The 144,179-nt window shown below is 34.6% G+C and overlaps 6 protein-coding genes and 2 long non-coding RNA genes across 15 annotated transcripts; 2 read left to right on the forward strand and 6 right to left on the reverse strand.

The window, feature by feature from the left end:
- Positions 1-17,585: 17,585 nt before the first annotated feature.
- LOC128235576 (putative uncharacterized protein DDB_G0285119) lies at positions 17,586-18,708 on the reverse strand. The gene is made up of 2 exons (XM_052950388.1): positions 18,401-18,708; positions 17,586-18,075 (listed from the first exon to the last, which is right to left on the reverse strand). Exons 1-2 carry the CDS (start codon positions 18,706-18,708, stop codon positions 17,586-17,588), a joined length of 798 nt encoding a protein of 265 aa, XP_052806348.1.
- A 48-nt stretch (positions 18,709-18,756) lies between these two features.
- On the reverse strand, positions 18,757-23,460 carry LOC128235577 (pyrroline-5-carboxylate reductase 1-like). The gene is made up of 2 exons (XM_052950389.1): positions 23,409-23,460; positions 18,757-19,673 (listed from the first exon to the last, which is right to left on the reverse strand). The coding sequence occupies exons 1-2, from the start codon at positions 23,458-23,460 to the stop codon at positions 18,757-18,759; spliced, it is 969 nt and encodes a 322-aa protein (XP_052806349.1).
- A 2,139-nt stretch (positions 23,461-25,599) lies between these two features.
- Positions 25,600-57,000, reverse strand: LOC128234065 (transmembrane protein 145-like). 3 transcript variants are annotated; one of them, XM_052948046.1, is made up of 14 exons: positions 56,830-57,000; positions 55,704-55,778; positions 53,774-53,848; positions 49,346-49,585; positions 44,658-44,748; positions 44,014-44,085; positions 43,553-43,708; positions 42,081-42,253; positions 41,421-41,593; positions 39,654-39,774; positions 32,114-32,173; positions 31,576-31,809; positions 30,595-30,705; positions 25,600-29,749 (listed from the first exon to the last, which is right to left on the reverse strand). In XM_052948046.1, exons 1-14 carry the CDS (start codon positions 56,923-56,925, stop codon positions 29,651-29,653), a joined length of 1,776 nt encoding a protein of 591 aa, XP_052804006.1. In that variant the 5' UTR covers positions 56,926-57,000; the 3' UTR covers positions 25,600-29,650. The 3 variants fall into 3 exon arrangements, with proteins under 3 accessions (XP_052804006.1, XP_052804007.1, XP_052804008.1); XM_052948047.1 differs by lacking the exon at positions 49,346-49,585 and adding an exon at positions 50,383-50,577; XM_052948048.1 differs by lacking the exon at positions 30,595-30,705.
- Positions 57,001-57,849: 849 nt separating this feature from the next.
- Positions 57,850-70,556, reverse strand: LOC128234920 (arylsulfatase J-like). Of its 2 annotated transcripts, none has more exons than XM_052949539.1 (9): positions 70,497-70,556; positions 68,553-68,666; positions 68,080-68,239; positions 67,577-67,689; positions 65,747-65,863; positions 65,328-65,450; positions 64,858-64,987; positions 61,545-61,698; positions 57,850-59,911 (listed from the first exon to the last, which is right to left on the reverse strand). In XM_052949539.1, the coding sequence occupies exons 2-9, from the start codon at positions 68,646-68,648 to the stop codon at positions 58,984-58,986; spliced, it is 1,821 nt and encodes a 606-aa protein (XP_052805499.1). In that variant the 5' UTR covers positions 68,649-68,666; positions 70,497-70,556; the 3' UTR covers positions 57,850-58,983. The 2 variants fall into 2 exon arrangements, with proteins under 2 accessions (XP_052805499.1, XP_052805500.1); XM_052949540.1 differs by lacking the exon at positions 65,747-65,863 and adding an exon at positions 66,388-66,504.
- Positions 70,557-79,312: 8,756 nt separating this feature from the next.
- Positions 79,313-97,704, forward strand: LOC128234570 (pyruvate dehydrogenase (acetyl-transferring) kinase isozyme 2, mitochondrial-like). Of its 2 annotated transcripts, none has more exons than XM_052948865.1 (11): positions 79,313-79,529; positions 84,528-84,669; positions 85,893-85,961; positions 87,468-87,531; positions 89,341-89,464; positions 89,873-89,959; positions 90,211-90,288; positions 91,810-91,886; positions 94,376-94,474; positions 94,994-95,224; positions 95,764-97,704. In XM_052948865.1, exons 1-11 carry the CDS (start codon positions 79,427-79,429, stop codon positions 95,998-96,000), a joined length of 1,311 nt encoding a protein of 436 aa, XP_052804825.1. In that variant the 5' UTR covers positions 79,313-79,426; the 3' UTR covers positions 96,001-97,704. The 2 variants fall into 2 exon arrangements, with proteins under 2 accessions (XP_052804825.1, XP_052804824.1); XM_052948864.1 differs by lacking the exon at positions 79,313-79,529 and adding an exon at positions 79,807-80,134.
- Positions 97,705-101,375: 3,671 nt separating this feature from the next.
- Positions 101,376-122,549, reverse strand: LOC128234616 (SWI/SNF-related matrix-associated actin-dependent regulator of chromatin subfamily E member 1-like). Of its 4 annotated transcripts, XM_052948967.1 has the most exons (19): positions 122,483-122,548; positions 121,207-121,277; positions 120,504-120,544; positions 119,967-120,062; positions 119,607-119,681; positions 119,126-119,257; positions 118,690-118,765; positions 116,567-116,640; positions 116,074-116,131; positions 114,730-114,902; positions 113,878-113,979; positions 112,516-112,620; positions 111,950-112,102; positions 110,502-110,609; positions 109,951-110,078; positions 109,511-109,569; positions 106,863-107,198; positions 105,201-105,252; positions 101,904-102,039 (listed from the first exon to the last, which is right to left on the reverse strand). In XM_052948967.1, exons 2-18 carry the CDS (start codon positions 121,250-121,252, stop codon positions 105,224-105,226), a joined length of 1,791 nt encoding a protein of 596 aa, XP_052804927.1. In that variant the 5' UTR covers positions 121,253-121,277; positions 122,483-122,548; the 3' UTR covers positions 101,904-102,039; positions 105,201-105,223. The 4 variants fall into 4 exon arrangements, with proteins under 4 accessions (XP_052804925.1, XP_052804926.1, XP_052804928.1 ...); XM_052948965.1 differs by lacking the exon at positions 105,201-105,252 and having other exon boundaries at positions 101,376-102,039; positions 122,483-122,549; XM_052948966.1 differs by lacking the exons at positions 105,201-105,252; positions 122,483-122,548 and adding an exon at positions 122,320-122,454 and having other exon boundaries at positions 101,376-102,039.
- Positions 122,550-124,260: 1,711 nt separating this feature from the next.
- LOC128235089 (uncharacterized) lies at positions 124,261-126,034 on the forward strand. The gene is made up of 3 exons (XR_008261126.1): positions 124,261-124,540; positions 124,883-125,289; positions 125,533-126,034. It is a non-coding gene; the product is annotated as an uncharacterized LOC128235089 (long non-coding RNA).
- LOC128235090 (uncharacterized) lies at positions 125,311-126,724 on the reverse strand. Its single transcript, XR_008261127.1, has 3 exons — positions 126,611-126,724; positions 126,259-126,411; positions 125,311-125,629 (listed from the first exon to the last, which is right to left on the reverse strand). It is a non-coding gene; the product is annotated as an uncharacterized LOC128235090 (long non-coding RNA).
- Between the last annotated feature and the right edge of the window lie 17,455 nt (positions 126,725-144,179).

The raw sequence follows: 144,179 nt of genomic DNA on the forward strand, positions 1-144,179 counted from the left end.
GCTAATGGAGTACACTGACCATGGGATTTACAGGTCTGAACATACAAAAGAAGATGCAATAACTCTGGAAGAGAACTGAAGCCTTTGTACAAGACTAATTTTGGAAGTTAAAACTTGGCTGAATGTAACTTATGAAACTTTGCACAGAGATGTTTTTGTATGGGCAATTTAAATGCATTTGCAAGGAAGTTATTGGTTAGATTAGGGAAACTGGCACTCTTGTTGGAATAAAAATAGCTGCATTGTCAATCATGAAATTGGAGTTACTGCATTGTCAGTCATGATATTGGGAGTAACTACTCCGTCCGTCTTGAAATTGGAAGTTACTGCAGAAGAACATCCTGGTTAGGAAAGGATTTGTGAATCCTGGATCTCCTCCTCTCTATCCCTGAGACCATAACTTGAGGACCAGTGGCTGGCTTCTGTCCCAAGTTGTAGTTCAGGTGCAGAGTGGAGGTAGGCCTCAACATTACAGGATTAACATGGATATGGTTACATTTGGATACAGGCCTCAACATTACCGGATTAACATGGATATGGTAACATTTGGATACAGGCCTCAACATTACCGGATTAACATGGATATGGTAACATGTGGATACAGGGCTCAACATTACAGGATTAACATGGATATGGTAACATTTGGTTACAGGCCTTAACATTACAGTATTAACATGGATATGGTAACATGTGGATACAGGCCCAACATTACAGGATTAACATGGATACGGTTACATTTGGATACAGGCCTCAACATTACAGATTAACATGGATATGGTAACATTTGGATACAGGCCTCAACATTACAGTATTAACATGGATATGGTAACATGTGGATACAGGCCCAACATTACAGGATTAACATGGATATGGTAACATGTGGATACAGGGCTCAACATTACCGAATTAACATGGACAAGGTAACATTTGGATACAGGCCTCAACATTATCGAATTAACATAAATATGGTATATTTTGGAAACACTGTTTCCAAAATACTGGCCTCAGCATAACAGGATTTACATGGAAATGGTAACATTTGACCTCATCATAACAGGATTAACATGGAAATGGTAACATTTGACCTCATCATAACAGGATTAACGTGGAAATGGTAACATCTGACCTCAGCATAACAGGATTAACGTGGAAATGGTAACATTTGACCTCAGCATAACAGGATTAATGTGGAAATGGTAACATTTGACCTCAGCATAACAGGATTAACATGGAAATAATAACATTTGACCTCAAGATAACAGAATTAACATGGAAATGGTAACATTTGACTTCAGCATAACAGGATTAACATGGAAATGGTAACATTTGACCTCAACATAACAGGATTAACATGGAAATGGTAACATTTGACCTCAGCATAACAGGATTAACATGGATATTGTATCATGTGAATACAGGGCTCAACATTACAGGATTAACATGGATATGGTAACATGTGAATACAGGGCTCAACATTACAGGATTAACATGGATATGGTAAAATGTGATGGTAGGCCTCAACATTAAAGGATTTACATGGATACGATAGCATTTGACCTCCACATAACACAATTAACATGGATATGGTAACATGTGGATACAAATCTTCACATAACATAATTAGAATGAATATGGTTACCTGTGGATACAAGCCTCAACGTTACAGGATTAACAAGTTGACACAGGCCTTACCTTAATATAGACATTGGAATAATATCATATGTGGATTAAGTGACATAACACAGATACACAATGGGGGCTAAGGCAATTAAAGGATAAGGCATTGGTAAACTGGAAAGTTAACGCAAAAGCAACATGGAAATGGCAATTAAAGGGTCAAGGCATTGATTAAATGGAAAGTCAACGCATTAACAACATGGAAATGGCAATTAAAGGGTCAAGGCATTGATTAAATGGAAAGTCAACGCATTAACAACATGGAAATGGCAATTAAAGGGTCAAGGCTTTGATTAAATGGAAAGTCAACGCATTAACAACATGGAAATGGCAATTAAAGGGTCAAGGCTTTGATTAAATGGAAAGTCAACGCATTAACAACATGGAAATGGCAATTAAAGGGTCAAGGCTTTGATTAAATGAAAAGTCAACGCATTAACAACATGGAAATGGCAATTAAAGGGTCAAGGCTTTGATTAAATGGAAAGTCAACGCATTAACAACATGGAAATGGCAATTAAAGGGTCAAGGCATTGATTAAATGGAAAGTCAACGCATTAACAACATGGAAATGGCAATTAAAGGGTCAAGGCATTGATTAAATGGAAAGTCAACGCATTAACAACATGGATATGGCAATTAAAGGATAAGACATTGATTAGATTTAAAGTCAGCACAAAAACAACATGGATATGACATAAGATTGATAAGACCTTTGACTGAAAAAATGAGGCCTTGATAAAGTGCTATGGCAATGATAGGATAAAGCTTTTACAAAATAGGCTGTGAACACATGAAATTGGATTTGGCAGTAAATTAAAGCAGGCCACACATAATATTCCAGGCAAAGTCCAAAAGTCTTCTATATCAAATGTTAGGTAACTTGTTATTGCTTAAACAATGGACAAAACCCCTCAATCATTATGAGCAGTAACAATTTTTCTACATATAATAAAAGTCACAACATAACATTACACAAGAGCATGTTTAAAACTAAACATGGCCATTAACAAACCACCTACAAATTAATATGAACATAAACAAGCACAAACACATGTACATGGTAAGAAACAAACAACTACACATGAGCATGACCTATAACAAATACCTACAAAATCATAGGATTTAGTGAACATCAACAAACACACAAACAACTGCACATGGCCATAGGTAATAACAAACAACTACACATGGCCGTAGGCAATAACAAACAACTACACATGGCCGTAGGCAATAACAAACAACTACACATGGCCGTAGGCAATAACAAACAACTACACATGGCCGTAGGCAATAACAAACAACTACACATGGCCGTAGGCAATAACAAACAACTACACATGGCCGTAGGCAATAACAAACAACTACACATGGCTGTAGGCAATAACAAACAACTACACATGGCCGTAGGCAATAACAAACAACTACACATGGCCATAGGAAGTAACAAACAACTACACATGGCCGTAGGCAATAACAAACAACTACACATGGCCGTAGGCAATAACAAACAACTACACATGGCCGTAGGCAATAACAAACAACTACACATGGCCATAGGCAATAACAAACAACTACACATGGCCATAGGCAATAACAAACAACTACACATGGCCATAGGAAGTAACAAACAACTACACATGGCCGTAGGCAATAACAAACAACTACACATGGCCGTAGGCAATAACAAACAACTACACATGGCCATAGGCAATAACAAACAACTACACATGGCCATAGGCAATAACAAACAACTACACATGGCCATAGGCAGTAACCAACAACTTCACATGACCATAAGCAACAACCAACAACTACACATGGCCATAGGAAGTAACCATCAACTACACATGACCATATGCAACATCACATGGCCATAGGCAATAACAAACAACTACACATGGCCGTAGGCAATAACCAACAACTTCACATGACCATGGGCAGTAACCAACAACTACACATGGCCATAAGCAACAACCAACAACTACACATGGCCATAGGAAGTAACAAACAACTACACATGGCCGTAGGCAATAACAAACAACTACACATGGCCGTAGGCAATAACAAACAACTACACATGGCCATAGGCAATAACAAACAACTACACATGGCCATAGGCAGTAACCAACAACTACACATGACCATAAGCAACAACCAACAACTACACATGGCCATAGGAAGTAACCATCAACTACACATGACCATATGCAACATCACATGGCCATAGGCAATAACCAACAACAACCTATGGCCATAGCAAGAAACCAACAACTACACATGACCATAGGCAGTAACCAACAACTACACATGACCATAGGCAGTAACCAACAACAACCTATGGCCATAGCAAGAAACCAACAACTACACATGACCATAGGCAGTAACCAACAACTACACATGACCATAGGCAGTAACCAACAACTACACATGACCATTGGCAGTAACCAACAACAACCTATGGCCATAGCAAGAAACCAACAACTACACATGACCATAGGCAGTAACCAACAACAACACATGACCATAGGCAGTAACAAACAACAACCTATGGCCATAGCAAGAAACCAACAACTACACATGACCATAGGCAGTAACCAACAACTACACATGACCATAGGCAGTAACAAACAACAATCTATGGCCATAGCAAGAAACCAACAACTACACATGACCATAGGCAGTAACCAACAACAACCTATGGCCATAGCAAGAAACCAACAACTACACATGACCATAGGCAATAACCAACAACTACACATGACCATAGGCAATAACCAACAACTACACATGACCATAGGCAATAACCAACAACTACACATGACCATAGGCAATAACCAACAACTACACATGGCCATAGGCAATAACCAACAACTACACATGACCATAGGCAATAACCAACAACTACACATGACCATAGGCAATAACCAACAACTACACATGACCAAAGGCAATAACCAACAACTACACATGACCTTAGGCAATAACCAACTACACATGACCATAGGCAATAACCAACAACTACACATGACCATAGGCAATAACCAACAACTACACATGACCTTAGGCAATAACCAACAACTACACATGAATGGGTAACAAACCACAGTTTAATGTGTGGTACTTGGAATGCAGTTTTGGCCAGTCAAGCTATCCCAACTATCCAATTGATAGTTCAACTATCCGAGTGATTCGGTCTGCAGGTTGATTTCTTGGTCTGAGAATTATAAAAAAACAAAACGTATTCAGGTACTCTTTAATGATAATAATAAACAAATAATATTGTTGGTATTTTTTTACAAATTTTTGAAAATTTTATAAAATCTTCATCATTTACAAGTTATGAAGATTCGCAAATATCGGATTGAGAAGTATGTACGGATAAGAGATCCAATCTCGAAGATTTTTTCAATAAAACAACTGCATACCTGGCATGCTTGTGCAGAAATAAGTTATCTCCAAGATGCAATAGCTCAACATGCAAAATCAAGTCATATTTTTGCAATTTTCTTCAACAACACTGCCAATTGTACTGTTTATTTACCGACTCGAAGATCTAGGGAGGAACTTTTGTGCATTTACACTAACTTGTTGCAGCTGGACCCAGCATTCGCTCTTCAGCTGATGGGAACCAGTCAGGGGGTAAACATAGAGGTTTTATTTTTTTATTTTTCTGGTTCCTATTTGATTTAAATGTCATAATTCCACTGTTGGGAGGCAAAACTTGTAAAGCAATATTTGGTAGTTTTGGGTAATCCTGGGGTTGACCCTTCTGAGAGATGCAAGTGTCTGAATGATTTAACTTGCACATGAGAACTGTCAACTACCGCAACAAGTAGAAAAACATAGAAAACATGAAGAAGAGAAGGATTGACAGGACTAGCACATTTCTGCACTGTATTTTCCCCACAAAATGGCAGAAATCAGCCTCCATACCTGCTTGTCTTATACTTTACCCTCTGTTTGTCTTAGTGATAGTTTTGTCTGAACTGCACTTATATTCAACTTTCAGATGCCTGAAAAGACTCACAAAAGCACAACCTTGCAATTCTAATTACACTTATTCTGAGAAAGCCATCCCTTAAAACGTCCATTAATAGCCAAGCCTACAGTATTGTTTTTTAGATGTAACAGAAAAACTTCATTCGCCAGAGAAATGTAAGAGATATATCTGTGGAGGACGCTATTCCATGTTGATTGGCATGTGCAGTCTGTTTTGTATTTCAACCATTGTTCCACACCTCCATAAGAAATAAAAATATTCGTCAAGAGATAAAACAAGTCTTTTTGAGTTGCACTGTTGTTGTAATGTAAATGCATAATGTTAAGGTATGGTAGATATGAAAGAATTCTGAAACCATGTTCTCTTTCTCATCAGATTTCAGCCAAACTTTACGGAAAAGGGAAACATTTGGAGCCAAGGTCAATGGAGCTTTCATTACAAGACTTTGTATCCCCGCAATATCTTTGTTTATCATAAGCCATGAAATATCGCTAACGATATGCTGAAGTCCATATACTTTTTATGCTCCTGATGGGTGACATATAGTCTTCTCACCTCTATCCATCAGTGCATTAAATTGTCCGTCTGTCTGTTTGCCTTGGTAATAAATGTTGTTATTATTGATGGGATTTCATTCCAAACTTCACAGATTGAACTGCATCATGGGATGATGTGTGTCACACATACAACTCATGCTCTTATCTCTAAAAGGTAACACTTGGAGGTGAATGAAATATGGATTTCATAGCAACGCCTGAGTAGTGATTGTTGTGTGCTACATAAGTGTTGTCTGCTACTAGTATATTTCTATAACGAGTATATCCCTTTTTCATAAAATTGCCTTATAAACATATTCTTACATACAAGTTGTTTATTCTTTTGTCTCTAGGTTTTCCTGTTTATTGGCTAAATACTTGGTGTATGGGCATATCCTTGTATACATGCCATATTTTCTGGAGACCATTCAGGGGGATTTGTTCAGAAAGGCTGAAATTTAGGGGGATTTTGGTAGTATTCAGGGGGATTTTTTAGCAGTAAATGTATTTTTTGCTGGAACTCTTTTGTGCTTAGTGAAAATAATTGTGTATGGATATGCGATAGCACGTGGTTGTCATGGATATGCGCGCAGTGATCCAGTTAATGTTTATAGTCAAATCGGTCTTTTTAAATAGTTCTAAGGAAAATGAAGCATTATTTTTTGAATGGTGCGTGAAAACTGTTTTATGGTGACATTTGAAGCGAGAAATAGTTAATTAATGTTCTAAATATTACCATAAGACAAGATTTCCTTGATGCTACTGACGAGTCTTCAACAAGGGAGGTAATTATAATGTGGTGACCGTTAAAAAAGAGTTCCATACGGGCATTTTATCTTCGCCCGTGGGCAAGATAAGAATATCTAGCATGGTTAAATTATTGGATCTACTTATCTGAGGTGGAAGAAGAGTTCATTCTTAACTGGTAATATATCTATATCAAAATACAAAAAAAATGAAGTCTTCAACTTGAAATTTCATAATGAAATGTAGAAAGACAATTGCAGTGTACAGCTTGTTGCTTGTTGCTAAAACTCTGTTTTGAGAAACATTTGTACTATCTTATAATCCTATTAAACTTCTTTTCATTATGTTTTGCAAAATGTAGCCCCTTAAACAGGCGTGAACTGATCAAAGTGGACATAGAAGCAACTTTTAAAATTCAGTTTTTGAAGTTCATGGACAGGCTCGGATGGGTTGAATCAGGAATCTTGCCCCAGAACATTGTGCCTGCTCCAAATTTTGAGGAGCATCCTGTCCTCCGTTTAAACCGCATGACATACTTCAACGGGACTGACGTACTACAAATTGAATTGCTGTTGATCCTTTAGAGACATGTTAATAAGTGGTCCGGTCAGGCATCAAAGGTAGGAATGTGTGCACACTGACCAGTCTGTTTGTAGCGCGTTCGACTCATTCATAGAAAAACTTGACCACATTACGTCCTTCAAAAAAACATGTTCTGAACAAGTTGGCAACACATTTCTTAACAGTTTGAAATGTTCAAAGCAGGTTCTCAATATGCTATACTCGTTTTGAGTATGTTTATTGCATTATTCAGCAATGCTAACAACGTCCACCCCATCTGCAGTACAATCAGAAAGTAGCGTATAAATATGGGCCGTTTCCTCAATGGTTCATTATTTGGTCACAAGTCTGCTGCTGACCTAAAGATTTTAGTAAAAATTTCCCAAAACAATGGATAACCTTGCAGCTCTTAACATGTTGATTGTTGGTTTCATGCATATTTTTGTGTACAGAGCAAGAATACAATGAGATAGGACAAGGCTGGGTTTTTATAACCATCAGGCCAGGACATGATTGCAATGAGGGATGAAGAGAATGTGGTCAAAATGATTTTAGGTATCTGTGATGAGGTGGCCAAGTTACAAAATTGTTAAAATGGATTTTGAAGTATAATCTGGATGAAGTAGAACTGGTTACGAAATAGATTTAAGCTGACTACAGACAGGCTTGGAAAGCTTGGAAACTGTGTCTCCATAAGGTGAACCGGCCGTTTTACTTGATCTAGACTTGATGTTAATGGACAACAGATGGAGTGAAGATGACATCGATGTGTTGAGATCTGTTGATGAATTCACCAGGATTGTATTGCAGACATTGCCAAATTTACACATTCTACAACTTTTGAGGAAAAGGTTGGACATTTAAGGAACTTGTTTGATGTAACCTTGTGGCAGAAGCCTGGCATCGGTGTGGTTAGGTATTGACCTAATCACTTCAACAACCTTATCTATATATAACGCCTTTAAATTGCTGAGCAACATGTCCTTTTTTTAAAAATACAAAACTATGTAGACTTTCTTAATAAGTTACAAAGTTTTCCACATCGTCTTATATTATTTGGTTATTTTATTAATACGTTTAATAAAACTTTTTGACTGAATGCAATAATAAACTAACTTCACCGGTGTTTAAATGTCTGCCTAATGCCACTCATCTGATACACACTCTCGGCGTCAGACTTTGCAATAACAATGTGCCAGCCAAACAGATTGTATTCTAAATCATTTAGAGTATCTAAAGTAAAATCTTATTGGTTAAAAAGGGCTCATTGCTACACTCACTCCACCCACTCTTATTCATTAAGAATTTACTTCATGTCATTTAACTATTACACAAACCAAACTTTCTGAGAATCAAGCTTTTATTTCAGAAATTGATGTTGTCAAATGTGTACAGCACAACAATTTTTACTTATTTACATAAAATCCTTGTTTATATTAAATATTCTGTTTAAAAGCGGTCTTAAATTGCATATAAGTGCATCAATACCATTTTTATCTCTTTCTTAATATCAAAGATTGAAGTTATTATAGAAACTTGCTCCTTTCTTTGCATTAACAAGACAATAATCCTCAAATGCAAATCGAAATAGCCATGCTGGCTTAACATGCTTATTTTAACAAAAGGGAACTGTATGATGCATGTAGCTCTGTATTGCCTATATCAAGACATCTATAAAGCTGTAATCTTCTTAAAAATAAAGAAAATAACTGTATTAACTGAAAGAAGATTCTTTTTATACACATGAAAACAACTAAGACCATGGACAAAATGCAATGACCATGGACAAAATGCAATGACCATGGACAAAATGCAATGACAAAATGCTATGACCATGGACAAAATGCAATGACAAAATGCTATGACCATGGACAAAATGCTATGACCATGGACAAAATGCAATGACAAAATGCTATGACCATGGACAAAATACTATGGTCATGGACAAAATACTAATGTCATGGACAAAATTCTATGACCATGGACAAAATACAATAACCAAGGACAAAATGCTATGACAAAATGCTATGACCATGGACAAAATGCTATGACCATGGACTAAATGCAATGACCATGGACTAAATGCTATGACCATGGACTAAATGCTATGACCATGGACAAAATACTATGGTCATGGACAAAATGCAATGACCATGGACAAAATGCAATGGTCATGGACAAAATGCAATGACCATGGACAAAATACTATGGTCATGGACAAAATGCAATGACCATGGACAAAATGCAATGGTCATGGACAAAATGCTATGACCATGGACTAAATGCAATGACCATGGACTAAATGCTATGACCATGGACTAAATGCAATGACCATGGACAAAATGCAATGGTCATGGACAAAATGCAATGACCATGGACAAAATACTATGGTCATGGACAAAATGCAATGACCATGGACAAAATGCAATGGTCATGGACAAAATGCAATGACCATGGACAAAATGCAATGACCATGGACAAAATACTATGGTCATGGACAAAATGCAATGACCATGGACAAAATGCAATGGTCATGGACAAAATGCAATGACCATGGACAAAATACTATGGTCATGGACAAAATGCAATGACCATGGACAAAATGCAATGGTCATGGACAAAATGCAATGACCATGGACAAAATACTATGGTCATGGACAAAATGCAATGACCATGGACAAAATGCAATGGTCATGGACAAAATGCAATGACCATGGACAAAATACTATGGTCATGGACAAAATGCAATGACCATGGACAAAATGCAATGGTCATGGACAAAATGCAATGAAGCCATGGAAGTTTTATATAAGCGACTGAATGAGGTGTTGTCGCACCATGCGCCACTGAAAGAAAAACGAATAAAATTTGAAACACAACCAACCTGGTTTACTGACGAAATAAGGTTGGCTATAAAAGAAAGAAATCGATTGAAAAAACGTCAACATTGGTCGGAATATAGACTTTCAAGAAATAAAGTTACTTGATTAGTACGGCAAACCAAGAAAGATTATTACAATAAAGCTGTTAAAAACTGTAAAGATTCTAGGGTGTTATGGAAGAACCTCAGAGAGTTGAATGATAATCATAATGACACTACAAACAATAATAGTATAATATTACCACAATACCTTCATTCAACAGAATAAATGTTGTTGGCGATGCACAAATATTAGACGTGTTCAATAAGCATTTTACTGACATATCCGATTGTATCAGTAAATTAGTGTTCGATGAAACACATTTTTCAAAACTTGGTACTAAATTAAATAGTTTGCTAAAGGGTCAGTACTTTGATATATCTTACATCACCCCATTAGAGGTAAAAATGTATATTGATAAGCTTAATACGGCGAAAGCTACAGGATTAGATGGAATAGGGCCTAATATCCTAAAACAATGTGGTGATTGTATTGTTATACCACTAACGTCCATTATAAATAATAGCATACGGCTAGGAATATTCCCAGACTCATTTAAAGAGGCTAAGGTTTTGCCTATATATAAATCTTCTGGTAGCAATGATCCAAATAATTATAGACCAATTTCTATCCTTCCAACACTGTCAAAGGTGTTTGAACGGCACATGGCAGATCAAATCAAAACATTTTTAAAAAATACGAATATCATACATGAATTTCAATCTGGGTTTCGAGAAAATCATTCTTGTCACACAGCGTTGATAAGAATAATTGATGATTGGATTGATGGAATTGACAATGGAAACTATGTAGGTGCTCTCTTCCTTGATTTACGAAAGGCTTTTGATCTAGTAGATCACCAAATACTTTTACATAAATTGAAATTATACAATTTCAGTGATAATACCGTTCAACTGATAACTTCGTATTTGAAAGATAGACACCAAATTGTAAAGTTTGGGGGTTTCCAATCTTCACGAAGATGTATAAGGTCTGGAGTTCCTCAAGGATCCATTCTTGGACCTATTCTTTTTCTTATATATATTAATGACATTACCTTTGAAATAGAAAATTCCTTGATTGACTTATATGCTGATGATACTACACTATATGCAAAAAGTTCAAATACGCAGGAAATTGAACGTACGTTGCAAATAAATTTAGATATAATATCGGAGTGGTGCAAAATAAACAACATGGCAATACATCCATTGAAAACGAATTGCATGTTGCTGGGTTCAAATGCAAAGTTAAGAAATGCATGTGCACTCAAATTATTCGTAGACAATGTACTTATTGAAAATGTAACTTCGAAGAAATTGCTTGGAATTGTTATTGATTCATCATTGTCATGGAACCTGCAAGTTGACTTTGTCTGCAAGAAAGTAACTGCAAAGATAGTTCTTTTAAAAAGACTTAATTACTTTTTAACGGATCAAATGAGACATTTGTTTTATAAATCGTATATACTTCCTATGTTTGACTATTGTTGTAGTGTTTGGGGGAAAAGCAAGCAAACGCATACGAAACGAATAACCATGCTTCAAAAAAGAGCTGCTAAAATTATTCTCTTTAAGCCTATAAGAACGCCATCGCATGAATTATTTAAAAAATTAGAATGGCTTCAATTTGAATACCGTTGCAAATATCAAACGGCTGTTATGGTATATAAATCTATTAACAATCTTACACCGAGTTATATAAGAGACATTATAAAGTTATCAAACAATACAAGATATGGATTACGATCTTCTACGCGACAAGACATTGCCCACATTCGACATAAAACTCAATACAAGAAACACTCGTTTGCATGCTACAGCGGGACAGTTTGGAACTCTTTACCAGAACGAATACGTAAATCGAACACGGAAAATACATTTAAAGCCTGCTGCAAGAAGTTCTTTTTACATCATCAATTGCAAAAACCGTTGTAAGAATTGTACGCATAATTCCATGACTATTGTTTTTACATTATATATATCTCGATTAAGGTGTTAAATACATGTGTGACTGTCCTACTTACTCAGTTAATAAATTTTAATGATACGATTTGTTAACCTTTAGGTACAAATTGATGTATTGTTCGGCATTGATCTTATAATTAATGTATTATATTCATGTTTCTTTATGTTTTCGTATAACATTTTAATACGTACCCTTTTGAAATAACATAAATTTATGCTTGCGTTTTCATTCTAAGCATTTATGTGTGTGTGCATGTGTATGTTCTTTCAGAAGGCCACATTGTAAATAAGTCGTGTGTTATGTTTGTTTATAATATGATGCCTATGTCTTAATGTGTTACCTTCTTTAAATAAAGTTATTATTATTATTATGGACAAAATACTATGGTCATGGACTAAATGCTATGACCATGGACAAAATACTATGGTCATGGACAAAATGCAATGACCATGGACAAAATGCTATGACCATGGACAAAATGCTATGACCATGGACAAAATGCAATGACAAAATTCTATGACCATGGACAAAATACAATAACCAAGGACAAAATGCTATGACAAAATGCTATGACCATGGACAAAATGCTATGACCATGGACTAAATGCAATGACCATGGACTAAATGCTATGACCATGGACTAAATGCTATGACTAAATGCTATGACCATGGACAAAATACTATGGTCATGGACAAAATACTAATGTCATGGACAAAATTATATGACCATGGACAAAATACAATAACCAAGGACAAAATGCTATGACAAAATGCTATGACCATGGACAAAATGCTATGACCATGGACAAAATGCAATGACCATGGACTAAATGCTATGACCATGGACTAAATGCTATGACTAAATGCTATGACCATGGACTAAATGCTATGACTAAATGCAATGACCATGGACTAAATGCTATGACCATGGACTAAATGCTATGACCATGGACACAATTCTATGACCATGGACAAAATACTATAACCAAGGACAAAATGCTATGACAAAATGCTATGACCATGAACTAAATGCTATGACCATGGACTAAATGCTATGACCATGGACAAAATGCTATGACCATGGACTAAATGCTATGACCATGGACAAAATGCTATGACCATGGACTAAATGCTATGACCATGGACAAAATGCTATGACCATGGACTAAATGCTATGACCATGGACTAAATGCTATGACCATGGACAAAATACTATGACCATGGACAAAATGCTATGACCATGGACTAAATGCTATGACCATGGACTAAATGCTATGACCATGGACTAAATGCTATGACCATGGACTAAATGATATGACCATGGACAAAATGCTATGACCATGGACAAAATGCTATGACAAAATGCTAAGACCATGGACTAAATGCTATGACCATGGACAAAATGCTATTACCATGGACCAAATGCTAAGACCATGGACAAAATGCTATGATCATGGACAAAATGCTATGACCATGGACAAAATGCTATGACCATGGACTAAATGCTAAGACCATGGACAAAATGCTATGATCATGGACAAAATGACCATGGACAAAATGCAATGACCTTGGAAGGTATACTTTGACCCCTGCATGTTTACAAAAATTATTGCATATTCAGTATATATGTGACAAACACCGACACAGTAAGTTTTTGTGCAGCTTTGATGTATGTGAGCTGTAAGTCCATTTTGTGGATAACACTTGTTGCTCCTAGTTTCCACTGGAAAGTTTAGCTCCTGGATCAAAACAATGAATAAAATCGAAAAAAAACTAAATCTAAAAAGTCTTTTTAACAATTTCGTTGTAAAATTTAGCTAGAAATGGAATGCGGAGAAAGGCCTTTCAATATCATGTCTTCACTCAACAGTTTCATTTACCTTTTTAAAAAATATATGACTAAATCCAGTGTCTAGACCAAATTCAAATCCTGATCACGACTACATAGAAGTCACATTTTAGCTTTATGATGAAGGGGAAGCTATAACAAAATGATGCAAGTCTGGATTTCAAGACAAGCCTAAAAGAGTAGCTTCCCTTTCCAATTAAAGCAATCAACCATTCCATTGTTTCATTCATGTATTAGTTCATGTATCTAATGCTCATACAAAATTAATTATGATATCATGTTATCTGATAATAAATAGCAACAAAATGTTGCTGTTTCACATTGTGACATCAGCATTTGAAAGTACATGTAATTATTTAGAAGAAGATAGACAATAAAAAATTCAATTAACCAAAAAAAAATATTAAAGTTTTTCCGGAAATTGTACCCTTCATTTGATTTAAAGTCTTCAGACAACATTTGTCAAGCTAAACATAGATTGAAGAAGGGCTTTCATCTAGATCTTGATTATTTTGTTCCGTTTATTAGTCTGAATTTGCGTTTTAATTATTAGCTTCAAGTCTAGACTGTTTAATCAAATAATTATATATAGAAGTTTGTATTGTATCAAATCTGAGATTTGTTGATGTACTTGCTGTACTGACCTTACTGAACTGAGTTCAAATCCACATAAACAAATTGTTTCTTTGATAAAAATATTCACCGAGACATTTAGCTCTTTTTATAAATATAAATCCAATGATCCTTTGTACATTATTAATTTCACTATTATATCCTGCTTGTAAAAAATATCACCTTTATGTACTTTGGCATTGAAAATAACATGTTTTTGGTTGAGCAATACACCATTTATTCTTAATTTTTACTAGAGCTATCACTGGATGTGATTGATACACCTACAACACCACCTTCTTGTAATAAGAAGTATGACGAGTGATGAATTCTCTCTTGAATCCCGATGTCGATGTCGATGAAAAGGCATCAATTAGGTAAATGGTCATGTTTCTTTTCTACAGCGCTTCTCTTCATCACAGTAAGTTTGTGTATGAAGCTGAAGTCAATTCATCAAAAACATATGGAGTTATGAAGAGAAGTAAAAAATTAAGTATACAAATAATTAAAGGGCAATAACTCTAAAAATACCATACAATTTTTTTTGTTTCTTATGCATATCACTTCGCCTCTACACAAACAGTTTGTGTATGAAGTTTGAAGTCATAAAAAAAAACCATACCATACACAAAATATGTTTCTTTTGCACTTATCCTCAACTGAGTCAATGCCCATATGAAGCTTGAAGTAAATAACTCAAAAACCTTTGGAGCGTTAGAAAAGTACACCACATATCCCAAGATGGATGGAGACAGACGGACATACGGACGGACGGACGGACAAGTGTTGGGGGTATAAATATGATTCCATTATTTATTTAAGAGAAATGAGCTTACTATAACACTTTTACCATAGCTGACTAAAATAGTTCATGGAATACTAGGTGGATAGTTGCAAAAGTGGCCGAGTCCAACAGGCATGTAAAATTTATGATTCCAGGCCTTTTAATATAAAATACAGCAATTTTATATACATGTTCAAATCTTAAATATAACATGCAACCCCAAATAAAATACCAGGACAAGTCATTAAATATTTCAGCCCAATGCTTAGTCTTATCTCACACAAATAGGCAATCAATGGCTAAAGACTGAACTCTGGTAAAAAGCCTCCCCAGATGACCAGGATTGCCAGACATAGAATATAAAGCAGTACATAACGAACGAAGAAAGCAAATTCTTTGTCTTGCGGACAAAAATGGAAAATGAATGTCTGGACGCTGGAAGTTATTTAGAGGATATTTTTCCTCCTGAGACAGATCAAATTGGATGTCTCCTCGCAATCTATTCTTGAGAAATTGACCAAACACCTACGTTAATCGGACACTCAGACAATTTATGGAATAATTTTGGACCTCGCGAAAATCGATGGTTCTTTTTTGTTTTGCAACAAAGATTGTCTACCATAATAATTGGTTTTAAAAGTCCATCAAGTGTACTTGCATTTTATGCAAAGTTCCTTGTGTCAAGTTTTTGCAAGGCTGCTAATTTTTGTAATACAAAAGTACATGTTGTCGTAGCCAAATAACATCCCCAACTTATTTTGTCATGAAAATATGGTTACACTCCAGCAGTTTCGGCTTATATCATATTGTTGCAATGAAAGTTCACATTATTGCCAAAGGATTGGTGCTTAAGATTTGATGAGAGGTCTGATGGCCTGGAACATATTGCAAATGGTTATTGCAATTGGTAAATACACGTGATTATTGCAATTGGTTGCTGTTGGTTATTGCAACTGGTTGCTGTTGGTTATTGCAATTGGTTGTTGTTGGTTATTGCAATTGGTTGTTGTTGGTTATTGCAATTGGTTGCTGTTGGTTATTGCAATTGGTTGCTGTTTGTTATTGCAATTGGTTGCTGTGGGTTATTTCAATTGGTTGCTGTTGGTAATTGCAATCGGTTACTGTTAGTTATTGCAATTGATTATTGCAATTGGTTGCTGTTGGTTATTGCAATTGGTTGCTGTTGGTTATTGCAATTGGTTGCTGTTGGTTATTGTAATTGGTTATTGCAATTGGTTGTTGCAATTGGTTGATGCACTTGATTATTGCACTTGATTGTTGTTGGTTGTTTAACTTGGTTGCTGTTGTTTGTTTCACTTGGTTGGTGTTGGTTGTTTTACTTTGTTCCTGTTGATTGTTTCACTTGGTTGGTGTTGGTTGTTTCACTTGGTTGCTGTTGGTTGTTTTACATTGTTGCTGTTGGTTGTTTCACTTGGTTGTTGTTGGTTGTTGCACTTGTTTGTTGTTGGTTGTTGCACTTGTTTGTTGTTGGTTGTTGCACTTGGTTGATGCACTTGGTTGTTGCAGGTTGTTGCAATTGGTTGATGCACTTGATTATTGAACTTGGTTGTTGTCGGTTGTTTCATTTGGTTGTTGTTGGTTGTTTCACTTGGTTGATGCACTTGATTATTGCAATTGGTTGTTGTTGGTTGTTTCACTTGGTTGTTGTTGGTTGTTCCACTTGGTTGTTTTTGGATGTTGCACTTGGTTGTTGTTATACTTGGTTGTTTTGGTTAGATGTTGTACTTGGTTGCTGTGGTTGGATGATGTACTTGGTTGGTTGTTGTATTTCGTTGTTATGGTTGGATGTTGCACTTGGATGTTGCACTCGATTGATGTGGTTGGATGTTACACTTGGTTGGATGTGTTGCACTTGAATGTTGTTTGATGTATTTACTTGGTTGGTTGTTGTACTTGGTTGTTGTGGTTAGATGTTGTACTTGGTTGGTTTTTGTACTTGTTTGTTGTACTTGGTTGGTTTTTGTTCTTGGTTGTTGTTGTTGGATGTTGCATTTGGTTGGTTGTTGTATTTGGTTGTTGTGGATGATTGTTGCACTTGGTTGATGTGGTTTGATGTTGTACTTGGATAGTTGTTGCACTTGGTTGATGTGGTTGGATGTTGCACTTGGTTTTTTGTTGCACTTGGTTGTTGTGGTTGGATATTGCACTTGCTTGATTTTGTTTGATGTTGTTCTTGGTTGGTTGTTACACTTGGATGTTTCAATTGGTTGGATGTTGCACTTGGCTGTTGCACTAGGTTGTTATTGCACTTGGTAGCTGGTTGGTTGTTGCACTTGGTTGTTGCACATGGTTGGTTGTTGTTGGCTGTTTCACTTTGTTGATGCACTTTGTTTTTTACACTTGGTTTCTGTTGGTTGCTGTACTTTGTGATGCCTGTGGTTGGCTGTTGCACTTGGCTTCAATGTTGGTTGTTGAACTTGGTGGTTGTTGCACTTGGTTTGATGTTGTACTTGGTTGGTTGTTGAACTTGGTTGTTTCAATTGGTTGGATGTTGAACTTGTTTGGATGTTGCACTTGGCTATTGCACTTGGTTGTTGTTGCACTTGTTTGCTGGTTGGTTGTTGCACTTGGTTGTTGCACATGGTTGGTTGTTGGCTGTTTCACTTTGTTGATGCATTTATTTTCACACTTGGTTTCTGTTGGTTCTTGCACTTGGTTGGCTGTTGCACTTGGCTTCAATGTTGGTTGTTGAACTTGGTTGGTTGTTTTTGGTTGTTGTACTTGGTTGCTGCACTTGGTTGTTTCACTTGGTTGGGAGTTGTTGGTTGTTGCACTTGGTTGTTGTCAGCTGTTGCACTTCGTTGGTTGTTGTTGTTGAACTTGGTTGTTGTTGGTTGTTGAACTTGGTTCATTGTTGCTTTTGGTTGGTTGTTGCCGGCTGTTGCACTTCGTTGGTTGTTGCTGTTGTACTTGGTTGTTGTTGGTTGTTGAACTTGGTTGGTTGTTGCACTTGGTTGGTTGTTGTCAATTGTTGCACTTGGTTGAATGTTTTTGGTTGTTGTACTTGGTTGCTGCACTTGGTTGGGCATTGTACTTGGTGGGTTGTTGGTTGTTGTACTTGGTTGTTGAGGTTGTTATCAGCTGTTGCACTTGGTTGCTGTTAGTTGTTGCACATTGTTTTTGTCGGCTGTTGCACTTGGTTGGTTATTGTTTTGGTTATTGTACCTGGTTGCTGCACTTGGTTGTTGCACTTGGTTGGTTGTTGCACTTGGTTTTTTGTCCGCTGTTGTACTTGGTTGTTGTTGTTGGTTGTTGCACTTGGTTGGTTGTTGTTTTTGGTTGTTGTACTTGGTTGTTGTTGGTTGTTGTACTTTGTTGTTGTACTTGGTTGCTGCACTTGGTTGATGCCCTTGGTTGTTGCAAAATGTTGGTTGTCGTTGGCTGTTGCACTTGGTTAGTTGTTGTACTTGGTTGATGCCTGTGGTTGTTGCAATTGGTTGTTGGCTGTTGGACTTGGATGGTTGTTTCACTTGATTAATGCCCTTGGTTGTTGGCTGTTGCACTTGTTTGGTTGTTGCATTTGGTTGCTGTACTTGGTTGTTGCAATTGGTTCTTTCACTTGGTTGTTGGCTGTTGCACTTGGTTGGTTGTTGCAAGTAGGTGCTTGACATGGTTGATGCCTTTGGTTGTTTCAATTGGTTGTTGCACTTGGTTGGTTGTTGCATCTGGTTGGTTGTTGCACTTGGTTGTTGCTCTTGGTTGATTGTTGCACTTGGTTGTTGCTCTTGGTTGATAATTGGTTGTTGCACTTGGTTGATTGTTGGTTGTTGCACTTGGTTGTTGCTCTTGGTTGATTGTTGCACTTGGCTGTTGCTCTTGGTTGATTGTTGCTCTTTGTTGATTGTTGCTCTTGGTTGATTGTTGCTCTTGGTTGATTGTTGCTCTTGGTTGATTATTGCACTTGGTTGTTGCTCTTGGTTGATTGTTGCTCTTGGTTGATTGTTGCTCTTGGTTGATTGTTGCACTTGGTTGATTGTTGCACTTGGTTGTTGCTCTTGGTTGATTGTTGGACTTAGTTGTTGCTCTCGGTTGATTCATCTTATTGACTGTGACCTTGGCAAAGGATCATTTATAATTCAAAGGTTAATTTAGCGTTTAAGATGTGAACAGCGTTTTGCCCAACCAATACTTCCAAAGCCATAATAGTATGCTAAGGGCATTAAAGGTACCATGTTACCAGGTAAGAGTTGATTGTTTTCAGTATATGTCTTTCCAGGAAACATGAGTTATGATAACCAGATCAACCATATTTCGGAATAGAGAAACGACAAAAAACAAAACATGAAAAACATCTTTATTATGATAAAAATATGTCATTTGTGAGACATCATTGACAACATTTTATGTATAATAAAATAATGACTATTATCATTACAGTTATTTTCATTTAACACACAAAATGTAAGCTTACTTTTAAAGCTAATAAATGTTTTAACAAAATTGTAACAATACTTATTTGTCAAGAAATAGTGTATCTTTTGTACAGTAATCATCTTATGCTTCAAGAAATTAAAACCAATTATCTAGGCTGGTATGATGTCAAAAATAGATGGCATCTGCCTGATACCTATTGTTGCTAGTCCCAATGATATTTGGATCGCTGATGATTTAAAATATGTCAAATGTATTGGCGATGTGAAAGATGGTAGACAGCCGTTAACCGTAGTTACATTTCGTTATGATGATGATAAGTATAGGATTTACAAAGGCAGAGATGAATTACGTAAGCATAATGTACGCGTTGGTGATGATTTAACAGTAAAACAACGCCATCAGTTGAAAACTCTCAAGTCTAAAGGCAAGGTTGGATATTTCTTTCGTGGTGAATTGAGAACTATGGATAGTAAAACGGACCATGCTGGCAAAACAGAACGTGCAGTTAAACAAGCAAGAAGAATGCTAGATCAACCGGCCCAATCAACGACTGGAGATTATGCCTCGGACAATACTAATGTTGAAATGGGCGAAGCTGAAAGTATAACGGACACACATATGCCACCTATTATATAAGACGGCGGCCAAGGCCAGGGCAATAGTTATTCGGATTTGAAAATAATATCCTGGAACATTGATGGTCTTAAAAGCAAGTGTTATGATGAAGATTTTATCAGTTACTTTAAAAACTTCGATATAGTATGTTTTATTGAAACGTGGATAGAAAGCGAATCTGAAATTCCAGTATTTGGAAGTGGTTTTAAATCATATTTTTGTCCAGCAATACGAAATAGTAAACGTGGCCGCGCAATGGCAGGTATAATTATATATTACAGAAATGAATATCAACGTTATATCTCGAGAATATATGAAGAATGTGACTTTGCCATATTTCTTAAAGTTGACAAGACATCTGTAAGGCTGCTTGAAGATCTTATCATTTGCTTTGCATATATACCACCTATTAATTCTCCATTTTATGAAGGTAAAGATAACTCTGGTGTTGACCTACTAGAGAGCACGTTACGTGAATATGATATTCAGACTAGTGAAAGCTTCTTACTTATGGGAGATCTTAATGCGCGTACTGGGGATCGAATGGACTATTTTACTTTTGATAGGAATTTACCAGAATTGCAAACAGTAGAGGATTTATTAGACGATTCACATATGTCCCCACGTGTATCAAATGATAAACATGTTAATAACTTTGGTGTAAAGCTTATTGACTTTTGTAAAGTGAATACACTCAGAATAGCAAATGGTAGACTATTTAAGGATCAGAATGTCGGAGATTTTACATTCGTTAATCATAATGGTTGCAGTGTTATAGACTATTTGCTGTATACGGATAATATAGTTAAATCTATAAATGACTTCGGGATTGAAACTCGTTCTGAATCCAGTCATTTACCTATTCGAGTACATCTTAAATGTTATACATGTAACTCAGATCATCATACAACCGCCACTTCAAATATAAAACAGAAATATGTATTCAATCAGAAGAATTGTAATGCGTTTGAAGAGAAACTGTCATATGTATTTACTGATGAACTTTATAATGAAATTGACTCTTTGCTTGAAAGCCAGTTAACTGATATAGATACGCTAGTGTCTACTGTAACTGATTTGATAAAGGAATGCAGTCAGACTTGTTTAAAGACATTTAAAAGTACACAACAGAAAAGTAGTAATTGGTTTAATAATACATGTAAAACATTAAAGTATAAGACGCAGCGGGCACTGAGAATGTTTCGTCGTGATAGAACAAATGTCAACTTATCAGCCTATTTAATAGCGAAAAACGAGTATAGGGAATATTGTAAAACTGAAAAGGACAATTTTAATAGTAATGTACTGATAAATCTTGAAAATAGCTGCTCTGATGGTCAGACATTTTGGCAAAAATTTAAACGTCTTGTTAATAAACAATCCAGAAGAGAAAATATATCTATCGATCAATGGAAAGATCATTTTGAAGGTCTCTTTCAGAGTTTGACTCTCGAAGATAGTGAATTACCATATCCAGATGATGTATATACAGGTGAATTAACGGATGCACTTTTTAATGACTCTATCACGGACGATGAAATTATAGCCGTTATTAAAGATATGAAAAAGGGTAAAAGTGGAGGTAGCGATGAATTAGTACCAGAATGTTTTATATATAGCCTGAATTACTTACTGCCTGTTTTGCGAAAATTATTCAATCGAATATTTTCTACTGGAACATACCCAAGTCAATGGCGTGAGACAATTATTATTCCATTATACAAAAAAGGTGATCCTGATGTAACTGACAATTATCGAGGCATCTCATTGTTGAATGTTATGGGCAAAATATACACTGGCATTATAAATAGGCGCCTTACATTTTTCATTAATATATTTAATAGGCTAAGTGAAAATCAATCAGGTTTCAGAGAAGGATACCGGACTGTCGACAATGCATTTATATTGCATTCTCTTGTTAATAAACAATTATCTACACTTGGTAAAAAGTTATACGTGGCCTATGTGGACTTCCAAAAAGCATTTGATGTTGTAAACAGAGTCAAGTTATTTAATGTCATGTCGACCAACGGTATACATGGAAAACTTTATTCCTCATTTCGAGCTATGTATTTGTCAGTGAAAGGGAGGGTTCGCGCAAATCATGGAACATTGTCTGAAAGTTTTAACTGCCCTCTTGGTTTGAGGCAAGGATGTATAGCGTCACCTGTTTTATTCATTCTCTTCATAAATGAATTTATCAAGCTTATTGAACCTCCGGCATTTAATGGTATACAGCTATTTCCAGACACTACCCAGATAAACTCTGTGTTCTTTGCAGATGACTTGGCTTTGCTTGCTGACACTCCGTGTGGTCTACAAAGCCTTTTAAATGCACTAAGTGAATTTTGTTATCAGTTTGGTTTAAATGTCAATATTAAGAAAACTAAAATTATGGTTTTTAAGAATGGAGGTACCTTGTCTAAATTTGAGAAGTGGAACTATAGAGGGACGTTATTAGATGTTGTAAATGATTTTACATATGTCGGGGTACTACTTACAAGACAATTATCTTTAAATAGGATGGCGTCAGATCAAGCTTTAAAATCAAAACGAGTTTTGCTAACTGTTTTATCTAGACTATATGACTATGGACAAATGAATAAATCTACATTTTTCAAAATATTTGATACTAAAGTTGTCCCAATCTTGTTATATGGTGCAGAAATTTGGGGTGCAGAAAGGATGGTACCAACAGAACAAGTACAACTATATGCCTGCAAACGTTATATGTGCATACCAAAACATACGATGAACTTTCCGGTGCTTGGTGATTGTGGACGTTTTCCCATGTTTATTATCGCTATAAAGCGTGTTTTGAAATATTGGATGAGAATAATTAAACTTCCTAATTATAGATTTGTTAGGAAAGCATATGATTTATTATATTTGCAAGACCAAATTGGCAACAGAAATTGGGTAACCAATGTAAGGAACATTTTATGTCAAAATGGTTATAACTATGTGTGGTTAGAGCAAAATGTGAACAATGAAAAACTGTTTATATCACGTATTATACAAACATTGAAAGACCAGTACTTGCAGGAATGGCGTTCTGCAGTTATTGACAGTCCTAAGTTAACTTATTACTCTTTGTTCAAAGATAATTTGTGTCATGAAAATTATTTAGACATTGTAAAAATAAGAAAATTTAGAAATGCGATGGCATGTTTCCGTTGTTCTTCTCATGACTTAGAAATCGAAAGGGGTAGATATATAAGCACCCCAAGGGACAGACGCATATGCAAACTCTGCAATATAGAACCAGAAACTGAGTACCATTTTATGTTTAAGTGCCAACACTACAATGATTTAAGGTTGAAATACCTGCCTAGTAAATATTATACTGATCCCACTGTTAACAAATTTACTGTACTGATGTCTTCAAGAAATGAACAAATTGTATTAAATGTATCTATGTTCATATTTTATGCTATGAAATATAGGAAGTTGTATTTAACAGATAATAATTAAATGCATAATGTTATATATGTGCCTTTATGTATACTTTTGTTGTGTATTAGAAAAAATGTTTTCTTAACAGTTGGAAATATACATGGTATATCACGAGCATTACAGTAGTAGTACTCTATATGTTGAAGCATTTTAGTCATGTATTTAGTTTCCCTCATTTCATGTATTATTAATGGCATTATTTTAGATTCATAATTGTGACCATAGTTTGAAAATTACCATACTATTTTAGTATCTAGTACTATCTACCATCAGATTGTCTTGAATTTAATACCTAATATTATAATATTTCGACTCAGAGATCCACATAGTAATGCTACAAAGGTCATAAATATGATTTGATGCAATATAATACACTTTTTATGTTGAAGTAAGCCGAATGTTTTATATATTAATATATATATATATATATGTCTTAAATATATATTGTTTCCTATTGACAATCTATTTTTTCGTTTCGAATAGGCTGTCGGGTAAAGGATATAATTCCATGCAGTAATGGTGTCTTACCGTTAGGTTATGTTGTCATAGTTGTTCTGTTAATCAGTTCAAATATCAAATAAGTCTATCTGTGTGTGTTCTAGTAAAATAACAATAAGACAAGATAAGTCTTGTTTTCAACAATACCATTTACAAATTTTCATATTTATAATCATGGAAAATCAATATGTGTATATGTCTGTAAATTTACTTAAACAACATTAAACAACCTAATTACAATTGTTATTATATTTGCGTTACAATGTCATGCATTAGTGTCCGTTCTTTAATGTAAAAATCTTTTGTTTTTGTTTTAACAATTCCTCTTCACCATATCTATATAATTGCATTAAATTGAATGTTGTTTTATATTGTTGAATGTATATTGTATGTATATCCAGACAAACAATTTGAGCATATTATACTAGTATTAAAATACAAACACCTTAGTTGTACAATTAAAATCTCTTAAGTATTGGTAAATGTATTATAATTATATTCCTGGCATCTAAATACGTAATTAACAGATATATAATAATTAATTATTGATAAGACTTGGTTGATTCACATAGTCAATTCTAATAACTTTTATTTGACAGTTCTAACATTATTTATTTATTTTTGAACCATGTTTATTATCAACTATTATTTGCTTGCATGTAATATTTGTGTAAAGCTGTATCTTAGAAGTTTGAATATTAACATTGTCATAACCCTTTTCCACTCATTGTGTACATATATGTATCTGTATAATATGTTGTCTTGGGCCGGAGGCCTTTATCAATTAAATAAATTGAATTGAATTGAATTGAATTGCAAAAGATGGTGGCTCCATTTATGTTCCTATTTATATATTACTAAACTCGTATATTAATCTTAGCTTGTATAAATCTGGCCTCATCATCAACAACCAATATGCACAGTAATGACTGCTATCATTACAAACTCATCAATCAATGACAGCAACAATACAAGTAAAATGTATAGTCTAAAGTGTATTAGTAAAAGAACCACAAAATACATCAGTGAATAATACTCTTCTAAAAAATATTGTTAAGTTAAACAAAATGTATATTTACTATGGACGGTCATAACAATATATAAAATTCAGATAATATAACAAATGATAATCATGAACAGAACTGGCTTCACATAACCAAAGTGGAGCTACTTTCTCTTAAGCCATCTAAAATACAAGTCTATTAACTAAGCATGTTTATTAACACATAAGCTTTTTTACTTCTTTTACTTCCATTCAATTTACGTAAAATGTATCAACATCTGAAATCAAGTATCTATTTATCTATTTAGCACAAAACAAAATCTGAAGGTCATGTCTTTTATTTAACGGTATTAGTTTAAAGTATGTAACTATGGATATTTTTCTTGTTGTTAACAATCATAAAGCTCAACTCTCAACCCTAGTGTTGTCAATATTGATGTACAACCTGACTGTGTATGTATGAAATCAATCTCAAGAAGGGCACTGTTAGTTTCACTGACCTGACCAGAATGACTCCCAAAAATAACCGTGACCTGGAAGATCTTTTACCCTCTTCAGTGGATATGATTATTTTGCTTAATTTTCCTTGAAGGTCAGAATTAAGAAAACAAAAGCCTGTCTACCAGACCACCACCCCCCTCCAGTTGTGGGTCGGGTCAAGGTCAAACATTGTAGTTCCTTAAATGTGACTCTAAAAAGGGATAAAGATAAGCAACAAAATGAAAGCTTATAACAATCTTGTGAAAGAGAATATGATGATGGATCAAATATATGATATAAGTTATCAAAAAAAGTGGAATGTAATAAGACAAAAAATAATGTCAAAACATCATGTCCTTAAACGAATATGAAGAAATGACACAAAAATAGTTAAATATTCTCTTATTTTCAAACCACAAATTCATCACGTTTCTTTTTGTTAAAGCTTCATTATTCACCTATTATTATTATTATTAGCATTTTCCTCTAGGTGAAGGGTTTGTTGCAATGGTGAGTGTAAAATGCTCCAAGACCAATCAATGCGCCAGTCTTGAAAAATTGCGACAAACTAGGCCTGATAGGCTTGTACATTTTGTGTGTTGATCTTTAAACTTCCCTTATGTTTATTGTTTAGTCTCCAGACTAAAATGGCCAGTGCTTCAAATATTGTTTTGTGCAGACTAAAATCAATATTTATAGATTTCTTATTGGAAAAGACTACAAATAAATGTATGAAAGGGGATGTATATGTGTATGAAAGGGAATTTATATGTGTATGAAAGGGGATGTATATGTGTAAAGATGGGGATGATGTATATGTGTATGAAAGGGAATGATGTATATGTGTAAAGATGGGGATGATGTACATGTGTATGAAAGGGAATGATGTATATGTGTATGAAAGGGGATGTATATGTGTATAGAAGGAGATGATGTATATGTGTAGGATGTATACGTGTATAGAAGGGGATGATGTATACGTGTATAGAAGGGGATGATGTATATGTGTATAGAAGGGGATGATGTATACGTGTATAAAAGGAGATGATGTATATGTGTATAGAAGGGGATGATGTATATGTGTATAGAAGGGGATGATGTATACGTGTATAGAAGGGGATGATGTATATGTGTATAGAAGGGGATGTGTATAGAAGGGGATGATGTATATGTGTATAGAAGGGGATGATGTATACGTGTATAGAAGGAGATGATGTATATGTGTATAGAAGGGGATGATGTATATGTGTATAGAAGGGGATGATGTATACGTGTATAGAAGGGGATGATGTATACGTGTATAGAAGGGGATGATGTATACGTGTATAGAAGGAGATGATGTATATGTGTATAAAAGGGGATGATGTATATGTGTATAGAAGGGGATGATGTATACATGTATAGAAGGGGATGATGTATATGTGTATAGAAGGGGATGATGTATACGTGTATAGAAGGAGATGATGTATATGTGTAGGATGTATACGTGTATAGAAGGGGATGATGTATATGTGTATGAAAGGGGATGATCTATACGTGTATAGAAGGTGATGATGTACATGTGTATAGAAGGGGATGATGTATACGTGTATAGAAGGGGATGATGTATACGTGTATAGAAGGGAATGATGTACATGTGTATGAAAGGGAATGATGTACATGTTTATGAAAGGGAATGATGTATATGTGTATGAAAGGGGATGTATATGTGTATAGAAGGAGATGATGTATATGTGTAGGATGTATACGTGTATAGAAGGGGATGATGTATACGTGTATAGAAGGGGATGATGTATACGTGTATAGAAGGGGATGATGTATACGTGTATAGAAGGGGATGATGTATACGTGAATAGAAGGGGATGATGTATATGTGTATAGAAGGGGATGATGTACATGTGTATGAAAGGGAATTATGTATTTGTGTATAAAAAGGGATGATATTTTTGCTTGTGAAAGAAGATGTATATGTGTTTGAAAGGGGATGTAAACATAATACACCTAACAGCAAATAAGGAAAACAGAAAATGAATCTTTTAGAATGATGTTTTCAGCACTTAACAATAGAGGAAACTGTCAATGTAATCATCCCCATAGACAGACAAGTGAATAAAGGAGCCACAGAGTGGCGCCAACGTTCATCTTACAAAGGGGAAATTCCTGACAATAAGTTCAGCCAGTTATGGCCTTCGCTAAACATATGCAAAATGTACCTGGTACCTTAACATCTATCTTCAAGTATAATGTCTTCAATTCATTGTCCAAAAAAATAAATAATAAAGAAATAAGCCATTATCAATGTTGTATGCTACCAATGTTCAATGTAGTACCATAATGAGTGAGTACTTAAACCAGAACACCCGTTATAAAAGCGTTTTTCTGATTTGGATCGTTTATTTACGATTTTAATCAATATAGACGCTTGCCTTAGAGACAAGTTCCAAAGAACACGATACTCCGGTAAGTATTTCAAATGCTGCTATCATTCAAAGTTTTTCATGTTCTATTGTGAATATATGCCTCGCTGGGGAATGACTTCATGCTTGCCACAATCACAGCACACTGGTACAGTCTGTATTCTTGTACTTAAATTGTCAAATTTTACTGACAAAAATGACATAAAAACAAGCTGAAAATAAATAAATTATTAATTTACTAAAACAAAACATGCAGCAATGATTATACATAGGAAAGTTAAAATAAATAACTAGTTAAAACTGTTCCATATTTAGGCACTCCAAGGACAGAAATGGCAGTCCTTGTCTGTGCGGTTAATAAAGTACTTTTCATGCAGATCGGAAGTATCTTGAGAAATACCATTTATATCAACCAATTGGTCTTGAATCCTAGTATGCTGATGGAAAATTTTGTAGTTGTGGTGCAAGTCTAACTAAAAATATTTCAAAAATAGTACAGAAAGCGTTCAGATTTAGGTACTCACCCAGTAGACCAACTTCAGATAGATGAGCAAGCAGAACAATGTAGTAATAAAATACTTATGTGTGGCTTGAATTCATACAAATAGAAATAGGGTTTTGAATTTGGCATATTAAATCACATTTGCATACAGTGACATCAACATATCTCTTAAAGTGAGCATTTTTTAAAACATTAATGTGTTATGTAGCATTTTAGCAGTAATTTCAATTCAATAATCGCCATAACATCGTCTAGAGTTTCAACAAGGATCAATATTTCTATCACAGCCTACTATGGCATAGAAATAGAATCATATCTAACAACAAAATAGATCAATGTTTTCAAATTCATCAATAGCAAAATATAACAGACAATTCAAATGTCTTCAAAGTACTGCCTGTTGCTAGGGTTTAAGTTTCCATAGCAACCCTGTTAAATTATTACTGCCATTGTTCCAATATCAAAATTAATGATGACATGTTTCTATGACAACTTGCTAAAATTCTTTAGCAACCTTTATACTGTGTTGTTATTGTCCTTGTTCCACTGTTAACAGAAATCTCTAGTAACCTTGATCACTTGTTTCCATAGCAACCACAAGCTATGGTAACCATGTTGACATGTTGCTATGAGGACATGCTCTGTCGGGCCGTGAACATGTCCTGGTACGAGGGAGGTGATTGGGACTGGTAGGCTGGTGGAGCAGACGGCGCTGCTGACGGGAACTGCAATAAATAGAAGTACACAATATAGAGACAATCTTGCTGAGCGTTGGCCCTATGTTAACTCAAAGGATCCTTACATCTATTTAAGGGTTGGCACTTCTAATGAGCACAAATGATTGTTAACAATGTGTGACATGTAACATATTTTAGAAAAGGCAACTTTAATTTAAAAAAGTTCCCTAAAGTTGTAGTGACTTTAGACTAGGTATATACCAGTACATAGTTAAGTGGAACAGAGAAATATTTTAGTATAGTGAGCTTTTTGAATGGGTCTCATTTGTCTATAGTGGACTTAAATGCAATACATATGGAAGACATTTTCTACACTTTTCTACAAAGCACAATAATGCAAAATCTTACTGCACTATGAAATGTTGAAAACTCACATTATTTTATTTGCATAACATTTTTTTAAGCTGGAGAAAAAAACAGTGATAAGACAGATTTTTAACATAAAGATAATATTGATAAGAATCAAAAAAGTTAAAAACAAAATAATTATAAGAATCTTAAAAGGTAAAAAAAAAGGTATTGTTTAACAAAGTTAGCATCAATGTTGCAGGAGTTACCACTATGGGATGGAACATACTGTTTTAGGAAGACTTGTTATTACAACATGTGCAGGGGTAACAAATGAATATATTTATTTAAATGCATCAATGTCACTTCAAACAATCTGAAAGGGAGGATAATTATGTAAAGTGATTTTTAAGATCAGCACAGGAGGGCGTTACATCGAGTTATCTGAAAAAGGAGATACTCATGGATTTTCTTGTTAATATTCGAATAGACACATTAAGATTAACCCTCAAGTGCTATTTAGACAGCCAGGATTCTCTCCTTACGTCAGAGTAAGAATCGTCTACATCTTCAGCATTAGGAAGAAGTTGAGCCTGACTGTGAATTCGGCCTCGCGGCATCACAACCTGTGGATTGGGGCGATTGAACACCCCTCCCTATAATGTTGGAGTAAAAGTAACAAATAATCACAAACACTCCTTACATTTTGTTAAAAAAATCAAAATATAACATGAGCTGTCACAGAGATAGCGCACTGGACTATTAAACTGCTTTTAAGTTTAAGGTTTGATGGCTGGGAGCCCATGAATAAAGTTCCAATGCAATACATGATGCATTTGCTGAGATATTGACTTAGAAGTGGTTACAGGCAAACCCCTGACCAGAAGTCAAATAATAAAGCGCCATTGTTTGCATTATATGCAAAACAGAGTTATCTAACTTGGTTATTTAAGTAGATTGGATGGGTGTGAACCATTGAATTAAGTGCTTACATGCAAAACCTTAACCAGAATAATTAAGTAAGATGGATAGTTGGGAACACATGTCTAAAGTATCAGTGCAATACTTGATGAATTTGCTGAGATACTGGCTTAAATGTGGTAACATGCCAAACTTTACCATGTTTTTCAAGCCAAATAATAAAGGCTCATAATTAGCATTATGCATATAATGAGTTATCTAATTTGGTTATTAAAGAAGGTTGGATGGTTGAGTACCATTTCATAAAGCCTCAATGCAATACATCAAGTAGCCGCTGACATGCAAAACCAGAATTTCTAAGTTCAATAGTAAGATAGATAGTTTGAACACATGTCTCAAGTTTCAATGCAATACATGATATATTTACTTAGATATTGACTCAAATGTTGCTGCATGTAAAACCTGAACCAAGTTGTGACACGGACACAATGGTGAGTAGTATAGCTCTCCTTTTGAGCCAAAAATATCTTCATGAAACCACAAATCTCTACAGATGCTGGCCTTCATACATTCAACAAGGGTATATAAAGCATTGTTTAACTTACCTGAGTATACTCTGGTTCCGGTTGAGAAAATCTGCTGGAGTTGTTGTTGAGCTGAGTTTCCCCACTTGGAACTGACTTTGTCTGCGAGGTCACAAACAAGTTGGTAAGGTCGGGGCCGCTGCTTGAGCCTTGCATCGGGTTGCTCATAGCATAGGCGTGGCCCCCGAAACTGCCGTCACCTATTGGCCCACCAGCACCTTCCACTTGATGTGGAACATTTTGCATAATACCAATCTGAAATTAACAAATGGTAGTCAGTTGCTTTAAACTTACAATTATTTTTTTCATTCAACAAATGTTTGTGTACTTGAAAAGAAAATAAGCACAGTATTAATTTGTACATTTATATTGGAAATTATCATAAATGTTTAAACCTATTGGAAATAAGAACAACAGTCTTAAGATTGAGCTTATGGTTAAGTAAAACATACACTCTAAGCAAGCAATTATATTTAAACTTAAAAACTACTTGCAAATATATTATTAAAAATTACTCTTGTCATCATGAAAGAACTATGAACTTTTAATAGTCTTCTACCTGCGTGGTCCGCACGTGGTATGGGAAGTTTTTGTTGGCGGCTTGTGGACGTGTTAAAACCTGCAAATGAAATCATGTAAGTTTTTTTTTTAAATTTGAATTCTATATATACCTATACATATACCGGTATATGTCAATCTTCACTAATGGAGCAAAACTAAGGTAAGTTTTTTATTCTGAACACATTGTGCTTGACAGTTTAAAAATTATCATTACTTTCATAACTAAGTTTAAGAAATTACCAGTGAAACAAGCAAGCAAAAAAGGAAACTTAACTATAATAGAGACATCTTTTTCATCTCTGTTAAGTGACCATGAAAATTGTTTTCTTGTTAACAAAATTATTATTATGTAATTGAAATGTTAATGTCACAATTAAGTCTATAAAGACAGTTACAGCATCATCAGAATTAGTGGATTTTAGATAAAAAGGTGGACACACTAAAGTCACAAGAGCTTCAAAGTAAGAGGGTGGAAAAACATCAACGATAACAAAGAAAGAAAATGAAGCATACAGTTAAATATTACAATCATAGAATACACACATTGTAGCCTATAGGTTATAATGACACGCCACAGCAAATCTACATAAAACAGTTCTGTACAGTAAATCTCAACAGTGATTGGATGGGTTCAGATTCAAATCAACCAATGGGATTTCAGCATACCAAAAAGAAGGCATGTCCCACAGCACTCACACCTATTTCAAGACCATGCACTATTTTCTCGCGTTTATAGGCAGGGACAGCAAAAGATGCCACTAATATCATCACAGGGCCAGCCCAAAACCTGAATATCATAATGTTAATATCAATCAAAAATATATAAAATTTCCTTAGAAATAAAGATGGTTTTAATGGGCATAACACCCATACCAGTAGGGGAGAAGATACCGGATAGGAGTTGATCTCAAACAATCACGGCTTTTTTTTTTGTTTAAAAGAAATATATCAAATGCCTGTTAAAAATCAATCAATCAATCAATCCGGTAATTGTGATGTTTCATTTGTTCAATATTCTATAATCAGTGTGTACATTCAACCCACAAAGTATGTCAGATGTCACAGAATGTCAAGTAAGAACATGGTTCTAAAGGAGCCATATGATCTGCTGAAAAATATTTTTTAGGTGGCAATTGAAACCTTCAAACTATCAATTGTTTGAAATATTTAAAAATGAAACAGAAACATAAGAAAAAACAAGAGTTGTCACAGTATGTGACGAATGCCCCCGAATGTGACATTGACCTTCGAACAAGGTCAGTACATGAAAAGTTGATCTTGCCTTTATGTGTCAAATACATATGGCAAGTTATTTTAATTTACTCTGAACATAAAATAAAAACACCCATACTTGACAACATACACTGTTATGTCCTTATATTCAGAATTCCCTTGTGAATAAACACTAAAGTGTATCTTTCACCTTAGAGGTAGGGACATGGGTCTTGCACAGGACACGTCGTCTTCGTATGTGGAACACATGTAGCAAGTTATTTTAAAATCTGTCCTTACAAGGGAAAGTTACAGCCCGGACATGACAACCTATACCCTATGTCCTTGTATGCAGCACTCCATTGTGAATAAACACTAAGTGTGACCTTGACCTTTGAGGTAGGGACACGGGTCTTGCACGCGACAAGTCGTCTTGGTATGTGGAACACATGTGGCAAGTTATTTTAAAATCTGTCCATACAAGGGAAAGTTACAGCCCGGACACGACAACCTATACTCTATGTCCTTATATGCAGCACTCCATTGTGAATAAACACTATGTGTGACCTTGACCTTTGAGGTAGGGACACGGATCTTGCACGCGACACGTCGTCTTGGTATGTGGAACACATGTGGCAAGTAATTTTAAAATCTGTCCATACCAGAGAAAGTTACAGCCCGGACATGACAACCTATACTTTATGTCCTTATACGCAACACTCCATTGTGAATAAACACTAAGTGTGACCTTGACCTTTGAGGCAGGGACATGGGTCTTGCACCCGACATGTCTTGGTATGTGGAACACATGTGGCAAGTTATTTTAAAATCTGACTATACAAGAGAAAGTTACAGCCCGGACACGACAACCTATACTCTATGTCCTTATATGCAGCACTCCATTGTGAATAAACACTAAGTGTGACCTTGACCTTTAAGGTAGGGACACGGGTCTTGCACGCGACACGTCGTCTTGGTATGTGGAACACATGTGGCGAGTTATTTTAAAATCTGACCATACAAGAGAAAGTTACAGCCCGGACACGACAACCTATACTCTATGTCCTTATATGCAGCACTCCATTGTGAATAAACACTAAGTGTGACCTTGACCTTTGAGGTAGAGACAGGGGTCTTGCACGCGACACTTCGTCTTGGTATGTGGAACACATGTGGCAAGTTATTTTAAAATCTGTCCATACAAGGGAAAGTTACAGCCCGGACACGACAACCTATACTCTATGTCCTTATATGCAACACTCCATTGTGAATAAAAACTATGTGTGACCTTGACCTTTGAGGTAGGGACACGGATCTTGCACACGACACGTCATCTTGGTATGTGGAACACATGTGGCAAGTTATTTTAAAATCTGTCCATACAAGGGAAAGTTACAGCCCGGACACGACAACCTATACTCTATGTCCTTATATGCAGCACTCCATTGTGAATAAACACTATGTGTGACCTTGACCTTTGAGGTAGGGACACGGGTCTTGCACGCGACATGTCGTAATGGTATGTGGAACACATGTGGCAAGTTATTTTAAAATCTGACCATACAAGAGAAAGTTACAGCCCGGACACGACAACCTATACTCTATGTCCTTATATGCAGCACTCCATTGTGAATAAACACTAAGTGTGACCTTGACCTTTGAGGTAGAGACACGGGTCTTGCACGCCAAACGTCGTCTTGGTATGTGGAACACATGTGGCAAGTTATTTTAAAATCTGACCATACAAGAGAAAGTTACAGCCCGGACACGACAACCTATACTCTATGTCCTTATATGCAGCACTCCATTGTGAATAAACACTAAGTGTGACCTTGACCTTTGAGGTAGGGACACGGGTCTTGCACGCGACACGTCGTCTTGGTATGTGGAACACATTTGGCAAGTTATTTTAAAATCTGTCCATACAAGGGAAAGTTACAGCCGGATATGACAAACTATACTCTATGTCCTTATATGCAGCACTCCATTGTGAATAAACACTAAGTGTGACCTTGACCTTTGAGGTAGGGACACGGGTCTTGCAGGCGACACGTCGTCTTGGTATGTGGAACACATGTGGCAAGTTATTTTAAAATCTGACCATACAAGAGAAAGTTACAGCCCGGACACGACAACCTATACTCTATGTCCTTATATGCAGCACTCCATTGTGAATAAACACTAAGTGTGACCTTGACCTTTGAGGTAGAGACACGGGTCTTGCACGCGACACGTCGTCTTGGTATGTGGAACACATGTGGCAAGTTATTTTAAAATCTGTCCATACGAGGGAAAGTTACAGCCCGGACACGACAACCTATACTCTATGCTTATATGCAGCACTCTATTGTGAATAAACACTAAGTGTGACCTTGACCTTTGAGGTAGGGACACGGGTCTTGCACGCGACACGTCGTCTTGGTATGTGGTACACATGTGGCACGTTATTTTAAAATCTGTCCATACAAGAGAAAGTTACAGCCCGGACACGACAACCTATACTCTATGTCCTAATATGCAGCACTCCATTGTGAATAAACATTAAGTGTGACCTTGACCTTTGAGGTAGGGACACGGGTCTTGCACGCGACACGTCGTCTTGGTATGTGGAACACATGTGGCAAGTTATTTTAAAATCTGTCCATACGAGGGAAAGTTACAGCCCGGACACGACAACCTATACTCTATGCTTATATGCAGCACTCCATTGTGAATAAACACTAAGTGTGACCTTGACCTTTGAGGTAGGGACACGGGTCTTGCACGCGACACGTCGTCTTGGTATGTGGTACACATGTGGCACGTTATTTTAAAATCTGTCCTTACAACAGAAAGTAACAGCCCGGACACGACACCCTATACTCTATGTCCTTATATGCAGCACTCCATTGTGAATAAACACTAAGTGTGACCTTGACCTTTGAGGTAGAGACACGGGTCTTGCACGCCAAACGTCGTCTTGGTATGTGGAACACATGTGGCAAGTTATTTTAAAATCTGTCCATACAAGGTAAAGTTACAGACCCGGACGGACGGACGGACGGACGGTGCGATTTTAATATGCCCACCTTCGGGGGCATAAAAATATTATGACATTTTCAGCAAACAAATCAGAACTACTACTTCCAAACTAGAAATATGCCCCATATTTACACTTACATCTTACAAAGATATGTTATTTAATTCCCATGTTTTTGTTTGTTTAAAACTAATTAAGAGCTGAAGTTAAGGAGATCTAATTCCCCGAAATATTTCCCTGAAAAGAAAGTCAAACACTATGTTTGCACACACCTCCTCCTTCTTACTATCTAAATGTCATTTTCTATGTGTTGGTACAAGCTATTATAAACTAAGAAATGCACGTACTCTTAATAGAATTATTAAAAGGATGGACACTTAGTTTCAATATTATAAAGTTGCTTTCTTATGTTTGTATATTAAAGACATTAATAATATCATGGGAAAACACATCTGTAATAGATACTTTATTTGTTTTCGTGTATGTCTAGTTTGCATTCTAAAAATGATATCTATCGGAAACAGTATGAGTTACTGGTCTGTTGTTTTCCAGCAGTGTCTGATCGGTTTCGTGTTCATTTACAAAAAAATAATGTTTTTCTTGGCCAGAAGCTATTAACCGCTCGCTTGGTATGTCTGTGTCTTGACAGGAAGCATACATTTTATAATCTGTTTGCCTGGATACTTCCAATAAACCAACTGACCAATCAACAAGGCAATCATTACCGCACCAATCTTAAGAAATACGCACATAAAGGTCACAGACTACCTCAAGAGAACCATGCTATTTTTATTACTTTTTAATGCTCTTTTTGCAGGATAAGACGTCTAGACTTTAATAATAAATTGGATCTAACAGCTATAATTAATGGACATTTTCCTGGGAATTTCAACGAAACCATACACTGATGTTGAAGCCTGGCTATTGGAGACACTTATTTTATAAGATTTATTGGTCATAACTAAAAATGTATTCACTTTATTCTGCAGACAGAAATTATTTGAGTCCAGATATGAATACAATGATTACCCAATTGTGTAATATTTCAAGTGATTCCTAATGCTGACATTTTATCAATGAAGAAACTATAATTTACGATAAGAGGCTATAATGATTGAGACTGAGATTAAAAGGTCACTTAAAACAGAAAATTTATATCATATTATTATTTGATTATTTTCTAATGAAATGAAGTATGAAGAATCCCAGTTATACATTGGCAATCATCGATAGGAGCAATGAAATGAAGTATGAAGAATCCCAGTTATACATTGGCAATCATCGATAGGAGCAATGAAATGAAGTATGAAGAATCCCAGTTATACATTGGCAATCATCGATAGGAGCAATGAAATGAAGTATGAAGAATCCCAGTTATACATTGGCAATCATCGATAGGAGCAATGAAATGAAGTATGAAGAATCCCAGTTATACATTGGCAATCATCGATAGGAGCAATGAAATGAAGTATGAAGAATCCCAGTTATACATTGGCAATCATCGATAGGAGCAATGAAATGAAGTATGAAGAATACCAGTTATACATTGGAAATCATCGATAGGAGCAATGAAATGAAGTATGAAGAATCACAGTTATACATTGGCAATCATCGATAGGAGCAATGAAATGAAGTATGAAGAATCCCAGTTATACATTGGCAATCATCAATAGGAGCAATGAAATGAAGTATGAAGCCCAATCAAACCCAATTATGACAATACCTGGACGTGCAATAAACGATATAAATTTAGTAAACAACAACATGTAGGCCTCATTTAGTAGCTGAATAATAGCTTTATTTGTTCATTGTAGTGTGTTTAATTATCGAAAGTTATACGTACTGTGACTGATGTTCAACTTTTTTTTTCTTCTTGTTCATATATATATATAAATTTACCGTGCTTCTTTGTTGTGAATTATTTTTTAATTCTATCCATCTTTGTTTCAATTCAGGTTGCATTAAATGAATTATAAAAATATGTTGTTTATATAATATTTTGTGTTATGTTTGATAAATAAAAGTGTAATAAAAGTTAATTTTCATCAAATTTGACATATTTTTCTGTTTATTAATGAATATCATGCGGAAATAATTTAGATAAAGAAATAAGATTTATATGACTGGATTCGAAATTTAATTCTCTATAAACTTTACATTGATGACTTATTGATTAAACCAAAAGAAATACTAAGAAAATAGGTTTGTAATACATGAGGGTAAAAATTACAATAATAACCAATAATCTCTATGAAGTAGGGGTACTGATATGAACTGATAAGCCATACACTGGCAGCCTGATATGGCTTAGGTTTACATGAAGTAAAGGGTTAATGTTGACAATATAAAAATCAAGAAAAAATAACCCTTTATAAAACAAAAAACAAAAAATATGGATTATACAACAGATAAACAAAAATTAATATGGAAAAAAATATTTTTAACATTAACTGAAATATTAATCCATCATGGCAATAAAACAATAGCATGGCAATGCTCATCTGTATTTGCCCAGTCTCTCAAAGGGCGCAACTCTACAATTATTAAAAGAGTTACGAGCTTTGCTTCACAAAATGTATAAATCACTGGTAACATGTACTCACTTTCATGTAAATATTACTGATGTTTTCTTATTGATAAATCAAGTTTAAAGTGTTTGCTGCCATGAATAACACCAATGCTGTGACAATACTTTGACTTTCTCCTTTTTACAAGCAAACAAAATGAAACCTTGTTCTCATCCTGGTTTACTACAATCAACAATCACCAACTGTTTTTGAAGATAGAAAGAAAGAAGGGAAATAATCCATGCAGAAAAACAAAACAAGCGAATACAAAAGTAAAGTCCCTCTACCAGACAACAATGAAAACAGCCTTATGACATGGTCTTAATATCAAGAAAAAATGATGTATTTCTAACGAGTAATTTCTTCCTCTTGGAAAATCAACTAAACATAGCTTTAGGTTGATTAAAAATGCTGTGAAGTTTATATGATAATTTCAAATACAACAATTTAATGGGGCCATGAATATCATAAGACTGTTAATATTGTACATGTTATATTTTGTACATTAAGCAATTTTGGGCATAGCCAGTGTAGTGCATTTTATTCTGATTGAACTCTTTGGATACAATCTTAGTACGTAACCTAAACACATGATATACATAACTGTCAATACATAATCATAATAATATATTTGCCATTTGCTAGCTATGCCCACTGTGTTACTACATGCATGCTTATGAATACAAAACCACTACCACTAAGCACTACCATCTTAGACGGGTCACGTGCATATAACTCACCAAAAAAAACAAATGACCACATAGCGTCACAAAATTTTCAACCCCGACCACAGTTTTTTCTCGGGACCATAAAGCTATAGCAAACATCGCTACAATGATAACAATGGGACCAGCCCAAAACCTGAAAGTCAACATGTACACATTACTTTTATCAAGAGCATAGTACATGTACTGATAACATGTATATAGTTCTCCTCATATACAATATTACAAAATTGAACAGACTCTTCTTTGCATAATCTTGCTTTTGAAAGTGCATTTTAAATCACTAAAAAACACTACAATAGTAAATATATATTTTTTGAAAAGAACAGAAAAGGTTAACTAAAATTTGTGTCACCTTTGTCAACATGTCAAAACTGATGTCAATCCAGAGCAAATATCATACAACAAAAAAGAAAATCGTTATTTGAAACTTATTTTCAAATATGGATCAAATCATTGGGTTGGTTTTAAAAACTGGAATTTTCTTTGTTCATCTGAATGAATAAAAATGGCTCATTCACTACGCTCACTACATCCGTTCTTAATCATAAAGGTTTTACTTCATGTCATCTAATTATTGCTTAAAATCTTTAAAATTTAGAACTATATGTTTAATATACTTCCTCAAACTCTTTGTTTATTTATAGATGTTTTAAATTTGTACCATAATGTAGACTAGTATTTTTGCTATAAAAATAGACATTTGTATTATTCCCTGATTGTGTATTTGAAACATGTTTTTAAAAGTGTCATGGTCAAACATTTGAATGTTTTCTAATACAGTCGAAACTTGCTATGTCAAACTCTGTTATCTCAATGTTCAGGTCATGTCAAACTGTCTTGGATTGTCTTGGATTTAGTTATACACTTTTTTGTATTTTGGTTATATCGGATGTTTGTCAAAGTATTTCCCGAGGTCTCAACAAATTTGACATAGCAAGTTTTGACTGTACAGCAAGTTTGCATTGTAGATATTGTGAGCCCCATTTTGGATCAGCCTGCAATTCCCTACATTATTCTTATTAAAATGAAATAATTTATAAGCATTATTGAAGCATTTTTTGCTGTATATAAACAATGTTCTAATAATTGGTGTCTTGGAAATGTTTTGTTTATGGTCATTGTCAGCAACTTTTTTTGCTTTAAAGCTGACTTTTAAGGCCCTCAACCTAGCAGTGAAGATTGGGATTATAGTGTTATACCAACTTATTGAAAGGAAATTTACCTTTAAAATAATGCCAATAGTAAATTGTTCTGGATTCAATTACTACATGGCTTGTTGTAAGATCAGTTTGATGGAATATATTACAATATATAAAAAATTTCTTGTTACTAAAAATATTATTGAAGTGAACATCAAAGATATATATATATATATATATATATATATATATATATATATATATATATATATATATATATATATATATATATATATATATAAAGTACTGTTTTAAGGCAATGTAACTTGCATCAATAAGCCACATTGTTTGTTAATTTAGAGTAAATATTTAATATCAAATGAATAATATAATTCTGTGAATATCAATTTCAATTTTTGATTAAACAATTATCTTCCGCTTAAAAGGCTGATGAACCCTGTGGACTGAATCCATTTATGTACAGGTCCTAAAGAAACATTCAGATTATTTATTTTCTTTCTGTAAGTTTTTACTATTAAGACAAAACAAAGTTAAAATACCCAAATAAAAATTTTTTACACTTGATATACAACTTATTTATGATGCATCAACATTTTACATATATTATATATATACGTACCAGAGGGTAAAAAAGATAAAGAAGGGATGGTAGAAGGATCCCTTCTCTGGGTAGTGTTTCAGGGTGAAGAAGATTGCATAACAGAACCACGCGTAGCCGATGATGCGCATCACGATCATCACGTAACCAGGCGGGCTCTCGTACAGGTACAGGACGAGACCAGGGTCAAATATCTGAATCAAAGTGTTACAGCATGTACAAGTGATTATCAAAATGATTATATCAGTATGCTTTTGACCTTTAACAATAAGATGGACATAATATGTGCTACGTCCAAATGACATACCACTGGTGCATTCTATTTTAATGCACATCAAAGTCAATATTGAGCAAAGAGGTTTTTCATTTGTTGGTAAAAAGACACTTTCAAAATGCTTTCATAGTCTTTCTGGATTAATATTGCAGATACTGTAGTTTAAACATTGTGAGCGTTTAATTAACCCCAAATGATCATATCCCTAATTAAAACAAGAACAATTGGTTGCGTTTCGTAACTTTTAACATTGCAAAAAGAGCCCAAAACAAAGAAAATCTTAAATTAAAGCAATCGAGCCAGTTTATTTTTTTTTAGACAAAGGTTGAAAACACGGTTATCTGCTTGTCACAATGATGCTAAATAAGTGATAAGCTAACAGTGAATTTTTTATGGTTACCACTCACTATAGCTTCCCATATGAAGACGACAATGTAGAGAATGGTATAAATCGTCATAAACACGGATATCTTGATTGTGGACATGCTGCTCAGCTTCCCGCGTGTTATCGTGTAACCCTTTCCCATCAGAATCAACATCAGTAGGAACACCAATGTACTAAGGGCCTCAAACGCTCGACCTGAAAATAACTAGAACTGTAAGCCAAAGGCTAACGAATACCCCCCAACCCTTCCCTGTCTAGGTTGTTTGCCCTGGCCTTAGTTATGGTATCATTAGAAAGCACAAGGCAATAATACAGGTGCACAAAATCACATATACAAAGGTTCACATCATGGTGATGGATAGCTGAAAGTTTGAGAAAAATATATTGAAAAATGACAAAGGAGTAGGCCACCAAAGCGAATATTGTAACAAATTTAAGGCCTGTATGCACCTTCAGGACTTTTGATGGTCTTTTTAAGGACAAAATCAATTAAAGGTCTTTTTAAGGCCATGCAAACTTTCTGATTAATACAGGTGCACCAAATCACATATTCAACAGTTCATATCATGGTCATTGACATCTGAAAGTTTGAAAAAGATTTATAGAAAAAATGAGAAAAAATGACCAAGGATTAGGCTAGACAAAGCTGTATAATTTTTGCCTATTTTAACTTATTCAGGGGCCATAATTGGAGACATGATCATGTGATTCCAACCACAATCACAGGGGCAAATGTTCTCACCATAACTAAAAGTTTGAAAAAGATTCATTCAAAAATGACGAAGGAGTAGGACGAACAAAACTAATTTTACCCAATTTAACTCATTAAGGGGCCACAACTCCACTCAGGATCATGTGACTCCCACCAAATTCATGGAGGCAAAGGTTTACATCATGGCCATTAATATTTGAAAGTTTGAAAAAGATTTGCTCAATAGCTTCAAAGAAGAATCCTGGACAAAGCTAATTTTGCCCAATTTAACTCATTAAGGGGCCACAACTCCACTCAGGATCATGCGACTCTGACCAAATCCAGGGAGGCACAGGTTTACATCATGGTCACTAATATTTGAAAGTTTGAAAAAGATTTGTTTAATAACGACAAAGATGAATCCCGGACAAAAAAAAAAACGGACGGACAGACGGACAGACAGACGGACAACCCGATTCCAGTATACCCCCCCAAACTTTGTTTTGGGGGGTATAATAATGTAAATAATGGCTAGGCTTATAAAAGTCTGGCCTACGAAAAGAAGTAAAATGTATCATGAATTATCTTTAATATTGATCACCATCAGTGGATCTTTATAAATGCTTTAGTGGGTGTCATATGAAACCATTTTACTCAAATTTTGAGTTCACTATAGAATATGACATTTAATTGTACCCTTGTTGGTAAAAGGACCCGTACGAGTTGAAATAATTATGCCATGTTTTTGTATATACATATTGCTACTTTATGACCATCATGAAATAGTGAAGCAGCCCACTGACCAGCATATTTGGTAGCCTGAAGTTTCTCATAGTTGCCATCATTGCCATACACGCCATATGCCATGGACATTAAGAAGAGATAAAACGTCCACAGGAACACCGACACCATGTACATCTTGTATGTTGTGTGCCACAACTGACGATTACGTAGAAACACTGAAAAAACAACAGGACCATTTGCACAATCAGACATCGTGTACATCTTTGTTTGTTGTGCGTCACAACTGACGACTACACAGTAATTCTGAAAGAAACAGGAAATTAAATTCATCTTGTACATGATGTGAAACATTTTAGGGTTATGCAGTCACACTTAAAACACCAAAAATATTGACCATTTTAAATCAGCCACTAAAATTGAACACAGCCTTTACAAGATCTGTGCATTATCCTCTCTTATAACAGTATCACCCCTCATAGAGTTCTTAGCACTATGTTTACCTAAAGTATATCATACATACCAGCACACACGATGACCAGGGCCGACAATAGCACATAGACAATCAGGAAGGCGACGTCAATCGGCATGATGTCTACATGAAATACAAAAAAGATGTCCAATATGTAAATAGATTTAATATGTGAATACAAAAAAGTAACAAGTAATTTCCAACGGGCTAGATAATTTTTCAAAAGAAAGAAATGATATGTAATTATCAAAATAATTAATGTTTGTTTACAATTTCACTGCAAAAAATAATACAGTTGGTAGGTCACTTTTGATTTTATGTAAAGCTGTGTCTGAAAGCCATTTTCACACTTCAAACCTTCACTATTTGTCAGGGTCAACATTCACTACAACGCTCCAAAACAGCATATGTTCATACATAATGCTTGTACAAAAAGCTACTGAAAATATCTTTGCCCATAAGCATATAAAATCAATGATCAGAAAAGAATTCTTTGGTGGCATTTAAAAAAAAAAATTATGGTCGGGTGAAAAAAGAGACAATGGAGAAAGAGCAAAAAAATGTTTTACTGTTATGGGTTTTAAGCTTGTACTTGAATTAGGCGAAGAAGAAATTGATAATTACATGAGTTGTAAACTCATAAGATGGTGCAATCAAAGTCCAAGAAAAATGACAAAAATGCAGATAACTCTTACAAAATTCATCGGCAGAATACTCCCGGTGTAAATAATCTCCAACCTCAGCATTTGTCATGTGAATTTTGTACTTCAGTTTTATACCAACAGGCTGTAATGGTAAAATAAACAAAATTTATGTCCCAATATCTCAGTGCTATCAGCCATCAAATAAAACACCAGCTGCCAGCTATTTCTAGTATTTGTTAAGTGATTATTTGGAGTCATTCAAAGTGCATTTATTTTACAGCTGTACTAGAACATAACTGAATTCTATCAACACAAACATCTTACTGATATAAGTGTTGATTGTTTTATCAGAGAAATACAAGCTGGCAAAATGATGTTTATTTACAATGATTTACAAAAAACAATTAAATTACATTATCTATATAATATACTATGCTGACTTAATATTGACAAAAATAGTTTGTTTTCATGATATCAACTTTAATTAATATTATAAACCATGTTAATATTTTTTTTAAATATTTACAAAATTTATGTGCTTCTATATATGTGATATATTAAAGCAAAGTTATTTATACACGCAGTGCCATGTTAAATATAGCAACGAAATACAATGCAAGACAAATTTGCAAATACAAGCAAAGCAAACAAGCACACACATGTGTTACAACAAAACACATTAGTACAAAACATACATGACAAGAAAAGCATAACAATTTTTATTCGATACAAGGGTAGTTGAACAGCACATGCACATTAAGGAGGCAATTCAGATAGACAAACTTAAAACTAAGATTCACAGTTCTTACTGATATCTGAAGTGAAAATCCAGTATTTTTTAGAAAAAAAGTGTGAGTCCAGCCTTTTTTATGCTTTTTAGATTTCTTTTATAAAACCTCCACATCCCTACCCATGATTTGAGAATACCTGATAACAAGAGCTGTCACAGAGACAGCGCGCTCGACTATTCCACCGCTTTTCAGTGTAAGGATTGAAAAGTTTTGGCGAAACATGCATGGATCACAGTGTTAGATTAGATTCCAATGCAATACATGATGTGCTGAGATATTAACATAAATGTGGTTACATGCAAAACCTTAACCAGAATTTCTATGTCAAATAAAAAAGGGCCATTATTTGCAAAATACAGTTATCTAACTTGGTTATTCAATTAGGTTGGGTGGTTGAATACCATAGTATAAAGTCTTAATGCAATACATCAAGTAATTGCTGAGATAATATCCTATGTGTGCTAACATGCAAGACCTTAACCAGAATTTCTAAGTCGCATACTTAAGGGGCAAAAATGATATAATATGAAAGATAGAGTTATCTAACTTGATTAAATAAGAAGGTTAAATGGTTGGGAGCATGTGTGTAAAGTTTCAATGCAATACATGATGTATTCGCTGAGGTATTGACTTCAAAGTGGTTACATGCAAAACCTTAACAAGAATTTCTATATCGAATAAAAAAAGGGGCCATTATTTGAAATTAATGCAAACTAGAGTTATCTTTCTTTGTTATTTAAGTAGATTGGATGGTTGAGTACCATTTTATAAAGTCTCAATGCAATACATCCAGTAGTTGCTGAGATATTAACTTAAATGTGGTTATATGCAAAACCTTAGCCAGAATTTCTAAGTCGAATAATAAAGGGCAATTATTTTGCATTAAATGCAAACTAGAGTTATGTAACTTGATTATTTTAGTAGGTTGGATGGTTGAGTACCATTGTATCAAGTCTCAATGCAATAACTCAAGCAGTTGCTGAGATATTAACCTATGTGTGCTTACACGCAAAACCTTAACCAGAATTTCTAAGTCAAATAATAAAGGGCAATTATTTGCATAAAATGCAAATTAGAGTTATCTTACTTGGTTAATTAAGTATGTTGGATGGTTGAGTACCATTGTATCGAGTCTCAATGCAATACCTCCCGTAGTTGCTGAGATATTAACCAATGTGTGCTTGCACGCAAAACCTTAACCAGAATTTCTAAGTCGAATAATAAAGGGCAATTATTTGCATTAAATGCAAACTAGAGTTATCTAACTTGGTTAATTAAGTAGGTTGGATGGTTGAGTACCATTGTATCAAGTCTCAATGCAATACCTCAAGCAGTTGCTGAGATAATAACCTATGTGTGCTTGCATGCAAAACCTTAACCAGAATTTCTAAGTCAAATAATAAAGGCCTATTATTGGCATTAAATGCAAACTTATAAGTATCTTCCATGGCCGAGAGTGTAAGATAGGTTCATCCCGACCCTCGCGTAGGGTGTTTTGCGGAAACGAGGTTAACCGAGTTTCTGCAAAACACACAGCGCGAGGGTCGGGATGAACCTATCTTACACGAGCGGCTATGGTAGATGCTTTTTCTCCCATCTCAGTTAAACAAAATTAAGTAACAATGCATTTTTTTGCCGGAACTCTTTTATGCTTAGTGAAAATAATTGCGTACGAATATGCAATAATTCGTGGTTGTCATGAATATTCGCCCAGTGATTCAGAGTATGTAAATGGTCTGATCGGTCTTTAAATATTTCTAAGAAGAGTGAAGCATTATTTCTTGAAAGGTGCGTTAAAACTGTTTTCTGGTGACATTTGAAGCGAGAAATAATTAACTCGCGTTCTAAATATTGCCAACGGACAAGGTTTCCATGATGCGCTACAAACGACAGTCTTCAACAAGGGAGGTAATTACAATGTGGTGACCATTAAAAGAAGTTCCATCCGGGCATTTTATCTTCGCCCGTGGGCAAGATTATAAGTATCTTCCATGGCCGAGAGTGTAAGATAGGTTCATTCCGACCCGAGCGTAGGCTGTTTTGCGGAAAGGAGGTTTACCGAGTTTCCTCAAAACACCCTGCGCGAGGGTAGGGATGAACCTATCTTACACGAGCGGCTATGGTAGATGCTTTTTCTCCCACCTCAGTTAAACAAAATCAAGTAAAAATGTATTTGTTGCTGGAACTCTTTTGTGCTTAGTAAAAATAATTGCGTATGGATATGCGATAGCACATGGTTGTTATGGATATGCGCGCAATGATCCAGTTAATGTTAATAGTCAAATCGGTCTTTTTAAATAGTTCTAAGGAGATTGAAGCATTATTTCTTGAATGGTGCTTGAAAACTGTTTTATGGTGACATTTGAAGCGAGAAATAATTAATTAGCTTTCTAAATATTACCATAAGACAAGATTTCCTTGCTGCTACTGACGACAGTCTTCAACAAGGGAGGTAATTACAATGTTGTGACCATTAAAAAAGGAGTTCCATACGGGCATTTTATCTTCGCCCGTGGGCAAGATAAGAATATCTAGCATGGTTAAATTATTGGATCTACTTATCTGAGGTGGGAGAAAAAGTGATCTTACTTGGTTAATTAAGTATGTTGGATGGTTGAGTACCATTGTATAAAGTCTCAACGCAATACCTCAAGTAGTTGGTGAGATATTAACCTATGCGTGCTTGCATGCAAAACCTTAACCAAGGGGTGACGCCGACGCAGACGCTTGGGTGAGTAGTATAGCTCTCCTTATTCTTCGAATAGTCGAGCTAAAAATGTAATAAAATAACTGTATATAAACTAGATGCTAATGGCGACATGTATGGCCCATTGAAAGAGCCTTTGACACAGACGGTTCTCTTCTATGCAAATGCAACATAGAAGAACATGGAGTTAAACAATATGTGTACCTGTGAAACTACGCATCATCATGGTGAACCTTCATGGCAAGTTGTTGTTTTTTTTAAATCCTATATTAAATGCATGGTAAAGATATAGCCCACATAAGGCTGACAGTCCAGACAAGGCCTATACTCAGCACTCATTTTGACAAGTGTGACTTTGATCTTTGAGGTGCAGACCTGAGTCTTGTGCACGACATTGCCATCTCATCTTGGTGAACCTTCATGGCAAGTCTTTTCAAAGTCCTATACTGCATGGTCAAGATACATCCTGGACAAGGATCATTTCAACCTTTGACCTCTAAGCGCAACCTTGTCCTTTGAGGTGCAGACCTGGGTCATGTGTGCGACACGCCATCTCATCATGGTAAACCTTCATGACAAGTTTTTTGAAAATCCTTTACTGCATGGTCAAGATACAACCTAGACAAGGATAATTTCAACCCTTGGCCTTTAACCTTCACCTTTCTCTTTGAGGTACAGACCTGGGTCTTGTGGGCGACACGCCACCTCATCATGGTGACCTTTTTTTAAAAATCTATACTGCATGGTCAAGATACAGCTCATACAAAGTTTAGTCCAGATTGATGCGAGCACGCAAATACTATGCCTCGCTCAGCGCAAGTGGGCTTGACAAAAATGTTAACTTGTTAAATTAAACCTAGACTCAGAAATGTAGTTAGAAAACATAATAGTAAACAAAAATTTGAAAACAAATTATGAGAATAAAAACAACACTATCAATAGAAACATTAAATATTGGGTTACAAAAGGTACAGAATAAGCTGTATTATCCATTCATATATTTAGCAGTACATTGTAAAACTAAAAAAAATATATTAGCAAATTAGAAAATAATCAGTCAGTTTCTGGGGTATACCATACAACCAAACACAAAAAAGTTCCCAAACTTCACAAAATTGCAGAGGATTTTATTGTAACCATGAATACTAAGTAGCAGCGTGTATATATACATGCAATTGTTGCTAGCACTAAGCAAAGTGAGAATGAGTTACATTACAGTAGATCAAGCTTAGCCAACTTACACCAGTAGAATTTCTGTCATGGCAACGACTTATGGCCATGTACCACCATCTCTCACGAGTTGATTGGAAATATCGGTCATCATTGCACTTTATACTGTCAACACCTCCGATAACTTTGTATTCACAATTGACATATGTGTACAGAAGTTGGATTGAAACTGACGTATTGTACGGGAATGGCATGATTCTTAATCTTTGTCCATTTTCAATTTTTGCCACATCAACTTTTTCTTGGCAGGACTGTTGAGGAGTAAATAACAAGAAATAAGTCTAACTTAAACAAATATTCTTTAGAGACCTCTGTAACATAAAATCCTTCACAATTCTGATAAGGCTTGGTAGAATTTTTGGCTGGATTCGATGAGGATATGCATAAACAGCAGAAAACACTTTGCCTGAGTTCTGATGTCATTGTATGCACTCTGTCTTACAATGATACCTAACCACAAATATGAAATATCAGGCTATTTCAGACATAAAATTAAGCCAATTCAATGATCATTTCAGTCACATAGAGGATAATTGTTTGTTTCGGTGTAAGATAGCATTATACTTTATCGAGTACCGGTAAGCACCAAAAGTTTTCAGTTATGCACCAAAAAGCATGAATTGAACTAAAATGACTACAGCATCTTATGATGTGTTATTTTTTGGCTTAAAATGTCTAGACGTGCTCTTCTGTATTCCACGATAACCTAATAGAGAGCACGCCGAGAACACCACCCACCCCCGACCCCTCCCCTGACAAGCCTACACGTCTGTTTTTGTGCAGCTTCGTCCCAAACTATATTGTATGTAATGGCAAAAGGCTCTCATATTGTAAAATGCAAAAACTGAACTAGGACACCCCTGCAAGCAAACCAGTTAATAGAGCAAGCAGGCAGGCAAGCAAAAGGCAATTAGTCTAAGCAATCATATACATAATCAAAAACACCACAGACAATCCACCACTAAATAAACAATTGATATATCAAAATAGCATGTGGGCACAAAAACCATGTGGCATGATGACTGCAGTGTCGTTTCCTTGCACTTACTGTCTGTGGGTTACAATGTGACACTGCTATGTACCACCAACGTTCTCGGGCTGATCGGAAAGATCTTTGTTCCGAACAATCATATTGCTCAACACCGTCAATGATAACCCTTGAGCACCCAGCACCATGTCCCTCCAAGAGGACTATTGCTTGGTTATTCTCTGGTTTCAGGACGGATTCTCGCTCTGTGCAATTCTGTTGTACATGAATTTAATGCAAAAAAGTGACAAAAATAAAGATAACAACCAAAAACGAGTGGCTACCTGTGAATATACAACAATCATAAACTTAACATAGCCTTGCTCAAACAGAGCTTTGTGCTCCATCAAACATCATTCACTTACATCGCCCTCACTCAGTTCACACCGGCTGACAGCAATATACCACCAGCGTTCCCTCGATGATCGAAACTTTCGCCCACCAGAACATTTATACATATTATTTTCAATAATGCAGCCTGAGAGAGCATTTTGGGTGGACAGGTAAATGACTTGGTTGTTGACAGGATTCAGGGCTGCAACTTTCTGGGCACAGGTCTGTATAAAGCAGAAAATACTAGCAATATCGAAAAACAAGACTAGTGTCACCCAAATAAAGCCATGTAAATGGGGCATGAAAAAAAAATGTTGGCTGTTTATTGAACATCAGAGCCTCAACATTTGTAACACATCATACAAATAATTCAGTTCTTTCATATTTTCTGAAATAAAAAGTTGTGTTTAAGTGGTACAGGAATATTTCAAAAAGTTACAATCATACACAAAAAAAAGAATTAGTTATATTTTATGCTTTTTACAAATCAAACCATTTCTACAAGAATTACAGAAAGCTTCTTATGTGGCTTTTTTTATTATTAACTGATTATGCATTTAACTAATTGATGTTTGCCAACTATTTATACATTGATTATCTCTGCACACACCCTGGACTTAAAACTCATACTTATTTTTATTTCTGATTTTTTTTTTCATTTATTTTTTCATTATTTAGAAATTAAAATTTGGTTAACTAAGATATCAGTCTGTGTTTTCACAATAATTTTAGAGTTAGACACTCTCAGTGAATTCAATCTGTGTGTAAAGTCTTATAAACGAAGGATTTTGAATATCAATCTGTCCACAACAATATGTATGCCAAGTCTTGATGTCAAACTTGAAAGTCCGCTGCATTACTTGGCAATGGTGTATATTGTTCAAGTTTGGTTCATGAAACATGAAGTATAGGCATGAAAAAAAATAAACCTATGTTTAATCAATTCACTACATGGGCTGCGAAAGTGGTCAAGTGGTTAAGGTGTCCCACCTCACCCAAGAGGTTGTGGGTTTGATCCCTATCTGGGGTAAATTCCAATGGCATCTTAAAAAGGGCGCAGCACAGGTTTCTACCTAGGATACGGATTTGAATTATTCATATCAGCTTTTAGCTGTTTTCACAATCAAGCTGAAATAACCAAGTATAAACTAAACAATAATTGAGCAAAACATGTAAATGTATGACTCAAATTGAACATGGAAGACTTGGCATAACTGTGATAGTTAGCTAAAAACCTTTGAAAATTATTGAGCTAAGGGGACAGTGTGAACTCACATCACTTGTTTCATTCTTGTAACATCTACTTATTGCAAAGTACCACCAGCGCTCCCGAGATGACTTAAATATTCGTCCCCCGATACAATCAAACATTCCATCGTCGGTGATAATACACCCCGATAGACCATAATCTGTCGTTAAGTTTACCACCTGATTGTTGCTTACATCTAGAACAGCTTCTTTTTCCTCACAACTCTAGTGAAACAATAGTTTGTATTTGTAAAAAACACACACAAAAAACACACTAAAAAGTCAATATTAGATTATGCTTGTCCATGGTAAGTTTAAAGATTGCTAAAGATAAAAATTCAAGTCCATAAACATTTAATTGTCTGGACTTTTACTCACAACTCTTCATTGACTTAGTAGAACAAATGACTATTCAAATCAGGGTGGCTCATTATGAGAGGCACAGGAACATGTTTCAGCCCTTAATCTAACACTTTGGTTAGAGAAAAGTACACACATTCTTGAAATTTGTGGTCCTGCTATTAATTTAGAGGTAAATCAATAAAATTAAAAACTCTTACCCCTTGAAGATATTGAATACATAGATTTCTTTAAGACAGTATTGTATTTTATGATAATGTGACTCTCAAATATGTGTTTACTTTATATCTGATTGGAAGGAGTGTTTATCACGAAAATGTGCAGCATTTACATTAAATTACATACTTCCTTATACAAGCCATGTAATTCAGATTGGATTATATTTGGCAAATTCTTTAAATGGCCAGCTGCCAAAATTTAAGTATTATGGTAATCTCTTAAACTTAATTTCGTGTCCTCAAATATTTACCATCATATTTTCGCACATAATATAACAATTAAAACCAATCGAAATGGTCACTTGATATTTAAAAGCTCAATACGTGTAAAACTATGACCTGTTCTTAGCTTCACCCTAGGAAAGGAAATACATAATATATCAATTCATGTGAAAACATGTGTACACAAAAAGCTGTTATTCTTAAGTCGAAACTTGATCACTTAGTAAAATAAGAATACAACCAACATTTTCAGACAAAAGCTTTGCATATAGGCAATCATTAAAGAACAAGGCTTAATTGTTCAGATTCCAACTTTCTGGGGTGTTTAAAGCTCCCCTACTGCTACTCCTGCTACTGATACTCCCGGCGTCAGATTTTGCATTGACAATGTGTCAGCCAATGAGGTTGTATCACGTGCATGGGCAAGTCAATTAGATGACCAGAAGTAATATCTTAATTATTAAGAAGGACTTGTTTTTGATTTTAAGATTTTACTTTGTCATTTAACTATTACTTAAATTACAAACTACATTTTCAGCCAATAAAATTGCAGACAGGCAATCATTAAGCACTAGGCTTAATCATTAAGAATTTTCAACTTTCGCAGGCATTTAAAGGTCTGCCAATTGCCACTCATACAATACACACTCTTTGCTTCAGATTTTGCATTGACTATGTGTCTGCCAATTTGCTCATTTGCTACGCTCACTCAGCCCATTCTTAGTCATTAAAATGTTACTTCATGTCATCTAACTATTACTTAATTCATCTGATTTTATGCACTGTGTTTACTAAGTCTACAAATTATGATATGTACATGTATGATATTATACAAATAAAATTTTGCAAAACAGTGCCATTTACTTTTTTTATTTTGTTTTTTACATTTTATTAATAAATTAAATAGAGTGATGCTGAATTTATCTTACGAATGATATTACATCAGACATAGGGGTGATTTTAAACAGTAGTACTGCAGTATTTAAAATATCTCCTGAATTGAAAATTGCTTTAACATCTCTCTTGTGTACCTTTCCTGATTTGTAAACAGCAGCCCACTGGTCCTCTGTGTCAAAGTAGAGCAAGATATTCTGTGGACCATATTCCTGGAACAATGGAACATGAGGGATATATTACCAGGAATGGTAAAGATTAAGAGATCGTAACATTGTTGGGTTGTTCTTTTTATACTGAGGTTGCCATACTCCATTACTTCATGAACTCTGTAAACTATTGTTCAAATATTATGGTTGTATTGTTAGTTGAGCTAAATGACAAATCTACCAACACTGGAAATTATGCTATATTACAAAGGTATTGGCAATGTTTAGTCCATGTCAAACAAAAGAACTTTTATAATGGAACATTCCTTGTCACGTAATGTTCTAAATAAAGATATATATTTGACATGTTACATATTATTTTCAAATACTCAATAAAGTAGTTGACTATTTCTCAATACAGTTTATCATCTGATATGCCACTCATCATACATACAGCATATGGACATGCAGTTAGTGCCAAAATATATTTTTATCACAAAAAAGCAAATTTTTTTTTACTTCATTTCATAAATATATCCAGAAATATTTTATTTTTTAAAAGAATCAAAACATTATGTATTCGTATAATTGCAATATAACCAGTGCATGCATGGAGGACTGCTAGCTTCATAGAGAATGCTTGATCAGCACTCAACTGAATGATTGTTTATTCAATTTATGCATGCAATCTATGCCCAGACACAAACATTTTAAAACATGTATTTATGTATGCATGCACAGATCATTATTGATTTATCTGGAACAGATATTTTTTATTTGGTAGGATTGGCCAATACCCTAGTAAAACATGAGCACCGTTTATATATATGTTTTCAAAATCCTTTAATCTATTTTTGAGGTCAGTGTTTTCCACAAGTCAGTTAAATTAAATTATGAAACTGTTTAATCTTTAACCATTTATAACCTTCTTAACACACTTAACACCTTTACATATAAAGACATTGAACTGAATGTGACCATTACATAAAGCTTTAAAAACCAATACTTAAAATGTAGCACTAAATGAAATATTGTCTGTAACATCATTAAACATTCTGAACTTATATATTTATGCCATTTAATTCAATTATTTCCCATATATATCTTTTACTTTTTACACTAGACTTAGTTTTTTATATGTTCTACCTTGGCATAAAAAACAATAATTGGTTTTCATAATGAATAAGAAGTAGAAGATCCCAAATAGTTGTTCACTGCACGTTCATGAATAATGAAAACAAGGTGTATTTACAGTTCTAATCTTAACAACAGTTAACACCATTTATGTGAATGAACTTGCCATCTTCATAATTGACAGACATGTATATTTCGGAAACATGACTGTCAATCCAGGGGCCACAGATTCGAGCCCTGTTGCTGTGGTTCTAGGTGCTATTCAAATGTGCATGTTAGAGAACCCGAGTAGCTCTAGGGTTATTGTGTACTAAGCCCCACAATCCTAAGCCTAACAAAACTGATTTTCTAGGTGGTGCTGACACCCCAGGAATTGTGAGGTGGAACTCAAGACTAAAAGCACCATCCCCCCACCCCCAGTGATTTTCTGTGTGGTGTCAATCTGTCAAAACACATGAATAATACATGGGCAACAAATTATTCAACAATAGCGCTGCAGAGCGATTGCTAATGCAGGTGTTGTTTTTTTTTAGTCAAATACATGCATGGGGCATTAATATTTCATTTGAACATCTTGAAAAGTTATTAAACCAGGGCCAAGTTTTTGCATTACTTTTTAAGTTAATTCATGTTTTAATTATAACAAGGCATAACTCCACAAATATTCAAGCATAGATATGGGCCTTGCAACACATGTAGAAAGGCTATCACAATAACTAACCCTTTTTTTAAGAAGAGCTTAAAATGCATCTGATCAAAACTAATTAATTAAGGGACAACTCACAACTGGGTACTGGAATTCGAACTGCAGTGTCCCCTTCTTTGAAAGGAAACAAAACCGTGTAATGAACAGCCAGTCCTGAAAAACATGTAAAAATGCATGCATATACCAAACAAAATGTTGAATTTGAAAATTATCCAAATAGTGAACAAAAACTGTGCACCCAAAAGGTCTTGTTGGGAAGATAGCTGGTCTAAAATAACAGATGTTCATTACAGGATTATGGACCGCTAATCCCTAACAATTGTGAAAGTGAAGAATCTGCCATATTTAAAATTGTAAAAAAAAATGTCCACTGAATTATTTGGACTATTAAGATAGCCAGTATTTTTGCCTTTACATTGACGGATAGCCTTTTATTTAGAACATGTTTTCATAATGACCTTTCAAATCCAATGGATTTTGGAAACATTGATAGCTAACATTACATCATACGGGCTCATCTCATGACAAAGCTTTCAACAAATTTTGATGTCCCTAAGACAGAGAGTTCTACAATTTGAGTTTTTAAACGGAAACAGTTTTAAGATCAAGGTCACCAGAATTCATTAAGATTCATCTACTGGTTATGAGTTGACCAACGATTGAACCTGTTTACATGTAATTTGAGGTCCAAGGGCCCCTGGGTTCTTCAGTCATTTATTCAAAATGGATTTTCAGTTCAAGGTCATCACAACTTTGCCCTACTGACCTCAAAATCGATAGGGTTCATTACTGGTCATTACCAGCCTATCTACCAAGTTGGAGGTCCCTGGGCCTTAGTGTTTCTAAATTATTCATAGAAAACCGATGGAAGGACAGGCAGAGGGTCAGAAAGGCAGTGCAATTATTGTTTACTGCAGTTAGTGGGCATCCAAATTACACAAATTCATGATAAAACTTCAGATACGACAGAATAACAAGCATTCACCATTTGTGGTTCATTTATTTGAAATAAAAAATGAAACATTTTAATAAATGAATTGTGTATAAATTGACACTTGTTCACTCCGTTGATTTACAGAAATGTGTAAATTTGGCGCTGTCTTTGACATGTATATTGTGGCTAATTAATTCAAAGTAAAGTAAGATCCTAATGGGGTACGAAAAGAATAGTGTACGAAACTTGTTTACACTGGATACGCCATACCTCTAGAGAATCAATTTCTCCTTCCGCCCATTTTCCGTTACAAGATGGAGTAAGTAAAAATAAACAAATAACTGATGTCAAGAAAACGTTATTCATCTTTTAAATCCTTGTTTTCCGTCCGAGAGCGCTAAACAGTCAATTTACACGTCCGCCATTTTCTCATCACGTGACCAAAATCCCAGCAACAACGTAAACAATCGGCTATTTTTAGGAACACATCAATGAGTTCGCGTGTTGGTTTAATTGCCAATTAAAATGCCAATTTCATGCGATTTGCTTATTTTTCCATAAATTCTGATATCTTTTCATTAGCTGATTGATTGAATTGTTGATTGAAAACTTTATTAATCTATCTACCTGTATCTCGATCTATCTTCCATTTTACTGCATGGGGACAGGCCTACAGGACTGTGTATCATGTCTGTGACACTTGATGCGAGTCCCATATCGAAGCCCTACCGTGGACGGATTCGAGTATATGTGGTATCAGTTAAAGGGCGCCAAACTGTGGAAGGACAAGAACTTTGCAGGCAGAATATTTCAGTGGCTTGATTAATTAAACAAACAATCAATCAACTATAATTATAACCAATCAAGCAATATCATTCATTTATCCACTCCTGTATATCATTACTTTAAGTCATGTTGAAATTGTTCAATAGGATATGCAAAACATATGTCATGTAAATTAATGTTCATGAATCCATTACCCTCTGTTTTGAAACTCATAAGGGGCCATAATTCCTAAACATCTTATTAAACCCTGGAAATGTTTCTTTTAAACCAGAATGTGAATGCAGAACTTAACAAAATGCAATACAAATCTATGTATTGAAATCTATTGTCTCTGATGGTCATAAGTATTATGTTGGTGCAATTAAACAGACATTTCTATTTATGCATGAACATGCTTGTAATGTATAACAAATATGCGTCAGTGACCTTGACCCCAATTAAGGGAGGGGGTAGTGTTGTGGACGTCGGTATATGGATGCAGTAAGGAATTCAATAAAATGACAATATATTATCAAACTTTATTACATACATGTAGTATACGGTCCCTGTAGTATACACTATATTTTTCATCACCAAACAATATACAAGCAGCAACACCAACAGAAAATCGCACGAGGAATGTAAAAGATACACGAGTAAAATATAGGAAAATGCTGTCATGACTAGAAATGTTAAGTTCATTTCAGTTACATAAATAATTATGCACATAAGCTTTTATCGCTGGAATTAATAATAAATCTGGTCCTAATACACTTTATTCAGTATTAATTGGCCTAAATAGTAAATACTGATAACAAAATCAAAATGAGAAACACATTTGTTTTAATAGAGAAAAGAGTAATCAAATTAAATGTACAAATAATTTATTTATTAACAAATGAGAAGAAAATAAGAATATTTAAAACATGCTGTAAAAACTTAATATCAGAATTGTACTATACAATGTACCTGCTGTGATGCTTTGTGAAGAACATGGACTGATGGAATATTTGATATGATAAAAGAATTTTGAATACATTGTATATTTAATTCTTTTACAAAATCTGTATTCAACATTTTGGCGGGAGAACATGAATATTTATCTAGTGTAATCTCTAAAACAATAACTGAATATTTATAAGTGTGATAATAATTTTCTCATTGCAAAGATTACTTAAAATATTGTATATAGCATAATCACTGTTTATGCCACTAATTCACTTCAACATCTGACCTAATTCAACCCTCTTGTAACACTAATATATGCAAACTATTAATGTAAAAGAGTACAACCCACTACAGAAAGGCACTTTGAAATTGGACAGTCTACCTTCTGACGTTTTTTTTATAATTTTTAAAGGAAAAAAAATCTCCTATAAAACTTCAATATTTTGCCTTTCTGGGGAATTTTTAAAAGCCCCCAAAACAATACAAAGTAATCATCATACTGTAAAGAGTATTGCACAAAAAGACAATGAGTAAAGCTGTAAAATTAATAAACAGATCAAGCCCCAAATATGCAGTTGTAAAAATGTATACATGTAGAAAAATTATCAATGTCACAGACTTCATTCAGTATCTCTTTTATATAAATCAATATAATGTATCATTATATCATACATCACATAAAAGAATATATTATAAAAAACAAAGGAAAGTCTACAATTTCACCCAAGGCACCCAGGCACCGTCATGATATTTTGGATTTCCTGCGGGATCGACGGGCGTATTCAGTGGCGGCACCATCGTGTCCTCGTACTGCTGAAGTTGCAACAACAGCTGGATAACCATGTCCTTGTTGTCCACAGCAATGTTGTTGTACTCACATGGATCATTAGCGATGTTGAACAAACATGGAGAGACTCGTGGATCGCAGTTTGTTGAGGCGTTGAATGGTTTTCGTCCGCACTCAACTTTGACTGGATGATTTTTATGATAGTAGGATTTCATTGTGTTTTTGAGTGGTTTCTTAAAGATTTTAGACTGCAGACCTTTAAAATCCATCCTGTAAGTTTCAAACTTTAGTTCACTTTCAATATTACTATCAATGTTAGATTCAAGTATTTCAAAATCAAAATCGCCACCCATGCCCATATTTTCTGCCACTGCATGTTCAAAGTGCTTCAAATTTTGTTGAAGTCTTTTTTCAATGGGAGATTCATTTTCAGTAATACCATTTTTACCTCCAAACATTTTAAATGCAGCAGAGTTATTTGCATGCAGCATTTCACTATCTGACGGCTTAGCCCATGGTGGATACCAATCACTCAAGGCCATCCCAATATCACCAACCACAATCTTATAATCCCCAACACGTAGTCCCATTTGACCTTTACCTGAGGGGTCAATATTATGGAGAATCTCCTGACGTTTCCCAGCTTTGTTATTGGTAAGAGAGTCCCACTCACTCTGCCCATCAAGATTCTTCATAACTGAGGCGTCCCCACCCGCAGCCGTGTACAATGTTGGTAACCAGTCACAAACGTGTAACATGTGGTTGGACACGTAACCAGACTGGTTTAGTAGTGGAGATGAGATGAAACCAGTCCCCCGAACTCCGCCTTCCCACTGTGTGACTTTCATACCTCTGTGAAATGAGAAAGAAGCAATGCTTGAATGAAGTTACTGACGTTATAATGTTTTTGCCTACTTAAAGTAATTCTATCAATGTATCCAATGTATGACTATACGACTCTTTGATGCCTGCTGACCGCTTATTTTGCATATAAGGGTTTCATGTGTAGACATAGAATATGCCAAAAATATTGAATAATATTATTATAGTAAATACCTGACATTAAAAAATTGCAAAATAGGTAATTTCATGTCAAATTGCAGTTAAAATAAAGAACAAGAATGCAAACTGCCATATCTTTTACAATATCTGTTTTCAGGGTTCATTTGTCTTACATATTGTTAATCAGCAAGTAATGCCCTTTGAAATAATATCATAATTTAATACCCAGTATATGAGGTTACCGTATAATAATTTTATGTGGTTACAATATCATGATTTGTTATATGAGGTTACCATAACATAAATATATGTGATAACCATATAACAATTTTATTGGTTTTTTGTATCATAATTATATGTGGTTACCGTATCATTATCAAATGAGGTTATTGTATCATAATAAATTATATGGGGTTTCCATACCTCATTTATGTGGGATAACCGTATCAAAATTAAATGGGCTTTCCATATCATAGTTACATGGGTTTACCGTATCAGAATTGAATGAAGTTACCATATCATAATTATCAGTGGTTACCACATCATATTTTATTATATGAGGTTTCCATATCATAAATAAACGGATTACCATATCACAACTATATGGGTTTTTTTTCCATACTTTTATGGGGCAACCATATCACAATTATATGAGGTTACTGTAACATAATTATAAGTGGTTACCACATCATATTTTATTATATGAAGTTTCCATCTTATAATTAAATGGGATTACCAAATAACAATCATATGGGGTTCCGTATCATAATTATATGAGGTAATCGTATCACAATTATGTGAGGTTCCCGTATCAAAATTATATGGGGTTATTGTATTATAATTATATGGGGTTTCCGTATAATAATTATATGGGTTTCAGTATCACAATTATATGGGGTTAATGTATCACAATTATATGAGGTTATAGTGATATTATGATATGGGGTTTCCCTTTAATAATTATATGGGGTTATAGTGATATAATGATATAGGGTTTTCATATCACAATTATATGGGGTTATCGTATCATAATTATATGGGGTTTCCCAATCGTAATTATACGTGATTACCATAACATAATTATTTCGGGTTTCCATATCATAATTGTATTGGGTCGCCAGGATTCAAAATTTCACATACCAGTAGTAATGGTAGGATGAAATGATAAGCATATTTGTACACAGGTTCTTAAGTGATTCATTGATCAACTCACTGCATGTACAACTTAGTGGATGTTAACTAGAGCAAGAGCCTTGCAGGAGGGTGCCAAAGGTTATCCCTCTTTTTCTCAAGGCCTTACACCAGTAAGGTTTACCGGTATGCTAGTTTATAGTAGAGTTACATAAGAACTCATATGTACTAAGCTTGATGATGGTTTTTGGCTGACATTTAAGAGTTGGAATGACACAAAACCTGACTGTGACACTAAGAGTATGACAGTACCTGGACTGTTTAAATGATTGCATGATCATAATTAAAGTACCTGAGAGGGAAATTGTTGGCTGCATTGGCATCAAACCCATTAGCCGGCCCCCCATTATCAGTGGTAAACATGATAACGGTGTTGTCGTACATCCCTTGATCTTTCAGTGTCTTCACCACCGCACCCACCGAGTCGTCCAGGGCAGCGACCATACCTGCAATAGTTGTGAGTCAACTACACGAATCATTTATAGTGTTGCCCTTCAAGGTAGCCGGTGTTGTTTACAAGATTATCAATAAGGAAACATAAGTACGGGTCAATTATTTCCCCTGACTTTCTTATATTTAAGCCAGGCAGGTAATGGACAAATTGTAAAAATGTCTCCTTACCATGGACCAGTCAGGCCAAAGACAACCAGAAGCCGCAATGTGACAAAACCAGGCTTTTCAAATAGGCAATTAAAAATTAAAGCCTTCACATAAATTACCTGCACAACACTGTCCATCAATCTTTACCCAAATTATTGGGCGAAAACCAATGATTGACGCCCAGCCCACCCGCCCATTCGCCCAATGGTCCAACAGCATCCCATTTTTCTAATGTAATGTAAACCAATCTTTGACCTGGCCATCCATATGGCATTCTCATTCTTATTTCCCATTTTTCGTTCAAAACCTGGTTAAAATTGCTTCAATTATAGTATTAATTTTATGTGGTTACAGTATCATAATTTGTTATATGAGGTTACCGTAACATAAATATATGTGATAACCATATAACAATTTTATTGGTTTTTTGTATCATAATTATATGTGGTTACCGTATCATTATCAAATGAGGTTATTGTATCATAATAAATTATATGGGGTTTCCATACCTCATTTATGTGGAATAACCGTATCAAAATTAAATGGGCTTTCCATATCATAGTTACATGGGTTTACCGTATCAGAATTGAATGAAGTTACCATATCATAATTATCAGTGGTTACCACATCATATTTTATTATATGAGGTTTCCATATCATAAATAAACGGATTACCATATCACAACTATATGGGGTTTTTTTCATACTTTTATGGGGCAACCATATCACAATTATATGAGGTTACTGTAACATAATTATAAGTGGTTACCGCATAATATTTATTATATGAAGTTTCCATCTTATAATTAAATGGGATTACCAAATAACAATCATATGGGGTTCCGTATCATAATTATATGGGGTAATCGTATCACAATTATGTGAGGTTCCCGTATCAAAATTATATGGGGTTATTGTATTATAATTATATGGGTTTCAGTATCACAATTATATGGATTTCAGTATCACAATTATATGGGGTTAATGTATCACAATTATATGAGGTTATGGTGACATTATGATATGGGGTTTCCCTTTAATAATTATATGGGGTTATAGTGATATAATGATATGGGGTTTTCATATCACAATTATATGGGGTTATCGTATCATAATTATATGGGGTTTCCCAATCGTAATTATACGTGATTACCATAACATAATTATTATAATAATAAGTTATATAGGGCAGGATTTTTTACATAAAGTTGTGTCTAAATGTCACTTTCACACTTAAAACCATGCCATTATGTCAGGATCAACTGTAACTAGAGTGCTCTATAAATACAATATATTTACACGGCTTGCTGGTACATGAAACACATAATAAGATTATAAGTGATTTGTACAAGTCCTAAAACTACCATAGTTACTGGTACACAGCAGTAAGAGATGTTGAGGTCTGAATTTTTATTGGTGGTTTCAGGGACTTAACCCATATTCATGTAAATCACAGAGACCAGTTTACACTAATTGCCTAATAAAAGCATTTCTTATTCATAATCCTAGATTTTACACAAATCATCACTTTTGAAAGGCTAATGTATGAAGCAAACACATCAGATTAAAAAAAAAAATGCTGCATTCTCCTGATGTCAATATAATTGCTTATTTCAGAAATACAACTAAATGCAGATGCAATCTTTTTGTAACAAAATAAATATAAAAGCATATAAAATAATCCAAATCGTATAAGAAATCACATAGTAATTAAGTGATTAAATCTATTTGAAGCATTTCTTGGATAAATAGGAATTCAAATGACTTTGATATTATATCAGAATTTTTAATCCAGAAATGTACCAGGTAACCAACACTTCAACAAGATGGTTATTTTCCTCAGTCTATTGACAGGCAATATTAAAGAACTATTTAAGTCTATCACACATCAGCATTTTTTCACTGGTAACAGGTGTATCAAGATTCATGTGAATATCTTTTAGAGTGTTCGAGTCATACAGGACCTGAAAGGTTGCCATTTCAAACAAAAAATTATTAAACAAGTTTAGCGGAAGAAATAAAGTAAGCCTTGTTGTATTAAATAGCAACAAAAGGAGGAATCACATGACACACTTGTCGCCAAAAGGAAGACTATATTTACATAGCAACAAAAAGAGGAATCACATGACACACTTGTCGCCAAAAGGAGGAATCACATGACACACTTGTCGCCAAAAAGAAGACTATATTTACATTTTCTTTTAACAAAATTGACACTATACTATTACGTAATGATTGTATTACACTGGAAACAAGCAACACCATGTGATTAAAGAGCGTATGGTAAGACGTTTTGCGTAACATTGCTTACGACAAGTTTAACAACACCAAGGCTATACAATACCTAGACTTCTTTCTTTAAAAAAAACTGACAGATCACTAGAACCTTGAAAATGTGTTAAGTTATAAGTATTTAATAATATTAAAATCTGACAACACCACCATCGCCAGTTCTAGCAAAGCTTTACAATGGGTTTCCCTGTACATTTGGCAGAGGTGAATGGAGAGCAGCAATAAGGAAAGGGTCATGTTTGGTTCAAGATGAATTAGCAAAAAATGGTTAAAAAGTGAAAGCAATCAAGTTAGTTGAATTTAAGTTATTTTACTAATGTAAGTAATTAACTAATTGAAAGTGTACATTATTGCATTGCATTTCAAGAGATGAACAGGTGCATATCATATGTACATTATTGCATTGCATTTCAAGAGATGAACAGGTGCATATCATATTCCTGCTTCAATACAACTCTGTGACAATTAATTTCATCTAGCAGCTATGTTATTTACACAAGCATTTTGATAAAAAAAGTTTAACCGTTTTACCTGCAAACAACCTTCTGAGATAATTATCAATGTGAGGAAACCGGTCTACATAATCTTGCGGGGCTTGTAAAGCATCAGGAAAATTTCCCCTATGAACAGCCTGCTCCGCAAAGTAGAGATACAGGGGCTAAAAATAGAAACATGTTTTGGGTTTTTTAAAAATAACCCAGTAGACTGGTTACCTGCGAACAGTCTCCTGTGGTAGTTGTTGATGTGCGGAAATCGGTCTACATAGTGCTGGGGAGCCTGAAGTGGGTCGCCACCCGTATTTCCACTGTGTACAGCTTGGTGCGGGAGGTATAGATATAACGGCTAGAATAAAACCTTGGTGATTAACATCAACACACAATAAAATATAGGAATCTAAACACCACCATTAAACATTCATATACATCTACCAAAATAAAAGAATGTTATAAAATGTTAAATGTTTAAAGAAAACAAAGTCCATATGAAATAAGAACAATATGCACTTGTTTTGAAATCCTGAAAAGTAAGCTTATCTTTTGCTTGTTTGCCCATGAGAAATTGCTTGGGTAACACTTCAAAACACATTGCCTAAGGAACAAGGCTAAAAACTGAGACCATATACAGGTACTGATTTTTTTATATTTTGATGTCAGTCTGCCAATCCATAAAGCAAGCCCCAAACCTCAGAAGTGTTGTGGTTGCGGATAATGTTGACAGCCTCGGCAGTGAAGAGATCAGTGGAATACAGATTGGTCTCATTACGAAGTAGGTCCAAGTTCCGACGCCAATCTAAACCCCAATATGCCTGTAGTGAGGGTTAAATAAATATCACAACTGTTCAAAATATGCAAAAACATGTATTGAAAAAGCTGTTTTCCTACAATCTATCTTTTTTATTATTGACAATATCTCAAGTATTTAGTAAATGAAATATAAATGGCATATTCATTTCAATTTTTATTTTTAAATTTTATGACTCAAACATCACTGGATATCCACATTCCATGCTGTTTCATGTTTTATTCAGTCATGAATTTCAAACCATGGAGGACAATAGTAGATTTCCCCACTGTTAAAAAAATGAAACTTTATTGAACATACGAGGTCAGCCTCGTAGGTGTGGTCATAGTAGTCCTCACAGCCTTGATAGTAGCCATAGTGGGACTCAAACCCACGGAACGTTGGCAGATACTCCTCCGCAAACATTCCCAGATGCCACTGAAATATGGATTTGCAAGAAAGGAACATGTTAAAAGCATAACCTATGGGCGCTGAAGCGTTTCCAACTTTGGCAATGATATAAAAGTGAAATGGAGACAAGCAACTATGGACAAGAGCTCCATAAAATGACCAAAATTTAAGGAAAAGTAAAATTATAAGTATGGGTGATGTTTTGTATTAGACAAAGACATTGAGGCCTCTTGAATGAAGGTGTATTGTGATTGTTGTTTTCACATAAAGCAAACCCAACTTAGTTGTGACTACATTCATGTTCACACCAATGGATCAATCAACTTGAATTACAATGGAAGTGGCACCTGGGAAAGAGAAGGAGTCAGAGTGTTCTAATACCATTTGTGTTTTAATTTCTTTATTACTAAACCCATGCTCAGATTATTTCTGAAATAAATCTTTGAAGATCCCAAGCATTATGTGATACCCCCAGCCCCCTGTACTTTTATTTCACAAAACAAACTTCAACACCCAAATGCAGCCCAGTGTTTCACCCACACATATCTTACTGGAGTGCATTCAGCCATATGGTCAAAGTAGTCTCCATGACCTAACAGATAGCCAAAGTGGCTCTCAAAACCCCGATATAAGGGTGTGAATTCTTCAGCATAAAAACCCAGGTGCCACTGAAATGATAGGGAAGAGATGTTAAATCGTGCAATACTGACAAAAAAATAGAATCCATGAATTTTACGGTAAAATAACTATTAAAATTGATATGCCATACCTTACCAATCATCTGTGTTATATCTACGATATGCCTTGATAACCATGTGTGTGCAATATCCAATATACCATACTTTGTTGGACAATGCATATGTGTGATATCCAATATATACTGTACTACATATGCATGCTTTCCAAGATAAACCATACTTTGTTGACCAAGTGTGTGCGAAATCGAAGATCTACCATACCTTGCCAACAATGTATATGCGATATGCAAGATATACTGTACCTTAGAAATTGACCATGTGTTCAGTATCTAAGATTTACCATACCTTGCCAACCATGTGTGTACAATATCAAAGATATACCATACCTTGCCTTAACTATTCGTACAATATCTGAGATCTAGCATACCTTGCCAACCATGTGTGTGCAATATCAAAGATATACCATACCTTGCCTTAACTATTCGTACAATATCTTAGATCTAGCATACCTTGCAAACCATGTGTGTGCAATATCAAAGATATACCATACCTTGCCTTAACTATTCGTACAATATCTTAGATCTAGCATACCTTGCAAACCATGTGTGTGCAATATCAAAGATATACCATACCTTGCCTTAACTATTCGTACAATATCTGAGATCTAGCATACCTTGCAAACCATGTGTGTGCAATATCAAAGATATACCATACCTTGCCAACCATGTGTGTGCAATATCAAAGATATACCATACCTTGCCAACCATGTGTGTGCAATATCAAAGATATACCATACCTTGCCTTAACTATTCGTACAATATCTGAGATCTAGCATACCTTGCAAACCATGTGTGTACAATATCAAAGATATACCATACCTTGCCAACCATGTGTGTGCAATATCAAAGATATACCATACCTTGCCTAAACCATTTGTACAATATCTTAGATTTAGCATATCTTGCCAACCATGTGTGTGCAATATCAAAGATATATCATACCTTGCCTAAACCATTTGTACAATATCTTAGATCTAGCATACCTTGCCAACCATGTGAGTGCGATATCCAAGCTCCTGGAACCACTGAGGCATGATCTTCTCTTCCAGGGGGAGGCCATAACGCTGCGAGGCAAAGATCACACTATGTTGAAGACCTACAAACAACATACACTTACAACCTGCAGTTATCATGACATTTGTAGGTTTTAAAACATTATAAATGTCTTCCACTCTTGGTGCATTAATATTCTACTTAAACAGAAAAACAATGCTTTATAAGTGTGTCTGAAACCCCATTTAGTCCTCATCAAAGAATAGAACAGTTAAAACAGGTCACTTTCTGTGAAATCTATTTTCAAGTACATTCATCATAATGTTAATGTTTTCTTAAAAATTGCATCAACCATACGAGTGATGAACATTAATCAGCATTGTATGAAGTGTTTTTGTTTTTTCATTTTAATGGTGGTAACAAATATACCTTATCCCATTTGGCTTGTAAATCTTATCTACAACTATAGCAAAGGTAGCCACTGTTTACCCACCAGTATGTATGGGGTGCCTGCCAGACATGAGGGCCCCTCTAGTAGGGGTACAGATGGGGGACACATAGTAGTTGTTCAGAATGATCCCCTCATATGCCAGTTTGTCAATGTTCGGGGTCGGGATTTGGTTCGAGCCATGGAAGCTCACATCATTCCAACCCTAGAAATGAATCATAATAAAGCATTGTATTAATGATACCTAAGTTTCTGATTATGAGCAAAATTAATTAATGGTTTGTGTTGTCATATGACAAAATGTTGTTTTACTTTCTGTTAATAACTGAACCTTTGAGTATTCAATATTCTTCTAGGCTCAAAACAAATCTCAGTTTTAAAGTTATTATTATCTTAAAATTTCATATTGCTGAAGTTACAATAATAACACTTTTTTACAATCAGATGTTTGTTCTACTTATATTTTATCTCACAATCTTGTGTCATATGACTTAGTTTTGACCATACAAAAAGCATACCAGATCATCTGCTACAATGACGATGATGTTAGGTCTCTCAGCTGACCTTGCGAAGCCGCAACAGATCAGGAGCAACCACACACATGGGTTCATCATAACAGCTATTTGTGCATTCTGCAATATTTGTATAAACTTAAAAATCATGTTCATTGAAAACTGTATCACATAATTCATATATGTATGATATTTACACATTGTTCCAGTTGTAACATTACAAATTATGTGAAAGTTTATACATGATGTAGACCTTGTTAATATTTAGGCAGGAGTCTCAGAGTAGGAGTACAAGGTAAGACCTTGATAGGAATGTATGAGCTGGGGCTGCAGGGGTCTTCAGTTAACCAGGTGAAAATACACATACATTCGCAAACGCCCGCACACACATGGGTGGTTACATTACCTTGCCTATCCCCCTAGGAAGCGAGATAATCAAAGCTATATTAAATTGTGCATTATAAGTTAAAAAAGTAAAACTCACAATTTTTTTTTCATTGTGCATAGTTATAAATAATAAATATTTGGCAATAAAAATTATTTAAATATTAAATATACATTCTATCTATAATGTACCCCTCCTGAAATTTGTATTGAAATATGTTCACTATCACACATTCCTAAAATATTTAAAAATTAATGCCTGAAAAAGACCATTTACCGGAATTTTGCTAGCAGATGGCATAAAAACATTTCACAAAGAAACAAAGAAGATTAATCCTTCAAATTGCTTGAAATTGGGGCTTTAAAGTTTAATGTAACAGACTGTACGGCTTTAAAGTTTAATGTAACAGACTGTACAAGTGCAAGTGCACCTGTGAGGGTTCAAACCCACGACTTCTCCATCTGCAGGTGGACACTCTACTGAGTCCTTATAAAAGCCAGCTCAATCTATACTGAGATGGTACAAGTGCCGCTGTAAAAATTTTCTACCCGGTTACACATTCCATCTCCATTACGAAATTTGTGCCCGAATTTCGGAGGCAAAGCTCAATTTGCAATAATCTTGAGGCTCATCGTGCAACACGGGTTCTTCGTTGGGCACCATTGTAATAGACGGCATTCATTTATAATTTTAATGTTCGTATTTTTGTTAAACTGAATTTATATACACATTTCAGCGACACCATGTGCGCGTAGTCCAAATAATTGTACGTCGACAGATTTTTTTTACGAATTCTGATATGGCAAATCCTTCACGTACAAATTGTTTTATACCCAAAGTGGGTAGTTATTCCGATTGGGATTCTGGGTTAAAACATATTGCGTCTGTAAAATATCATAAAAACAAGAAATATTACCAGATAATGTTATTTTATATTAGTTCCGTAGACATAAAATAAATATCCAATGAATAATTTTGTTTGACGGGTTTTCTTCATTTCATTCTGTCAAAACATAACGCTATATATACATGAAAGGCACCTGCAAAGCTTCAGTTCACACTTAAAACAATCGGAACATTTCGGCCATGACCGAGTTGTGACGATTGTAATTACGAGGTCTATCTCGAAGCTTGTAGGAGGTGGCAGAGTTATTACGATTGGGTCGAGTTTCTCCACTTGACATAATTGTTGTCTGTGTTAGTCAAGTTTCGTTTTATTGGAAAGGTAAATAATGTGTGTTAATGCATTAAATGCTTGTTTTGTGCAAAATGACTTCTCACTTACATGGTAAAATATGAATATAAACCTTTATTATCAATTTCAAACATAAAATACTTCACTTAATACAATTTCAATATTTTTCAAACACCCCGGGTTTTTGTACAAACCCGTTTAGACGTTAGGGATTGGAAGGTCTATTATTTTAGACTATCTGAGTAATACCAATCATTGATAAATGCAAACGCGCTTGCTTAAATTCATTCCATGCAACTTTAGTCTTAATTTGTTTTCAGGTTTGGTGATTTCATAAAAAGAAATAAGAATTAGATAATAATAAAATTACCTAAAAACGTCAAAATAAACAAAACCAAATCATGTGATCAGTGGCAAAAATGAAACAAAGGGAAGCTACTTGTGATTTTGTCAATTATAACAAATAAGACAAAACGTCTATCACATCACCACAACCGCAGTACAAAAACACGCAGCGCTAGTTCCCCTTTCTGTTATTAGAAATTATTCTGTCTGAGGTGAATTAACTCCGGCGGGACTAACTTTTTTTATAACTAAAATTGCAACACTTTTTTCATCTTGGAGTAGTCTCAATGTGACTTTGAATTTCCATTTGCATTTAAACGAACTTAAGGCCGTGATGGGTCAAGATATTATGCAGCCATTGGGTTCTGACAGACCTTTATAAATTCTGAAACAACAAGCGTTCCTGTCTGTAGGAGATCACTCAAATATAAGAAACAATCTGAACACACTCTACTTTTATTTCAAGCGTATGCATTGGCATCGTCGGCATCGGTACCTACTTCCGTTATGCTTCATAAATTCCGCGGGACAATTGACAAAATCTCGCCAGAGTATTTTCCGAAGGGTTTGAGCAAGAAATGCGTGAGCTTATAAATAAGCAGATAACAAATACTTGGTTTAGTTTGTTTATATATGAATTGTAAATATCCGTTTATGGCTTTAATTATGTTCGTAATAAAAACATACATTTGAGTGTGTTATAGTCATATTTGACTGTGTGTTTGAACACGATTCAAGAGTGCGGCGGCCCCAGTTTTGGCAACAGCTCACTAGCCATACCAAAATGGTTCTATGTTTAGCGTCATGTTCCAGTTTCATAACCTGCCTACAGACAGGAAAACACAAACATGATAATGTCGAGCGAAAAAAAGCGCTCGGAAAAAGCAATCCAGCAAGGCTACTTGCAGGTTCATATTTTTTAAAGCAAAGTATGTTTACAGTATGATTAGTAAAATAAACATAAAACGGGCTTACGATTATAAAAGTGTTATAAATGCAGATTTTAAAGTTTTATTTTCATTTCATTAAAACATACCAGCCAGAGGACGCCAAAAGTTGTAACTCTAGACTAAAAGATCATTTTTGCAACTGGCAGAATAGTAAAAGTAACATAACGTAACATAAAGTTGATTTCGATGTAAGCATGTACAGCTTATTACCAAAGATTTTAAATATTAAATAAGAGAAATTAAATAGGTGATTAACTAGCTATTTCTAAAACCCGGGCCGCCATAAACCGTACCGTACACTTGTCCATTTAAAGTTTTATGTCAGTAATGTTTTTTTGTTTTTTTTATTCATACACATACATTATTTTATTGATGATTACATTTTTGCACACTTAATCATATTTTTAGTCTTAAAAATTGTGGGTTTTTTTGCTGAAAATTGTCTGGCATACATCTTCCCTATTTATTAACAAATGGGTATACATAATCCTTTAAGCCTTGGTCATGTGACCTCCACTCCCCATTCCAGCCAAATACGGGGTTTTGCATAACTGTTTTTTAATTGGTCCGTAAATTGTTTGTCCAATGGTGACTGTTGTCACAGATAATATAACATTCCATAACAAAACATAGCATAACAAAGCATACCTGTTTGCAATGGTTTCTCCTTCAATAGTATTCAAATATGGTTTATTATTTTATTTTCGGACACTTTCTTTGCTGTATAAAAGCCTTCATGGTAAAATAACGATGGTTTAACCACCTGAATCTGCGGCTGATAACAGTTTATGCACCTTCGAGCATCTGAGATGGATCACTTCAATATATGTGAATATACATTTCTATTTATATAATTGCATATTTAAACTACAAAGTGTATCCATAACATAATATTAACATCAATAAAAAGCCTTCAGGCAGTTGGCAGAGGAAATCTTCTGGAAGAGCCCAGAGAGTTTCAAATAGTTGGAACATTTCAACCGACAGAGCTGTTGAAGAATATAGAGAAGAATATAGCGCTTAGATAACCTACTATGCTGGTTAAAAAAGTTCCAAAAGGGGAATTTTCCACGAAATATATTTTGACAAAAACCAGCACATTTAGTTGTTCGTGTGTATAGGTATCTTCATATAAGAAACAAAAGCATATATCACGCCTCCAACTTAAATGACGCAACGTCATTGGTCTGGGACTGGTCACGTGGTGACCCTATATTTTCCCATATTGGGTCACCAAGTAAATATCGTACCAAAATGGCGTCAATTTTCCGGTTCCGATGTATATATGAAACATTTAAACACGTAAACAGGTTGTAGGCGTGATATATATACGTTACGGGGTTAGTAGGTGACCCGATATGGGACATACGTGGCGTAGAAAACAATATTCCGGTTTGAGCTTTGCTCTCACCAGATATGGTTTCCTTTGCCCCGTATCCCATATCGGGTCACACATTAACCCCGTAACTTATAATACATACATACACACACATATATATATATTAATCACTTTTTATCATCCGTTTTTGTGGTTATATGAATCTTAAAAATACTAACTGCAACAACGAAGTATCTTGATGGTTTTGCAACAAACTACATCATTTAAAAATGTTGCCATGGTTATAATGCTTTTTATGGTTTAAGAAACTACAGCTACAGTTAGAGCTTTATTTCTAAGATTGCGTTTGTTACCTGAAATAAAATACTATATTTTTATTACTGCATTTGATATTCAATTAGGCTTTGGTCATGGCATAAAACATTAAATATATTTCAATAACGTTACCATGGCAACACAAATTAATTTCAATTCTAAAAATTAAATAAAACAAAACATTGTTTAAAAAGCTTCAAAATCATGCTGTATGTTTAAATAGTATAAGTATGCTAGCAGGGGCGTAGCTTCCTATAGGCCGTGTAGGCCGCGGCCTACACATTTTTTAGAAAAACCGAAAAAATGAAAATGCCAAATCTGCAATTAAAACTGAAGGCATAGGAGGGTGAGGGGCTAAAAGATGAAATTCCGACAAATGCGCTTTAATATATAGGAAACCTGGTATTTCAAAATATATCGTTTTCCTTTGCCCTAAAGTACATTTTCACGCGACATTATCGAAAGTTGCATACCAGTAGTCTGCGCGTTGACGCCTTACATTAAACATTTCCAATCGGCTTGGTAAAAGTTTGCGGGCGCTTTATTATTTGAAATTGTAAACGGTCTGGCGCCAATATTGCCGAACATAGTCCTACGTATCATGATTTCGATAGTCTCACTTTGACTTCAATAGATAGAAATACCAAACAACAACTGCTAGAAGGAACTTGGCAATTATGCCTCCAGTACCAGTTTCCACCCGAGTGTCCGAACTATGATGGACACAGTTCAGGATATTGGAATCTTGTTCAATTTTTCAGCAAATCGACTAGCAGCGTTTCAGGACAAGCTTTCTAGAGAAGTCGCAATGAAAGAGGAAATAAACCGGCGCACTAAGCTTCGCTCGTTATGTGAGACACGATGGTTCAGTCGTGCGGACGCACTCGAAACGTTCCAAAATGCGTTCACCGTAGTGGTCCACGCACTTGAAACTATTAATAAAGACGGAGATGATAAGGCAGGCCAATATTTGTCCGCTGTACTGCCCTTTGAATTCATAATCACACTTGTAGTGGCGCAACACATTGGGTACTACCGTGAACCTAACAAATCTTCTTCAGAAGGAAGGCAATGATCTACTACACGCTGTTGAAGAAATAAAAGTCATTGTCAAATTGTGCAATGACTGGAGGGGCTGATCCTGATGTATAGAATGGACTGTACATGAAAGCAACGGATATAAGATCAGGCTTCGACATTCAACCATCAATGCCAAGAAGACTTGGTCGACAGCAAAAACGGAGCAAATCTTGAGGTGCAAACACCAGCTGACTACTACAGATTAACCGTTGTACAATGTCTTCAAAGACAGATACAGTGCACACCATATATTGCCTTCAAAGCTGGAAATTCTGCAGAACGACATGCTGCCATCAATTTATGCTGCTAAGGCGCCTAATCGCCACGAAACATTTGACACATTTAAAACAGAATGGAATGTGAGATGGAGCATCACAGCCGCAAGTTTATCTAGACTACAAGTGACCACGAAGCAGACCAACAAGGACCTGTATCCTAGCATATTTACAATATTCGAGGTTCTTCTTACTATGCCACCTACATCAGCCTCTTGTGAAAGGTCGTTTAGTGGAATGAAACGAATAAAAAACTTCCTCGCGCCATCAATGTGTTTGCGTCGCGAAAATGCCGGAAGCTAGAGTTTTTTTAATGAAAGTCAACTGTGCTGTAGAAAGCGACATTATATATATGGCATTAATTGTGCAAATACACATTATGATTAACTTTGATTTTGGCAACAAAATGCATTCATATTGAGTGAATTTTAATTAATAAAATGTTCAATGTTTTAGTTCTATGACCTGTTTTCTTCAGCTAAAATACGTACAAAATTAATTTAAGGTAAAACATAATGATTTCGTTGCTCTTTTTCATGTTTTTACAACAACGAAATATACGCCAAAAAGCACCTACAATCACCTAGCTAAGCAAAATTTTCGGGTGGGGGGAGCATGTCCCCGGGCTCCCTGAAACGTGGTCTACACATATATTTTCGTCAAGTTACGCCCCTGGCTAGAACGGTTAAAGCAATGCAAATTACAACATTTACCTAACGAGTATATTATGTAACCATGGCAACTTTTCGAACATCTTCATAGCAATTTGACTATGGATACACAATTAATCCTTGTTGTTTCAAGTTATTTGTATTGAATAACAGTTTGAAGTTATGGTGCTTATAGAAATATCATTCCAGCGTTTTATACTTCTGAAATTTATTCATTCGCTTTTGTTAAATAATATTGCTACACAGAAGTTGTAAGTTTAGGTAATATAAAACACCTTTGTGATAATGGGTTAAATATTTTGTAGACGCTGTTTTACCATAACATTTTATTTTATAGTAAAATAACACCGTTTTATCTGCTATAGCTTTGAAATAAATTTGCTTAAGTTGTTTAAAAACTGTTTTAGAAATCAGTTGCCTTAGCAAAAAGTTCTGTTGATGAACATTTGTGTTGATGTCTTGAACTTTTTTAATCTCGTTTTTCTTAAAACGTTTGAAAGTACTTTTAAATTATTTGTAATAAAATAAGAAACATCATTTGATTCTTTGTTAATGAAAACCTTAGGTTGGCTAGGAATTTCATGTTATTGTCCATGTTAAGTGAAAAATTGCCATAGCAACGCCAATAGTTCAAGTATTGATTTTTTTCACTGTAATGCTCCCAATGCACGACTATGCACAGGGCCCTGTTATGAATTTAAATTGCATTTTACCAACTTTGGTCCCCAAATCCTTCGACGTCAGATCATCCGGGTCTTTGTATCTTGTGCAGATACGAGATATTTTAAATGGTAACTTTGACAAAAGTGTGCCACCTATTTCCCCAATGTAGATGTTTTAGGCACCTCTGCAGAACACAGCGTACACTACCTCAGATGAGTTGCATGTGATTTCGTTCCACACTTTGTATGCTCTCCGCCTACGTTGACCATTGGACGAGTCCGCGTCCATCAAGTATGGGCATATAGCGCGGTTCCTTGTTCCACAATGATGGCATGTGTACTTTTGTCTGAAAGATCTGTCTGTTGTTTTCTGTTCCAACATTTCATCAGGTCGTCTCTTTTTCTTTTATTTTTTTCTGTTTGTATTTCATTTCAGGAATCAAAATTAAAAGGACACGCAACATATTACATTTACGTATATTCTCACATATCATTGAAATGCAAACGTATTAGATGGTTAGCTGTAATTGTGTAAAGCGTAAAGGCACAAACACAGATCTATTTAATGTATGATCCTAAAAAGTCACGACAAGAACAAGGGCGGCTCAAGGATTTGACGTCAGAAGGAGCGTTATTTTTGGAGCGTTACCTTTGACTTAAATTATAATACCGAAAATGTGAAAAATACAGATATATATATATTGATATTGATATATATACAAATATATATATACAGTTACAGAGTACATATTTATAAAAAAAATCAATATTTTTTCACATTTTCGATATTATATTTTTTTGTTAGGAATTATACGATTTATTTTTTATTTTTAAAAAAATGATTGAGTTTGAAAATCCGGTGCCAGTGGCTTGGACCGTTAAAACTCGAAATAATTTATGCCGAGCACTTTCATGTATCCGGGACCAAATTGGGCAATAACAAATCCTACTCCTAGATTACCAGGGCATGCAGGGGGTCCAACGTGAAATGTGTTCGCCGAATTTTAAGTGAGGGAAATTGTGTGAAGCCAAATAAAATGGTGGCGTTGAAAGGAATTTCGGTGTTTCAAGGATGTATTTTCACCTGGTAAGTAAGTTATATCACCTTTCTCGTAATAGACCACACGTGTAAGCTTCTCTCGGTTTTTTAACCTATGTTTCTAGTGGCCTTTACAAAAAAGTTATTGAATGTATAAGCTGAACGATTGATTGTATACAAAGTGAAAATAGAAAATTGCGTGACTTGAAACTGTGTGTTTCGGCCCAAGTTTACCATTCTTGTACCTGTTTTAGCTATTTGTTATTGAATATTTGCATTATTTATCTTTTCGACCGCTACTGCACTTACATGGGTATTATACGGCCGATTTTTTCATGTTTAAACACCTTTTATGTTGGGCGACGAAGTTTTATGCAGTTTTTGTGTGAAGCAGAATCAGAATATACATGCGTTAATAAAAGATTAATTAAAACATGAGCTGTAACACATGTTAATAATTATAACAAAGGGAAATTTGAACGCACCGTGTATTTGTTATGCAAAATTACTTGTATAGTATTCCAGCAATTCATCTATATGGACTCGGAAAACAAATTATTACTCGGTAAATAAATGTAAGAACTCTTGATGTAACACGAACGTCCCGCAATACGGCAAATACAATGAATGCAATATTATCAGTCTGATTTTATCTTACCAACGAAAATATGTTTTAAAGCAGTTGAAGTCTACCCATACCCATACCCAACCCCACCAACCCCGGCAGTTGTCTTGCAATGGATCTTTGGGTACAACGCTAAATAACAAAATATATGTATGAAATAAATGTTATGATATAATAATAAAGCACAAAGACTTACTTTCACTAAAATGTACTGATATTTATGCAGTGTTTGTGTGAAGCAGAATCAGAATAAGTGTGCTTTAAAGCTGTATTTTCACAGATTAAACGGTTTGACACCTTTCTATTTAAGTCCTGGAACGAGCCATTTTTGCGAAAATCCGTGGAAACCCGCTATATAAGACTGCCGACAATATATATATATATATATATATATATATATATATATATATATATATATATATATATATATATATATATATATATATATTTAAATTCAAAAATTTATGTTTTATGCATTTTTTTAAATCGTCAGCAACGGCTTAAGCTATAAAACATTTTGAGTCAAAAAGGAGGGAACTCAAACACAGTTATACATTAACATTTGCAAGACATGGAACTAGGTACTGCCTTCCTTTAAAATAATAACTTTGGGCAGAATAAGAAGACTCAAAATATGTAACAAAATAATCAGGACAAAGATATATATATATATATATATATATATATATATATATATATATATATATATATATATATATATATATATATATATATAGTTTACATGACTGAAGAACAATAGGAGATATTCACTTTACCTGGCTGGGATATAAACATTTGTAATGATGACAGAACTTTTGATAGGAAGCGAAGGAGCAACTAACATTTAAGCAATGAGGTTCATATTATTTTTTTTTAAACGACAAATATGAAAACAATGTTACATATTTAAACCTGGGAATGATTCAACAGACTTATTAGTTACGTAACGCTTCAAAGGGAAAAAGTGTTAATATCATAGAAAACAATTAGACTAAAATGTAGCATATATATGCAGCTGATGATATCTATCAATAATTTTGGGATATTCAGGTGGAATAAAAACTTATCAAGGTTTGTTCACTTTTGTTACTACAGTATTTGATAGTGAGGCATGTCGTCCGCTACAAGCAAGCTGCTAGGGATGTAAACACCAGCACGTGGTAATGTTTACATCAGAGAGTTCATAACCCCCAGAACAGCCACTCCCCCGGCAAATTCAAATTTTCAATCTGACAGTTGGATTTTTTTCTCAAAGTCATGTTTCTAGTAATGTTTCAAAAACAAATTAAGGATTTTTTATTTGTTTAACCTTCATTCTACATGCCTGCAAAGTTTCACGTCTCAACTTTTTGTAAGCATTGCATAGATTTGGAAAAAGTGTCCCTGATGTGTAACATGCATAAAATTATACAAAAGCTTGCCCCAGCGCCACCTGGAGGTTTATATAGTCCTGTTACCCCTTTAAATAATCCATTCTCTACTAGAGCAATGAAAATATCAAACATATCATATTAAAGTTAAATTGATACGGCAATGTTTTGTTCGAACTAGCAGAATGGTCGGAAAATACTTAAAGGGTATTATAAACTTATTCAGACCATTTGGTATGAACTTACTGTTTAGGTCAATGTATAAAGTCACCGGCAAATGATTTAGCATTAGTTTTGAAATAAGCTGCTGACCCAGTTTTCATACCATAAAAAAACTGGTCAGTTTAAACCGCAAGCGGAAGCAGTGGTCCTGACTGGATCTCGGCGGAATTTTTTTGCAAATCTATTTTTAGAACGCAATATTTTGACTGTACGTTCAGTAATTTTCCCAGAGCTATGCGTTGCTATAAATACAAAGCCTGTGTCAGTCTATCGATTTAATTTTCGGATAGCCTCACGCTTGGTAGTTTTCCCATGACGTCACTTGTCTCACAATCGGTTTGGGATGGATGACACTGATATTAGATGTGAAACTATTTTATTTCTAAGTGACTGTCATCAGATGAACAATGCGGATAACCAGAGTAATTTGCCAGAAGGTTGCCACGTACGTGGAGAGGTATTCGAAGTACAACCCTTCTCCACTGTCGATGCAAACACTGCTCGATTTCGGTACGTGCGATTTCTTATGCGTTGTAAATAATTTCCCCTTAGGTGCCCGTCAAAGAAACAGCTGATTGAGATGTAAACGGCTTTCAAACTAAAATGCATTATTTTTTAGACAAAAGGTTGATAAAACACAATTTGCCTTGCGATTTTTTTTTTCGATTTTCCTCAATATAAGGAATCATATCATTCTAAAAGTTCCCAGATCTGAGGGCCACCACAGGATTAATTAATCCAAGGTCGAAAAGTTGCACTTCCGGTAAAAACACAGGAACTGGAAAACAAATTTGTACTTTTCCGTTGTTGATTTAACATTTTATACACAGCAAAAATGTTTAAGCTTACAAATACAGGCAGAATTTCTTTTCAAATTGGCTTCAAAAATAGATGTAAAATTGTAATTCCGAAAATGTTTGATGTAAATAATCACCTGTCTCCAGTTTTGCTAATTGTACAGGAATGTTATTCAAATAAAACTGGACACAATGACAATCATATTATTAGTGATGATTTCTGCAAAAAAGGCATGTCACAAGCATTTTGTGATAGCTTCGATATGTATGGCAAATACAACCCATCAGCTTTGTCTCTGCAAAAATTATCTGAATTTGGTACGTTCTTGCAGATTTTATTGTTGTCTTCAAATAATTTGCCATTGAAGCAGTGAAAACAGGTAAAAACAAGTTAAACAATTGATGATACAGGTACAGAATCAGTGCAGGGTGACACTTGAAATCCACTCACAACACTTTTTTTTAACAAATATTGATTTATTGGTCACATTATTTAATACATGTATGCTTCAAGAAGGTTTAAATATAAATGAAATTGATAAAAAGAAAATGACACAGCCAGGTATTAAAACTTTTAGATAATTGGATGAAAATAAACTTGAACTCCAATTTTGGAGAAGACCTGAAATGAAATCCACTTAGTTCAACATCTAAGTCTTGGTTTACAATAATGAGAGGTAATGAAAAGGAATATATACACAGCGTTAACAACGCATGTTAATGTCTATTATTTTCCATGCCACTCCATTGACATGTGGGGCATCTAGCGCTATTTCACTGTTATTTGACATAAGACTGGGTAGACCTACATATACCAGGGTTTATAATGTTTGTAGAAGTTGTAAATATAATTTCAACAAATTTTGAACTAAAATATGTAAGTCATTGACTCCTTATTTCTTATGATATTTGAATATCATCATAAGTTCCAAGGATTCATTTATGAAATAATTTTACAGTGTGTAATTATACTGCATATTTAAATATATCATGCTTTTATTTATTTGATAAGATTTAATCTTATCAAATAAATAAAAGCATGGTATATTTAAATCTGATTTCTTGTATAGAAATGGCCATAACTACTGTACTGGGTAAAAGATGCTAGCACATGGTATTCCAATACTGGGTATGTGTACAATAAAAAAATGTTAATGATAAATGAGTTTGAATTGGATTTCACGTCTATTTCTGAATAATTTTTTTGTAAAGTTTTGTGAGTTCTTCATTTTTAGATCAATTTCCAAAAATAAATGAAACATAACCTCTTAATAAAGCATAATTCTTTTCTTTTTTTATTCCTACATGTGTACAAACATATATTTGTTAAAAATAAGTGGATTTCACGTGAAATCATTGTATCAACCCGCCCCCAGATTTAATGTGGCTACTTATACTATGCATAATTCTTATTAATGTAATGCTTATTAAGTTATTATTAAGACAATCTACATTAGATTTTTGGTTGATCAAGTAATAGAAAATTTTAGGTAAAATCTTCATGGTTTATTAGAATGCGTGAAGATTAAGATCTTACCTTTTATGTTCTAAATGACTTGGATTATAACCTGTTTTAGCAGACCAAAATATGATTTTAAGTGTGTTAAATTGTTAAACTGCAAATTTATACGATTCTTCTTATAGAAGGTCAATGAGTGACTTCAGTTTCTTAAAACGTAGGTATTATCAAAGATTATGATCAAATTATTTCATATACAGCAGACAACGCGAAAACTTTTTCTTCTTCACAGGACATTGCGACAGGTAAACACCTTAAGTTTACCTGTCGCAACAAATTTTTACCTGTCGCAATGTTACAAACAGTATTCGGTTACATCAGCTTTAACCTTGATTTTAAGCCTCTTTTTTAAATAAGTTTTGTAAATCCCCATTATAACAGGTTTAGATCTTTTTGGTTAGACTTGTCTTACAGTTCTATAATAAATTACAAAAAAGCTAAATATCATGTAAAAAATCAATATTCGGATCTTATGTCATAATTTTTTTCTTCCCTTGCCTCCCAAAAAACCCCCTCATATCTGGTTCGTCTACCCATGGAACAGCTAGATCTTACTCTTTTAATTCATCTTTAAATTAAAGATACAGCACGGTTATAAAATGTAACGAATTGTACTACAAGTCAAATTCATGCACAACATTTATGCAAAAACGAAAGTAGATTTCTTGTTATTGGCAAAGTTAAACAGAGCGGAAAGAAAGTCAGCTCGGTATATTAATCATCATATCTAAATTAAAACGATTGCCGGGAACCACTTCGCCGAAAATATATACATACGGAATTTTTGTAATTTCCGAACATTTCCGTAAAATAAAAGTATTAGAGTACGAGCTGAAATCGGAACCTTACGCGTTTTATCGGCTTTTACGGAAACATGTCGAAACGGGGTTTACAAATAGTGATACACGGATTAACACGCTGAATAATCATGATATAATAGTTAAAAATAACTCTGAACATTTATTTAGAAACTGAAAGTAAATTTTCCGAAAATTAAACGGTGCTGACTGTAATTTTTCACCGGACATTGTGACCGACCAAAACAAAAGTTTCGCCGGTCAAAATGGAAATATACCGGACATGTCCGACTGTCCGACGGGCATTCGCATTGTCTGATACAGATAGATCTCATTGAGGAGAATTTCAGTGTACAAAATTTATAACTCTTGGTGCGGTATTTTTTATTAATTGCCCTTGTTAATTTTCATCCTTATTTTATGTCTGGAGTATAACTCATACTTCATATTCAGATATATCTCATTTCGGAGAAGTGCAGTGCACAGGAACTATATTTCCGTGTGCAGTATTTTAACTTTTTCTGCACAAACGATACATCACAAATACCTGATTGATTACCAACAGGCACTTGATATATTTCTTCTAAAAATAAGGACAAATTGTGACTGTCAGTGATCTAATCTTGTCCAGAGATTTAAACCCGTACTGGTAATCATTGAAAAATGTGTCAACTCAAAACTGCATTTGGACAAAGATTTAAGTCTCATTAGTTGTAAAAATATTACCACAATTCCGATGGGTAAGGTTGGTGCTAATAAGATGTTTACTTGGCTTCCTTAAATAGTCAAAGCCAAATTGTAATTAAAATGATTTCATTGTCATAAAATGATAACAGGGATGTGTCAGTGTTGTTTTTACAAAAATCTTAGGAACCTCACAGAGCAAATTAATTTGTACCGTGGATTCAGCATACAGGAGTGAAGTAGCTCTAGGTTAACGCCAGTAATGGAGATTTCAAAATTAATGTGATTTGCTTCATGCCATTATAGTATGCTAATTGAACATGTTGTACCGGTTGATATGAAAAAATATAGGAAAAATGTTGGTTGCAAGTTGTACTCATTTTAATAAAATGCCTGTCTTGTTATGTTGAATTGTTCATTTTGATAATGAACCCCTTTAACTAAAGACAATAAGGACATTTCAGAATTTAATAAATGTACATTTTTTAGTATTCTAAGAAATCATTTAGATTTCTGGGACAATCATTTTCGTGGTTTCGTTGGTTTGGTCATCCACTGTTTCAAGATCTGAGCGAATTTTTTTTGTTAATTAAAAATGAAAATCCATGAATTTAAGTAACCACCAAAAATATCCTTTTTAGCAGAACCTTAAAGTTCATGACTATGAATACAGATGATTTCACAATAGCTCAGTTGGCTCTGACAGATATTAAATTATAGGGCATATAAAAAAACATCAATGTGTTCCGAGACTTCTTAAAAAATAGGTCAAGCTTACTAGAATTGTATGTGTATACATTTTATATTTAGCCCACAGCTGATAGCAAAGGTCAGTATATAGAATGATGTCACTGACCTTGTTACTGCTGGATTGCTGAATATTGTAATCAAACATTTTACCAGTATGTATTGGTAATACTAGACAAAGCCTGCTCTAGTTGGCGGCCTTGGTTTGTTGAACTGATGATGAAATCAGACATTAATCACAAGTTGTTTTGCCAGCCTTGTTTACTTGACTGAATTATTAATTGTCCTGTATATAAATGATAAACCATAAAGCAGAATGGGTAAATGTCAACATTGTTTTGATACATAATATTATAATTCCATAAATGTATTCATAGACATTTGTTGTTATTTGTCTTTTCATGTGAATACATGTACCAAATGACTGACTTACAATAATGACAGATTGCCAAATAATGATAGTTTCCTGTACACACACTTCAGTTTTTTCCTGAAAAAAAATGAGGAACTGATTCCATAGATGTGTTTAAAAAACAAGTGCCACAATTTTTTGCTTTGATCTTTTGTGTGTACTGGCTATTAAATAGCTTTTGAATTGGATGACCTCCATTTTGATTATAATCCTTTGCACAGGTGTTTTGTTACAGAAATGAATGTTTGAATATTTGGCTACATGTAGAGAGACTACATGTAGAACTTTTAAAACCAAAGTATATGAGATATTGCAAAATCTTTGGGGAGGGCGCCTAAGCCTTCTATTTTGCAAAGACAATAACATGTTAAATAGAGTTTGTGGAATAAAAATGTCAACAGGGGAAGATTTAAAGAATTGATAGAGATAAAGACATATATGTGCAGCCCCTTCAAATCCATCTGATATGGTATAAATATATAATTGCATAAGTTAAAAGTTACATTAGTTAGAAACATGGGACAGAATATCCTTACATTCACCTAATTCCAGGCTCGAAGACTGGTACAGAAGAGTCATCATTTGAGTTTCTACGAGATGAGCTGCTGGTGCGTCTAGCCAATATCATGAAGGAGTTTAACCTGTTACCAGTCAGCTTCCAGCAGCGAGGCTCTGTCGCCATGGTGCGCAACTGGTCAGTATGTATAGAAGATGTTTAAAAAGGCTCTCATGAAGTGTCCTTGAAGGCAATGGCTTTTCCATTTTTCAACCAGGTTTTCAGCAAAAACCAGGTTATGAAAATTGGGAATTCGTTGGGCAGTTGGGCGGTCGTCAAACAGTGGAATCCACCCATTGTATTAAGCTAGAATTGTTAGATAGTAATGAAAGTTTGTGTGTAGGTAGATTTTGTGAAAAGCTTGCTCAGGATTGATTTTTAGGGTGGGGTCAGGTCAAGGTCAATGTTACTGAAAAAAGTAAAATGGTCAATCAAAATAAGAATTGAGGGATATTGATAAAAGTTGATGTGTAGGTAGCTTATGTGAAGAGCTAGCTTGGGATGGTGGGTGTCAAGGTCAAGGTCACTGTTACAAATAAAGGAAGATGGTTTCCGCCCAATAAAAAACAAATTGATGGATAGTATTGAAAGCTTGTGTGTAGGTAGCTTTTGTAAAGAGCTAGCTTGGGAGTGCCTTTGAGGGGTGTGACTTTACTGTGGGGTCAGGTCAAGGTCACTGTTACAGAAAAAAAGTAAAATGGTTTCCGCCCAACTAGTCAGAATTAATGGAAGCTAAACACATAAGATACTCAACTGGAGTAATTTTCAGTTACTTCACTTTTTTATAAAAGTAAAGATAAAGGCTGCTACTTGTCCTAGCCCATACAGGAAATTAGCTGGCTGTAATTTCTGATTGCCCATATTATAAACCTGGTTAGGTTGCAATGCAGCGCTTCTAGTTGTTTATTAACACACGCTGTGTGTTTTCAATCTTACTCTAAAGTGCATCATATGATTTGGATATAGATATCATTGGATAAAGCAAATAGGCTGTGGAATGATATTTCAAAAACAAATACGCCTGTTATATTTTCCTAAGTGCTATGGTACTTGAATGGTTTACAATTCTCCCAGTTATAAATAGAGCTTTAATACAGAGATAATGGTTGACTTGAATTAAATCCAACTAATTCGTTTTACTTCATATTATCACATTGTGTACAAAACATACTTTGCCTAGTTTTATTCCCAAATTAAATGGGGGCCATACAACCTGCAGTTCTGGCTTTTATAGTCATTAATTTTAATTCTGCGAGGCTGTGTTATGCAAGAGTTTATTATATTCCTGAATGTTGTTTGTTATTATCTATATACTATTGAGGCACAACAGAACTGTGCTCAACATGTTTGTTATTTTACAGGTATCAACAGAGTTTCATAGAAATAACAGAGTTTGAGAAACACAATCCTGACAGAGATATTCTAGAAAAGTAAGTAAACAGCAAATTACTTTCACATGACTTATTTACTTCATTTACAGGACATGTCTGGGATTTGTTTCGGGGCTGAAATGTGGCACCATTCCCCCCCCCACCCCCCCCCCCCCCCCCCCCCGGACAAAAATAATTAAGCAAGTATTTTTTTTGCACTTGTTGATTTAAGTGCTCTGGATTGAAATGCAGTACTCATAACCCTATTATATTACATCTAGATTTAAGAACAAAAGTATGGAAATAACCTTAGCCTAAATACACAGCACCAAATTATTTATGGCCATCTGCAAACGGAACCTGTCTTATGTTGTGCCTGATGCATGTTGGCAATGTGATAACAAATCATGATACTTTACAGGTAAAACAGTATGGTATTTTAAAAACAACTATTACTCTGCTTCAATGCCAATATGATCATCAGGTTGATGCAATCTAAACTATAGTGATTTGGCATATAAAATGGCTCCATGTAGTCCTACAGAAGGAAACACACTTACCTGCACTATTTTATGGCTTGTCTACCAGACAAATGAAAATATTTTGGGTTTTACTGGATTTTCTTTTCATGTTTTTCAATGAATTCTGTACATGTCCATGAGAATTGCCTATGGTATAAGGTATTAATTATTACTACAAGCAAGCTGTTATGAGTATAATTATATTTACTGCATGGTCACTACAGAATGAAAACAATATAAGAAGTAGATGTATTGCCATATGACAATTTTGAAACAATTCATTTGAATTTCATGTAATTTCAAACTGAACAGGTTAATTGGAAAGACAAACACACATGTATACATGTTACGGTGCAGTGTGGAAAGACAAACACACATGTATACATGTTACGGTGCAGTGAAGTAAATGACATTGTACATTTGTAGTTTTAAACACACTGTGATCAGGTAACAAGAGCTGCTCATCGATGTGTTTCATATTGTAGCACAGTTTCTTGTAACCCTTGGTTTTTCATGTTGTTTTTCAAAACAGAAGCATTGAGCACTCACACAAGTTTATTTCTTAAAATCATGGGCCTGTTAGTTGAATTTAACTTAAGTTAAAAATATCTTAGTGTCATATTTATATTATAATGCTTCATTCTTCTACAAATTAAAATTAAGCAAGTATAAAAAGTGAATATTAACTGAGAAAATAGAAAAAAATCAATTTGTTGTCATTTGGGACCTGTATAGTATACAGATTTATGATTATTGAAGTTGCGACTTAAATCCTGTAATGAAACCGGTCTTGATTTATAGAGAACAGCCTTGTTTGAAGTTGTTCTCACTGGTTGTGTACTAGGGATAAAGATAAACCTGTCGACAGTTTAAAAAATGTAACATTGACATGTATATTGTATATATATGTATGGAAATGTCTGTCATGTGGAAAAGGGAAATGTACTGAATTGTCAGCTATTAGTATTGAATATTTATGTTTGGCCACTTTGCGAATTTGTTAAATATGGTTATGATAATATTATTGCCTTTTTGTATCTTTCAGATTTACAGAAACACTGAATAAAATTCGGTTGCGACATTCTAAAGTTGTTGAAACTATGGCTAAGGTATGCACACTATAATAGTACTTAAAATGAATTCTTTCTTTAAAAAAATTAAATGGATTTAATACTCGTATCTTTGGTAATACATGTTGATCACACATCGTATCAGAATACAGATTTAGGAAGCTCATTCATGAGACTTTTAATATAGTACCTTTCCTGATTAAGTATTTTTTATATATAATAATAAGTTAAGAACTATATAAAATGTAATTATACAATATATAAGTCAAGTGCATTAGATAAACGACCTGTATTTAGAAAAATATAAATTGGTGAACCAGTATTTGTGTTGATAACCTACATGGAGTTACTTTATCATATGTGCTCAGACAATGAATACTAGTAGTAGCCTTCAAATATTACAAATATAGAGCATATCTTGCCCCTTTTTATGCCCCCGAAGGTGGGCATATTAAAATCGCACCGTCCGTCCGTCCGTCATTCCGTCTGTCCGTGTGTCAATAACTCGTTTCCGGGCTGTAACTTTCCCTTGTATATGGACAGATTTTAAAATAACTTGCCACATGTGTTCCACATACCAAGACGACGTGTCGCGTGCAAGACCCGTGCCCCTACCTCAAAGGTCAAGGTCACACTTAGTGTTTATTCACAATGGATTCCTGCATATAGGACATAGAGTATAGGTTGTCGTGTCCGGGCTGTAACTTTCCCATGTATGGACAGATTTTAAAATAACTTGCCACATGTGTTCCACATACCAAAACAACGTGTCGCGTGAACGACCCGTGTCCCTACCTCTAAGGTCAAGGTCACACTTAGTGTTTATTCACAATGGAGTGCTGCATATAAGGACATAGAGTATAGGTTGTCGTGTCCGGGCTGTAACTTTCCCTTGTATGGACAGATTTTAAAATAACTTGCCACATGTGTTCAACATACCAAGATGACGTGTCGCGTGCAAGACCCGTGTCCCTACCTCTAAGGTCAAGGTCACACTTAGGTGTTTATTCACAACAGAGTGCTGCATATAAGGACATAGAGTATAGGTTGTTGTGTCCATGCTGTAACTTTCCCTTGTATGGACAGATTTTAAAATAACTTACCACATGTGTTCCACATACCAAGACGACGTGTAGCATGACAGACCCGTGTCCCTATCTCAAAGGTCAAGGTCACACTTGGGTGTTTATTCACAATGGAATGCTGCATATATAAGGACATAACAGTGTCGGTCAACTATGGGTGGTATTTTTTATGTTTAGAGGCAATTTAAAATAACTTGCCATATGTATTTGACATGTAAAGGTGAGATCAACTTTTCATGTATTGACCTTGTTCATAGGTCAATGTCACAATCGGGGGCATTCGTCACATACTGTGACAGCTCTTGTTTGATATCAGTCAGACAGTGAAACAGTTGTCAGGTCAAGATTATGCTGGGACAGCTTTGTACTGCACTTCAGACAAATTGCGTACTCCAAATGTTCACTTTGCTTCTTGTTGAAAAATTACATAATTGTATGTTACCATTATACCCCACTCTCCGCCCTTCTCCCACACCATTTCTCATACAAGCAGTAAATCATTAAGATGTTCCGGTAATAATTTAAAGCTGTCTAAAGAGATTCTGGCTTTAAGCCCCATTACTTTCTAGAGGCCTCAAAACATAGAAACAAACACTGAGACACATACCCATGCATAATTAATTCTTGACAATCAAGCTAAATGAATCAGTAGACTACATTCAGATAGTAAACAGTTATTATGTTAGAAACATGTTAGACAAGTGAGATATTATCATTTTGAAATATACGTGACAATAACTCGCATTGCTTAATTATTATTCAGGGTGTTATGGAGATGAGAGATGCGTTTGAAGGGGAATCAAGAAACTATGATCAGCAGATCACATACTTCCTTGATCGATTCTACACCAACAGAATTGGAATCCGTGTTCTGCTTAATCAACATTGTAAGTGTATTTGATGTGGGCGTCTATTACTATATCTGATGATGTTTAATTAGTTATATCCTGCCTTTTCTTTTAAGTTGATCATTGGAATGTGAGCCATGTGCTTTAAAGTATCTGGCAGTTGTTTGTTTATACTTGCCAAGGAAATGCACATTGTAGCTAGGATAACAGATGAACAATACACCTCGTGAGCAAGGAAATTTAGTGATGCCTGCATAGCATACACCATGGCTCCTATTGTCTGGTTAATATTGCTCTTACAGTATATGAACTGCTAATTGTAAACAGATGAAATAAAATAATCTTAAAAATGGGTGTTAATAATAGATTAACATGCCGAATTGTGAGCTACTAGGGTTGATCAGTTGACCGTTTATGATAACATTATGATTGTTTTCGTTTATTTAGTGTTGTTATATGGTGGGGAGCTAGCGCATCACCCCCAACATATAGGCTGCATCAATCCCAGCTGCGACGTGGAAGAAGTCATCCGAGGTACGCATGCTGAATCTTAACCTTTAAAATAAATGCTAAGATTTTAGAAAGGGAGATAATTTGCAAGTGTTGCAAAAGTATAAAGTGTTAAGACGATAAGCAAAGATGCTCTTAAAACTATAACGTTTAAGGTAGTAATATTAATATTTGTTATCCCATATTCCTATGTGATTGTCATCTAATTTAATGATATAAATAAAGCCGCTCAATATACAAATCAAGTGCGTGATCTTACCTTGTTTCTATTTCAGATGCCTATGACAACGCGAGGTTTCTCTGTGAGCATTATTACATGTGTTCACCTGATCTCATCATAGAATCTTATAATCGTAAGTCACAAACATTGTACGTTTATAATCGTAAGTCACATACATTGTACGTGTATAATCGTAAGTCACATACATAGTACCTGTATAATCGTAAGTCACAAACATTGTACGTGTATAATCGTAAGTCACATACATTGTACGTGTATAATCGTAAGTCACATACATTGTACGTGTATAATCGTAAGTCACATACATTGTACGTGTATAATCGTAAGTCACATACATTGTACGTGTAAAATCGTAAGTCACATACATTGTACGTGTATAATAGTAAGTCACATACATTGTACGTGTATAATTGTAAGTCACATACATTGTACGTGTATAATCGTAAGTCACATACATTGTACGTGTATAATCGTAAGTCACAAACATTGTACGTGTATAATCGTAAGTCACATACATTGTACGTGTATAATCTTAAGTCACATACATTGTACGTTTTTAATCATAAGTCACATACATTGTACGTGTATAATCGTAAGTCACATACATTGTACGAGTTTAATAGTAAGTCACATACATTGTACGAGTTCAATAGTAAGTCACATACATTGTACGTGTATAATCATAAGTCACATACATTGTACGTGTATAATCGTAAGTCACATACATTGTACGAGTTTAATAGTAAGTCACATTCATTGTACGTGTATAACCGTAAGTCACATACATTGTACGTGTATAACCGTAAGTCACATACATTGTACGTGTATAACCGTAAGTCACATACATTGTACGTGTATAACTGTAAGTCACATACATTGTACGTGTATAATCGTAAGTCACATACATTGTACGTGTATAATCGTAAGTCACATACATTGTACATGTATAATCGTAAGTCACATACATTGTAAAAGTTTAATAGTAAGTCACATACATTGTACAAGTTTAATAGTAAGTCACATACATTGTACATGTATAACTGTAAGTCACATACATTGTACATGTTTAATAGTAAGTCACATACACTGTACATGTACAATCTTTAGTCACATACACTGTACATGTACAATCTTTAGTCACATACATTGTACATGTACAATCTTTAGTCACATACACTGTACATGTACAATCTTTAGTCACATACACTGTACATGTACAATCTTTAGTCACATACATTGTACATGTACAATCTTTAGTCACATACACTGTACATGTACAATCTTTAGTCACATACACTGTACATGTACAATCTTTAGTCACATACACTGTACATGTACAATCTTTAGTCACATACATTGTACGTGTATAATCTCAAGTCACAAACAATGTATTTGTATGTGTTTAGCTAGTTTGTATTTAATATAGCAATTATGAGTTTTTATCATAATAAATCTCTTTAAAATTAGTTGGTATATGTTTTATGATAGCAAAAAAGTGGTAGAATTATGTGGTATTTGGAATATGAAAATGGGACATTACCGGGTATATTAAGGTAATTAGTTGAAGTAACAGTAACATAAGTACAAGTCATACATATTTTTACAGATAACATATATAATTCCAATGTTTCAGCCTATGAGAAAGCAGACAGTATACGAATAGAGTACGTTCCATCTCATCTGTACCACATGCTGTTTGAGCTGTCTAAGGTAAGTGCACATAAACCTTGGAAAATTGTGCTAAATTTTAACATTATGTTTTTTGGTAGCAACTTATTTGTTGGCAGAATAAATATCTTTCTGGCATGTCCATATTGAACAGAATGGTCATTTAGTGTAATAAATGTACAAGTGCTGTTTGGTTTCTGGAAAGCCTTATGAATTTATTTGGGATAGTAGAAGAGCAATTCAAATAGTTTGGTTCACCATTGTCTCTTTAAACAAGAGGTTTTAATGGTTGCTGTTATTTTGTATCTGAATTGGTTTGGAATATTTAAAAGAGAACAAATCAAATACAATGTCAACATACTTTTTTTGCATGCAAGCACACATAGGTTAATATCTCAGCAACTACTTGAGGTATTGCATTGAGACTTTATACAATGGTACTCAACCATCCAACCTACTTAATGAACCAAGTAAGATAACTCTTAGTTGCATTTAATGCAAAAAATAGGTCTTCATTATTCAACTTAGAAATTCTGGTTAAGGTTTTGCGTGCAAGCACACATCAGTTAATATCTCAGCAACTACTTCAGGTATTGCATTGAGACTTGATACAATGGTACTCAACCATTCAGCCTACTTAATTAACCTAGTTAGATAACTCTTGTTTGCATTTTATGCAAATAATAGGCCTTTATTATTCGACTTAGAAATTCTGGTTAAGGTTTTGCGTGCAAGCACACCTAGGTTAATATCTCAGCAACTACTTGAGGTATTGCATTGATACTTGATACAATGGTACTCAACCACCCAACCTACTTAATTAACCTAGTTAGATAACTCTTGTTTGCATTTAATGCAAATAATTGCCCTTTATTAGCGACTTAGAAATTCTGGTAAAGGTTTTGCGCGCAAGCACACATAGGTTTATATCTCAGCAACAACTTGAGGTATTGCATTGAGACTTTATACAATGGTACTCAACCATCCAACCTACTTAATTAACCTAGTTAGATATCTCTAGTTTGCATTTAATGCAAATAATGGCCGTTTTTTATATTCAACATAGATATTCTGGTTAAGGTTTTGCATGTAACCACTTTTAAGTCAATACCTCAGTGAATACATCATGTATGGCATTGAAACTTTACACACAGGCTCCCAACCATTTAACCTTCTTCTTTAATCGAGTAAGATGAATCTATCTTTCATATTATATAATTTTTGCCCCCTTATTATGAGACTTAGAAATTCTGGTTAAGCTCTTGCATGTTAGCACACATAGGATAATATCTCAGCAACTACTTGATGTATTGCATTGAGACTTTATACAATGGTATTCAACCAAGTTAGATAACTGTATTTTGCATATAATGACCCTTTATTATTAGATTTAAAAATTCTGGTTAAAATTTTCCATGTAACCACATTTATGTTAATATCTCACCACATCATGTATTGCATTGAAATCTAATCTAACAGTGATCCATGCATGTTTCGCCAAAACTTTTCAATCCTTTCACTGAAAAGCGGGGAATAGTTGAGCGCGCTGTCTCTGTGACGGCTCTTGTTTATATTGCTCCAGTATGTTGTCCGCTCAATTACTTATAAGGCCTTTTTCAAATCATCACCAAATTTGATCAGAATGTGTATGGGCAGAATATCTTGGTCAGGTTTGATAACCAGCCAAGTCACTCAAGAGTTATGACCCTTGAATTGGCAAAAACTGTCTTTACAATGTCAGAATTCTAAATTTGGCTTGACATACAATCACTTATCACCAAACTTGGGTGTCCTTAAATTTGGATGGGCTTATTTTGTGCTAGTTGGAGGTCTTGTCATGTAATGGAAACACAAACCACTAAACGTAAATATTGATTAGTTCTAAATTGCTATTACTAGTCTGAAAAGATAAAAACCAGTCAATAGAAAATGCCTGAAAATCAATTTACCGCTCTTAGATTCTTTACGTATTGTTAATTCAACTTCGGCTAACTGCCTTGAATTATTCACAGAAAATTAAGTCTATTGACACTGAAGGACTGAATAAATAACTATTTTCTTCATTTGTTCATTCTTTCTGAATGTTGGACTTGTTTATATTTCCTTGTTTTGAAGTTATTGATTTTGACCAGGAGATAAATCATCAGCAAGAAGAATTTGTCACAAAATTTATTCTTATAATAAGGCAGCATTTTTTAATCCAACATTGGAGCTGTTTCTCTAGACAGAAATAAGTTCTAAGAGTCGGCAATAGAATATGAAGAATATGGATTAAAGAGTGTGGCCCCCAGTGCATGATAATCATAATGTTCATGTAGAGAGAACATGTATTTCATGTGTATATCATATTTTAATTCTGGCCTTACAAATCATGTTTTAATGTGTATGTACATGCAAGCCATATAGGAAAACACTACATGAATAGAGAACTTATTATTTATTCTTATTTCTGAGTAACATTGGAGTTCTATCATATTTGAAAATAAAGGAAGGTAGTTGTAAAGGTTATTGCATGTTATGTCATTTTTCAGAACGCCATGAGGGCAGTGGTAGAGCGACATGAAAATAAGCCGGAAATTCCGCCCATTAAGATAGCAGTGTGTAAGGGCAAGGAAGATCTTGCCATTAAGGTTGGTACTTCTTTTTGTCTGTTTTATGACCTTTTCAGTCTATATAATTATTCTGGATAAACATTTCTGGGGATTTTGTTGAGAAGATGAAGAAACAAGAAGCAGATTTATTTTTACATTGAAGGAAGTTGACCCTCTAATGCATCTGTTTGTAGTGTCTGTTTGACTGTTTCCAAGGCAAAAGATAAAGACACTTGGGGATTTGTAACATTTTATTGAAATAGTTAATTGACAGCTTTCTGTGGTTGTCTGTGAATATATAAAACAGTTGATACAGTTTTCCCATGAGTTAATGACATGACCCTAGTATCAATGGATGTGACGCCAAACTACTCTGATATAAAAAGTCATATGTGGTAGACCAATGGAGAATTTACTAAAAATACGATAAGTCTGAAAAAAGAAATACAAATGGATTTGGATTCAACATATTCATTTGTAAAAACAGTAGTTAATTATAAAGGGTGGTCGTAATCATCCTCGAGCGCCATTGCCAATCAGCCATATCTTCCATTGTAGATATCTGACCAGGGAGGTGGTATATCATATGGGAAGGTGGAACAACTGTTTGGGTACATGTTTACGACAGCCCCACAGCCCCAGCCCTCCCACATGATGGAGGGCTCAGCCCCCCTTGCCGGCTATGGGTATGGACTCCCCCTATCCCGCTTGTATGCCCGATACTTTCAGGGCGACCTGGTACTTTACTCTATGGAGGGCTATGGAATGGACGCCATCATCTACTTGAAGGTAATCTACAAACTATCATGGCATGAGTAGAATCTAACAGTCACCAAATGCAAGGAACTGTTTTGTGTTTTGAGTTACATCAATATACTGGAGACCAAAATTTCAAATGAACTATCATATTTACTCTAAAGAACATGTTGTGTCCAAAATGCTGAGCATTCATGTTAAGAGCAAGCAAATTTTTAAAACTTTTATCGAATAAGTTTGCTAGTAAATTTTAGAGGATCAGTTAAGCCTAAAACACCTGTTAAAATGTCCATATGGGGCCAAGCTCTGCCCCTGGGACAGCTGACACTTGGAATGAAGGACATTTGAAAAACAGCATCTAGAATTTGAGGTGTATGGCATTTGAAACCATTACTAAACAACAGTTTCAGATGTAATTTTCCCCAAAAAAACAACCTTGCTAATGTTTAACAACTTGCAACTAGCAAAATGGACATTGCAAATTAAAACAATCAACTGTAATATCCTGTAATATGAAGTATGAAAGTTTTGTAAAAAATGTACATGTATGAATTAAAAAAAATTTGATACAGGTGAAAGATGCCATGGAGTGTTTGCCAATTTACAACAAGACAGCATCAAAAATGTATGAAACAGATACGTCAGCCCCTGACTGGAGTTCCCCATCTCCATGGACACAGGCACGGGGGTACAGTACGATAGGAGGCGGGAATGTTTCACGGGGCTACAGCACATTAACGGACGGGCAGGGAGCTCGGCGGACTGTTTGTACATGGACACGGCAGCCTAGGCTGTTGGACTGTCATTGAAATGGGATACATGTAGAAGAGTGTTAGCCCTTGTGTTGAATGTGATACGCTATTTTAAGATAAAGATATCAATGTTTTAAGTGAGTGACATTCGATAAGTATAATTTTCTCATTGGTTTTTCTATCTTGAACATACTTGTAGAAGTCGAAACATAGTTATAGTTATCACAGTTATTCTGTAAAATGTTTTTTACCTCTGCCATTACATAATATAAAAGATGAAAATGTGTGAAAGGAATGCTTCATCTATGAGCAAGATGCCTGTATAAATCTGGAATGAAATCCAATATAACTAAAGAATAACTTCAGTCAGATTTTGCTTAAGAAGGAATTATGATTCAATACTAAGATCAATGACTAAGGTGTATTAGAGGTGTTCTCTTGTCAATTTCATTTTGTCTCAAAAGTATACATCATTAATCATAATGGTATGTTTTTGAAGCACTGTGACTTGTTATTGCATTTCATGGCATTTGAATGTTTTCCTTTGTGATAAAAGTTCCTGAAACATTATAAATTGTATGCATTTTGTACACAGTACATTTCTGGTATACTTTCATGTGGCAATAGCAGCATATATGTTAGTTAAATCTCTTGCATTATAACATGTGTGTTCTCATTTCAATATTCATGGTAGGGCAGTTTGTTTAAAACAAGTCCCATGTTTTTATTGTATTGCTTCATACTGATTATATAATTTACAATTTGCTCATTAGCCGTGTACATATTTCATTTGTGTATTACGCATTTATGTGTTTAGTTGTTAACCTAATCGATATTATAACTTCTCCTGAGTGTCTGCACAATTAAAGGAGCCATCTTTTCATTGTACATAGTGTACGATCATTTTATCAAATCAATATTTCCGAGAAGTTGTAACATCTATTTATGAAAGCATATGTCTTTATAAGTTTTTTAAAGTGGCTCTCATATTTGAAATCAATACGTACACATGTACAAGAAGCATCAATTTTGACTGATGAACCTTCAGCTACTTACTAAATAATACATTTTATGGAACAAATTAATTACTGATTACAAGATTGTAACTGTGTTTATAAAAGCTGAAACGCACAAATATTAAATGACTGGTGGGTCCTAAGAGATTAACAGTGATCATCTATTGTCTCATAAAGTGTTTTCTGCACTGTATCCTTCACAAGAACCAATGTTTTCAATATTTATTCATCCTTTTCCATAAATTTAAAAATCCTATTAATTGTGGTACATCTTGTTTGGTTGTAAGAGTGCATCTTAAAGGTCAAGTATGTTTAATTTACAGGCTGAAAAGCAAGCTTTTTTATTATTCAATATTAAATTTTTTAGAGAGATAATTTTTTTATTAAATGAAGTAAAATTCACAAAATGGGTTCAAAAATGGTAGTTCTTCTTCTGGCAGTTATATTCTGTTGTTTTCCAGTTATTAAATGTTGACCTATCTTGTCATGTTATATAATAAGGTTGAAAATCTTTCTTTTTTAATGAAACTGTTTACGAACAAAGGCTACAACTATGTAAGGAACCAGATAATCAATGAACAAATCCATCTTCAAGGTACTTTTGTGCAAAGTCAAGAAATCGTAAAAGTTTTTAATTGTTAAGATGGTGATAAAATGGTGTCAATGTGCAGTCTCTACTAATGACGTTATAGCTAGTCACTTGCAGAGTTGTGTGATATATGATGAATTAAAGTTGTTATCTCTACTGTTGTTTGTTTTGCTTGATTACCTAAGGATAGAGATGTTGCAGTAATCGGTTTCTCCATGTATGTGAAGCTTCATCAATTTGGTAAACATAAACAAGAGCTGTAAACATAAACAAGAGCTGTCACAGTATGTGAGGAATGCCCCTGAATGTGACATTGACCTATGAACAAGGTCAGTACATGAAAAGTTGATCTTGCCTTTACATGTCAAATACATTTGGCAAGTTATTTTAAATTGCCTCTGAACATAAAAAATACCACCTATATTTGACACCCTTCACTCTTTAATATGTCCTTATATTCAGCATTCCATTGTGAATAAACACTAAGTGTATCTTTCATCTAAGAGGTAGGGACATGGGCCTTGCACGCGACACATCATCTTTGTATGTCGAACACGTGTGAAAAGTTATTTCAAAATCTGTCCATACAAATAAGTTACAGCCCGGACACGACAACTTATACTCTACATCCTTAAATGCAGCATTCCATTGTGAATAAACACCTAAGTCTGACCTTGACCTTAGAGGTAGGGACATGGGTCTTGCATGCGACACGTCGTCTTGGTATGTCAAACACATGGGACAAGTTGTTTTAAAATCTGTTCATACAAGAACAAGTTACAGCCCGGACACGACAACCTATACTCTATGTCCTTATATGCAGCACTCCATTGTGAATAAACACTAAGTGTAACCTTGACCTCAGAGGTAGGGAAACGGGTCTTGCACGCGACACGTTGTGTTGGTATGTGGAACACATGTGGCAAGTTATTTTAAAATCTGTCCTTCCACATGTGGCAAGTTATTTTAAAATCTGTCCATACAAGAGAAAGTTACAGCCCGGACATGACAACCTATACTCTATGTCCTTATATGCAGCACTCCATTGTGAAAAAACACTGTGACCTTGACCTTAGAGGTAGGGACACGGGTCTTGCACGCGACACATCGTCTTGGTATGTGGGACACATGTGGCAAGTTATTTTAAAATCTGTCCATACAAGCGAAAGGTACATCCCGGACACGAGTTGAGTTGGACACACGGACGGAAGGACGGTGCGATTTTAATATGCCCACCTTTGGGGGCATAAAAAATGATGATGTGTTCCACGCAACTGATTTAAAGAGCACCAGCAACCTTAACTCCCTTTGAATGTTAATAATGCCCATAATTATTAAAGTGCTATAGTTCTATGGACTGGCTAAGCACCAGCAATCTTAACTCTCTTTAAATGTTTATAATGCCCATAATTATTCAAGTGCTATAGTTCAAAGGCTCATAAGTTTCATGAGATTAGTCTATGGAGACATCACCAACTCTGTTAAAGGACATTGTCACGTCAGGATGACAACTTTGAACAATCAGTAAATATATCATGAAACTTGATTGTTTTACCTAAAATTAACATTTTGTCATAAACAACAGTGGACTCATTGATCAACCCGCATATATACTCAGCCAAATTTGAAATAATACCATATTAATATTTCAATTATTTCTATAAAAAAAAGTAAATATTCTTAAAAATTTATTAAAATTTCGTGGTTATAGTTCGTAAATGTAAATCATGGGGATTTGTTAAATTCGTTGAAGCATTTAAGTAAATGACCAAGCTTTAGATTTTCATGTGCCGCACAGGGTACAATGTACATTGTACATGTTGAGTTTACGTGAATATTGATTTGTGTTGGTTGAAGGCTTGAAGTACAGTTGAAGAAAAACACATTGTCTGGTTTCTTTTGAACAAGTATGCCACGTTTGTCTACTGATGAACGTAATCGGGCTATTGGTATGCTACAGGCAGGTGTACGTCATGGTGATGTCGCTGCATGTTTTGGCGTGTCGTGTGTGACGATATCTATCTCGTCTGGCAGGTCGTTATTGAACACTTGGCACAGTTAATGATGGCCATAGATCTGGCATGCCGCAAGCGACCCCTTTGCAATACCGCTATATGAGGACGTCACATCTACGTAACAGATTTTTTTTTCAACAACAGTGGAACACCGTGTTATTTAGCGACTTATAACGGTTTTGCTTGGATCACCCTGATGGACGCACAAGTTGCTATCGAAAACGCAACGAACGTTTTTCGGACACATGTGTACGTCAGAGAGGTTAATGGGGGACCTAACTTTCTGGTGTGGGGTGGAATATCCTTTCATTCGAACCCATTTAGTGGAAGTGCAAGGTAGGCTAACAGGACAGCGATATCGAAATGAGATATTGGAGCCAGTTGTTGCACCATTCATCAACGCCAACCCAAACATCACTATGTTCAAACAGGACAACGCACGGTGCCACACCGCTCGAGTTTGAACCACCTACCTTCAGGAGAGAAATATCCAAGTTCTTCCATGGCCTGCATTCTCACCTGACCTGTCTGCAATCGAGCATTTATGGGGCGTGTTCGAAGGCGTAATCCTCTAGACGCTAATGAGCTTACACATTTTGTGCTCAAAGAGTGGGCAGCGATACCACAAGATACGATTAAAACCCTGATTTGCTCAATGCGACAGCGCTGTATTGCAGTTAGAGACGCACATGGTGGACATACCAGATACTGATTACTTGTGAATTAAGTTTTTGCAAGATCGTTGTAACAGCAGCAAATAATCTGGTATTGGTATTGATAGTTTTCTACTAATGTTATGAAGCTTTATCTGGTTGTTCAACATTAAATTAAAAAAATATTTGTCATAGAGAGAAATAAAGTGTAAAATTTTCTAGGTATTGTTTCTTTTTTGACTGAATGTATATGTTGAATCTAAGGTTTGACTGCTATTTCATTTATTGTAAAAACCATTGCTCTACAAGGCTGGGAAGTTTGATTGAATTTACATAATAGTTAAAAAACTATGGATGAGACACAAAGTATGAAATCCAAATTGTGCATTATTTGAGATGAGAGCACAGGATGTAAGTGAATTATTATTCATTTAAAAAGCAATGGCTATGACACAAAGTGCATTAATAATATTGTACATCATTGACCTTCAAGATGAAGGCATGAACTGTATGTTGCTCTTCAAATCTGTGAAGTTAATTGGAAATCAGATAGAAATTGAACCAGTTACAGCTGAGGCACAATTGAAATGGGTGGCAAACAGATACTGCAACTACTATATGCCTCCCATTATAGGCACACAGTAGTACACTGTGAAGTAACATGTGAAAGGACTAGGCATCAGATGGTCACAAAATACAGGATTTCCTCAAAACAAGTCTAGAATTCTCATTACAAACTAGTGAATTACATGATTAAAAGAATATTTCTTCGCTGTCTCAGCTGAGTTAACTCATTTAAAATAGTGCATAATGGTTTCCAAGTTTATGATGCGTAAATTAAGCATGTGAAAATCATATGATTAGTCTAGATACATACATGTATACCAACGTTATTTTTCAATTTTCTGGTATTTATGTGGTAGACAAACCCAATAAATTTTCAATCAGAAATATTCCCCAAAACTGCAAAAGATACATGTGTATTAGCAATGTGATACATCAGTAAGTAAGATTCAGTGTGTTGTACACAACACTATCAATTTTATGTCAGTTTTTCACTATTTCCTTTTTTTCTTGCAAATGTTTCATCTGGTGTCAAGTGGTAAATATGATCATTAACAATAAATATTTTGGCTCATACTAAGAAAAATAAGATCAATTTCGTTTTCTACATTTATTGACATGCAAAATTCATATCTGCTACAACTAAATGAGAAGGGAAGTCATCTTGTAGATACTAAGGAAAATCTAAGGGAAAATATATGCAGCAATGATTAGGATATTATACATGGTATTTCATTCTTAAATAATGTTCATTTCAACCTTAAAACTTTTTTTAAGCACACAGAGGAAAATGTTATCACACTTGAAACAAAACAGCTAATTGACACAGTTTACATAGCAGTTACAAAATGAACCAAGCGATAAAATGTATCAAAATCTTCTATATCTATGTAAATTACTTTTCACAAGTACAGATCTGTGTATGTGAATGACTTATCTCTGACATGCAAAAATTCAACACAATAGCTACTACATACATGTATTTTCATTATTATATATCCACAACACAACACATGAACACACTTTTTACCATTCTCAATAGTCAACATTTTAAGCACCTGCTCTAAATGTAAATGGGGTTCACAAATTCACTATATTGCAACATGTGGGGTTCTGTACAGGGGTATTTTATTCATTTTCAATGGCTGGGGCTGCTTCAGTCTTTATTTCCCCATTGGGAGCTTCTGTCTGGGATGGTTCAACAGTTCCATTCTGTGCAGGTTTTGCAGGAGAATCGGCCTTCTCATCTGAAGAACCCCCTGTAAAATAAATTGGCAGAATTTGACTAATAATAGTGAAATTTGGGGAGATTTGTTCTATACCTTCTGAAAACAAGTATATCACACATTTATTGCACAAGTTAAAAAGCTCAAAACAAAACTAAATGTTGTTTATATGAGACACATGATCACTTATATCATCAAACTTGAGCCAAAAATAGCAAAATGCCAAAGAAGTTATGTAAATATCAATTACTAAGAAAAGGTCTAACAATTCAACAAATTCTTAATATAGTGCAGATGAAACAAAACCATCAACTACCTCATATACTATATCTCAAGATTTAATAGACAAAGCACTTATGCCATGCAAGTTGCATGCAAATGAACATTAAGCCTAATTGTAGAGATATTATGTGGGAGGTTAGCATACCAAAGTGATTTCATTGCAATTTTCATTGGCAGAAAAAATCTGTATAGATAGAAAAATCCTATGATATTGTAGATTGGTGCTACTAAGAAACATTTGATCTTTTACATACAGGAAAACATTATCACTTTTTGGGGGAAAGATAAAAATACTATGAATGATTTTATACAAATCAAAAAAGTTAATAAGAAACAACATTTTATTGCAGTTGAACGTTGTAGAATATTTGTTCACACCTGTGGATTCCAAAACAAGCGCACACTCAATGCAATGACTAAGAAATATGTGAAAAAAAGTCATCCCAGAATATTATGATTATGGTCTGGAGGTAACAATCTACATCCAGCTAAACGTTCTTTACAGGACTTAACATTAGGTACATAGAAAAATCTGGATAACATATCGTTGTATTAAACTAAACACTCTTGCAAATACTAAGATTTCAAACAAGAGAAATACTACAACAACTCCATAATAATGTTCAGGTTATAAAGCAAAACAATAATAACTGGCAATCATTTACTAAAGTTCAATGCCATGATCCATCTTATTACACAAAATACTGCATCAAAACCTAAACAGCAAAAAAAATCATCGAACTCAATTGTGTTTTGTCGGCAAACACCTGAACTAGTAAACAGAAAAACTTGCATAATTATTAATAAAGTTGGAGGTCCTTATTCCTAAGCATTCAGGTCAACATGACCTTTACCTTTGACCTCAAAATCAATAGGGTTCATCTGCTGGTCATGACCAACCTCCCTACTCTGTTTACTATATGCCTCCCTTCGAGGGCATAAAAACAAGAGGGCATAATTGCCCTTAATTGCTCACCTGAGATGTGTGAAGAAAAACTGCTTATTATCATTTGTTTGGTAGTACGCCCAATTGAAGTGTACAAGGTTGTTTGTTGGTTTATATTTGAGATTGTCGAAGAATGTGCTTACCCTGATAATTCATTGTTGAAGAATGCTATTGATATTTTCTGCATTGCACAATAAAATGTGATAAACAGTATGTTTCAAATGTATATTCGTTTTCTTTTTTTTTTGATAATATTGAATTTAAATACCAACTTTTCCCTGAAGAGCTGAAAGATACAAGGTACCATTACAATTTCGCAAGAAATTGACAACTGTTCAATGGTCTAGTTCATTGGAAATTATTGCTTATCAAATTCAATTTTGTATAAACAATGTAATTTTGCAAATTTAAGAAATAAAGATAATTATTTTACCCCAGTAAGCTACAAGTCTTTAAAGGAACAATACATGTAATTACATTAGAAGAGACTACTAAGAGTATAAAAATCTATTCCCTTATTACTAAAATAAGACAAAAATTCAAATGTAAATAATAACCTTCACCTCGTGTATACCGGGTAGTTTAAATATGCGATTTTAATGATATGGAATGTTCACTCTGCATAAACATTTTTTTTTACAATTTAACCATAAACATCCAGTGGAAAAGTTGCTCAGAGTTGAACGAGTTTGACCAGGTATTAATGTTTTCTCTGTATCTCATATAAGCAAGAGAAAAATGATATTTTAGATAGTTTTTTAAATTTAAAACAGAATGTCAGCCATTTTTGTTGTTGTTGTTACACCTTGTACATTTATAGATGGTCACCCAAGGAAGCTGTGAGGTTTCAATAAATTTGATTAAGTAGTTTCAGAGAAGATCTTTCAGAAAAACAGGAATTTGGCCACTTTCAAGATGATGCTGTAGGTCAACGGAGAAATGTTTTTGTAGAAGGTCACCCTAGGAACCTTCCTGTTAACCTACCCGATGGTACAGAGGAAATGTATTTCAAGAAAGTGTTGCCGAACGTACGGACGCCAGACGAAGACTTATTGTTCTAGCTCACCTTGAACACAAAGAGCACTTCGAGCTCAGATTAGCTAAAAATGGATTGCTGCTTTTATCTTGCAACATATGTGAAAAGGACTTGTAGAACAGATCAGTATAACTGCTTGGAATAAGGTTTATTGTGTCCACACGTCATCAATCTTTTTGTGCCTCAACACTTTCAAAGAGGGATCACAAGAACACTGTTTGGAAGTTTAGCAGCAAACATGTAAACACAAACTGAATCACAAAAAGAGTGCAAGATTACTTTGTAATGCAGGTTGCAAGCACAGCCGAACACTTACATTAAAACTTTATATGACATGAATTATTCTGTTTTAGTATCTATGTAAGTTGTAACTGCTTTACAACAAAAAGTCAAACTATAAAACACTGCTTTTCTGCAAGAGGTACACAGCTACTATCATTCATTAGGATTTCAGATTTTTAGGGCAAGCTTAACATTTTTAAATATAAACCATAACAGATTATACAATTGTTTTACATAGATATAACATTTTAATCATTGGTGAAATGCAAATAAATTCTTTGCAGAGGTAGTGCAACCATCCATATACTGTTGTTGATAAAACTACCAACATTTAAAACAAGCATGTTTGGGCATTTTTTGTTGTTTTTTCTCCCCAAAAATAAAAAACAAACACTTCAAAGCATTTTTTTCAGCATCGACATTAGTTCAAGTAGAATTTATCATTAATATATTTCAATCTAAAAGGGTTGCACTACCTGTAATCTGTTAATAAAATACATTAAATAAACTTTTCAAAGGGCGTTGATGCCTTTCATTTATAAAACAACTGGGGAAAGGCAAACTTGAAATGGATAACAATGCAACGAACAATACTGCTAACTGACAGAACAGCTCATGCAAGAATGCCAACTGGCCAACACTTTTCACCTGCAGTTTCATAGTGTAAATATTTAATATGGGTATGCTCGTGTGGCAATAACTGAAAAGTAAAATACAATAATGGTTCAACACACAATTCCGTTCTGCATTGTTTTTGGGTCAGTTGCAATTTCACCTCTATAATTGTTCATGTTAAAGAAGGCGTAGCATTTATTAACTTAAAATTACAAAGTTGAAAATGGACAGAAAGCTGAAAATCTGCGACATAAACAACAGATGACCAGAGATTAAAAGACATTAACTTTCTACACAGCACAAAAAATGTATAAATCAATTATACTCAATAGGACATAACAAACCATAAAAATGAGTGGGGGACTTCGAAGGGAAAACCATGTCTTTAAAATACAACATTAAAAAAATACTGAGTTAATAGGTCTAAACTAAAACACAGGAAAAAGAAAATTGCAAAGAAATCACTTCACGCCCGAAAAACCAATCACCAGTTGAAAACATAGTTGAAAATCAGAATTTATCATGCATAATAATTAATTGGTAATACAAAAATATCAACTATTCCAAGGCAAACCACAAACATTTGGATACTGCTCACTACAAGGTATATTACTAGCAACCATTAGAAATCTTTCATTTATAACAGGAGATTGTTGAAATATATAATTCCAACTATTTGATGCATGCATATTATGTGTACTATTTACTGCTGCTAAGTAACAATTTTGCCTAGCAACAGTAACTATGCAGCCATTGTTGCTAGGATACCAGAACACAAGGAGAGGTGACAAACAACATAGGCAAACTGGGAAAAGCAATAGGGACTAACAAATACTGAATGAAATATTATTGTCCAGTAAGAATGGAGGGTGGTGATTAATCAGATTTCTGTGATGCCTCTGATGACAGATGTCATTTTCAACAGGTCATCAATGACATACCTTATTTAGAATTATGTAAAAATAGCTTTGTATTTGTAACCCTATTCTATATTCTTCTTATTTGCATACACATACAAATGCTTCATTATTTATATAAACAATGATCACCTAGACGCTAATATCTGATTTGATTTGATTCTATTGTCTATATACTGCACACATTTCTGTGCACTGCAGCACAGCGACATGTTTACTACTTGATTTTATTCAAATTATCATTTCTTGGCATAAGCATAATAACAAAGTTTTACATAGATTCATTCTTATATTTTGTAACTGCTGTCTTTCATTGGTATCCAGTTCTAACGTAAATACGCAGTAGGAACCAAGGCATTGTGCTGTTCTGTGAGTATTTTGACAACAATATGACAAGAGCAGGTTTGAAACTTGAAGTTTGCCTATGTGTTATTTCTAGAAAATGTTATAAAATTATTGACATTTATGACATTCAAAAAAGGGTGATGTACAACAACAACAACAATTTGCATATGAAAAGTCACAACAACTACAGTGTCATTAATTTGTTAGAGAGAAGGGATTATTTCAGTTTTCCGAATCAACAATCTGAAAATAAAAACATCAATAGGGGGCTCAAAATGCAGAACTAAACCTTGCCTAAAAAACCTGAAATGCTGTTATTCAAAAACTGTGACCGACCATGCGCAGTTTTTAGTAGTAACCAATGAAATAACAATTCATTCACTGCTCTCCTTGCTATGCGTGCTTACATATCCGCATTACAATGTTGCCTTACATTCTTTCTGCTTCCTTCCCGCGCCGCCTTTTGACTTATACTTTTGCCCCGATTTCGGAGAGTACCCGTCCGAGCCCGAGGGAGAGACGGGCTTTCCCGGGCTCAGTCCTGCACCCCCAAAACCCTCAATATACTGGCCCGCTGAGCACATTTTGCTGCGGTTATTCACGTGCTGGGAGTATGAGCCCGAGTGACGGAACTTTTTCTTACAGGACGAGCACTCATAGGGGCGTTCTCCGGAGTGGAGACGAGAGTGCTCCAATAAATGGTGTTTCAGCTTAAACGCTTTGTCACAGATTTCACATTTAAATGGGCGGGGTGCTCCATCTTCCTTCACTGAAAAGTAACCGTGGTAACAAAACAGGTAAGAATATGTGCTACTTTGAAATTGTTTGGACAACCTGTAAAAATAAAACTTTACTTTTGTTAATTATTTATACAATTAACTCAAGTATTTAGGGCTATTCCTTACACAAGCTGGAAACTTAAACAACAGTAAGGGATTCACAAAATGATATTTCACATGGTGACAAAACACAACTTAAAACATACATAGCTGAAAGAGTGTTAGCAAATTAACTTTGTATTTAACAGTTCACTTCTTCCTTGCTTCCTTCACTAGAAAAGCATTAGAATTTATTCGCAATACTTTATGAACAGAAAGAGATGACACAGCGTGCAAATTCCCATGATTTCAGTAACTATGCAAGGTGTAGGAATCTGATACAAAGTTCATGCAAATGTTGCATGCCATTATTACATTCATCATGGCCACTGTTTTCAAAACAACTAAATGTTGGAATGACCTTTATTCTTGATATTAAAAAAAAACATCTTTTTGAATGATTGTTTAAGGAAGTTATCAGAATTCAAAATGAAAACTATAAAGCATGGCCGCGTCTGAACTATTTTACACACAATTAAGTTATCTAAATAAAGGACTTAGTCCTCCTGCCAATATCGAAGCAACAACAAAATCAGAGGATTTTTCTCTCATATAACCACATCATACTTGATAAAACAATGACTAACTAACATGAAGGTACTCACACATTTAGTAATATTTAGTGTAGCCTGTTAGTTTGGTGAGGAATAAAAAAACCAAACTTTGTTACATGTGTACATTTTTCATCACAAACTTAGTTACATCCAAGTTACTTTATCACAAACTCTGTTACATGTGTAGTTACTTTATCACAAACTCTGTTACATGTGTAGTTACTTTATCACAAACTCTGTTACATGTGTAGTTACTTTATCACAAACTTGTATTAATAAACAATATCAATTTACAACACTTAGATATATTGTGAAGAAATGAGGTGAGTTTTCAGTCAGCATAATGTACATAATGACATTTAAATATCAAAGGGACTGAAAGTAGTTTGAATATCATGTTCAAAAAAGTATACAAGTTGTGAGTTTGGGATATGTTTACATTGACAAGACTTTAAATATGATTTTATTATTGTAGCAATTCATTGCTAACTGCATATTTTCATTTTGAGATAATTTCAAAGAAAATACATTTTAATATCAGGAATTGCATCCATAAGGGAAGATTCCTATAACACCTGTCACTCAGGTGGTGTATAGCGTAAGGTAGAAATAGGTTCCTGACACATGACTGTTCCATTTTTGCGTCAATCTTATAGTTATACCCTAAATGATGAAACTCTGAATTTCTTCAACTTTGTTCTTGGTATTGTCATATTTAGAAAATCTTGAACAAATCTTCATGGTTTTAGAACATCCATTGTGGAAAACTATACATAAATGTTAAAATACCGAAATAAAATATCTTCACTTGTCACACTACTTTCAGTCCTTTCACACATACTGGGTATACATTTTTATACAAAAGTCTTAAATTAAACATGAAGTATAATTCTAGCCACAAAATTCCCGATTTTTTAAAATAAGTTACAGGTTTTAGTATCATTTTGCATTTGCCCAAATAACTTGCTCCAATTGTACATTTAAAACAAAATATGATAATCTTTGAAATAACTCAGCTTGGGATAAAGATGTTTCAAGAAATAGGGACCCCATGTTTTCTCTTTCAAAATCACCTGCAAATTCCGGTATTTTAGCGTTTGGCTGGTTATATTGTTTATGCACAATTACACAAATCACTGATGTCAGTTCTTTAACCCCTTTGATTCTACAATACTTAGCTAAAATCTGTCAAGAACAATGTCAACCAACTACATAGAGTAAAGATTTTTTTTGTTATAACGTTCCTATAGACCTAACATCAGACCATCCAATGCCTCTTAACAAAATTCTTAAACATTTGACCAAAATAAATCTGGTTTATGATATAACTATTTTAAACAAGTTAGTCATCTACATTAAGATTTACTTGAACCAGCCCAAAACTACTTTTTTCATGTAATTATTACACTATAACCCACTAGCCCAAACCTATAATTGCCAAAAGCCAAACATTTTCACTGGCCTGGGATTGATTCAGGTTTTATTGGGTTTGTGCTTATTCTGATCACTGAGAACCAGTTTTTTTTATCAAAATCTACTGTAGAGGGAGGAGAAAGAAGGAGTTATACGAACATGTTCCGAATCCACATATGTACACATATAACAGTGATGAATCTGCTATTACACCCGTTGATAACAAAGAGTGTTACCTTTCTTAGGCTGGTTGGCTGCAGCATTGTCATCTGTCTCCATGGCATCTTCAGATCTACTGTAAACATCGAATAAAGTGTAATTGTCAGGGTTTCATTCTAGTGCCCATTCTTGGAGGGAAACTTTGTTAATGTCATATTTTGTCAAGTTCAAACATTAGGTCTATTCAAGAAGTAAGGAACAAGAAATTAAATTGGAATCCTTTGGCTTTATCAGTTACAATTTGTTATAGATTTGATCCTTTATGGGTAAATTTTGTATCCATTTTCTATTGTAGTATTGTCATTATAAAGACTGGTTCAGAGCTATTAATTTTATGACATTCAGCCCAAAAGGGGGATGAAAATAAGAAGTGTTATACCATTTGTTACATTAGACCTATTTTGAGTAAATACTGTCATCTTTAATGATAACGACCATGACAAAGTGGATGTCTAACCTGTTTGATGTATCATGATCGTCATGTACAGGGGCCATGTTGTCGGCGTGGTGTATGCCCTCAAGGTCATCATACTCCTGGGTGCCCACACTGTCATCATCTTCTTCAACACCCTCAACCTGAGGTACCTGGGGGAAAAATGTCATTGTTTTTCTACATCCCAAGTGAAGACAAATTCTTATATACCAGCAGAAAAAAATAACTGTGCATGATCAATTTGTCTCAAATGGTCTTGAGACGTTCATAGAACAACTGTTGCTAAATTCAAATAATTAACACAACAATATATGGAGGATTCAGAGTGGTACGTCCACAGGTCATGCCAGAGTTTTCAGAATTAAATATTTTAAACAAGAAAAGCCTCAACTCGAGCAAACCAGGTTTTCAATGATTGACAGAAGAAATTAAGCCTGTGGTGTGAGAATTATATGTAAGCTGATTTGTTGTGTGTTGTATGATTCTTTACCCAATTCCATGAAAGATCTACATTAAGTACATCGATAATGATGAAGAAATAAGCTAAACATGTCAACATTTTGCTACAATGGTACCTCATTTCCAGGCAGGTTGCCAACATTATCTTCACTCAGAGGAGGCCCTCCCATTGGCTGCTGGGGCGGCATTGCAGGACCAAACTGCTGGGGCTGCGCTGGCATTCCCTGGGGACAAAATATCATCACAATTAGAATATAAACAAACACAAATATCTCATGAAATATAAAACACCCATTCATAAAGAATATCACACAAAATTTTGAACTTCATATTTTGACCAATACTGAAAGCAATACTTTAATTCCACCAAAACACCTAACATCCTGTTTAGAAAAGCTCAATCAGTGTTTGACACTAATGGGGTCCCGGGATCCCGAGGACACCAATTTTTCGGGAGGGACACCTAAATTCAAAGTCTGGTATTCCGTCGGGACACTTAAATTTCTGACCGATAAACGCTAAATATCAATAAATAAGTAGCATTTCATAATTTATTACCTAAATTCGGGTCCCCCTAAATTTCTTGACAGTGCATGTCAAAATGATATTATAATTATTATTATCGGACACACCAAAGCGAAAGTATAGCTGACTTTTTGACTATAGTTACCTCATAAATATATAAATAAACTGGGCGCATGCGGGTTAACGCTTCCGTTTTGTTGTTTACATTTTCAACAAAGTCAAAGGTAACAGAGATTTATTATCGGTTTTATACTTAAGTGGAATTGTTTTGCTTATGTGTCAGAACCGCTCAAAAAAGATGCCATCACTGGTGATACCTTTAAGATATGACCTTCGAGTATTTACAATAACATTTATGGCACAAAAGACCGGCATCATACATTCAGCATTCTTTGTTTATTGCCATTTAACTTATCAGTATTCTTTGTTAATTTTAAAGACGTATATTTTAATGCTATGATCAAATCAGAATAGAAATAAACTTTGCTAAGTTTTATTCATTATCTACAGTCAATTTATAAAATGTTAAGACTTTATGGCACGAAAATTAACATACACAATTTTTGGTCGTCTGCTCTTCCAGTATGCACTATACCTGTTGGGCAGTCTGATTGATTTATTAGCAGCTCTACTTAATATTGGCTTCAGTTTTCACAAGCCAGATGTAATATTCCTACTTTTTCTCAATGAAAAGCACCGACATCTGACAAGACCCTGAACCATGAAGTATTTTATGCGTATTTTCTGGAAGGGACTCCTAATTTCAGGAAGGGACACCTGATTTCAAATGTTGGTGTCCCTTCGGGATCCCTTGGAAAAATGGTTAGTGTCGACCCCTGTTAATAAAGCAGCATGTGCCCCTGTCCTGTCCCAAAATCTGACAACGAGATAGACCTATAGACTTGTGTCAAAATCTGACAACGAGATAGACCTATAGACTTGTGTCAAAATCTGACAACGAGATAGACCTATAGACTTGTGTCAAAATCTGACAACGAGATAGACCTATAGACTTGTGTTTACTATCTGAATGACCTACCAGTTGCTGGTTTATCTGCTGGACGGTCTCCTGGTGTTGCTGATTCATCTGCTCCTCTGTGCTCCTCCTCAATTGTTCCTCCATCTTCTGTCTCTCAGCCTCCAATCTTGCCCGTTCCTCAGCTAGCACTGCCTGCTTTCTACGCTCCTCCTCCTATATACACATATCATATATAGTCAGGGATGATAATTTGCACTGTACCTTAGCCACTAGAACTTTATTGTAAACTTAATAATTATTGTGACCTTAGACATTAAACAATTATTACAAAACTTGTGCTGGGACCTTGACCATTAAGCCAAAGATCCTAAACGTTGTGTTGTGACCTTGATCATTATATAAGGCATAAAAAGTTACAAGTTATGATTAAATGAAAGCATTCCAGCTTTAACAACTAAAGTTCAAACCTGATTTTGAGAATATGTTTTTGGTGCCTCTCATCTTTCCAACAAAGTGAGTGATAATCACCTGTGTGACAAGAATAAGACTCTAGAAACAATATGTTTAATGCTATCACTTTATGCCAACAAGTCATCATTTATACATGGTGTATTGCCATGACGTACCTGTCTGGCGAGGTTTTCTGCCTGTTTCTGCTTCAACTCCTCTTTGGCCTTAGTGATCATTGTTTGGAACATCTCATCGGAGACGTGGGGCTTGCTCTCACACAACTGGAACACACACATGCAGAGAATATGTAGAAAATGTTACAGGAGCAATCAATCAATACGAACATTCTAAAACTGACCAAAACAAGTTTAATAAATTTTGTTTTGAATGATCATAAAAGTGATATTCTAATACTGTAATAACTCTTATTCGGATGTCTCTTTTACTCCCCAAACCAATTTTTGATGCTGTATGAGGCGCTTGCATCACCACAGTATTCCTTAATGACACAATATATATAAAAATATGATTTTTTTTTTAATGCAGAGTTATAATCAATCATAATAACAACTTATTAATTTGAGGTCAACTATCTTTGGACCGGTCATATTACATGTAACTTCTGATAAATGCTGTAAATGCTGCATTTTAATCAATTTTGCGCCAATCTATGCACTTTGCAAATTCAGATATTATCATCTTGAAGAATGTTAAAAAAATAATGTGTAAATGTGGAATACGTATTGGATAATTTTGAATGTTGTACCTGAATGAAGCTGCACAATTCTGTTTTTAGTACATTGCATTACAGTATTAAAATGAACTGGCAATGTACAACGTGTTTTGGAATACACCAGAGCTACAGATAAGGGTAATAATTGGCTTTTAATTACAGCAATTATGATATAAAAAACCACATCTGTTTGTCACAGTAAATATACAAATAAAGCAACTGTTCCCGCTAAACCAGTATATAATCACTTCAACTCTTAAGCAGTGATTTCTCTTGACAAGCATTGTGTTTAATCAAGCGAAGGGAAGGAAGCTCTGTCCTGCGTATTTAACAGAGTAAGTTGTGCTTTTTGGATCAAGCCTATCGTGTATGTAAAATGCATGCATGCTTTCTCTTCAATGTGCCACATATTGGACGTACACTAAAGAGTCGCTTTAAGTTCAAACTGATCTGTAGCTCTGATACAATGCACAATCGTGAAAAAGGTTCTGAATTATTTATTTTTTACCTGGAAAGTTGACACATAATGATATATTGCATATGGATAAACAGTTAAATTTCTTTTTGATCATATTCAGCTATTTTGTAATGTAATAATACCAAGTAATTTAGTTATCTGAGAATATGCTTATAAAATTTGTTTGTGTCTTTTCAGCTCAAGAGAAATTATGCCAGAACGTCATGATGCTATGTTTAATTGTTTATTTTATTACTTCACTCTGACAGGTGTGACACCATTTCCCTAGCAGTAAACAGTGTTTCAAACATGTTGTGGACACACTAGCTTGCATCAGTGTTCACCCACCTTCTTATATTCATCATGGAACTGGTCACTACACTCCTGGAAGCGACGTTTCTTTGCGTCATGTTTTTCTTCAATCTGTTGGAGTTCAGCCTCAAGTTTTGTCTGAAATATGATGAAATGTTTTACCAAGCTCTTTTCAACTCAAATTTTTATTGGTATTTCCTAATTTATGACAGTATTCTTTAATTTATCTTATATATAACAAGAGCTGTCACAGCATGTGACGAATGCCCCCGAATGTGACATTGACCTACGAACAAGGTCAGTACATGAAAAGTTGATCTTACCTTTACGTGTCAAATACATATGGCAAGTTATTTTAAATTGCCTCTGAACATAAAAAAATACCACCCATACTTGACAACCTACACTGTTATGTCCTTATATTCAGAATTCCCTTGTGAATAAACACTTAGTGTATCTTTCACCTTAGAGGTAGGGACATGGGTCTTGCACACAACACGTCGTCTTCGTATGTGGAACACATGCAGCAAGTGATTTTAAAATCTGTCCATACAAGGGAAAGTAACAGCCCTGACACGACAACCTATACTCTATGTCCTTATATGCAGCACTCCATTGTGAATAAACACTAAGTGTGACCTTTGAGGTAGGGACACGAGTCTTGCACGCCACACGTCGTCTTGGTATGTGGAACACATGTGGCAAGTTATTTTAAAATCTGTCCATACAAGGGAAAGTTACAGAGCCTGACGGACGGACGGACGGTGCGATTTCAATATGCCCACCTTCGGGGGCATAAAAATTTGATCAGCATCAACAACAGTTATAAATAAGTGAGAACAAAAACCCGTGACTATCTATGACTCACACATCCTCACAGACACTAACCTGGTGCATCGTGAGAGACTGGACCTGCTTCTTCAGGACGCCCATTCTTCCTGTCGTTACCACAGTGCGTATATCCGGGACAACGCTCTCACTCAGGATCTCATTGATGAGGCGATGGTTTCGTAGATAACGTGCATGCGCAATGTGCTTCACAGAAAACCCATCATCCTGGTCTGCAATCAAGATGAAACCATATGCCATGGGTACATTCACAGATATAAATAAATCTCATAGTGTCTCATCAATTTTCTAGGCTTCTTAAAGTTTGAAATCTCCTTCCAAAAAATGTTTTATAAAATATAAAGAGGATCTTACTCTAACACTAAAAGTGGACTGTACATGAGTAAGGGTTCCCATTTGCGACAAAAGTGATTTTGACATAATATTTTCTTAGAATGATGTAAGCAGAGCACTCAGTGGCCAGTCTCTGCAGATACTCAAGCTTATCACTGTTGATATCCTTAAGAATTAGAGCACCACTAGTTAATTATTTCAGAATTTTATGGCTTTTAAGGATTAACAATGTCATCTTTGAATAATATTTTTTTTCTTGCAAAAGTGTGACAATTGTTAACATGAGAAACAGACGACGAATTTGACGTCTCTTGAATATAATAAAAACAGCAAAGTCAATTAACACAGACCCTCAGGGATGTTCCCTGGTATTTGAGCATGTTTGAATGACAAACTATGTTAGTGTACAATTTCTACATTTTTTTACTGACTTTTGAACCGAAAAAAATAAAATAGACAACTTTTGAACCTATTTTTTTAGCAATTTTCTGTCCAGCAAGGTCAAGATCGGCAAATTGTCAGTTTTAAGGAGCCCTGTCAATCTTATGGAGCATTTTTTTGTAAAATGAGAACTGTATTTTATTGTTATCAACTTTACAACGACATTATGCCCCCATACACTGTCACAAACTTTCATCATGATTGGATAATTAATACTGTCTGCACAAGACATGAACATATTATATTTTTTAAGTCAAAAGGGGCATAACTCTGGAATTACAGAGGCAATTTACCCTACCACTGGAGTTTACTTAGACATTATGCACAAAAACACTTTCACCAAGTAACATCACAATGGGACTATAATACTTGAAGTTATTGTCAGCTTAGGATTATTTTGATGCCGCTGTTGCAACCAACGCCAAAAGTAAAACCTATATATTGCCCCTTCAGGTGACACAAAAATAAACACAACAAACGTCTGCGTGCTTGTCCTACGATACTTGACATAAACATTAACCCATCAAGACAATTGGAAGGTGGTCATTCGAAATATAAATGTCAACTCCAAATTTGCTTGTCAGTGCATGGAGGGAGTTGGTAACATACCATCTTCATCGTCAGCAGGCTGTATGCTGATCCTTGAACCACGCTCCTCTTGCTTTGACTGAAATGTGAAACATAAACCTGGCTTTACACATACGTAACATAAAAGGAAACAATATCAATATATCTTTCACATTTTCTTTGAAAAACAATCAAACTTATATTAAGCTGTGAATATTTAGCTTGTACCTCCAATTCCCTCTTGTGTCCTACAGGGAGAGATTAAATATCATAACTGTAACTGAATAATCTCTTAAAACAAGAAAAGTTGCATTTTCTAGAAAAACAAGAGTGCTGCTATCAGATGACAACAATCCTCAGGGTGTTTACAGACAAGAAAGGGGCATATGATCACAATTAAGCCAGAGTTATGAGAATTTCTTAACATGCACACAATGTTTAAATTTAATCTGTATATCAATTTAAATGCTACTTCCATTAACAACTTTCAAGTAATGGCCAACATTCAAATTTTTGGCATTCATTTTTGCAGTACCTCTCTTTTCCTCTTAGTGTCTGACTGGGCAAGCAGTTTCTCCTCTTCCTCCTCTTGGGCTTGCTCTGCAGCCACTGAAACAGAACAAAACATTGCGTAACACAATACAACTCATTTAAATACAACACAACACATTCAAACACAACTCATTTAAGAACAACACAACACATTCAAACACAATCTGTTTAAAGACAACACAACACATTCAAACACAATCTGTTTAAAGACAACACAACACATTCAAACACAACTCATTTAAAGACAACACAACACATTCAATCACAATCTGTCTTCAACTTCTGCATGATACCCTTAATTACCAGCTACACATGGAAAAGTGAACCGGCTTCTGGCAATAAACTGTAGTCATGTCATGTTGGGACACATGGGAAAGTGAACCGGCTTCTGGCAATAAACTGTAGTCATGTCATGTTGCGACACATGGAAAAGTGAACCGGCTTCTGACAATAAACTGTAGTCATGTCATGTTGCGACACATGGAAAAGTGAACCGGCTTCTGACAATAAACTGTAGTCATGTCATGTTGGGACACATGGAAAAGTGAACCGGCTTCTGACAATAAACTGTAGTCATGTCATGTTGCGACACATGGAAAAGTGAACTGGCTTCTGACAATAAACTGTAGTCATGTCATGTTGCGACACATGGAAAAGTGAACTGGCTTCTGGCAATAAAACTGTAGTCATGTCATGTTGTGTTGCGACACATGGAAAAGTGAACCGGCTTCTGACAATAAACTGTAGTCATGTCATGTTGCGACACATGGAAAAGTGAACCGGCTTCTGGCAATAAACTGTAGTCATGTCATGTTGCGACACATGGAAAAGTGAACCGGCTTCTGACAAACTGTAGTCATGTCATTTGGCGACACATGGAAAAGTGAACCGGCTTCTGACAATAAACTGTAGTCATGTCATGTTGCGACACATGGAAAAGTGAACCGGCTTCTGACAATAAACTGTAGTCATGTCATGTTGTGACACATGGAAAAGTGAACCTGCTTCTGGCAATAAACTGTAGTCATGTCATGTTGCGACACATGGAAAAGTGAACTGGCTTCTGGCAATAAACTGTAGTCATGTCATGTTGTGACACATGGAAAAGTGAAACGGCTTCTGACAAAAACTGTAATCATGTCATGTTGCAATACATGGAAAAGTGAACCGGCTTCTGACAATAAACTGTAGTCATGTCATGTTGCGACACTGAACTGGCTTCTGACAATAACTGTAATCATGTCATGTTGCGACACATGGAAAAGTGAAGTGTCTTCTGACAATAAATTGTAATCATGTCATATTGCGACACAAGGAACAGTGAACAGGCTTCTGACAACAAACTTTAATCATGTCATGTTGCTACACATGATCCACGGAAATCTGTGAATATGCGGACAAATCACATTACTGCATATGTAACAGTGTACTGGCTATATATTGCAACTGTGTCATGATGATACATGTGTATCAGTGATCTGGCTACTGACTATAGATTGTAAGTATGTGATGTCGATACAAGTGGAACGGTGCACTATTTATATGTTGCAACTGTGTCATGTTGGTGTCTTTACTACAGAGAACTGGCTTCTAGTTATAAATAGTACTTATGTCATGCTGATACATATGAAGCAGTTTACTGGCTTCTGGCTATAGATTATAACAGTGTACTGGCTATATAATACATGTGTATCAGTGGACTCGCTACTGGCTATAGATTGTAACAATGTAATGTTATTAAATAGGGAACAGTGAACTAGCTACTGGATATAGATTCAAAAAACTATGACATTATATTACAATGGGAAGGCCGGAACAGAGAACTGGCTACTGGCTTTAGATGCTAACTATGTCATGTTATTACATTGGGAACATTTAACTGACTATATATTGTAACAATGTTATGTTATAACATGAGGAACAGTGAAAGGGCTACTGGCCATAGATTGTAACTATGTTGTGTATTACATTGAGAACAGAGCAATGAATATAGATATTATGTCATGTTATTACATTGGGAACAGTGAACAGGCTATTGATTGTAACTTTGTCATGTTATTCCAAGGGGAACAGTGAAATGGCTACTGGCTATAGATTGTCACTTACTGCGTCCTTTGGCAGCAACGTAGGCCTGGTAAGCCTGGGAGTTCTGGTAATTCTTCAAGGCCTCATTGTAGATTTGCTACAAATACACACAGTCACATATTACTTGCTGAATACAAAACAGAACACATAGGTCAAGTACATGTGTATCTTACTTTAAAATTCTATTGAAATGAAAAAATAATGAAGTTGTGTATAGCTTTTAACTGTGTTGCACTGGGGAAATAGCCAAGAAAAATGTACAGTAGTCGTAAGGTCAAATTTGAATCAAGATGTTAAACAGAACAAATTTATCCAAAACAACAACTTCAAATAAAATGACATATTCCCATTAAAACAATAAACTTAACGCCACAAGGTTTACCTTTATTCATGTACATATAATACACTTCTACCAGAACAAGATATTCATAAAAATAATGAATCTGTCATTTTGCACCTTTTCTCTTTCATATTCATCCGTGAAGACCTGTTTCTCCGCATCACTGAGGTCACGCCACATGCCCCCAATAATTTTGCCGATCTCCCATAGCTTCAGCTCCTGGTTTACATTCTTCACCTCATCCCATACCTGATATACACATGTAAAGACATGATTACATTCAGACACTAATATATAATGCACATTTCCTCTTCTGATTGCAAGCTTCATATAAACTTAGTTCAATTGAAGCAATTGATTGCTCAAAAATCATTCAAAATAATATAAAGCATTATCTCCACTGACTGTCCATGTTAATATGAGATGAACTCACAGGCTTATTCATCAGCAACAGGGGCAACTACTTATCTGAAAAGAAATTTTGGGAATCAGGCAGTATGTCCTAAAGTTATCTGTGCAATTTCATTCCTCTCAAAGAATTTCAAGTGGAATTTCTCTCCTAACTGAAGTCTGTTGAGTTCATACTTAACAACCCTACCTTTCTGCTGTATCTCATGTATGGCATGAGTGGCTTGTCTGGGGGTTTGGGTGGCTTTGGCAGCTTAGAGTCAACCTGAAGGCACCAGCATTTTATGTGAGATCTCAAACAAGGTATACATTAATGCTATGACATTTTCCATTTGGATTCCTAAACTATTATGCTTTAAAGAAAAAAAGAAATTATTTCATTAGAAAAGGAGACATGAGAGTCACAATTATGTTAAACAAAATGAAAGCATTTTTCAGTGATTTTTTTATGATAAAATAGGGTTTCATGATGTATGCAGTTTCAATTTGCAAATAAAGAACGTTATGTTTTTTTATATACACAGCAAAGACTGGCAAAGTGCATACTTACAACAGACTTTGAAGTAAAGCTGGCAGACTTGGAGTTCAGTTTTACAGGATTAAAGTTGGGGTTGCTACTTCCAGAAGATATAAATGGACTGGATCCCTGGAACAGAAATAATACACATCATAAGGAACAGGAATACATACATACATATAATACCAGTGGTCGAAATTAGCACAAGCCCGCAAGCCCTGCACTGGTAAAATGTCTTTCGGGCTTGCTCAAATTCTGAATTTTATATAGCAGGGCTTGTTCAAAAATTTGATGCCAAGCAATAGTATAATAATTCGGGCTTGTTGATCCAAAAGTCTAATTTCGATGACTGTAATACAAAACTCAAGATGAGTATAAGTCTTCGAGAGCATTTAAATATGCATTGAATTTTATGAATAATGCAATAAAAAATAAATAAATGTATTGAATATCAAAGCATTGTGTTTTCAGTCTATGACACTAATTGGCAGTGTTTTCCAATATAACAACCTTTAGCAAAAAGAAACCCCTCAAACATGGTAAATGCTATAACACAATATCTAAACTCACCCTCTCTCCTCCTGGGGTTCCTCTTTCTGACCGCGATCTCGCTGAAATAAAACATTTGTGAAAATTGAGATTTCAGAATTTGGCAAAATTCATATGACAATAAACATGTTGAAGTTTTGGTATCATTTAAAGCTGCACTCTCACAGATTGAGAGTTTTGATAACTTTATCATTTTTTGTCTTGGAACGAGCCATTTTTTGCAAAAACCCATGGAGTTAAGTGATACAAGACTGCTGACAAAAAAATAAATCGTAGATTATTATATTGCAGTTCAAAAATTAATGTTATATGCAGTTTCTTAAACCGTTAGTAACGGTTTAAGCCATTAAACATTAAATTTCGAACGGAAATATGCAATGCTGTGATCTGATCTTTTATCAGCAATCTTATATCATTGGTTTGCAGATATTTACGCAAAAATTTCCAAGACAAAAAATCAAAAAGTTTGAAAAAACGGTAAATCTGTGAGAGTGCTGCTTTAAATGAGTGAAATAGATAATGATATACATATTAAGAATTCCAAAGAGTCATTTGTCGGCTGTAGGGGAATGATACCTTAGTTGTAAGTTGGTAGTCAAACGGACTCCTGCTCCATAACAATAAGAGCTTAACACTTAACATTGATGGTTTTGAGATTGTCAGTCGCCATTGACCTTGATATGCTTAAGTGAAGGGCTCTAAGGCTCATACAAGAGTGACTCACATAAAGGTGGAGTTTGTGGGATGTTCCGGAACGCCGGAAGCGCCATGGCTGATGCTGCACAATGAAGCTACCTGAAAATATGTACAGAATTGAAGAAAAGAAAGAGACTGATAAGTCAATTATGAATAGAATCGACAGCACTTCTCATAGGAATGATTTTTTATGTCATTTTAGGAAGGCGCTCTAAACATTTCAAACAGGGAAAATTTGTGTCATTTGTATCGCATCAAGATTTATTCTAACAAACATTGCTCAATTTATTTATATTGTTTATTGGATGAGTGCATGAGCGTAAAAAACTCTCAAATTTGCATGAACACATTATCAGATTTCAGATTATAGCAGATACATTATGAAGAAGAACAGCATATATATACAAATACAAATTATCAAAATCGTAAAATAATCTATAATTCTAAAAATATCTAACATTTTAAGCTCAGTCTACATTTAATTATATAGTACATTTATAAATCATGATCCGTAATGTCACGACTTATGGTCAGTAATGTCCCCAAATATGGTCCGTTATGTCTGGTCTGTAATGTCCTGGGTCCGTAATGTCCCTGACCCATATCAAAATAGTTTCAAGACATAAGGGTACATCAAGGAATGACAATGATGGAATTTATGATGAATGTAAGTATGAATGAAGATATCTCTATAATTCTCACTGATATATTTAACATATTTTGATTGAACTAAAACACAAGTCATATAATATGTGTTAATACAAAATATATACTTTCATTAAATTGTATTTCATATGAAAAACACTTCAAATATAAATAAGATATAGAGTATGAAATGACTATAGGTTGGGTATGAAATGACTATCCAAAAGATACAAAATGACCAAAAATCGGAGGGTACGAAATGGTCAGTGTACGAAATGACTATTAACCACTTTCATGACTGAAACTTCTGTTTAAAGTCCCAATTATGCCCGCTGCCACTTCAACCTCAATAGACAGAAGCACATGTGAGTAAATAATATATTTAAGCTAGGAAAACATAAACAATAGAACTGTTTGCATCTGTTTCCTGCGACTACACGGTAAAACATTGATCGTTGCAAAAATAAAACATGCGAAGTGTTGAAAAAAATCAAACCGCAATAAAATACGAAGGCCAGCAAATAAATTCCGATTTCTTCTTATTCCATGCACAAAGAAAGGTTGTTAATGAAGACAAGAGAAAAGAAAAACATTTTTGAGAGAATTTAGCAAAAAAACATTGTGAAGGGAATAGATTTCTGCAAACTTGAGTTTATTACCAAATTTGGGAAACTTGAACAAAGGAAATAGCGCTATCTTTACCCCAAAGATAATTTCTGACGGCAAGGAAAATAAATGTTTCAGCCACGGTAGAACTCGTTACAGTTTTGTGTCACGTTCGGCAACACCGAGCAATAATTTAGGACTATCATTGTTGAATCCCAACATAACTGGCGTTTTGCGTGATCCACTGAGTATATGAAAATTGCCACATTTCTATTGTAAATATTTACCAAAATATAGGAGAATGACCTTTTTGTTAAACATACAAACAATTATTGTTATTGGAAAAGCTAAAAGTATATGTTACGTCAGACAACAGCTATAAGCTAGTGATATGATGTTTATCATGACCGATTTGAAATAAAGGTTATCTTATCTCATCTTATATAACGAATTTCTTTCAACTTTTAAAACAATCCCGAAGATGTCACCAGAATGAAGGAGGTTACAGACAACCAATAATTTCGACACTGTTACAACTACGAAGAAAAACCAGTAACACACTTTTATAACAAGAACATTTATTTACTTACAATTTTACAAAAGAAAAACAATCATGAAGTAAATACTTCACTATGGCGGGCGGGCGTACGGACGGTCGGACCGACATTTGGCGTAACATATGAAACCTAAAGTTTGATCATATAATCAATGTACTTCATCCATTAATATATTAAATATGTTTAAAATGGCCTTAAAACGGCTATTACTTGGCAGTGTTTGATTAAGATGTATAAACTTACATAAAATGAATTGGTATGCGACTGAGTCGCATCAAACCATTTATTTGTGTAAATACATCCTTTAATCATTAAATGAATCATTCGGAGCTCATCGGCCATTTTTTTTCAAAAACAACCTCGGATGTATATGGACGGTTTACATACTTAAAAAGTGGTACGTTTAAGTCCGTTGCAAATAGATTGCCTAGTAATCTTATTTAGTAGTTAAAATTTATGACTTAACTCTTGGGAATCGTAATTATGTTTGCAATAATACACTTCACTGGCAATCAATTTAAACTGAGAGCAATGAATACAACTCTTAAACACTACATTTAATTAATGCTTTTATTAAAAAAAATGGCCGAGGAGTTCCGAATGTAAATGAATACTATCTGGGATCATTCGGAGCTTCTCGGCCATTTTGATCGAAAACAACCTCGGATGTATGCCGGTACATCGGTTGAAGTAGTCTGTTAATTTTTGAATTATATCATTAATTAAATGTAGTGTTTTAGAGTTGTATTTATTTATCTAAGTTTACATTGATTGTCAGTGAAGTGTATTATTGCAAAAATAATTAAGATTCCCAAGAGTATAGTCATAAAGTTTAACTGCAAAATAAAATTACTACGCGTTCTACTTGCCGCGGACTTAAACGTACCACTTTTTTGAGTATGTAAACCGTCGAAATACATCCGATAAAAATGGCCGAGATGTTCCGAATGATCTGGGATTGGTCCCATTCGGAACTCCTCAGCTGTTTTCGATAAAAATGGCCGAGGAGCTCCGAATGGATTGGTCCCAGATATACTTTTTTTACAATTAAAATCAAAGCGCTTAAAGCGTTAAAAGGCTTTCAGCCTGCTACGATTTGTGAATATAGTCAGAAATGCCAAATGGAACGGAAAGTGTGTGAAGAATTTTCAGTTTGTCCCAGTAAATTGAATCCAGTGTCTTGAGCATGATGCATATATGACCTTACGACAGCGGCTTCTAAGCCACGCCCCCTGATATCAAGGGAGCGAACTCTGTCTATGTCCGTCAAACAAACGAGGAAGAAATGGCGTCACGCGTCGTTTCGCTTTCCGATATTCCTGACAAATTATCATAAATGTGACATTACAATGCGAAAAAATAGAAGTCAAAGGAATTTGTAACTGGCTGCTACATCGGAAGGCTCGATATATCTTTAGAAAATGACGATATCTAACATTTACGGGGTGAAATCTATCCAAGTCAGAGAAAATCGGATAGCCGCCATGTTGTCAACATTGACATCGATACAAAGGAAAAGCGTGTGTGTGACGCATACTGTAAATGCAAACAAGGGTAAGTTTAACTTTTAATAACACCGGCCCTTCTTACAGTATTGTTGAAACAAAGATTAAATCATCGCACAATATGAGTAAATCATAAATGGCCCGAATGGGGAACCCGGAAGTGACATTAAATTACAGTTACATGCCAGCTATACAGTAAAACCTTGTATTCTATAGTATGAGTAGAAATGGTTTATTGGGGTTCTGCATAAAAAGTTTCAGTTCTAAGCGATTGAACACTCCCCCTTATGAATAATAATGTAATAGTTGACAAGTGACAATCGTGGGTGATACCAATCTGTAACTTTTGCATTGCTCAAACATTCACATGCTTTGATTTTTGTTCTTACAGAAATTGTGGAACATGTTCACACACTCTGGCTGTAAAAGTAGACCTGGGAGGAAAAGTGCCCCCGGTGTGGGGCTCGAACTCACAACCACCAGAACACTAGCCCGGCGCTCTAACCAACTAAGCTGACCGGGCAGCTGGTTCTAACCCACACACACTACCCTCCCCCCATTTACCGGTTAAGGCTGGTGGAGGGTCTCCTGCTATTTACCGTTGACACCATTAAAGTATTCTGATTGATGGAGATAAGGAAGTCCCCTTATTATTGTCTTCAACAAGCCTACCGCCACAGGGGACCTAGCATAAGACCGGAAACCGCCCCCCCCCACACACACACACATGATATTTGCCAGTCCAGGCAATGTCAACCGCAAGAGAAAACCAGTGATGACAAGTTTTACAAATAATCGGTATGACCTATTTTAAAGCTTTTTATAACATTTAGTTTTACTTTGCTGTACAAAAGTAATGGACTATTTGTCCAGAGAAAAACAACAACCACAAAACATTAGCTAGTATCTTGTCAATATTTCATTATGATATACATGTAGAAAGCAAACATCAAAGGCAGTAGCATTTACAGCTAGTATTAAAATATTTAACAATACATGTAACTGATTTATTTTAATATTGGCATCTTTTATTTATTTCAGGAAAGTGTGGTCTTTTGAAGAGAGTTCTTGAAGTTGTTCAGCATGTTGTTTTGATGGATTCTTGGAAGGATGTACCTCTATGATGTTAGCTTCAGTTCTGGAGTATAACACCAGTTGTTGCATATTTAATATCAGATTTATTAAATACATTGTTGTTTTGCAAACATTACTTAAACTTTGATATTTCTTTGGTGTTTATGTAAGATATTGTAGGTGAATATCTCTTTATTGCAATGGCAAATATATTTTAAAATATATAGCATTAGCAGAAGTTATTTTTCACTGTTAAAGCTGCACTTTCACAGATTGATCACTTTGACAACTTACACAGGATTCGATTGCATTTATCATGTTTTGGCTCGGAGAAGTTTGCTTTGTGATTTATATATTAGGTCTTAATTTAAAGAATGCCAAAATAAGCCGATTCTGAGACAAAAAGTGTCAAACTAGAATTCTGTGAGAGTGCAACTTTAAGAATACTGTTAATCGAGTGTGCATGTGATCCGGATACTGAACATTGGATGACCTATCATTAAATATTGTAGATTTACGTAAATGGCCCAAAATATAAGATTAACAATGAAAATACGTACATGTTTGACTTGTTCTTTATTCATAATAAGTCTAAGTCTTTACAGCACATGTTTGGCAGAATCAAGTTCTAATGAACATAGTAATTGATTTAAATGTACAGTGAAATAATTTGTTTTATACAGAAAATAATACCTTAACGATTCAGACCGATCTGTTCTCGTTTTGTTTTGGTGGCTCAAATATTTATCTGAGTTTTGGAGGAGGCCTAGCTGGTGTGAGCTGGTCAAATACAGTAGCTGCTTGAGGGTCAGTGTTTTCTTGATTGGATTTCCCGTCGACAAAGTGCTGATATGAAAATAAGAAATCTATGAAATGTGTCGGAATGACAGCTACAAAAGCCATTGTTTACATTGGAACTATACGACGATATGAGATTCGGAAGCATGCGATGGTTCGGACAAAAATTTAGTTGTACGATATTTCCTGATTTACTTTGAAAGCAAAGCAGTTTATAAAAGCTACATAACGGTATCAACAAAAATACCTCTATCTTGAATGAAATCAATCGTGTCCATGTTGAACCTGATATTAAATGGCCATTAATGCCGATTTGACAACACAAGCCAAAGCATAAATGTACGATGTTTATAGTTTAAAAATAGAAACACTTATTTAGGTCATGCACGGACAATTTCAGTATTAAATAAATTTTGAACGGATTGAAATAAGTAGTTTTTTTCAAAAAAATACTTTTGTACAGACGTATAGATGTTTCGCCTTTGAACGATCTTTCAAAATTTCCAAGTTCAGCTGTTGATGAGGTCTTCCACAGAGTTTGATACAGCACTTGCATTTTTCTAAATAACTCGCTGGTTTCGAATACGGAACGAATTGTAAGCCATCTTTAGTCGGCCTGGCTACCTTGTATCCGAATTACAAGTGCCATGATAACACCTTTTTACCATAATACTTAAAAAGGCGAGGAATTGCCAGCGCATGTATATGACGGACTCTGGTCAGTTTGACGGACAAAATGGCGGATAGCAACACGGCTTATCAGCCCTACATTCTGATTGGCTGGTAGGACCTGTCAATCAAATCCTGTCGTAAACCACTGATATAAATCTATTTATTTTGTCCGCGAGTGACATAGGTTGAGGGCAATATTAAATACATCAATACGTACAGGAAATAAATAGTATGTGGGTGAGTCGATTCAAAGGATTTTAGCGAGAGGATCCTGTAATATTTTGCAGAAAGATTCCTTAAACATAAACTTTATTAACATGGAATTCTATCAGTTAAAAATAGAATCTGGTTCATCCGTTTCAATTAACTCGGAAAACCATGTCAGTAAAACCCGAAAAAAACGGGTGGGGGATGGATCGTATTGAAGATGCAATTAAATGTGTGTTAGCCGATTTGGCATGAGATATCAAACCAAAGTGTTTAAAATAAAATTGTAATATTTTGTTTTATCCTATAGTCTATTTTTGGTGATTGCAATTCATTCATAAGTATAGTATATATGTTTAAAACAGCCATAAATCGGCTATTACTCATATTATCTTTATTTCCACCCGAAAGTGATTTAAACACATCGAACGATCAAACGGTCATATTTAAACAGTATATACAGCAATACATAAAGCATATTATATGAGAAACAAAGTCGTTACACCATGATAACGATGTTCATGTTATAATATTGTAAGATAAAGCATATACTTTTCACTGAGCGTATGCTTTCTGAGTATGTGGCTACCGTATTATGATTAACGTGATGTTCAATGCACTCAAGGCTTATAATTATTTTATTTATTTGTTCTCGTGGCAATTGCCGGTTCGAAAGCCGAAATAGAAATGCAAGTAATTAAAGGTGCTCGGGAAAATATGCTTTTATTATAATACATTTGAATTTCCCGCATATTTAATAAAAACTTCTTTTTTCAAACGCCTTAAAATGCATTAAGACAGGCAAAACAAAAAGGTAACCAAAATAAGTCTTACATAAATATTAAAGCCGTCGTTTTAGTATTAAAGACAGTGCACATGGACAAGCAAAAACATAGAAAAACAAACGTAATGATAATTTCTAATGCGAATAAAATAAACGGAAGTATTAGGTCCTTTGTGAGTGTAAGTCTAAGTCTGTTTACTCAACGCATTTAGAAAATATCTACATACTGCGCGGATACGTGTTTCTATATGAGCATTCGGTGCAGCATGTTCATTACGAATCGCGCTAGTACAGTAGTAAATGAACCCTGCACTGTTTCATGGGGTCTCGAGTGTGCTCATTAACACTTGTCTCTCGGTGGAAAGTCTTGGGCACGAACGAAGAAATACGATGGACGTCGACGTCAGCTGAACACGCAAGGCAGTGAGCCCGACCTGGGGAGATCTTGTTTTTGTGAGGAAGCCGGCACGGTGGGTATCGCCAGATGTATATCTTCTCGAGATTGCTCAGTTGACCAGATAAGGGCGCGTATGGAAACTGCTAAAACGTTGAAATTCCGGGTCGTCGGAACCACTACTTAATGCATATTATATATTTTTACAATTTAAATCAAAGCGCTTTAAGCGTTGACAAGAATAGCGCAAGGATCCTGTCATTATAGAAATCTACCTAACGAACATAAACTTTATTTGGTTTATCGGGCATACTCTGGTAGTAAATTAAACACGACTCATGTTTGAAATGTAGAGTAAATTATACTAAAAAAATGCCTAAATGCCTTATCCGTGGAAGTCCTTTTTTATGAAATCTAAAGTTCAAGATAAGATTTCATTTGCATCTAGTATTACTCCATACTTTTGTAATCATTTGGGTATTCCACGTATTAAATGAATAGTTCACGTAACTGTTACTCCATAGTTTTTATTTAATTGAGTATCAGCATAAAAAACTTAAAAGCATTTGCGAAGGAATTCATCAACATGAATATTCTATCTTTAGTATACTATACTATATATATGTTTATTTGTTTTACAAATAGCAAGCCGAAGCAGGCCAAAAGCCTTTCAACGCTTTACGCGCTTTAAGTGCTTTGATTTTGCATAATGTCAGAGACAGGGATCTAAAGAGAGAGATTCTTCAAGTAATTGCAATTTGCCTAATTGTCATTATATGCATTAAAGTTGTAACAGACCGAGAGGGTTTGTAATCCGACAGAGCATTTCATTTGAATATTATTTGTAGTGTTCAAATGAATAATGTTTAAACCATAATTATTTTAATTAGACAGGGATATGTTTCCGAGAAACCATAATGATTTTACTTTAGGGTTGTAGATAAAAAGGTCAGGGTATGTGTCTTTTTACTTCAAAACTTAAAATTAATTCTTAAAGGAAATAAAAGTTAAAAAAAGGTGTTTTTGTACTTAAAAACACATTTAAAACATAAAAGTGTTGGTGATAATGGAAACTACTCTTCTTTCCGTGTTTATGAACAAACACTGCCATATTACACGAGGCAAGCTTTATACAGGTATCATGCACGTGTAAACAAATAACAGAACAGAATAGACATTTTATTTAAACTTGTGCATCGTACGTTGTCTACAATACATACATGTTTTAAAAAATTTGGTCAAAATATTTACAAGTATTGTTTAAATAAAATGATAATGTTTGTTTATACATCAGTTTAAGTCGTGTTCATAATTGCTTTGACCGCTTGCTCAATCGGAACTCCTCGGCTAGTATCTAGTCCACCTAAATGGCCGTCAACGAGTCTTTTGACGATTTTCTTAATATGGCAGACTCGTTACAGGGATACATAAGAAATGTCAAAATAATAAAAAAAAAGTATCCCTGATCGCTCATTATTGTAGCTAGGCTAGTATCAAGATATGTTAGACCAAAAACAGAATGAGGAGCGAACTTTTACCACTTATTTGTGTGTAAGTGTTATTTCTATACTTATTGTATTTTATTAAAATATAAAAATGGTTTCAAAAGAGCCCTCATGAGAAACTAAATGGAAATGTCATTAATTCTTAGTGGGTGGGGTAAAGTCTTCTTTTGACAGATTCTAATATAGTTAATAACAATTTTGAAGCTCCAGTGATCAGTGGCAAAAATTAAGAAAACAAATACTCTATTTGATTTTTTTTCAATAATAAAAAAGTCTGAATCTGACTTTACTTAAATCGATAATAGGTTAGACTACTTTCTCAGTGAATTAATCTCATACATTTCATATCATTAACTTTAATTTTTTATAATTAAAATTTACATTCTTTTAACTAAGGATGTATGGTTTATATGTCCGTGAGTGTTGGTATCGAACAACTTAATGTAATGGCACAATTAAATGCCTCGGCCCTGTTCACTAATATAGTTCTCTAAATAAATTAGATGTTCATTCTAGTGGTTTAGCAAAATGAGTTTGAACGCATAAACCAGCACACATTTCTTTCAAGACTAAATTCTATGATATCCATCAGTGGTGATGATGCAGAAACATTGAAAAATGCTGACATTTTTACTGTGCCGATGAAATGCAGACATTTAAATTTTAATCTTATTGTCATTTTTCAGAGAAGAGTATGGTACGAGGGGTGCAGCTGACTCTGATTCCCGGCTTGTTCTAATGAAAAAAAGGCAGATAAGGTAATGGTTGTGCTATTTTCAAAATTCGGACAATAATTTTAACAGTCAAGTATCCTATCGGTTTAAGCCCAAAAGTACCTGCATGTTTGTACAATTATTCAATTAATCAACAAGGACTGACAGTATTAAAATATCAACATTGTGGATGAATTTAAACATGATAACAACTTCATTTCATATTTTTTAATTTACCAGTAGTCCAAAGCTAAAAGCTGCTCTCTCACAGATTGACAGTTCTTCTTGGTCATTCTTAAAAAGCCCAAAGGAGTAATTAAATTAAATTTACACATAATTATAATTAATTATATGGCTTAAAGCAATAGTAAAAAAATATTTTCCAAACAATTGAAATCTGTTCTATTATGTGTGACCTTATATGACTAGATAGAAGGAATTTTTACCAAATTTTCAAACTTGTATATATGAAAGACTGTGATCTGATATTATGTCAGCAGTCTAATATCACTGGTTTCCATACATTTGCACAATAATTGCCAATTTAAAGACAAAAAATAAAAAAGGTGTCTGAACAGTAAAACTGTAAGGATGCAGCTTTAAATTGGTGTTGTACTTAATATTTTGTGAATACTTTTCTGTTGTTGTACAGGCTTTTAAAATAATTGATCTGAAAATATAATTCATATTATTGTTGTATTTTCTGTTTTCTATTTCAGGCACTGGAATCCGAATGTAATCAAAAATGCCATTGTATGAGGATTGACCTGCAATGCATGGAAATCATCTAACACAACTGCAACGCCTACCTTGGAAAAATGAGTGCAAGATGGAAACAAAGCATTCAGTGGAACATCTTTTCATCTCAAATATTTGATGACTTACATACTGATGTGAAGTTGAAGATAAAAGTCATCTGTAGGTCCGTGATTATTAAATAAATCCGAACATATATTTAAAAGGGTTATATGGTAAAGGATTTATCTACGCTTAAAGTGATTCTGTAAGCTTCCAGCTTGCATAGCAATCATCTGATAAGGCATAAAATAAGATACTAGCTGACTTGCAAAATATATACTAGCTGACTTGCAAACAGTTTTTCCATTTGTGTTGATTTATTTTTCAGTCTGTTGGAATGTTTATTAGAAGTGATGCGCATTGCTTACTGCAACCAATATTTATTTTCTTTATTAAGTTAAATTTAACGAACACATAACATGACTTGTGATTTTACAGATGCATGTTTAGTTTGTTGATTGTATGCGTTTATTTTCTCAAATGATGTAATAAAAGTTATTCTGAATGACTGTCCTTTTTTGCTTGAAGAAAATGTGTTGAGGTTTTGGCATAGCATAGTGTCATCATCATCATCATTGTTGTGTAAAATAAAACATTCAAAACAATGTATTAAAAACCAAACTGTCAAGCCAAGTACTCAAAGAGGCACAAGGATATTGCTAAAGAGACCGGTAATACATTTAGACAAATAAAATGCAAAGAAAGATCTATAATTCTGACACATGGTAATGCTTTAGTCCTCTCATTGTATGTTAAAGTGGAGACACAGTATTTTTTGTAATGAAGACTTAAATTTGTATGGCAACTTAAAGCCATATTTGGGGATTAAACGCCAGAAATATTGTGAAGTCTCCCAAAAGACTCAATGCACTTAAAAGGACTTGGCACAGAAATAAAAGTAAAAATGGGAGCAAAACCTAATTTATCATTAATTTTACATTGGATTGCATACAGATGGCTCTGTTATTACTTGACTAATATTAAAAATAAAATTAAGAGACATGTTGATCCAAACTGTAATTATTCTTGTTTGCATTTTATGGAGTTGGACATTAAAGAGTCATTTGGTGAAGAGTGATCTAAAGGCTAATTATTCAAAATAGATTAAGTATTATTGAAAAAAGTCTGGTATACATTGCTGAAAAGCTTAGTGACCTGGCTAAATGTTTTGTTTAAGGCTTTTATTTACAAAAAAATAAATCAGTTGAGTATCTTATCCGTTACTCTTTTGGTGTTGTTGTTTTTAAATAAAAAATGACAATTTACTCAAAGATATTGAGACTAATAATTATAGATTAAGACAAATATATTGTGTAAGGAAACTTCTAATGAGTGGTTTTATCCACAGCCTAGGAGGTAAAGTGAAGCATGATCTGCCTTGAACAAAGACTATCTGTCAAATTAATTAATGCACCAGTCAATTGTAACCCCCCCCCCCCCCCACCCCAGGTCCAGAGGAATACTGGGGTTAACCGGGGAAATAGGCCGTGTTTTTACCTATCAGGTGGCCCTGCAGTGCTGGGTGAATGTGGTGGTTTTGTCTTCGCTTAAAATATAGAGGGGAATGGGCCTTACCTAGAGTCCCTGGGGTGTGGGAGCATTTGGCAGGGATTTTGCCACTGGATCATCCGCGCAGGGTGGGGAATTTTAACCAGGGTTGGCTGTACTGAAAGTCAAAGTCCCCACTATTCCCTAGTCCTTCTTAAATGCCGTCCAGGCTTCTTTTTTAATGATGGTTAGCCTGGACGTCATTCATAACAACATTCGTAAACATGTTCAAAATGCCGATCAGAATTTGGTCGCACATTTATTAAGAATTTTCCAATTTAGTCTATCAAAACAAAAAAGAAGACTGTACCGGTTAAAAGTAATCCTTTTTACATCAATTGCACTATATATTATAAAATAATCATGTTCCGAATTGTTAAAACAACATGCATTTTCAAACACCATCAAAATTCACGGAACACCATTGTTTTCTTTAACGAATGTAGCCGAGAATATCCAAATGCATTTTCTTTTCTCTGCTTAAGGTTACACATGACTATTAGTTACTTTAGTACGAGCTGTAGTGTCATTGGCAGTAGTTTTGTTAAGGCAACTTAAATGCTGTATCGTAAATCTGTAAATTATTCAAAATAAGCATGAAGGCCAATTCTCACACAGGGGACCGGCTTTGTCATGTTTTAACCCCTTAAACACATTTATAAGTGTTACTTTTGTTTACCAATATAGTTCTTTTAAAAAACACACAACAATTCTAACTCTAGTTGTTTTCCTATAAGCTTTAAGCTTGACAATAAAATGCACTCTAGTCGGAAAAAAAAAGCAAACAACAATGTTCTGTAATTACGTTTTTCTATCAATTCCTTTAAAAATAGTAATTTCCTGAAGATTCCCTTTAGTTGAGTTTTGTATAGGTTTTCTAATGTGAGGAATAAGGTAATATAAATATCATCATGAAACATCTGTTCTAGCGAAACTATATATATATATATATATATATATATATATATATATATATATATATATATATATATATATATATATATATATATATATATATATACACACACACACATAATAAATTGATTTTGATTCACTTAGTGTAACAATGCTGTTGATATACATGTTTTTTTTTAATATTTAGTCTTATTTTATATACATATGTATAATAGTATGCATTGTCCACATTGCCCTTAGAATAGTTTGTAAATAAATCTTGAATCCTGTATGTGACGATAAATGTTTTTCAAATTCATTAAATACAAAAGTGTGGTAACTGATAACGATAGTGTTAGGGGAAGGTAATCCAGACTAAAAATACTACATCAGATTAAAACCCAAAAGTATAGTTGTGTGTAACCTTTTTTCTTTTTGGCAGTATAAAAGCTCCTGTCAACTGAAATCAGGTATTTAAATTACTTTTTTGAAGAAATAGCTTGTGAATTTGCAAAATGGATATGGTAATTGATAAGAATTAAGGTATTTATTGGCAGTCTTAAGCCACAGAATACAAATGAAGAACATTTCATTTCATTGACAGTTTTTACATGTTTTTGAATTTTGTTATGAATGACGTCCAGGCTAACCATCATTAAAAAAAGCCTTTTAGACATTGCCTTTTAGCATTTTAGAATGACTACACTATTCCCCAGACCTGGGGGGGGGGGGCGTGGTTACAATTGTCTGGTGCATATCCACATAAACGTTGTACTGGTACTCTAACAATAGCTAGAGGTTACTGCGTGGATAGTCACCGCCCCACCACAACCCCACAGAACTGTTTACATAAAAAAAATCTGCAGCCCAAACCCAATAATGCTTAAAACTTACATTTCTTAGGGTATTCCAATAACTGTTGAGAAAATGTTGACATTTAGTCCATGCATGCATTTAATCCGATGTAATGATTCATGCATGCCATGAACCGTATGATCATTTCAATGACTGTCAGTACATTTTCTGTGTGCTCACGATTTTTCTAGAGGAAATAGAGTGCTTCAACTATAAGGAAACATCTAAATATTCATAAAACGAACATTCTTTGAGGTTACAATAAATATTTTCTCTTAAACAAGCACATTTAATTTAACACAATCCATTTCCTTGTTGTTACAATGACCTTCTTTACGCGGATTGAAAACGGTGTTAATCGCCGGCAGCCGCATCGCACTTTCGTATATCCTTACTACTATTTACGAGGTCTATCTCGAAGCTTGCCGGAGATGGCCGAGTTGTTACGATTGCCGCTTGCTATGACGCAAGGAAGTATTTAGCTAAGCATATTAAAAAACATAAATGTAAAATATAGTAACCTGTTATAGACAACTCATAATGCTATGTTAAGCACGAATCCGTTACAAACATCCCAACTCAAGAAAACAGAAAATAAATCCACGCCCAAAATCTAGTATTTTGGACGATAAGGTCAATATAAATCAATTGCCAGATATTCATCCTTTTTGCTAATGGGGGCTGGGGATGACATTTTATTTTTATCTTTTATTTTTTTCTTACATGACTGTTTCACCGTTGAATATGTGTTCAAGCTCTTTCTTATTGCATAAGGAGCCATATGGTTTTCTAGACAAACCACGAACACGATCGTAACAATTCTCCTTTTTGCATGTGCATATTAAACATTGACACCGTAGGTATGAATAAACGCCGTTCCCAGACAGTACCGGGCCGGTACACAAGTACAGACCCTAGCTCAACCTTTTTTATTATGTCAATAACATTTAAGAGGCAGCGACAATTAATTTATAGTCGCATGAACTTTAGCGTGTGAACCTCAGTTTTCTCCTAATTCCGCGCTGCTCTTTCTTCAAAGTCCAAAAAAGGCTATTATATGTATTAGTCTCATATAAGAATTGTGAAACTTCATGATCTGATTCAAGCACTGATGAAGTCAAAGAGATGTCTTAGTGTGAACATGTTTGGTGATGGTGTCCAAAGTTATACCACGTTTGATGCTACCTTTATGATAGTGGAATTCTAAAATTCTAAACGTAAGAGCGACATTCTAAACGTGAGAGCGACTGAAACAGTGTATTATAGCTTCTTTTAGTTAGCAGGGGAAGTGGGCATACTTTATTTAAAGACATTTAGAATTCCACCACAAACTCTCACTTCTTTGGTCTATTGACCATTGACGTGTATTGGATGTAGTGCTGAGGTACTTATATGTCCCTAATTCTGGGGGACAGTTTAGAAGAGAAAAACACAAATCATTTTTTTAATGAGCGAAAATTACAGTGTTCTTGTAGCAATCAGCGGAGATCATAGACAACAGTATACAATTGCGCAGTTCTTTATAATCAACGCGTGAGGGCATCGTTAGGTCGTTGTCAAGGCGTAAAATGGCACGTCAAAGAGAGGAACTCAATCATTTCGAAGCTGGAGAAACTGATGTTGAGGTGTAGACGCTGGTTACAGATCATGTAAGTGTTTTAAGTAAACCATGTTTTTGTGTATTAATGTAATCTTATTTGATTTTATTATTTAATAAATTTCTCGGTTTCACATAAATTATAAGTTTTTAGTTTGATAGCTCGTATGGGTTTATTGTAAGCATTGAGGCCATAGGATTTTTGATACATATTCCGAATCCCTGATGTATGGCACTAACGAAAACCCATTTCTTAAGTGTAACGGGTGTCACCTTCTGTAGTTTTCTGTATCAGTGTGTGTATACCACGTGATAATTATGTCAAAATGCTACGTCGGAAGGCAACATTTTGCTTAAATTGAAGATTTAAAACAAAGATAACTTTTGTTTTGCTACACCATTTTAAATGAAACAAAGGCAGTCTATGCTGCTTAAAGAGCCCCGCCTTCGTTTGTTACCGGAGTTTGATAAGGTGATTAGTTTCATCAATCACTTCGGCAAACCTGTTTCCAAAATTATGTTTTGACAGTGGTTCGTCAGACGGTCGTATACTGTGAAAAGGTTTGTCGACGTGTTGTAAGAAACTAAACTCTCAATCAAACTCTGGTAAAAGACCGAAGGCGGGGCTCTGTAAGCGGCGCGGACTGCGCTATGTTTCATTTGAAATGGTGAAGAAATAGCGAAGTACATTAGAAAATCTCTGCATTGGGACGAAATATATATTCTAAACATAATTCATGATCCTAAATGAGCAAAAACTCGTTGTTCAGTTCATTTTTGGTCGAATATTTCGAATATTTTGGCGTAAATTACATGTAGCCTTGCCTGAATCAGGATCAGGAAATAATTCGATATCACCTACACTATATCAAGAACAATGCAAGCTAGGTTTGTGACACTTGGTATATGGTTAGGACAATAATAAGATTATGCACACACTTTTTACTTCTTTAGTCGAACAAAAAAATGTAGTTGATGTGGCAATGAAAATGATGATAATACTACACTTTGACTTGATATTGACATAACTCAAAGCATATTAAAGCTACGGTCATGAAACTTGGTAGGTGGACACTTTGTTATAGGGAAATTATGCACATCTGAAAGTTCTTAAACGTCGAACAAGTAATGTGGTTGCTATGGCAACCGAAATAGTGAACATGTTTAAAACAGTTTGTTGCTGTGGCCACACAATTAACGAAAATACACCTCGCATAGAATCACAGAATATATAGGTTTAGGAAACGATGTGGAGAGATAATAATATGAAGATAATTGTTGTTGTTTTCTTTGGACAAATGGGTGCTATGGTAATGGAAATTATAAAAATAATAAACAAGTGAAGATTATACTATATATCTCATAGTAGTGAAATTAATCTTGATAGCTTCTTAACACATATTTGAATGATCTAACGGTATATTATATACAATACCAAAGGAGTTGTTTGTTTGGTTGCTGAGAAACAACGTGTGGCTGCTATAGCAACGAAACGGAGAAAAAACTATATATTTATGCAAGTAATTTCAGATCATTTTCAGCTCGAATTCCCATAATTTAAAGGTCGTTGAAAGGTCCTTTTATACATGTTAAGTTTTCATTTAGAGCTTCGCAAATTTTAAGTAGATATTAATATAATTTGATAAAAGCACTTACACGTAAATGTGTAAGCCAAATATGGAACTGTTTCAGGTGACTACATGTTTGCAACTCTCCAATTATCAATTTACTATGGTTTTGTGTTGATTGCTTTTATTTTTAAGAAATGTATTTGCATTTTTAACACCAGGAAGTTGATGCATTGGAGCCTTGTTTGAGGACGTTTCATCTTTGTTGGATCACATGTGATTTTTTTTCACCACAAAAGCACTATGTTTAAGAGGTCGAAACGTTTTATTAGTAAACAGTAAAATGGTTTTATTTAGAGTAAAATTAAAAATTTGGTTTTGGCATTTAGTAAAATAATTAATGTTTTGTTGTTGTTGTTGTTGTTGTTTATATGAAAATGCACCGGAAGACACACACTTAAATGAAACGAAACACCAGTGGTATTGTGCTTGAAGTGTTCATCTAACAACGTGGCTAAAAGTACAGTTACAATTATGCTATTTCAGACACGAAGCTGTTAATAATATCACAAAAGAAGATGATGGTAAACCAAAGCACATCAAATGCAACATTTGCTCCAACCGCGATAAGAGAGCTGAATACCGCCAAAGAGGTGGCGGCTCCAGTAGTTAACATGACGTCAGCTCCACCTACCATTGACCTGCTGGACACCTCGATAAACACGTCCCCGGAAGTGGTAATTCCCGTTTTCCTGGCCTCCGCCTGTGTCCTCCTCTTCACCGCTCCGTCCTATGTGGCTTTCTCACGGACCCGCAACACACCGCAAACCGCAAGGTTCCTATCAGGCGGATTGCTCATTTTCGACATGCTGGCAACGTTGTTTGTTTGCATAAGAGGCCCAGTATCTAATCTAGAAGTGTATGTCATCTTACAATTCCTTGCCCTTGGGGCAAGTTTTTTGTCATATATTACAATTGCTATAATGTCCCTGGAGAGATTGGTCATCTTTCAATGGCCCAACGTGTATTTACGGCTTTTGTCGCCTAGGATGACTCGGCGTATTAGTGCATTTATTTGGATTGTCTACATACTACCTTACTTGGGTCACATAGCGAAATGTATCGCTATATCGTCTGGGACAAGATTTGCGACTTGCATTGTCCGTGGCGCAGTGATTTATATTCAGTTCACTTTTCCATTTGTTGCCCTAGTGTGCTGTACAAGCTTTGGTTTGATTACCATGATTGTATGCAAACAAAGCTCCAAATTACAAACCTCCAAAGCAGGAGTCTTGAAACAAAACCGATCAACTCTTGTCGTTTTTATTTTTGTTGTCATATATTTGATCACCGCAGCACTGTACATTGTATTTTCGACGGCGATTCCCCTGAAGATCACTGCACGCAGCTTCATCCTAGACATCCTCATCGTTGTCAACGAGTTTGCTGACACGTGCGCGTACGTTCTATGGTTCAGAGAGACTCGCCTAGAATTACTTAAACTCGCATCAACGGTTTTTCCGTCACTGCAGAAACGAACAGAAAAGATGAAAATCGACATTTTCGAAATAACCACTGTCAGGAACACAGGAATAATTCCCTAGATACGAACGAAACACTGGAATAATTCCCTAGATACGAACGAAACACTGGAATAACTCCCTAGATACGAACGAAACACTGGAATAATTCCCTAGATACGAACGAAACAGTGGAATAATTCCCTAGATACGAACGAAACACTGGAATAATTCCCTAGATACGAACGAAACACTGGAATAACTCCCTAGATACGAACGAAACACTGGAATAACTCCCTAGATACGAACGAAACACTGGAATAATTCCCTAGATACGCACGACACACTGATGAATATCACGTACTCGGAAGAAATCATTTATAAAAGTTTTCATATTCAGTATATATGATTATGTTTTCATGTTTATTATGATTATGTTTTCATATTTATTATGATTATGTTTTCATATTTATTATGATTATGTTTTCATATTCAGTATGATTATGTTTTCATATTTATTATGCTACTGATGAAATATGAAGATTCTGGATACCAGTCTTTGTAGTTTCAAACGAAATATAAAACGAAACTTTTATCTTTGGTCCTTGTTTCAAACATTCCGTCATACTACTGACTTTCCCTATCGAGAAGTTCGATTATTGTATTTGGCAACACTGATAATCAAGGTCTCGCGAATATGTCTTCTTCTAAGACATCATACTGACCATTTCTACCAATTATGATTACATTTAGACATTCAGTAAAGTCAAAAAGTGGTTACACAAAGCACATACGAGGTTTGTCCCTAAATAGCGCATACTTTAAAATCACATATTTTATAATTACATAGGTTTCTTAAGATAACCGACACATATATAAGCGATATCCAGCTCTTTGGCACGACACTGTATCAAGTTCATGTTGATTTCAGGGGCAATACTTCGAACTTGTCAAGGTCAATGAAAGATTACGCATTGCTTTCTTCTCGCTTTCACTCTCCGAGCATGATTTGGTGTCATTATATTCAAATTTTAGAAGGGTTCCTGTCACAACATTAGGACCACTTTTTGAGTTGAATTATCTCAAGTGGGACTCTGGCTAAGGTTCTTAGTTCATCTTTGGGTAACCTCAATGTGACTGGGAATTGCATTTTATTCAAACTCATGTTCCTTTTTGGCTTTCAAATATACAATGAAATATGAAACGGGGTCATGTCATAATGCAGCTAATGGGCGCAACATACCTTTGTACTCGTTAAAAGAATATCAAACAACAACAAAAGCAACATCAGCAGTAACAACAACAAAAACAACAACAGCAATAACAGCAGCAGCAAAAAAATCATCAACAACAGTAACAGCAACAACGCTATAATTATAAAGTATGTGTTTCAGGTAAAGAACTATTAGTACACCTTTGACAGTTGATATTCAAAGTAGAATGGTATCATATTGGACACGAGTCATGGACAATATCAACAATAATAGTACCACAAAACTATCATCAAAACTCTACCAAGTCTTGCACCAATATCATTCAACAAATCACTTAAAAATACCCTGGATAGAAAACATCAAAACAATACTTTGTCATAGTGGATACTCAGGAATATGGTACAGCCAAAGCTTTATTAGCAGTAAATGGTTAATCAAATCTTCAGCACAAAAATTCAAAGACATATTTATCCAACGTTGGTATAGTGACATTGAAAGATCAACAAACACAAATATATACAAACATTTAAAAACTGAATTTAATAGAGAAAAATATATAGATATACTACCAGCACACTTATGCAAATCATTTATGGCTTTTCGCACTAGAAACCACCGTCTACCAATTGAAACGGACAGGTGGCATAACATCCCAATATACGAAAGAAAGTGTAACATATGCAACAAGTTAGGAGATGAATATCATTTTATTTTCGAATGCAATGTATTTAAACAAATGAGAAAGAAATTTATCCATAAAGATTATTTATCTAGACCAAGTTTTGTTAAATTAATACAGATGCTTAAAATACATGATTCCGAATTAAGAAATGTAGCAATTTTCTGCAGCAAACTAATACAATACAAACAATAGTAAATTGACTAATTACTCTGTATACGTTAAATACGAAATGGAATTGTAAACTTACTTGTGCATACAATCATACCATTGTTTGATCTTTTTTTATGATGCTCTCTTAATCTCCTATGAGTTTGATGAATAGCATGTCCACACCTTAAGATTTGTATTTACATGTATATATGTATACTCCCAAGGTGAGAACTGCAACCTGAAAATAGAAAAAAATATAAACTGTTTATAGTCATATGTATGTTTTGCAACCATACAATTCATCTATTGTATTTGTCGAATAATTTGTTACCATGTTTGTAATGTATAAAGTTTAAAATATATTTTATGACAAAAGCCTCTGTGACGATGATATATGTTGTACCATGTCTAACTGTTTAATGATTGTACATGTGTATAAAGTTAATTATTTATATATAACTTGTAGTTATACAGCACTTGATATTGTAGATACATGTAATTGGTTATTATTTAATGATTGAAACGTCTGTGACGATGATATATGTTGTGTCTAACTGTTTAATGATTGTACAGGTATAAAGTTAATTAGATATAATTCGATATTCTACAAAAGAAAAAAAAGAAAAAAAATATAATAATAATAATAATAATAATAACAATAATACAAAATTTATATATATAATATATTTAAAAATACAAACAAACAAAAAATCGAAATCAAATTAAAATTTATATTATTAATAAAATTTGGCATGTCAACAATTGTAATCAGACATGGTGACGCAATCTTCATGGGCAGGCTGCCAAACTATTTAGAAATCTGATTTGTTGAACAGTATAGCGGTAAAAACACAAGAAAACAAATAAAAGAAAACTTACCTTATTGTTAATCTCTTCTAAAGATCAACCGGATTAATCCTTTAACGGCTAATCCTTGTAGTTCAATCAATTTTCATTCACACGTAAAACAAGAAAGACCATTGATGCAAAGCATCAAAGGGCGCCGTTTAATAGTTTATGCATTTGTTATATGTTGAAAAACAAGGAATGTCAAGGCCAACAAGCATATTATGGTGCAACGAACAGCATCCATGAAATTCAAAATATTTGTAGTATTCTGCTTGACAACATAGGCAAAAGCATTGAATTTGAAGAGTTTCAAGTTGAACAGTTTATTAGGGATGTGGTACATTAATGAACACGACAGACTTAGGGTACTTGTGCACTGTACTTTTTGTCATTGCCACCTATCATCCATATACCAAGTTTTATTTCAATACCATAAGTAGTTTAAAAGTAATGCTCAAGAAAAAGCGGCAAAGGGCAATAATTATGTAATTAGCTGAAATACAGCTATAGTCATTGTGCACTGCACTTCCTCTCGTTGTGCTAAATACCATTGAATGATGTTTAATGAAATTCCAAAAAAGTAGTTTTCTAGTTATGCTCCGGACAGGAAAAGGTACAAAGGGAATAACTCTTGCAATACACTGAAAAAGAATTATTGTTCATGTACACTGCAGTTCTAATCATATAGGGGGAGGGGGCAACGTCACCATGCTGGAATGACAACTTGTAAGGAAGAATAAGTTTCCTCATTCATCATACAGAAGTGATATAAAAAAACAATTTAACATTTTTTGTAGTACTTTAATAAACATTCTCATTTCGTCTGAAAGTTGCAAACATAAATGGAACATAATTATTGAACTGTTATATAAAAAGTGAACATTGTTTACTAGATGAAATGCATTTATGACATAACATGCCTTGTTTTAAGCTGTTTAATAATACTAAAATTTAATGTAAAATTGCATAAAAATCTGGTCAATGGAGTTATAATGTTAACTTCTTCATTTACATGGTAAAGAAGAGTTGAAAATGGATGTTTTAGTTGATAATGATATTAACACAAAAACAGCATGTGTCTTATTGGACAATGGCAAATTTTTCAAGTATGATAAAAAATACCGCATTCAAACTGAATATGTTTCAGACTACGTATGAAAGAAATAATACTGTTTCTATTTTTCACAAAGGGTTTGAAATACAACAATGCACATATAAGCATAAATAGGCCAAATATGCAAAAAATTATAGTAAACAATGTGTGAAAGTGATACTGAAAACTTAAAATAATTTCTTTGTTCATTAAATGAATATATACCAGAAAAGCAATACTAAATCAAGTCCAAAATGTATAATAACATGAATAACACCCCTTTATGAATATCTTCATAACAAATCAGAGTACATGTAAACAATAATCATATATATCATTAGTATCAAATGTGTCTAGTTTAAAGTGTGTTTTCATTTGCATTAAATTACATTGTAATACATACCAGAAAAGCAATTATAAAAATCCTTAAATTTATAAGAAACTGAAGACAACAAAGAATAACACCCATTTATGAATATCTCCAAAACAAATCAGAGGTCACCTAAACAATAATCATTCATATAATAAGTATCAAATGTGTCTAGTTTTTGTGTGTCTGTTCATTATCTTTAAATGAGCATCTTTAAAGTGAAACTCTTATTTGGAATCAATACATATAATTGTATTTATAACACACATCAAATTGACTGATAAAACAATAACTACTTACTAAATAATGCATTTACTGAAATATTGTTTACTGATAACAAGCTTCTGACCCTGTTTATATTAGCAGAAAGCATGACAAATATTAAATGATTGGTGATTGCTTA

The sequence above is a fragment of the Mya arenaria genome, chromosome 5, assembly GCF_026914265.1.
Source record: "Mya arenaria isolate MELC-2E11 chromosome 5, ASM2691426v1".
Classification (NCBI taxonomy): domain Eukaryota; kingdom Metazoa; phylum Mollusca; class Bivalvia; order Myida; family Myidae; genus Mya; species Mya arenaria.

Excerpts from the sequence above, each read along its gene's own strand:
- LOC128235576 (XM_052950388.1), bottom strand. The coding sequence starts at position 18,708 with ATGCCCAACCAAGTGCAGCAACCAAGTACAACAACCAAAAACATTCAA. Across the intron at positions 18,076-18,400 it reads CAACCAAGTGCAGCAACCAA|CCAAGTGCAACAGCCAACCA; the intron begins GTACAACAACCA and ends CCAACATTGAAG.
- LOC128235577 (XM_052950389.1), bottom strand. The coding sequence starts at position 23,460 with ATGGGAAAACGTCCACAATCACCAAGCACCGGAAAGTTCATCGTATGT. Across the intron at positions 19,674-23,408 it reads AAAGTTCATCGTATGTTTTG|AGCAACAACCAAGTGCAACA; the intron begins GTATGCACATAT and ends CAATCAACCAAG.
- LOC128234065 (XM_052948046.1), bottom strand. The coding sequence starts at position 56,925 with ATGAATAACGTTTTCTTGACATCAGTTATTTGTTTATTTTTACTTACT. Across the intron at positions 42,254-43,552 it reads TCAGGCTACCAAATATGCTG|GTCGAGCGTTTGAGGCCCTT; the intron begins GTCAGTGGGCTG and ends AGTTATTTTCAG. Across the intron at positions 31,810-32,113 it reads ACCACGTGCGGACCACGCAG|ATTGGTATTATGCAAAATGT; the intron begins GTAGAAGACTAT and ends TGTTAATTTCAG.
- LOC128234920 (XM_052949539.1), bottom strand. The coding sequence starts at position 68,648 with ATGATGAACCCATGTGTGTGGTTGCTCCTGATCTGTTGCGGCTTCGCA. Across the intron at positions 67,690-68,079 it reads CAGGCACCCCATACATACTG|GTCTTCAACATAGTGTGATC; the intron begins GTGGGTAAACAG and ends TGTTGTTTGTAG. Across the intron at positions 65,451-65,746 it reads ACACCTACGAGGCTGACCTC|GCATATTGGGGTTTAGATTG; the intron begins GTATGTTCAATA and ends CCCTCACTACAG.
- LOC128234570 (XM_052948864.1), top strand. The coding sequence starts at position 79,855 with ATGTTTAAGCTTACAAATACAGGCAGAATTTCTTTTCAAATTGGCTTC. Across the intron at positions 84,670-85,892 it reads GTCGCCATGGTGCGCAACTG|GTATCAACAGAGTTTCATAG; the intron begins GTCAGTATGTAT and ends GTTATTTTACAG. Across the intron at positions 85,962-87,467 it reads GACAGAGATATTCTAGAAAA|ATTTACAGAAACACTGAATA; the intron begins GTAAGTAAACAG and ends TGTATCTTTCAG.
- LOC128234616 (XM_052948965.1), bottom strand. The coding sequence starts at position 121,252 with ATGGCGCTTCCGGCGTTCCGGAACATCCCACAAACTCCACCTTTAT. Across the intron at positions 112,621-113,877 it reads TCCATGATGAATATAAGAAG|TTGTGTGAGAGCAAGCCCCA; the intron begins GTGGGTGAACAC and ends TGTGTGTTCCAG. Across the intron at positions 109,570-109,950 it reads GATCATGATACATCAAACAG|TAGATCTGAAGATGCCATGG; the intron begins GTTAGACATCCA and ends CGATGTTTACAG.